We start from the raw sequence: 135,721 nt of genomic DNA, 5'->3' as shown, positions 1-135,721 counted from the left end.
CACAAGGAGGCAGAGAGGCAGGCAGAGAGAGAGAGAGAGGGAAGCAGGCTCCCTGCTGAGCAGAGCCTGACGCAGGACTCATCCAGGACCCTGGGATCATGACCTGAGCCAAAGGCAAAGGCTTAACCCACTGAGACACCCAGGCGCCCCAGATGCCGCCTCTTGATGGGAGCAGCTGCAAAGTCACACTTCAAAGGAGGAGGCTACAGGAGGGGTAAACGATTGTGGCCCCTTTTTGTAATTGACTTTCCACAATAAACTACATGACTCAAGGTAGGTTTCTTAACTTCTATTTTTACTCATCTTCAAAATGGAGATAACATTACAATTGTTACCTTAATTTTTCATAAAATATTGGCCAAGATAATGCTGACACTACCCTCTAGGGTCTTCCTAGCCTGAAAGTCTTATGAATCTGCATGGCAGAGAGAGAGAGAGTAGGCGGATTTTTTTTGTGACCTCTTAGGGCAAGACCTTGGCCCTGATTTTCTCTGTTGATTTCATGCTGTTCCGCTTAGTACTCGTCAGGCTGTGGTACAGAAACCCATTCAAAACAGTTCAATAAAAGAAGCCAAAGCTACTGTTTGTTCCTCCATGTTCACGCCATCGTCTCCTCCCTTAACTCTCCTTTTAAGACTCCTCTAGAACATGACCCAGCCAAGTGGCCTGAGCCCTGGAGTCTAATGTGACTGTTCAGCTTTGTTCATTAGAGCTAAATGGCCTGGTTCTCAGTGTCCCAATTCCAAAATCTACAGAGAGAATCTGCTTGGTCCAGCACATCTCTTCTTAAAAGGTCAGTTCAGTCTAATCCGCCATGGCGGGAGAGTTGGGCAGTCTTAGGGGGAAGGGGCAGCTTTATGTGGGCAACAGAGACTGTGAGCAAAAGCAGTTCCTTCAGGAGATGGCTCTGGACCAGCAGACACAATGATTCACATTTCCTGGACCCAGGCGGCCTTCTCTAATATTTTAAATTACCTTCCCATCAAACAGTCGAAGTACACAAGTTCAAGGACTCTGTAAAAATCCATCTCCTTTCTGAACATTTCTAAATGAAGTGGACGTGGGTGGCTGTTTCTCCCACCCACTCACCAAAACCCCATCACACGCTTTCGCTGTAAGCCTATGTGTATTCGTTTGCTAGGGCTGCCATCACGAGTACCACAGACCACAAGGACACAGTTGTACTTACACAACAGAAATATATTTTTCTCACAGTTGTGGAGGCCACAGATCCGGAGGTCAAGGCAGGATTACTTCCTTCTGAGGGTTGCGAGAGAGATCTCTTCCAGGTTTCTCTCTTTGACTTGCAGATGGCTGTCCTCTCCCCGGGGTCTTCACATCATCTTCCCTCTGTACTTTCTGTGTTCACATTTCTCTCTTATAAGGACAACAATCATATAGGACGAGGGGTCCACCCTAATGTCCCTATTTTACTTAATTCCCTCTGCACGGACCCTATCTCCAAATACAGTCACATTCTGACTAGGTTAGAACTTCCAACACGTGAGTTCTGAGGAAGACGCAGTAATTCAGCCCATTTCAGCCTGTTCTTTCCATTGCAACATCACTGTGCTTATCTACAGTTCTGCTTATCGGAATGCCCTTCAGTCCCTGAGAGCATCCAGTAACGACTGACGGACTCTTTTCATCTGTCCTTTATAAATAAGTCTTCTTTAAAACTCCAACTCTGTGGAAAAGCAGCCATACAATGTACTTTTTGAAGGTACTTTTGAAAAAATTCTGTTAATCAAACAGCACTTTGCTTATACGTTGCCTAAGAAAATGGTTCTCAACCCAGGGTAGACAGTAGAATCATCTGTAGCTTTTAAAAAACAGCCCTCTTCAACCATTCCTACCTCTAAAGATTCTGGTTATTTGGTTTAGGTTGGGATATAAGCACTGGTTTTTTTTTGAAGCTTACCAAATGATTCTAAAGTAAAGTGAGTGTTGAGAACCAGTGGCTTCAGATAAAACATAGGGGAGGAAAACAACTCTTATAAAAGCACCTCAACCTGCCAGGCCCTGAGCTAAGGTGCTTTGCTATGTAGTTTAATTTTCAAAACAATCCTATAAATATTAGCACTATGTCCTCCATTTCCCCACACTAGAAAACTGAGGTTCGAGAAGGTTGCCTTACTCAAGTCCCATGAGCTGTAGAAGCAGAGGGTTTAAATGCTGGGTTGCAGAAGCCTGGCTAGAGCAGGAGGTTGGTCAGGCCTTTTCCTTTGCAGAGACCATCAGCACAAAAAAACACAATTTTTGGCCATTTAAAAAAACACACACACAGATCTGGGGGTGCCTGGATGGCTCAGTCAGCATCTGCCTTCAGCCCAGGTCATGATCTCAGGGTCCTGGAATCAAGCCCCACATGGTGGGGAGGGATCCCTGCTCAGAGGGGAGTCTGCTTCTCCCTCTCCCTCTGCCCCTCCCCCCACTTGTGCACTCTCTCTCTCTCTCTCTAATAAATAAAAAATTAAAAAAAAAACAGATCTGTCTTACTTTCACACTGATTTTTCCATGGCAAGACTCAACCACCATCAAAGGATTATATTCTATTTGTCAGAACAGACGAGGCTATGCTGCTATAACAGATGCATGCAAATCTTGGTTTAAAGATTTTTTTTTTTTAATTTATTTGACAGAGAGAAATCACAAGTAGATGGAGAGGCAGGCAGAGAGAGAGGGGGAAGCAGGCTCCCTGCTGAGCAGAGAGCCCGATGCGGAACTCGATCCCAGGACCCTGAGATCATGACCTGAGCCGAAGGCAGTGGCTTAACCCACTGAACCACCCAGGCGCCCCGCAAATCTTGGTTTAACATATCGTGATTTATTTCTCATTCATCAAGTTTCCTTATAGCTCTCAGTACCTCTTTGGATCAGTTCTTGCCAAATGGTTACTCGGGGTTCTAGGCTGCTCCCTCTTTCTGGCTATACCTTTAAGAATACTTGTCTTCTAGGTTGCTCAGGTGGGAGGTGGGAGAGGGTGGGTACAGATTTTTTCTTTTTTTTTTTTTTTAAGATTTTATTTATTTATTTGACAGAGAGAGATCACAGTAGACAGAGAGGCAGGCAGAGAGAGAGAGAGAGGGAAGCAGGCTCCCTGCTGAGCAGAGAGCCCAATGTGGGACTCGATCCCAGCACCCTGAGATCATGACCTGAGCTGAAGGCAGCGGCTTAACCCACTGAGCCACCCAGGTGCCCATTTTTCTTTTCTTTTTTAAAAGATTTTATTTATGTATTTGACAGAGATCACAAGTAGGCAGAGAGGTAGGCAGAGAGAGAGAGAGAGGAGGAAGCAGGCTCCCTGCTGAGCAGAGATCCCAAAGTGGGGCTCGATCCCAGGACCCTGGGATCATGACCTGAGCCGAAGGCAGAGGCTTTAACCCACTGAGCCACCCAGGTGCCCCGGGTAGGAGATTTCTATGAGCTATCAAATATTTCGGTTTACAAGTGACACATGGCCCTTCTGCGTAGAGCTCTTTGATTAGCCCTGATCACAGGAAATGTGGGGGAGCATGAGGACATTTTGTGAGCAGCAAATGTCTCTGTGATGTTACCTTAACAAAAGGCATCTTTTTTTTGGAGATCATGCTCAAGAAGACTGAAACCCATGTCTGACCCTACAGGCCTTCCTTCTCCATTCCACAGCACAACCTACAAACCATTCTTCTGTAAAGGCAAGCCTAAATTCTTAACTGAGGTCTGAGGCACTTTAGGAGTTTTAACATGTAATTTTACCTTATTATACATTTCTTAGGGGGCAGAGATCATATCTCATTTTTCTCTCTGTTCTAATGCACACAGTAGGTCCTCAATAATAGTATGTATGTACACATATACATAAATTCAGCAAATGTTAATTGGGCAAGACAGACATAGTATCTGCCTTCATGACTACAATTAAAATATCCTAATAACACCGTACTGGTTTTGTGTCTTGTCATTAGTAATGTGCTTTATATCATTATCTCACTTTAATTATTAATGTCATAAATTAAAAATATAGACCAATTAGCTTGGGCTTCTCATTAATTTCTCAGCTGTTTTGTCATATATTTTATTACCTACCTCCTTACACATTTCTTTCCTTCCTGTTTCATAGCTGGATGAGAGGTTATGTCGTTTATAGCCGACAAGGTGACAAAATGCTATGCTTATGTTATGCATGTTACACACCTCTTTTCTGATCATGCAGAGATATGTAGGCTCTTAATAACTTGTTTGAGATATACTTGCCCAAAGACAGTTGAGGGACAATATAAACATATAAGAAATACATAATTTTTCAGTTTAGATACACAAGGGTTTTTTATTTTTGCCTGCTTTTTAGATAGCTCACATTTCATAATTAAGAATTACAGCTTAAAAGCAACTTTAAAATTTTTATATTTTCATTACCAAAGGAATATAATCACTTTCAGAAACTTAAAAAACAAAAACAGAGGTAAGAACCCATCTACAGTTCCCCCAACCACTATTAGCCTTTTGGTGTATTTCCAGATTAGTTATTTTTAGATAAAAGAAAATACGTTATCTTTGTTTTTTCTCCTGCAAGATTATTTCATGTAAGAAATTAGAAAACTGTCATTTTGGATAGACATTTTCATTTAGCTTGTATTTTAGTGATTATTATTTCATGCAACAGCTGTGAGGTGAAGGTTCAGAAGAAACCAGGCAATTCATTTGAGTGATGATGGTAAATTACATTTTCTCCCTAGTGGGGTGCGGAAGGAGACTTAGGAAAAATTTGCGGAAGACACAGAAGAGAGACATATGCTGTGGTCCTAAATATAAAACATGTAAATTGAATGAAAAAAATAATTACAGAACATAAGATTGGGGTAACTTATTTTTCTTCCTAAATAATTAAGGCAAAAGCTTGTGTCTTTTTTTAAGACCTTGATTTTCCTCAATGTTCACCACGGTAAATAGCTGCAATTAAGATTCATCACACGTAATCAGTTTCCAAATTATTTCATGCATACATTATCTACAGCAACAGGCCCCTCCTTTTCTCCCCCAAGTCAATCTTTAAGCAAGTTGAAGTTTCACAATGGTCTTTTAAACCAGTATTTGTAGCTCACAATGTCTGCATGTCCAGGGTGCCCATGTTTGGCACTCTTTGATCCAGTAACTGTTTTAGTCCCATATATTTTGGATGTTTAAATCACTTTGATTTGGCATGCGGTCTGAAGGTAGTGGTATTCCAAGAGCCCTCTCACTGCATGTTAAGTGCTGTTCTCTGACTCTCAGCCAGAGCTCGGATGTTGGCAGGGTTGACTGCTCAAATGTAGTGATTTCATTTCCAACCTTTGCATACTAAAATTACATAGCCCAAACATGAAGCTTCCAGATTTTTCCTCTTGAAAACAGAATAGAGACATAATTTAACATTGCTACAAAATAATTAAGACAATCTGTGAAATGGGAATGCATTTGAAAATTGTTAAGCTGTCACAATACTGAGGAAATTAATGCTGCTTTGTGAGGTTCAATACTAGCTGAGAAACAAAAAAAAAAAAATGTGTAGTTGTTTAGGGAATTTCATATTTTTCTACTTTTACTTTATAAAGGGAGTGTCATAGATTTAGTTCTCCCTAAGGTAGACCCTGAATAAAGGATGCAAGAGCAAGTGGTTATTTGGGATGTGGTGCCAAGAAGTACAGACGGGGGAAAGAAGCAAGACAGGGAAGGAAGCCACTAATAGAGACTGCGGTTACAAGATCTAGGGCCCAAGCCCAGCGGAGACTAGCGACAAAGTGTAGGGGCAAGGGAGCTAGGGTGTTATTATTCATCAGCCTCTCTGGTAGCTATTCCCAGGGATGTTGTACTTTCTGTCACCCCCAGCCCACATGCAGCACGGCCTGTGAAGTCATCTTCAGGTGGGGTCAAGGTGTTGGCAGGAGGTTACCAATGGCACACATCAGAATGTTGAGTGCCAAGACTGCACGAATAGGGCACCACAGCGTCTGGTTAGGGGAGGTGTGTAAGTAGGTTTCAATCACACACACCTAGTAGGGTCCTGCTTTTGCCACGTGTGTGTGAAATTGAGATGACCTCATCTATCCATTTCATTTGTAAAATAAAAATAATACAGATTTTTACCTCCTAGGGTCTTTGTAAGGATTAAGTCAGATACTGGGTATATACTGCATACAACATGAAAGTTCACCGTATGTATCAAAGGATGGACCCAAACACAGATTAGAAATTATGTCAGTAGGGGTGCCTGGATGGCTCCATGGGTTAAAGCCTCTGCCTTCAGCTCAGGTCATGATCCCAGGGTCCTGAGATCGAGCCCCACATGGGGCTCTCTGCTCAGCGGGGAGCCTGCTTCCTCCTCTCTGCCTACTTGTGATCTCTGTCTGTCAAATAAATAAATAAAATCTTAAAAAAAAAAAAGAAATTATGTCAGTAAATTGTGACTTTGTTAACCTGTATGACAGACAACTCTTGGGGTGCCTTCTGGTTTTGCCCTTCCTTGTAATGGTGATTTTACTTTATTTTTTTAAGATTTTATTTATTTATTTGACAGAGACAGAGATCACAAGTAGGCAGAGAGGCAGGCAGAGAGAAAGGGGGAAGCAGGCTCCCCGCTGAGCAGAGGGAGCCTGATGTGGGGCTCAATCCCAGGACCCTGGGACCATGACCCAAGCCGAAGGCAGAGGCTTTAACCCAGAGCCACCCAGGTGCCCCGAAATGGTGATTTTAACAATGTCGGAATCATGTGGCCCTGGCCTCTGGCCATAGCTAGGGTGAATATCAAAACCAATTCAATTCTTTGATGGGGGGCACTTTGAAATCTGAAATGGAATTGGGGTGCCTGGGTGGCTCAGTCAGTGGAGCTTCAGACTCCTGATTTCGGCTCAGGTCAGGATCTCGGGGTTATGGGATTGAGCCCCTCCCCCCTTTTCCTGGCTCTGCACTCAGCGGGGAGTCTGCTTCTCCCTCTGCTTCCACCCCTCCCCCTGCTCGTGTTCTCTCCCTTTCTAAAAAATAAGTCAGTCCTTAAAAAAATCAAATGGAATCAGTAAGCATGGTGTCTTTGTTGTGCTACATTAATTAATAACGACTATTTTAAGAACTCCTGCAAAAGCTTGGAGCAGCCATGATTCTCTCCACTGACTTTTGATTGTTCTGAGGTAACTTAAAACATTTTAAAAATATGCCTTTTTGCTAAAGTTAGACAGAGAGAATTTCTGTTGCTTGCAACCAAAACAATCTCAGCCAGTAAAATCCATCTGTTCTTAATTCAAAACTTTGATCCTGCTCTCTCATCAACATTTATATATAAACATAATTTTAACATATACATGAAACAATTTAATTACATATCAGTGATATATTTTTATGCATGAATATAATTTTTATTAAATATGTAAATATTATTTTATATATGTAAATACTCCAGAGCTAGTGAAAAACAAAAAATGAAAAACCCCACAGTCCTCCAGTCACTCCCCAGTCAGTGAGCTGGTGACCTGGACACCGGCTGCAAAGCTGAGATACAGTCCTCAGATGGGTTTCAGTTTCATGAGAATGCCCGCTCTGTGGACAATTAACTGTTAGCACATTGAAGTGAAAATCTCTTTTCACTTTTTAAGATTTATTTATCCATTTAAGAGAGAGAGAGGGAGAGAACATGTGCAAGCGACTGGGGTGGGGGTTGCAGAGAATGAGAGAGAATCCTCAAGCACACTCCTCACCCAGAGCCCAATGCGGGCTTGATCCCATGACCTTGAGATCATGACCTGAGACAAAACCAAGAGTTGGGATGCTCAACCAACTAAGCCACCTAGGTGCCCCCAAAATCTGTTCTTTTACAGTCCTGGAGCTGTAGAAATCTAAGAGAAGCAGCTTCTAAAAAAATAATCAAGAAGATTTTATATCTTTTTAAAACTTAGATGCTGTTAGCTAGACCCTACATTTTCTGAGGTATAGGGTTCCCTTCACTGTAACCCCCACGGGCCTCCATTTTCTGTCAACTTCAGATCTTCCTATTCTGCTCCTTATGTCCAGATTTCCTTTTCTATCACCCAGGCATTTGGTCAACTCAACTGATATTTATTTAGTGTTAGCTGTGCACATTATGTAAGTGCTGGATCTATGATCATAAAACAAAATAGGGGTGCCTGGTGGCTCAGTCAGTTAAGTGTCTGCCTTTGACTTGGGTCATGATCACAGGATCCTGGGATGGAGTCCTGCATCGGGTTCCATGCTCAGTAGGGGGTCTCCTTCTCCCTTTCCCTCTGTTGCTGCTGCTCTCTCTGTTAAATAAATAAATACTATCTTAAAAAAAAATATATATATATATCATATATAAATCAATTTATATATATATATAAATCATAAAACAAAATAAATAGTTCTTGACTTAAAAAGCCTATAATCTCACCGTGAGACAAATGTTACGAAAACACTATAAAATATATAGTTACAAATTGTGAAAAATGTCATGTACGAATATTGGGGATTAAAAATGGAAGATTAGGGGCACCTGAGCGGCTCAGTGTGTTAATGCCTCTGCCTTCAGCTCAGGTCATGGTCCCAGGGTCCTGGGATCAAGTCTCGCATCGGGCTCTCTGCTCAGCCAGGAGCCTGCTTCCTCCTCTCTCTCTGCCTGCTTGTGATCTCTGTCAAGTAAATAAATTTAAAAAAAAAATCTAAAAAAAGAAATAGAAGATTAAAATAGGAAATCTCATTTATATTGAAGGGGCATCAGGAAAACTTCTCTAAGATGATGACTTTTATGCTGAGAAACGGAGGATGGGAGTAGGAGAGGGAAGGACATTCTAGACAAACCGAGTAGCATATGAAAAAGCCCAGAGGTGGGAAAAAATAACTGAAAAATGGCTAAGAGTGGCTGGAGTGTTGTAGACCAAAAGAGTGGGGAGCTGACGCTGAGAGGTAGGCAGGAGCCATAAGGAATTGCAAGGGGAAGCCCTGATGATATCCCAGATCTAAGATCCTTAAAAGAATATCTGGACAACTGAATGGAGAATGGCTGGTAGGGGCAAGAAGAGAAGCAGGGCCAACCAAGAAGCTCTTGCAGGAGCATCATCACGTGATTATGAGTTGAGAGAGCTAGTGGAAGAAACAGAACGGAGAGGTATGTGGGAGGCAGAAAATCAGGACTTGGCGATGGACTGGAAGCTGAAGGAGGAAGCTTTAGGTTTCTGGCTTTAGCATTTGATGGATGGTAGTGGCATTTTATTGATAATAGGAATTCGGAAGGAACAGCGGATTTCCGGGAAAGATCAAGGTATGCTGTTAGTCTGTAGTTCAGGAAAGGGATTATGGACTGGAGATACACACTTGGGAGTTGTTGAAACACAGGTAGTATTTAAAGCCTTAAGAGCTGGGAAGGAGTGAAGAGAGAGGAGAACTGAGGACCAAGCTCTGGAGAACAATATGAAGGTCAAGGATAGAGAAGGGCCATCAAAAAGGCAAAAGGCAAAATAAATAAAAAAGCAGTCCTGGAATCTGGAGGGAAAACCGTAGGAGTGTAGTGTTACAGCAGGCGGGAAAAACAAAAACAAAAACTGTTTCAGGAAAGATGTGCTCTGTGGCATGGGATGGTGCGGAGGTGACAAAGAAATCCATATGTGATTCAGGGAAATGGCCATCACTGGTCCCCTCGGTTAAGAGTAAAGTATTTTTGCAACCTGCTATGTATGCCCTGTTCCAAACGTGCCCTAACTTCTGACCAAAGCCCAAAAGAAAGCAGAAACTATTCCTTTTGCTTTGAAACTTAAAGCACTCCTCCAAGGCGAGAAATTCCTCCCCCTATAAAATTGATTCAGAACCCCTTTTCTTTCCTTCCCCATCCTACCCTCATATGACAAACTTATTTCCTGAGGAAAACTCATCTCAAGGAAATAGGTTCTTCTCACCATCATTCCTTATAGACAATTACATCACCCCTCCAATTCTGAAGGCCAGAAGTCCAAAATCAGGGTCACCAGGCTCAAATCAAAGTGTTGGCAGGGCTGCATTCCTCTGAAGGAACGAGTGGAGAATCTGCTCCTTGCTTCTTCCAGCTCCTGGTGGTGGGCTGTCAGCATTTTCTTGGCTTGTGGCCGCATGATGCCCATCTCTGACTTGATGGTCACATCCTCTAAGATCTTCTAAATTCTCCCTCTGTTCTCCCTTCCATAAAGATACATGATTGCATTTAAGGTTCAACACAAATAATCCAGGACAATCTCCATATCTCAAGGTCCTTAATTATATCTAAAGACCCCCTCTTTTTTGTTTCAGAGGAGATAACTTACAGATTCCAGGGATTAGGATGAAGATATCTTTTGGATGGCTGCTTTTCACAAAAGTTATGTGACAAGCAGGGACTACAAAGGCTGTATTCCTTTCTGCTTCCTGGCATCCCTATATTACCTGAAAACCAAGTTATTTCCAACTATATTCATCTCATCCCTAAAACTGACAACTCTTATTATTGTCAATATCCTCAAAAAAATCCCCTAGGAGTTCATCTTTACAACTATGGAATTATCTTTAACGTGTGCCGTCTTACCAAATAAGGCCTAAGCCTTCTTTTGCCTCTGAGAGCTTCTTTTGGACTCTCTTGACTCTAGCCTGTCACTTTTCTAGACCATCTAAGAAAATCTTTCCAGTTCATTTGATCATGCCACCTGTGTACTCAAGGACTCACTGGCTCTATATTTTAGCTTTCACTTCCTATGAGCATCAAGTCCTGAATAAGACCTTTCAAGACCTTAAGTACTGATTCTTTATGTATCCTCTATGCCTTTGCTGGCTAAGAATTGCATTCCGTTATCAATAATAGAGACCCACCTAACAGCAGTTTAAACAAGAAAATGTCTTTCAATTAAGAAGTCCAGATATAGTTAAGCACTTGAATCACAATCCCCTGAAGTTATTATAAGCCAGGTTCTTTCTTCATATACTTTTGTGAAGTAGGGCATGGGTTCCATCTTTAAGGTCACCTCACAGTCCAAGACAGCTTCTGGAGTTCCAGTCATTATATATATATATGTATATATATATATATACACACACACATATACACACACACACACACACACACACATACATGAAACACACACACACACACACACACACTAGGCAGCAGGTAAAAGAAAGCACATAAAGATGGAAAGTGTTCTCACCCCCTTCCTTCTCAGCAGGTTTCCTAGAAATTGTGCACACTTCCCTTTGTATCTCCTGTGGTCTCATAGCCACATTTTGCCGCAATGGAAGAAAATATAATTTTCCAGCAGGACAGGTTGCTGAGGGTGTTGCTCTAAGGAATGAGAGAATGGATATTAGGAAGCCAACTGACTATCTTTGCCTCCATGTCCTAATACGGAGTGAGTTTTTAGCCCCACAATAATCCTTTGGCAAGAAGTGGGACTCAATTGCAAAAAACTACTGTGTATGTGTGGTTGAGAGGGTAGTGGGGAGAAGACAAGTAAATCTGATATACCCTCAATTAATCCCACAGTGTATACCTATCAGGATCCCTCATAAAATCAGATTTTAAAAAAGGCAGAAGAGGGAACAGAAGAGCTTCCTCATGCTTATGAGTAGGCTGTGCACAGTGATCTTCCGGAGTACAGTACTGAGAGGGAAGGAAAAGCGATTTTGCAGGGGCGACTGGAGAAACACTAGTTCTGCCAGGTGATCAAGGTCCGTCACAGCCATAAATCACATTGGCAGCATGCGACCTGATAGAACCACTTCAGTTCTGTTGTCTTCCTCCCCAAAACCCATAATCCCACTCGAATCAGGAGAAAAACAGACTACTTTCAACAGAGAGGTGTCTTCCAAATACCTCAAAATTGTTAAGTCATCAAAAACAACCCTATTACTGAGTTACCTTTTGGTTGTTGAGCTTTAATAGTCCTTTGACAGTATTTATAAAAGAGAAAAGTGGGCTTTTCATTTTGATGAAGTCTTATTTATCTACTTTTCCTTTTGTTGCTAGTGGGGGTTTTTTGCCACATTTAAGAAATCATTGCCAAATTCAAAGGCAAAGATTTGTCCTTGTTTTCTTCCAAAGATTTTATAGTTTTAGCTCTTAAATTTAGGTCTTTGATCCGTTTGTGTTTTTGTATATGGTGTGAGGCAGAGGTCCAACCGCATTCTTTTGTGTGTGGCTAGCCAGCTTTCCCAGCACACCGTTTGTTGAAGACACTATTCTTCTCCCATTGAATGGTCTTGGACATTATTTTAAAAAATCAATTGACAATAGATTAACGGATTTATTTCTGGACTCTCAATTCTCTTGATCTTGTATCTATCCTCTATGCCAATACAACACTGTTTTATTGATGTAACTTTTAGAATTGGGAAGTATGAGTCTACTAACTTTCTCTTCTTTTTCACGATTGTTTTGGCTATTCAGGGTCCCTTGCAATTCCTTTATGCTACTGACTTTTCCAAATTTGCAAAAAAAAAAAAAAAAAAAAAAAAGCCACTGCGATTTTGATAGGTATTACATTGAATCTGCAGATTGCTTTGGTGGATATTACCATTGGGACAACATTAAGTCTTCTAATACATGAATACAGGATGTCTTTTCATTTCTTGAGGTCTTAATTTCATTCAGCAACACTTGGTACCATTAGTGTACCATTAGTCTTAGACGTACTTGGTTAAATTTATTCTAAGATGTTTTATCATCTTAGATGCTATTGTAAAAGGAATTATTCTCTTAATTTTCTTTTTGGATTGTTCATTGCTATTGTACAGAAATACAATGGATTTTTATGCTGATCTTATATCCTGCCACGTTATTGAATTTATTAGTTCTAACAGATATTTTGTGAATTCTTTAGGATTTTGTACACATAAAATCATGCCATTCATGAATAGCTTTATTTCATTCTTTCCAATTTGGATGCCTTTTATTTCTTTTTCTTGCCTTAAGTACTATAGACTGATTGCACTTTTAAGCAAAAAAATGTTAAACATTCTTGGCCTACAATTTCAGCATGATTTTTTTGAAAGTCTACATACGAAATGTATACATACTACTTCCATGTCTGTAGACAGTACATCATGAAAAGTACAGGAAGCACACTCGTCTTTGTAGCTAATGAACATATAAACATTCCAGTGTCAACAGTATTTTAAACTATGCGCAGTAACAAAACAGATTTTGTATTTGTTTTGCACTGGGTTATCTTTGGGATATTTTAAAATAATGAAGAAATAGAAACAAGTTTGAGGGCACCTGGGTGGCTCAGTGGGTTAAGCCACTGCCTTCGGCTCAGGTCGTGATCTCAGGGTCCTGGGATCGAGGCCTGAATCGGGCTCTCTGCTTGGTGGGGAGCCAGCTTCCCCTCTTCTCTATCTGCCTGCCTCTCTGCCTACTTGTGATCTCTCTGTCAAATAAATTTAAAAATCTTAAAAAAAAAAACCACAAAAAAAACAAGTTTGAGAAACAATTCTCACCTTTATAACATATAAAATTTATAACAGAAGCTGTACATACAAAATAAAATCCTAGTTACAAAAGATGTATCTGGAGTTATAATCTTCAATAAAAATGAGTATGTGTGTATACATAAGTACAGAAATACACACTTTAAGGTTTTACAGTACCCCATTGCTTTATGCATTATGTAAGAGGATATCTATTAATTAAGGTATCTAAATTACTAACTTCTATAAGGCTTTAAATACAATATCCAGATAAACAACAAAAGGCAACTCAACTCTGAAACAGTGTTAGAATCCAAAATCTCTCATATGAGATCATTATCTCCTATTCCCTTTGAAGGAAGTTTCCAACTATTTTACAAACTAATATTAGAATATCTCTGTGAAAAAACAAAACAACAGAATATGCATGGCAGTGAATGACTTTATTGCTTTAAGAAAGAAATGTATTTTTGGTATCATTAATACAAAATTTATAATATTTATATTTATATAATTATATATAAAAGCTATCTATAGAATATAACCTAAACACAAATTTAGAAAGATATAATTTTCAAATATAAAACCTTTGTGCTATTAAAAAGATATTTAACAAAATAGTTATTAATACATTTGCTGCATGTATAATCACAAAAATAAACCAAAAAATATTTAAAATCTTTATTAACCCAAATTAGAATCATAAAAATTTTTATCTAAATTTTGACATTCAAGTACACAAGTTGTTCAGGGGCCTTCCCACAGATGACTTGAACCCTGGCCTTTAAGTAAATGGGGAGAGAAAGCTAAAAGCAAATGGGAGATGGACACTGGAAAAAAAGGACAAAAGGATGGCAAAGACACAAAGACACGATACTTAAGTCAGTTTTTTAGTCTGATACAAGACAATATTTTTAGGAAAGAAAAACCTTAAAAGTGCTTAAAACAAAAAAATGTCAATGTCACTAATTACTCTTAAGTGCCATAAAACATCAGTTAGCAAAATAACTTTTATTAAGAGCTGGCCATACATTTCAACTACCAATACGCTACAGAATTACTATTACTACAATGCCTTGTTTAATCAAACTTCCAATATTTAACAGCTATAGCTGTAATATATCTTACACATGTACATAAATACCAGGAAAGTTTAAATATTTTTATTTACTATTTTAATCTTTTCTTTAAAGATGCAGGATTTCATCTTCCATCAGTTACACGGACATGGCAACGGTGACTTAAATAGCAACTGAATATAAAGAATATTCAATACCAGGTCATCATGATCTGGAACAACTGAAGTTTTCTACCTCTTGCTCCATTTTCTGGATAAAGGGTAAAAAAGGAAAAACAGTAACTTTCAGTATGAAAAAAGTTAAAGAAACATTACTCTATTGCTTTTTTTTTTTTTTACATCAACAACCTCAAGAATATTAACCCATGTATATATCTGAGAGTTAAAATAGAAATTTAGGTCAGTATTTATGACTATCACATAAACTGATATCACCAATGGGACTTCATAATTTAAATTTAAATCCCTTTGAAATACGTCTGAGATGCATTCATCTTAAGTTCAAATAGTTATAGTTAAGGCACTAGTGTAGTTCCAGATACTAATATTTTGTATTTATAGGTGTTAATATTACATACCTATCGTACTATGTAGGTTCCACAGTATACTTAATAGGAATAATAATTATTATGTATATACTAGTAGGTACATTAGTAGGTACCTACTAATACATCATACTATAGACACATAGTAAACATATTATAGATATGTAATACTACATTGTTACAGATATATTATACTATACTATTATTATCCAATATCTATTTTTAAAAATTAGTATTAATGCCTACTACAAAGCAAGATTAAGTAAAGAGACATAGGTCTGTCTTAAGTCTATCCTGAAAAAGAGGTGTGTATCTTCATTAACATACACACAAAACAGATTTTTTCATAGTCTACTGATACGATAGTTCCAATGTTTATTGAAGAAACATAACAGTGAAGTGCTAGATTTTAAAAAGTACAGAACTTGGTTGTATCTAGAAATAATCCATAGTCCAAATATTAAAAATGGTCTTTAAAACATCTAATAATTTTGTAATTTCTTATATAGTTTACTTTACCTGGATAAGTGTTGTTTTGTCATAGTCCATGCGATGCTGATAAATACACTGGCTGATAACTGCATATAAATTTTCCAACTGAAAAATATTGTATTCTTGACTTTTTTTAACAACAGTCTTCAAAAGATTCTAAAAGAAAACATGAATGTTTACAAATGTGAGAGATAAATTCCAGGAGATATTTTAATTTTGAAGATTTGGGCAATTTTTAGCATATAAACCGGAGAGAGGGCAGACCAATTATTTGATGAGACATGGTGACCTCTGATACTTAGCAGTAGCTAACATAACCATCATCCTGTGGTCCTGATCTCTGCCCTAGGTAACTCCCAACCTAAAAAGACTATAGCTGAGGAGGTAGCCAATCGCAATTTTAGCCATAAATCTCTGGAGACAAATTAAAATATAAGCTCAAACTAGATTAATAAGAAAAAAAGCAACATTTTTGCAGGGTATTTTAAGGCAATGCAATTACATTATAATGTGAAACAAAGGAGATAGTACATAAAGGATGAGCCACCTTATTACTCCTTTTTTTTTTTAAAGGACTTATTTATCTATTTTAGAGAAAGAGAAAGCGAGAGAGAGTGAATGCGTGAGTGAGGGGCACAAGGGGAGGGAGAGAGACTTAAGTAGACTTGCTGCTGAATGCGGAGCCCAAGGTGGGGCTTGACGTGAGGCTCTATCTCAAGACCCGAAGATCATGTCCTAAGCCAAAACTCAGAGTGGGACACTTAGCAGACTGTGCCACACAGGCATCCTGGTTCTTTTTCTTATAAAGAGCCATCTTTTATAAGACCTTTATAAAACTCCATCTGCTCAGTGTTTAAGGACTGAAATGGACTCACTAGATTCCTGTGATTCCTTAAGTCTGGGCCTACAAGGATATGCCATTACCTCTCAGTTAACAAAAACAAAACAAAACAACAACAACAACAACAAAACAAAACAAAACAAAAAAGCCATTATGATTGAGTAAAAACCAGCTAAATGTTCACTGGTGATGGTCAAAAAACAATGCATATGGGCACTTGGGTGGCTCAGTTGGTTGGGCATCTGACTCCTGGTTTTGGCTCAGGTCAGGATCTCACAGACTGTGAGACTGAGCCCTGCGACGGGCTCCAGGCTCAGTGGGGAGTCTGTCTGAGATTCTCTCCCTCTCCCCACCCACCATGCTCACCCTCTGTCTCTAAAGAAATTAATTTTAAAAAATGTACAGGATCAGTAATGCAGATAAGTATGTTAAAAACCAGAATATCAACAGACTAGACATCTCCAAATACTGCTTTTATGAAAATTATTCTATACCAAGTTCATCCTTTTACTAAAGATCATTATTTACTGCATGTCAGATTGATAAAACATTCTATCCCAAATTCATTTTTGGTGGGCTCTGTTATTAATCTGCACAATGAAAGCATTACAATTTCAATTTACATACTTTTAGTCGTTCATGGTCCACAACAAGTGAGGGTGTAGGCTGGGAAAGAATTGCCAAAGCCTTTTCAACACTGATGAGCTGCTGCTGTTCTACTTGGGAACGTCTGGCTCGAGTCATTCGCAGAACACACATTTCTAGAATGAAAAGTTTAGTAATTATTACATGGTTCACAGACATTATGTTTAAAGTACACATTAGGCAGGACATACTTACTAAAACATAATCACCAACTCTGGTTTATTGGCTCTGCTGTAAGATTAAGATGCTACCACTTCTACTCTCAAAAAAAAAAAAATTACTTTTCAAACGGAGTATTTCAAAGGATCCTCAGCACTAAATTAGTTTGGCACAACAGTCCTAGAATGTAAAAGCTGGAAGGGACCTCAGTAACCTGGGAGGTGCAAACTGCCATCGATAGGCCCAATATGCCCTATGGGTAAAAAGTCTAATTAGAACACAACCATGCCCATTTTACATGTGTGTCAATGTGGCTTTTCTAACAGGGTTGAGTAGCTGGGACAGAGACTGTTATCACTAAATATTTACCATCTGTCCCTTTACAGAAAAAGTTTGCCTATCTCTGAGCTAGAATAATTTACTCACTGATAAGGAAAATGAAGCCAAGAGAGGTGAAAGAATTTTTTAAAAGATCAACGTACCTAATTATTATAAGAGCCAGAACAAGAACCCAAATCTGCTGATATGTAAACAAGTACCTGTCCCCCTTTAGTGTCCTTTAAAAAAAATAATGATAGAAGAAAAATAAAACAATTCTGAATCCAAACAAAACATACTATATTATACAGCCACAGGATTAAGATTTAAAATATCCACATTGAGGGGCGACTGGGTGGCTCAGTGGGTTAAAGCCTCTGCCTTCAGCTCAGGTCATGATCCCAGAGTCCTGGGATGGAGCCTCTCATCGGGCTCTTTGCTCAGCAGGGAGCCTGCTTCCTCCTTTCTCTCTGCCTACTTGTGATCTCTGTCAAATAAATAAAATCTTAAAAAAAAAAATAAAAAAGTAAAATAAAACAAAATATCCACATTGAAAAGGCTATACTCTATGTCTACTCTGCTATGATTTTTCAAACACACTAGAACTCATTTCAAGAAGTCCTAGAAAAAGAATTGCTCATAATTATTAAGCCACTGAAAAAACACCAGTCTCATCATCAATACTTGTTTCTGCACAGCAAAGAAAACAGTCAAGAAAACAAAGAGGCAACCCACGGAATGGGAGAAGATATTTGCAAATGATAGTACAGACAAAAGGTTGATATCCAGGATCTATAAAGAACTTCTCAAACTCAACACACACAAAACAGACAATCATATCAAAAAATGGGCAGAAGTTATGAAAAGACATTTCTCCAATGAAGACATACAAATGGCTATCAGACACATGAAAAAATGTTCATCATCACTAGCCCTCAGGGAGATTCAAATTAAAACCACATTGAGATATCACCTTACAGCAGTTAGAATGGCCAAAATTAGCAAGACAGGAAACAACATGTCTTGGAGGCGATGTGGAGAAAGGGGGACCCTCTTCGACTGTTGGTGGGAATGCAAGTTGGTGCAGCCTCTTTGGAGAACAGTGTGGAGATTCGTCAAGAAATTAAAAATAGAACTTCCCTATGACCCTGCAATTGCACTACTGGGTATTTACCCCAAAGATACAGATGTAGTGAAAAGAAGGGACATCTGTACCCCAATGTTTATAGCAGCAATGGCCATGGTCGCCAAACTGTGGAAAGAACCAAGATGCCCTTCAACGGACGAATGGATAAGGAACATGTGGTCCATATACACTATGGAGTATTATGCCTCCATGGGGAAGGATGAATACCCAACTTTTGTAGCAACATGGATGGGACTGGAATAGATTATGCTGAGTGAAATAAGTCAAGCAGAGAGAGTCAATTCTCATATGGTTTCACTTATTTGCGGAGAATAACAAATAGCATGGAGGACATGGGGAGATACAGAGGAGAAGGAAGTTGGGGGAAATTGGAAGGGGAGGTGAACCATGAGAGACTATGGACTCTGAAAAACAATCTGAGGGTTTTGAAGGGGCAGGGGTGAGAGGTCGGGGCACCAGGTGGTGGGTATTATAGAGGGCACGGATTGCATGGAGCACTGGGTGTGGTGCAAAAATAACGAATACTGTTATGCTGAAAATAAATAAAAAATAAATTAAAACAAAACAAAACAAAACAAAAAAACCAGTCTCATCATCAATACTTGTTTCTGACCAAAATAAATTTTTAAACTGTTACTCTTCTTTTTGCTTTTTACTTGTTTGACTTTTCCAAAATCCAAACAAATCTACTGCTAAGGATCCAAGAAGATCCAGACAGAAGACAATTCTAAATGAAAACCTTTGGTGGAAAGATCATTAGAATAAATATAAATAATCTTGGACTTAACCTACAATAGAAACAGAGCAATGATGGGGGTGAGTAACATTTGTTCTATATCACTCAGCCAGAACTACAGAAAACTGCTGAGTTTGCTTAAAAAGAAGAGGCTATCCTGCCAGTTTTTGAAAACTGTATAGCCAAGCACTTTGCTACATGCTTTAGATGGATTAGTTTATTCAAGTTTCAAAATATTTCATTACCTGACCACTATCTACCCCAATTTTACAGAAGAGAAAACCGATAGTGACTGGTCAAAACCTTGTCCAAGGTCACAAGTTACTAAGTAGAGACTAGGACTCAAATCCAGGTCTATTTGATGCCACCTTGTGCTTTTAACGACAGTGATTTACAAGTTCTATAGTTATCAAGTAAGGAAACTGCTATTTTTCCTAATTAACACCTGCATTCTGAAAGACAAGGAAAAATAATAAACTGAGATGGTAATTTGTCATTTAAAAACTTTGAGTGAGCTTTTTTTTTTTTCAAGATTTATGTATTTATTTGAGAGAGAGGGGTAGAATATGAGCGGGAGGGGCAGAGGCAGAGAGAATCCCAAGCGGACTGAGCTGAAAAACAATCTGAAACCAAGAGTTTCAGGCTGAAACCAAGAGTCAGACAGACACTCAGCAGACTGTGCCCCCAGGTGCCCTAAAACATCTTTTAAAATTAAAATTAGTAAGTTGCTTGAGTAAGACTTACCTTTTGCCTCATTTTCATCAGAAATATCTATTATCTGAGAACCAGAAGCCTCTCCATTGCAAACAATTTGATCTTTCCTCACTTCTGTGCACGCTGTGGTCTTCCCAGATTCTTCAAGTTCGTTCTCAATACCACAGGCACTTGAATTGTTATTCCCCAATTCTATTTTGCTTTCAGAGGCATTTTGGTGTTTCTCATTTTCTTCTACTGAGGACTCTCCTGTGTTTCCAGTCTCATTGTGGTCTACACTTGTATCTTGATTTTCCTCTGTATCACTCTCAATTTTCTCATCTGTGACATTCTGGCTCTCATCTTTCACCTGTGAAATCCTCCTTCGTTTTGTTATGGTGCCCAAGTACCACTTTGACTTTTTGCGGATTTTTCTCTTCAGCTGAGCTTCAAAGAATTTGAAGAAAAAGGATAAAAGAACATTGGACAATTGGAAAATTTCCTAAGGTCTAAGCAAGTTGGGGGGGGCGGTCTAAGAAGGTAGAGAATTTGAGACACTGCTGTAATTTTTTTTACGATTGGAACACAACAATAAGGGTAGCAAGTACTGTGAGAAGGCAGGAGATAACACGTGGCAATACCGTGTCATTCCAAGGAGTGTGGATTTTATCCAGAATAACTTTAAGGAGGGCGATGACACGAACTGTCTGATGACTCTATTACAACAATCGCTGTGGCGGGAGTATGAGGAAGGAACTGGAGGCACGGCAAGACTAAAACTGGCCTACACTTGTGTAGGACCACGTAGTGGGCACTCTTCTCTTTATGGTGTACCAACCCCCTGAAATTTCACTTTCACCTGGTCGGGTTTGCTACCATTATCAACATTGTTTCACATATGGAGAAAACAAAGTTGAAACATTCCGCCTGGACCAGGTACAGAGTAACTACACTGTAATATTCTGTTTGGGAAAATCACCCACACTGTTGCATGTGCTCGCATTTGAGTCATTCTCACCGTTGTATAATAAATCCATATTTCCCCATTCTATTGTTGATGAACATTTGGGTTGGTCCCAGTTTGGAGCTATTATAAATACTGGTTCTAAGTACATGTCTTTCAGCAAACATAATATATGCAGTCCTGCTGGGTATACAGCTAGGGATGGACTGTTTTAAAGGAGACAATTTGTATGTGCTCAATTTCCATATATGTATCTACTTGCTCAAGGCTGGTTTGACCAAGAGTATCTGGTAGTACAGGTCTCTTGCTCCTATGCCCTTCTCATTCTCCCTTTCTCAGCTGCCAACTCCCATTTTATAAAAGAAGGCTTACTCCACCAATCTCAAACCACTTATCCCAGGATGGACAAGCATGCAATACGTAATGTTCCAACCCCAGCAACACACACACACACACACACACACACACACACACACAGAATTTTAAAAATTCTATTTAAAAGCATCTGAGATCTAACAAGGCACTGAGGAATTATGATACAGAATCTGGAAAAACAAATGAATAACTGAGAGTCTAAGTTGCTGAAGAGAGTTGGGGCATTCACAGGGCTTAAAGAACCGAAACTGGAATTAAGAGCCTGCCAAGGAAGGCAGGCCTTGGGAAAAACCATGGGCTCTGGGTTAGTACCCTCTGGAGTTATACCCTAAGAATAAGGAGGAAGAGGAAATAGACTAGAATTTATAGAAATGAAAATCAATTTCAAATCAGTCAATCCGCATTAAGTGATGGTGACTGGGACCGCAAGTGGTGTATCATATAAACCTGGATTTATTTCAAGACTGCAAAGTTGCCTTAACATTAACAAAATCAAACTAATTTATTGCATCGATATAAATAGAGGAGACTAAGGAGAAAGTAAATGGCATCAGCAGAAAATAAAGGCTAGTTTCATTAAGGAAAAGCTACCCGAGGGCACTTACCAGGAGTACTGCAAGCCACAGGAGTACTGGTTGTCTTGAGTTTTTCATTCTGCTCTGGATCTGATCTTTTATCACCGGCAGAGGTGGAATTTTGCTTTGGCATCACATGATAGTAAGATGGGGCATACTTGGAGGAGCTACAACCTTATAAATAGACATGGGATATCAAGTCAAATGTCCAGATTTCAAAATTATCTGAAGGGTTAATGTAAAGGACTCAATACACTACATCGGAAGCATCTTTTTTCTGATGCCACATCATTTTCCTACCTCTCTTCTTCCTAGACTCCTGAATTTCTTCACAAAGCTGCTCAAAGTCTTCATCAAGTTCTTCTTTAATTATGGCATAGGCAGTGTCTCTTAAAGCACAGGCTCTATGCCTAATAAGACGATCTGAGAAATGAATCAAGAATTCAACTTTAAAATCGCTTTTAATAATTTACCAAAAATAAACTCAACATGTTAAGATCATAGTCACTAAAATTCCTTTTTTACTTTTACCATGTATTGTGTTACTGCAATTGTATCATTCTGTTTTTACTGTTACTCTAATGTTCTGGACATCCGATTCAATATAGCAGACTAAACTTGAACGATTTTATTGCTCTGTCCTATCTAGCTCCCCTTGAAATATCATAAAAACAACAACAATCAACAGTGAGACTATACAACAACATGATGACAACAAAAACAGCAAGGAAGGCTACTGATGTCATTACTGAGCTAGAGACGTAAAGGAATTTTAACTTTTTTTTTTTTTTTAAAGATTTTATTATTTATTTGACAGAGAGAGATCACAAATAGGCAGAGAGGCAGGCAGAGAGAGGGAGAGAGAGGAGGAAGCAGGCTCCCTGCTGAGCAGAGAGCCCGATGCGGGACTCGATCCCAGGACCCTGAGATCATGACCTGAGCCGAAGGCAGCGGCTTAACCCACTGAGCCACCCAGGCGCCCCAAGACGTAAGGGAATTTTAGAAGATAGGATGCTATTGCACTGACAGAGAAACTAAACAGACAACGGAACAGCAACCTGACACAGGAAACACTGGACATGCCCCTCTACTCAAGAGCCCAAGCACTGTGAACCAGAACATGCTTTGAGGCTGAGGGCAGGTAATGGGTGAATGTAAAATTGCTTCAACAACTGGATCGGCTCCCTCCCAGGGCAGCAGGCTGCACTGTTCACACCCAGCTTAGTGCTGGCAGCCACAGCCGTCACATCAGAAGGATTCTTCAGGGGATTTCAAACGTGGCATTTGGGCCTGAAGAAAGGCACAGGCAAAAGTAAAAGCCCTGGTTCCCCAGGTGTGGCAGCATCAGCGTCGTGTGGAAACTTGTCAGAAATGTAAATTCTCACGTTCTACCCTGCATCTACAGAATCAGACACAATGAGGATGGGGCCTTGCAAGCTGCATCCTAACAGGCCTGTAAGGAGATGCTGACTGCGGCTACAGGCACACCACTGGTCTCAAGTCATTTTAGGTTGTCACATGGACGGGAGACGTGGCAGCAGCGTGACTGCCATGATACAGTCTCCAGCATAAATGCTTCCTTCTTTCTACAGTTAAGGGGTTCTCAGGTTGGGAGCATGCTCCCCAGCATGAACCTACAGAACTCTGAACTGTAGGGAAAAGCCTGGGGTAGCTGAGGGCAGAGGCCCGGGAGCAGAACAGTGAGCTTTTCAATTGTCAAAGAAACTTTCAGTAGGTCCCTATGCTAATCGGCCTAATTTATAAACACTACGAACTAGAAAAACAGAAAGCCAACGTACTCGGGGAGGGAGTTAACATAGCAAACAGGACTATTAAAAGTATTATCCACTGAGAGTGTTAAGGACACTACCCATAAAACAAAAATAGTAAGCTAGGAAAAAAATATTCTAGGAAATATTTTGGGGTGTCTGGGTGGCTCAGTGGGATAAAGCCTCTGCCTTCGTCTCAGGTCATGATCCCAGAGTCCTGGGTTCGAGCCCTGCATTGGGCTCTCTGCTCAGCAGGGAGCCTGCTTCCCCCCACCCCGCACCCGCCTGCCTCTCTGCCTACTAGTGATCTGTCAAATAAATAAACAAAATCTTAAAAAAAAAAGAAATATTCTAGAAAAATTTAAAATTTTGTTTATATTATTATATATTAATATAGTTATAAGTGTAAATACATTCAATATTTACTTGTCAATATTTAATATTTTAAGAAAAATATTTTTGGGTATGAGTAAGTGTATATCAAATATATAGTTGACTATATCATTATATATATGAACAAATAAATCATTAAAAATCCCTTACTCTGTAAATTTTATTTTTTTAATAGATTGCATAGGGGAGGACAGACTAGGTAGAGGTATAGGTATAGAAAAGGTCTAAAAAGATATCCCCAAACTTAACAGTGTCCACCTCTGGAGAGAGGAAATGAGGGACTTATGAAGTATAGATGACTTACAATATTATATGAGTTTCAAGTGTACAACACAGTGATTCGACATTTATATACATTATGAAGTAATCACCATAATAAATCTAGAGGGTTTAGTTTTTAAAATATTAGCAAGTTGGGGTATTGGGGTGGCTCAGTGAAGTGTCCAACTTGGTTCTGGCTCAGGTCATGATCTCACGGTCCCGAGATGGAGCCCCGCATCAGGCTCCACGCAGCGTCTACTTGAGACTCTGCCCTTCTCACTGCTCTCTCTCTCTAAAATAAATCTTAAAAAAATTAGCAAGTATCCTATATTACTTCTGTAATAAAAATCACAGTGGTCTTAACTAAGAAAATTCTTTTAAACCTTTTTTAATGCAGAGTGTTTATTTTCCACTTAGAGAAAGAGTGCTGATAAACAAAGGAAAGAAGTGAAGTAGTTGTACAATTTTGTGTCATTAGAAGGTAGGCCACGGAATTGTAAATACGGGTATTCTGTAGTCAAAGAAACCTGCATTCAAATTCTGCCTCTGCCACTTCCTGGCAGTATGACCCTAAGTTTTGTTTTTTTTTTTTCCTTAAAGATTTCATTTACTTAATTGACAGAAATCACAAGTAGGCAGAGAGGCGGGCAGAGAGAGAGGAGGAAGCAGGCTCCCTGCTAAGCAGAGAGCCCAATGCGGGGCTCAATCCCAGGACCCTGGGATCATGAACTGAGCCGAAGGCAGAGGCTTTAATCCACTGAGCCACCCAGGCGTCCCCTAAGTTTTTAAAATTCATTTTCATCAACTGTAAAATGAGAATAATCTTGTATTGAATGGCACTGTGAATGTAAAATGTTTATAATATGTCACCTCACTACATGTTAGCGGTCCCTGTTCCACCCCCCCAGGGGGAAAAAACCCACTAATGCTCACCTCCAGGATCTCTATCTGGATTGTATTCTAAAGCATTACTACAGATTAGATCAATATCACTCAAATAGTCTTTCACAGTCAGATACTTGTGGAGATCAATTTTACTGATTACAGATGAAAGGTCCATTGGTTGCTTTATCACAGTGACATAATCAGGAACCTAAAATTCAAGCAAATGACCAAATCACTAAGTTAACTCTGAACATAAAAAAACATCTGAGTCCAGTTGCTCTGCCAGGCAATATAGGGGAGAGAGAACAAATACATAAGAATAACAATAATGTATTAATATGAAACCTTTGACTCTATTTAAAGCTGATTTTGTTTTGTATTTACTTCTGTTCTTGGGCACTTATATCTCCAGTAATATCTTATTCCTCTTTCCTTATCCAAATGTCACCCATCCTTCAATGTCAACTTAAGACTTCAGCTTCACTCTCTAGCTCACTCCAAACCATGTAAGTCACAATAATATTATGTAGCATTAAGTCAATCTTAAATCACATCTAGAATGTTTGGGTTGGCAGACAAAGTTAACTGACTACTCTTTAGAGGAAAGAAAAATGCATTACCCATAGCTTTGAAGACTCTACATGGTTAGGACACTACTCAGTATATTCTACATAAAATAAGCTCAGAGAGTAGATAGGGAACCACATAAACAACTCAAATATTCTCTAGTTCATTATAGTTTAGAACACATTCGAGCCAAAGATTAAATCAGTACCTCATCAGGGTCAACAGGTTTAGTAAATACTCGGAATCGCTTGTCAATAGCAAGCCTATGTGTAACATTCCTCAAGAAAATCCTCAGTTCTCTAAAGGTATCTTCCTCTTGTTCTTCTAGTCGTTTCACTTCTTCTACTGTCAGCGGTCTTGGCTCAGGTGGTGGTGCTACAGGGAGTACCTCCAAGGCCTGCAAAACTTCACGTGAATGCAAGATTTTAGTTACTACTCTCCCATCACAAAAAGAGTGACACATGATTCAGTGGTCAAGCTTCAGGGACTATCCTCCTCACATCTGCTGGGATTTAGAGGATTTGAAATACTCAAGTGCTACCATAATCTCTATCTCTAGCTCCCCTCCAGCAACAACTATAATTTTTATTTTTTTGTAATTTGTAATTTTTAATGTTAATTCCTAGGTCATTACCTCTTTTTCATTTTAAAATCATTTAAGAGGCTATTAAAACTTTGAAAATGCATTATTTCCAGCATAAGAAAATTCTATTAAAAAAGCTTTTTACTAGTTAATTTCTGAACTAATAAAAAATTGTGGTATGTTTCCAATATAATAAGCTTAATTTTGTTTAAACAGACATGCACTGAATACTCAGGATAAAAGAAGACATATGAGAGTGCTACCCCAACAAATTGACAATCTATAAGGGGTTAAGACAATTATCACATCACTAATGTCTATCAGTAGGATGAAAAAAAGTACAATGGGTCATAATGGTAGAAAATTAATTTTGCCTAGCTCTGTGAAGGAGGAAAAAATGAGTTATAGTAGAAGGATAAGTGGTTCCTTAGGCAGAAATAGGCAAAAAGGGTAGAAGCATTGATGACAGAGAGCAAGCATAAATGAAATTACGAAAAGACAACAATATGTTGCATGTAGTGTAAAGACAGAGTGTTTTGCGAAGAAAGAGAAGGGGGAAGGTGGAGAGAATAAATGTGCCAAAAATGGGCTTGGGCAGACAGGCTGGAGCTTTACTATGAATTCCAGCTCAAATTCTCCATGGACTAGGACCACACTAGGAAAGGCCTTGTACACTTTAATGGGAAGCTTAGAGACATGTTAGCAAACCTAACGACTGAAGTTTTGAGTTTGTGTTATTAGAAGATGATGATGCCATTAATATTTTATTCCCACTTTCTCAAAATTATTATATGTCAAATTTTGATAAACTAACCTGCTTTCTTCTTTGATAAAGGAGGCTTAGCAGCTTGCTTTAGAATTAGATCTTCAAAAAATTTTGTTCTTTCTTCTTTACCAGGTAACTGGACATTGAAAATTTCTCCATAATCACGGATAAACAATTCTTGCACCTTAAAGGAGAAAATATATGCAGTACATATGTGTATACACAATACTATGTAAATACCATTCAATGCAACAGTAGGTTATTACACGCAGTTTTTTTTTTTTTAGAGATTTTATTTATTTATTTGACAGACAGAGATCACAAGTAGGCAGAGAGGCAGGGAGAAGCAGGCTCTCTGCTGAGCAGGGAGACCGATGTGGGGCGACCCCAGGACCCTGAGATCAAGACCAGAGCTGAAAGCAGACACTTAACTGACTGAACAACCCAGGTGCCCCCCATTTTATTCATTATTATTATTAGAGGAAAATAATGTTTATTTCTTGTGTGATGCTTATGTACTTTGTTTTGGGTATGTCTGACATACAGAAGTTTACATTCATAGCTTTTGCATCACCTCATTTACAGGGTCTTCCATGCTCCCGTATAAGAAGATGTTCCTCGTATGTTACATGAAGCTTTTTGTCCTATTATCTCCACATCATTTATGAAATGGCTCTATCTTTGCTAATTCATTTACTCAACTTTTTTGTAAACAAGAGTCTCATGGATTTTATTGTTAATTTCTCTAAGCCAGCCCAAATTCCACAATTTTAATTTCTAATTTTGAGGTACGCTTTAGTATTTGGCGGGCCAAGAACCTCATTGCTTTTTCAATATTTTCTTGGAAATTCAAGCATTTTTTTCCCTTCATCACTGAATTTTAGGATCCTAGCTATTTTGCTGGGATTTTTATTGGAATATGTGTCTCTTCCCCCTTTCTGGTGGCCTAGATGTTATATGCTCTATTTCTACTCTTTTATTTTAACAGATAAAGTTAAGTTTTAACTCTAAGTTTTAACAGATAAAGTTAAACTTTTTCTAGCAAACTGTAAGGTTAATCAACATCTACATATCACACAAAAATCTGAATGTGCTTTTACTTCCTTATTCTCCTCCGCTATGCTCTTCCTGGCATTATCAAATTCAGACTAAGACCATCTGAGTTTCATATTTCTTAAACATTTTTTTCTATCACAATTTCCTGACAGTAAGTTTTACTGTTTTCTTTGTTCACTTCTTCTTATTTCTACAAAATAAAGATCTAAGAGAAATTTCTAATCCTTTAATAATTAATTCTTTCAGTTTATAAGTAATAGATTCCTAGGCATTACATATTCGAAAATGTCTTTTGGGGCATCTGAGTGGCTCAGGTGGTTAGGCATTTGACTCCTGATTTTAGCTCATCATCTCAGGGTTGTGAGTTTGAGTCCTGCATCAGACTCTGCGCTGGGCACGGAGCCTACTTAGGATTCCCTCTTTCCCTCTCCCCCTGCCTCTCTCTCTAAAAATCTTAGGGACGCCTTGGTGGCTCAGTTGGTTGGACGACTGCCTTCAGCTCAGGTCATGATCCCGGAGTCCGGGGATCGAGTCCCGCATCCGGCTCCCAGCTCCACAGGGAGTCTGCTTCTCTCTCTGACCTTCTCCTCGCTCATGTTCTCTCTCACTGTCTCTCTCAAATAAATAAATAAAATCTTTAAAAAAAAAAAAAGAACTTAAAAATTTACCTTTGTCCTCTCTCTCAAATGCTAACTTTGTTGTAAAGAAAACTATTTTCCTTCAAAACTCTGGAAATAAATATTGCTCACTTGCGTCCTTAGTAGCTAGTGTTACCAATGAGAAGGTAGAAGCAATTTGATTTTCAGTCCTTCCTAGTAATATTTTCTCTCTTGGTAGATTTTTAAATTTTCCTCTGTATTTCTGAAATCCTGAAAGTTTATCTAGATGTGGGCCTTTTAATATCCACCAGTTAGAACACAGAAACTCTTACATCTGAATTTAAGGTATTCCTTAACTCTATAAAATGTTCTAGTTTGTGAATATTTTCTCTTCTACATTTATTTTCTCTTCTCATATGGCCCAATAACTGCATGCTAGATGCAAACTGATTGCCTTTATTTTAGCTTTTTTCCTCCCTTTTCAAATCCCTGCCCTTTTGTATCATACACCATAAGAATTCCTGATCCCGTGATGTTCCATTTCAATAATTCATTCTTCATCTGTGTTTGCTCCTTTTCAAAAGCTTCATGGAATTTTTTTTATGGGGGGGAGTTATTTCATGCATAATTATCTCCAATTGGTTCTTTTCTACAACAGTCTGTTGGTGATGCATGGATATGATTATTCATTGAACTTTCTTAAATACTTATTTATAGCTCATCTTTTGCCTTTGAATTCTTAACTACCCATAGATGATGCTTCTGTTTATTCTAGCTTCTACTTCCAGTGATTATGAAGAAGCCTGTCTATACTGGAAATAGAATGTACCTGTAATTTGCTATCTGGGCAACAGGGTCTCCCCATTCTTTCTGATACTGGCAGCCACAGATAGTCCCTGCTCTACCATGGTGGTCTTTGGGCCCACCCTCACCACTCTAGCTAAGGACGAACGACTCTGGTGACTGCTGCTTGGCATGGCAGAAGTGAGGTGGAAAGAAAGCAAGTTGGAAAGCCACGTGATGAGAAGGGGAAAGCTCTCTCAGCCCGTGTGTGTGTGGAACGACCACATGGGGGAGGACAGATGTGAATGCAGTCATCTGCGTAGTATAGTTAAGTGAACGAGAAATAAATTTCTGTTGTATTAATAACACTAAGGAATATACCCTATCACAGAAGAAATGTTTAGTGTGAAGAAGCCTAGGCCAGATTGGGGAGATACAAATAAACAGAGTAATCATATATACAGAGTTTTCATGATGAAAAGAGATTTAACAGGTTCTATATAGTATCCGGAAAATAGAGATTAAGATAAGAAAATCTTTCAAAATAAGCTGATTTCTTTAGAAGTCCGCACTAACAAACTGAACGGTGAGGAAAGTGTCTCAACAAAACTGAAATATCCATATGAAGAAGCCAATATAAAGGAAGTGTCCAGAATCAGATTAACTAAACTAGAAGCCTTTGAGTCTGTAACATACACATGTTTATTCCCTGGATTATTCCATTTTCAGTTGAATAACTCACAATCAACTATTAGAACAGAGGCAACAGGGACATCATCTTGTCCTCCGATAACTTGAGTCCTTCATTCTGCTCTTCACTCACTGCTCTGGCCACCCTGGTCTTGCTGTTTCTTCCAACACACCAAACATGCTATTGCTTCAGGGCCTTTGCACTTCCTTTTCTTCTGCCAGAAACCCTTGTCCCTCAGATGCCCAATGGGGTTACTCACTGCCTTACTTTTTTCAGGTCTTTCCTCAAAAGTCATCTTCTTAGTGAGGTCTTACTTAAGACTGTTTAACATTGTGACCCATCACACTCTTTTGGTACAATTAAAATGTAAGTCCTAGGAAGATAGAAATTTTTGTCTCTATTTTTCAATGCTATATTCCCAGTATCTAGAACTATGCCTAACAAAGAAGTACTCAATAAATATTTCTTTAATAAAATACCTGAATTTATCTTCCACCCACAGTCTTAAAAAAATGCAAACCAATTTTGCCAAAGGTATTCACACATACGAAAGGTATTCACAAACTTATTCACACATAGAAGCCTACATATGTCTATTATGTACTCTGATAATAGAAAGGTGGGGGGGGTCTTACTTCATGTATTTTACATTCTGCTAGGAGACAGAAAGGCAAACAAATATTTAATGGCAGGCAGTGATAAAAACAAAATAGAGTAAGGGAAAAGAGAGTGATGGGCAAAGGAGCTGACCACTATAACTGAGAAACTGATCAGAGAAGGCCTTTTTAAGGTGATATCTGGCAGAGACCTGAGAAAAATAAAGGGTCATGCCAGGCAAATATCTAGAAGAGTATTCCAGGCAGAAAAAGCATGAACTTCTGGTAGTTGTCTAGATGGGCATAAACTCAAAAGACAGTAATTTAGTGCCATCACAAATTTTAAATGAGCATACTCTTTACTAAGCTATAATTATTACACTTTTAGGAATGGATGCTAGAAATATACATACAGTAATGTTCATATAAACTAAAACCCAGTAGCCCAGTTGGGCAGTTCAACAGAAAAAACCTAAAAAACAACAAAACCATCTACGAACAGGAATCTGGATAACTTTTGGTACATCAAGATAACGGAAAAAGCTATGCAGCTTATCAAGATAATGGAAAAAGCCATGTTGCTTTTAAAAGAAATGAGACTGTGTCCTGAAAAATACACTACATATAGATACACATATAAAGCAAATTGCAAAATAGTATACAACATTAACTCCTATTTTTGTTAGAGAAAAAATTTATAATGGGGCGCCTGGGTGGCTCAGTGGGTTAGGCTGCTGCCTTCGGCTCAGGTCATGATCTCGGGGTCCTGGGATCGAGTCCCGCATCGGGCTCTCTGCTCGGAAGGGAGCCTGCTTCCTCCTCTCTCTCTGTCTGCCTCTCTGCCTACTTGTGATCTCTGTCAAATAAATAAATAAAATCTTTAAAAAAAAAAAAAATTTATAATGTAGCCCTACTATACACATATACACACATACCATCCTGCCCAACAAGTCTATATACCAGATAGTTAACGTGACATTTCCGATAAGAAAAACTTTTCCATACCCTATTATTCACCTCTGTAAACTTGAAATTTTTACAATAAAATTTTAATAAGTCTCTTTTTAAAGTACAGTGATTCTCCCCCCTCAGATTACCTCTTCCGGCAGAGCAGAATGGGGTTTGTCCGAAGTTGCCAGTAGTAGAACTGGAGCGAAGGAAGGAATGTTCTGTAACAATGTAGTGAATGTGGCTTTGAGTGTTGGTCCAACTATTTCCCACCACAAGTGGATATGAGGAACATATACTATACTTGGTGCTGTTCTCTTAGCTTCACGAATCATCTAGTAGAGGGAAAAAAATTATATTTAGTTAAAGTCAGTATATTAGTAATGCTTGCTTTCTTAATCTGGAGCAATGTTTAACTTCCTAGAATTATAATATAAAACGCTCAAGTTTTTAAAATGCTTCCCTAGTCTCATAATCTTATGTTTAAATGTTTTGTAAAAGTCTCATTTTTAGGAAAACATGGTTGCTTCAAGCAATTAGAAAGAAAACATCTCAATCAGTCTAGAAGACTTGTGTTCAATATAAAAATATAAAACTATGTTTAAAAAATTTTAAAAGGAAAATAGCAAAAACAGAAGCAGTGGAAAATCTGAGTATACACCACATAGCAGTTACTGTTTTATTAAATACTTTATTCACGAATTCTCACATCAGCCACACAAGGGTACTATTATTACCTCCAATTTGTACAAGGGGAAAACAAGGAAGAGATCTAACAGCTTCCCTAAGGTTACACAGACATTAATTGGTGGAAATGTGATTTAAATCTATACTCTTTGATGAGTAGGCCATTACCTACAGTTCTTTTTTTCTTTTTTAAAAGATTTTATTTATTTGACAGATCACAAGTAAGTAGAGAGGCAGGCAGAGAGAGAGAGAGAGAGAATCAGGCTCCCCACTGAGCAGAGTCCCTGATGCAGGGCTCGATCTTAGGACATTAAGACAACGAACCAAGCCGAAGGCAGAGGTTTAACCCACTGAGCCACCCAGGTGCCCCTATAGTTCTAATTCATAAACCTGGAGGCAGAAATCAGAACGACAAGAAAACCCAGTTCAAAAAGGGTAAAGCAACTCTAGATTGTGTCTCTGGAAGATTGTTCTTTCAGCTTATTTGTTGGGCAACGATGAATTTACCTGAGCACACGTTTCTTCAGGAGATGTAGCACTGACTCCAAAAAGAACAGGGATGTCTAACATATATACTGCAAATTTTTCCAAAGCATGGATGACAGCTGGTGCCAAATGAGAACCTTGCCCAAAGCCTGGTTCTCCCACTATCAATATTCTTGGTCGAAAAGACATAGGTTGATAACATGCATTTCTGAAAGAAAGTAGCTGTATTTTAGAAAAAGCAAAAATTTAAAATTTTCCTCCCAAATTATGCATTTTTAACTCTTTTTTTTTTTTTAAAGATTTTTATTTATTTATTTGACAGAGAAATCACAAGTAGATGGAGAGGCAGGCAGAGAGAGAGAGAGAGAGGGAAGCAGGCTCCCCGCTGAGCAGAGAGCCCGACACGGGACTCGATCCCAGGACCCTGAGATCATGACCTGAGCTGAAGGCAGCGGCTCAACCCACTGAGCCACCCAGGTGCCCCTTTAACTCTCTTAAAGTAAAAATTTTTTGACTATGCAGCTTGTTAATCCATAATAACATGGTTCACATGGTTTCTGGAAAATATTAACCTTCACAGATTTTAGGATTATTTTATTCAGTGAAATTTCTACTACAGTGCAACTGTAATGATAAAAATGCTTGATATTTTAACCTAAAAAAAAAATCATCCAGTATCTTTTATTCAATCAACATCTTTTAGTTTTAGGGAATTTATACACCAAAAAAAGCTATAAACATTCATTTGCAGGGGAAATATACCTATTCAAATGAAGAAAATTAAAATTTTCTTTTGTCTTATTTAAGGATTTTTGAGAAAGGCCATTCTCATAAACAGATGGAACTTCATCATCACTGTATGCCAAGTCACTTTCTAGCAGAGGACATGAAATATCTATAAAACAAAAGAATATGCATTAGTAACTTTCTGGATTGCAAAGCAAATGTTTATGTAATGCTTTAGTTATTAACAAATCAATATACAAGAAATGTATAATAAAATTTTTTAAGAATATAAAATATCTGTATAGATATGAGTAAGAAATAAATATAAAAATGCCATTTCAAACTTAAAACAGATTTAATTGAGGGCAATCTATGAAGTAAATTTCCTTCAACTACCCAGGCAAAACATGACTAAATTCCTTTCAAGAGGCTCTTTTTATTATTATTTTTAAAATATTTATTTACTTATTTTGAGAGGGAGGAAAAAACGAGAGCATGCGTGTGAGCAGGGGGTAGGCGCAGAGGGAGAAACTCAAGTTGACTCCGTGCTGAGTGCGCAGAGCCCGACACAGGCCTTGATCCCAAGACCCACAGCCAGATTGGACCTCAGCTGCAGCCAAGAGTCAGACGCTCAACTGATCGCGTCACTCGGGTGCCCTGAGGAGGCTCTTTTGTGAAGAAACACTTCGGGTGTGTAAAACATTTAGCTTTACTGATTATGAAAAGCTAACTTTAAACGGTCAATCAAGTTGCATACCTGAGTCCAGTGCTTTATTTGTTTTGATTTCTGCATGTGGAAATACTCTGTACAGAGCTTCTAAGATCTTGTGAACGGTGCTTTGCAGGAGTGGTTTCACAACAGTGGACAGTGCCTGCCCAGGTGACGTCACAGCTCTCTGGGCAGCTGGTATCATCTTCAGCATGGCTACCTCAAAGTCCTTAGCGGAGATGTTGATTGATGAGAGATCCAACTGTAGTTTCTCACTAGTAGTATAGATCTGCGGGTAGCGTCGACGCAGAGCACATAAAGCAGCCTCGGAGCATATTGACTTAATATCTGCACCGCAGTATCCTATCCAAGGCAACCAAAAAAATTTTTAAATGTAAATCATCACCCTATTAGCATGACCATGGTTAAAAGAAAATTAAAACACCACCTAGCAATATACTAGAAAAATACTTAGAATAAGGCTAACATTTCTCTTTTACCCAGTGAACTTACAATGGTAGTAATAACCATCAACAAATCTAGCATCTTTTGCAAGTGTAATGTACAAACACTAAATACACAAAGCATTCAAGAACAAGAGTTTTAAAATCAGACAGACTAGGGTGAAATTCCAGTTTATCACTTACTACACATATGATCGTTGGAGGAACATTTACGCTCTCTCAGCCATTTCTACATCTACATAGGGATAATGCTACCTACTTCACTGGACTGATGTGAGAATTTCTTGAAATAATATATGTAGAATGCTGAACAGAATGACTAGAAAAATGTGAAGAGCAAAAGATGGCTGTTATTATTATTATTATTGTCTAACTTGGCTTTCAAATTCTACAACAGCCAATTCATCAAATATCTCTATTTAATATCCAGGATTTTTTAAGAAGAAAACATGCCACAAATAAGAGATTAGAAACAAACATAACCTGTATTTCTTTAAACATAACTATGCAAGGCTACAACTTGTTTCAGCTCTGAAACACATGCATTTTATCTTTTAATGCGTAAAGCAATGTTTACCAACACAGTTTTCTGCTAGTTCTTCTAGAAATATGTCCAGTGGTTTAGGATTCCAATCCCTTGTGTGAATCTTAAGAATTTCTTTTCGAGCCTACGAAGAAGAACAATTTAACTTTTTAAATAATAAGGTGCTATTCAGATTTTATCTAAAATCATAAAGAAATCAATACCTATTATAATAAAAAATATGAAACATTAAAAATGATAAGATGATGTTATTTGTAAGCATTTAAGGAGTTTATGTTAAAGAATATCTGCATTTATAGTGCTCAAGTTCTAGTCACCATAAATGTGTATGAGACAAATTAAATAATGATAGGATTAGTCTTCATTCTGGTATGCATTAAACATTGTATTTTTTTTAAAGATTTACTTATTTATTCCAGAGAGAGAGACAGCACCCACCTGTGGGGAGAGGGGCACAGGGAGAGCAGCAGACTCCCCGTTGAGGGCAGAGCCTGATCTCATGACCTGAGCTGACGTTGAGTTGGATGCTTAACCAGCCAAGCTACCCAGGTGCTCTACTCATATTTTCCTGCTTGGTTCTCAAAAGATTAAGCAGCTTTTTTTTTTTTTTTTTTTAAAGATTTTATTTATTTATTTATTTGAGAGAGAGAGAGAGAGAGAGAGAATGAGAGAGAGAGAGCATGAGAAGAGAGAGGTCAGCGGGAGGAGCAGAGTCCCTGTCAAGCAGGGAGCCTGATGTGGGACTCGATCCTGGGACTCCAGGATCATGACCCGAGCCAAAGGCAGTCGCTTAACCAACTGAGCCACCCAGGCACCCAAAATATTAAGCAGTTTTAAAATAACTGCGTAGGATCATATGGTAGTACCCATGAAAAAGCCAATGCTAATAAACTGGCTGAGGATTGACTGTTCATTAAGCCACGTGTTCTAAAGCAAAATAAAGTTGTACTGTTAACAACCAAAGGCAATGCTCAAATTGAGAAACTTTTTTTTTAAAAGACTGATTGATTGATTTGAAAAAGAGTGAGAGCCCATGAGTAGGGGAAGGGGCGGGAGGAAAGGGGACAGGAGAATCTCAACGGACTCTGCCCTGAGCATGAAATGCGCTGCAGGGCTCCATCTCCCAACCCTGAGATCATGACCTGAGCCGAAATCAAGAGTTAGATGCTTCGCTGACTGAGCCACCCAGGTGCCCCTCAAATTGAGAAAATTTTAAGAGTATTTTTTGGGAAGGCATTATTTAAAAAAAATAAAAAATAAAAAAATAAGCAAAAAATCCAAGTTATTTTCTTTAAATAAAATAATGCCTTCCTAAAAACATACACATATATATTTGGATGTTAATCACATATGACTTTTGCTTCAGAACATACAAAACTCAATTTTCAAATTTTTACTGTGCCAAGATTTGTCCATGATATGGACAACACATTCTGTCAAAATGTGAAACATGTTAAATTCCTACATCTTTGTCAGGCAGGCTGAAAAGGAATTCTCTGTCAAAGCGACCAGGCCTTCGCAAAGCAGGATCGATAGAATCCAGTCTGTTGGTTGCACCAATGACCACAATTTCTCCTCTGCTGTCCAATCCATCCATAAGTGCTAGCAGGGTGGAAACAATGGAACTAAATGTAAAAATAAGAGAGAAGAGATTAAACATATGATGCTGAGTATGTCTTCTTTTGCTAAGATTTAATAGATTAAGCATGTGAACAAATTTTCTCAGAGCATGCCATTATTTCCAATAGATTAAAAACTGTAAAATAACACACTAAATGGCATACAGAGATTACAATCAATGAAAAACATAAATGGCCTTTAAAATGCCACAAATGGGTTCTGGAAGACATTTTGTGAAGCATAACTTCGCATAGGAACATGAAAGTCGCCCAAAAAGGATACAATTAAAAAAAAAAAAAGACAAACTTTATGTAAAAAATGCTCCATTGTGTATACATTATCTAAGAACGCCCAAATAAAATGATATATACATAAATCATAAAAATAAAACTTCAATTACATTTTAATTATGGATAGAGAATTAAAAAACCTCCACATCTTCATCACCCACTATCTCCCCCTCCCTTTTTTAAGATTTTACTTATTTATTTGACAGATAGAGATCACAAGTAGGCAGAGAGGCAGACAGAGAGAGAGGGGGAAGCAGACTCCTCGCTGAACAGAGAGCATGATGCGGGGCTCAATCCCAAGACCCTGGGACCATGACCTGAGCCAAAGGCAGAGGTTTTAACCCACTGAGTCACCCAGGCGCCCCCCCCCTTTTTTAAAAGTTTATTTAAATCTCTACACCCAACATGGGGCTCGAACTTAAGACCCCGAAATCAAGAGTCATGTACTCTTCCAACTCAGCCAGCCAGGCACCCCTTCATCACCCACTTTCAACAATTATCAGTGTCCTTTTTTCTGATGTAATCCAATAGTTCTTTGACGAAGAAAACCCAAAAACTTCACACACATCATTTAATCCGTACACATTTCATATTAAATAATGCATTTCTGAGATAAGGACTGCAGAACTCCACAGTACTAGGATACCAATGGAAATGACAATAATCCCTTAACATCACCTAATATTGAATTTTCCTGATCGTTTCAGAGTATCTTTTCACATTCGATTTTTTAAAGCCAAGACCCATATACTACACTTGGTCAAATGTCCCTCAAATCAAGAGTTTCTGTTGGATCTTCCTTTTTATTCCTTTATGCCATGTATTTGTTGAAGAAACTGGGTCATTTGCCTTTTAAAATCTCCTTCCCATATTCTGGATTGGTCTGCTTGCCTCCTAATAGGGTCATTTAACCTGTCCTCTATCTTTCATATTTTCTATGAACTGGCAATTAGCTTTAGAAGCTTAACAGATGCAGGTTGAACTACTTGGGATAGCATGTATCATAGGAACATACCGTGTACTTGCTATTGTATATGCAGGAGGCACATAATGCGAGTTTTCCCTTTAAGATCAGCGAACTGGGTTTAAGTGACGTGTTACCAGTTTACTACATTTATCATAAACTTCACTATCAACCTTATTATCTGTTTTTATAGCCGCTGATTGCTTAGATCAGGGTTTCTTAATCTTGGCACATATTAACATTTGGGTTAGGTAACTTTGTTGTACAGAGCTGTCCTCTGCACTGTAGGATGTTTCACAGCGCCTGTGGTCCTTACCTACCTCCTCTAATTTGTGACAATTAAAAATGTCTCCAGACATTTGACCCATGTAGGGGGAAGAGGAGAAATCCACTACCAGCTGAAAACCACAGGCCTTGATCCACTATTTGCGAAATGGCAATTTTCTATTTCAATAATTTTCCTTGTATTTATAAACTATGATTTTCCTATAAAGAATAATGTTACTCCATTAATTATTAAATTACTCTGAATCATGGTCTGAATCATAGCTACAGGATAGGAAAAAGAAATGCTTGATTCATTTTCTTTATCAATTTTCAGAGTAGTGAGTCACTATTTTAAGCATCCTCTGGAGTGACCAATTCGGTTTTTATTTTTAAAAAATCATTAAAAACTGACAGTTTTTATGTATTTGATGCTATTCACTCTGTTTTAGTCCTTCTTTTTGATGCTCAAATTATCCCATCTTGGTTCATGGAAACTCCTTCAAAATTTTTTGACTATGTCACTCTGATGTGACCCCGGTAGTTTTTTTTTTTTTCCCAAGCCAAACTGTATCCAGCTTTATTAAAGATACTTTTCATAAACAATCATGGTATTTCAGGCAGGACATGGGCAGACAATCATTAACAGTATACAACAACTTTCAAACTCCTTTTTTCAATGGACTACTAAAATCAGAAAGCCACTATAAAACCCAATGCAGTCTTCATGTGATGCTCGGAGCAGGGACGTATACAGTGAGGGCGAACAGTTCACATTTTAGCATGTTGTTTTAACAACTTTTCACAAGCCGACCCTGACTTTCAGGAAATGAAATGAAAATGGCAGCATTATCCATCTGAAGATCCACGAGCTAAAAAGGAACTCTTTTGAGGGACACCATCTCAGTGATGACACTTTGTCAAGTCCAGATTGCCTGACATACTGGAAACCATGTCCAGACCTTCCAACAGGTCTCTGGGTTTAAGGGAGTCAAGTCTATGTTGAAGGCAGAGAGGGAGAAGAGGACATAAAAACTGAATTTTAGTTTTTTCCATGCCACCAAGGGATTTGTACCCAGGCGGCTCATGTGTGTCAATGTCAAGGAACCCCTCCTCCTGGGAGCCAAGAGGAAGTTTCTCAAAACTAGGAGGGAAAGGTGTTTTTTCCCCCTGTGTCAATCTAGCTTCAGAGATATTCTATTAGTGACATATGCCCTTCCCCCAAAACAACAATGAAGTGTTCTGTGTGCTAGCAACATAGTTTAAAAAAAAAAAAAAAAAAGTAAAACAAAATTCTGCACTTTTATAAAACTTGATAAAAAATAGTACTTCAAACTGTACAGTCACCAGAAGTACACAGTTATCAAAAATGCACACCCGTCACTTGGCATCTCCAGCACCTTCAGCTTTCTGTGCCTGGTCTGTTTGGGCGTCTCCGTTCTCTGAGGGTTATTTCCATACTTGCTGGCGTCAGCTTTCCCCCTTTTCCCTTTGGGTACCTTCTCTCCCTTCTTTGCTGGGGCCTTTTTAGGCTTGGGCTCTGACTTTGGAAAGGCAGGTTAAGCAGATAACCTTGCAGATCTTCTCCGTGGCTCGTCCTTCACCTTGGCTTTATCTCCTGTAGCATCCCCCTCAGCCTTTCTCTTGGGCATGGTGGCGACAGTGGCGGGACATAAGCGCTGGACACCGGGATGCAGCAGCGCGCCGGCTTTGGCCGGTCCGGGGGTCGTTCTCGCCTCTTCTTCTTCACACTGCTCCGACCCCGGTAGTTTCTGATTGCCTCCTTGCTTCCAGGCATGACATGGTATTCCAGACTTGTCTTATTTCCAGACTTATTTCCATTATTTACCATCCCTCCTAAGAGCTGTAGTATTTAGAAACCACATTTTGGGTACTAGGGGTACGAATTGTTACTGGATTGTAAAAGCTTCTAGGCCTTTTAAAGTGTCCAGAGCTAGAAACCATTTTTTCTTCAAAAAAATCATTGTGAGTTCATTCTGATACTCCCAATTCAAAGTAAAGATTTTACGTTTTTTTTTTTTTTTTAAAGATTTTATTTATTTGTCAGAGAGAGAGAGGGAGCGAGAGCGAGCACAGGCAGACAGAATGGCAGGCAGAGACAGAGGGAGAAGCAGGCTCCCTGCCGAGCAAGGAGCCCGATGTGGGACTCGATCCCAGGACACTGGGCTCATGACCCGAGCCGAAGGCAGCTGCTTAACCAACTGAGCCACCCAGGCATCCCAAGATTTTACGGTTTTAATTTAACTTATTTTATATTTAATCCTCTTTTTCTTAGGCTAAAAATCATATATTCTAAGGCATTCACAAGCTCGCTTATTTGCATTATCTGACTGGTATTATTACTAATAAAAAATACAGTTTAATCATGTAACATTTATTTACTTATTTATTTATTGTAAAGATTTTATTTATTTGACACAGAGAGAGAGAGATCACAAGTAGGCAGAGAGGCAGACAGAGAGAGAGGGGGAAGCAGGTTCCCCTCCGAGCAGAGAGCCCGATGAGGCTTGATCCCTGGACTGAGAACATGACCTGAGCCGAAGGCAGAGGCCCAACCCGCCGAGCCACCCAGGCGCCCCTAATCATGTAACTTTTAAAAATGCTTATTTAACGGGACGCCTGGGTGGCTCAGTTGGTTAAGCAGCTGCCTTCGGCTCAGGTCATGATCCCAGCGTCCTGGGATCGAGTCCCACATCGGGCTCCTTGCTCAGCGGGGAGCCTGCTTCTCCCTCTGCCTCTGCCTGCCATTCTGTCTGCCTGTGCTCGCTCTCTCCCCCTCTCTCTCTCTGATAAATAAATAAAATCTTTAAAAAAAAAATGCTTATTTAACAAAAATGTTTATGCTCAGATTGTTTAAGTCTTCGGTTAAAAAAAAAACAAAACCAGAGTGCCTGGGTAGTTCAGTTGGTTATGTGACTGCTTTTGGCTCAGGTCATGATCCTGGAGTCCTGGGATCATGTCCCACATTGGGCTCCCTGCTCAGCGGTGAGTCTGCTTCTCTGACTCTCCCCTCTCTCATCCTCTTTCTCAAATAAATAAATAAAATCTTAAAAAACCAAACACCCCCCCAAACTTGCACACTAAGTTTCCCATATATATATTTTCCCATAAATAAATATATATATATATATATATAATGTAGCAACCAGGTGCCTCATTAGTGCAGTAGGTAGCGCTCAGCCTCATAAAACATAGCCACCTGGTTTTCCCAATACCATTTACGGAAGAGACTGTCTATCCTATAGTCTTACACACAATGTCCCCATTGCATATTCCTGCCTCATTTGTCACAGATTAATTGACCCTATAGCGCGGATTTACTTCTGGGGTCTCTATCTTGTCCCTTTCATCTATTTTTGTTCCAGTGTCATACTGTTCTGATTACCATAGCTTTGTAGCATATTTTGAAATCTGGGACTGTGCTCTATACAAGAGCAAAATCTTTGCTCTTTCTCAGGACTGCTTTGGCAATCTTTGAAATCAGACCACTTTCTTACACCATTCACAAAAATAAACTCAAAATGGAATAAAGACCTAAATATGAGACCAGAAACCATAAAACTCCCTAAAGAAAACATAGGAAGTAATATCTTGGATGTCAGCCTTTGCAACATTTTTCTAGATGTGTCTTCTTAGGCAAAAGAAACCAAAGCAAAGTTAAACTTCTGGGAATACACCAAAATAAAATGCTTTTGCAAAGCAAAGGAAGCTATCAACAAAACAAAAAGGCAACCTACTGAATAGAAGATATTTCCAAATGATATATCCGAAAAGTTGTTAATATCAAAAATATATAAAGAACTTCTACAACACAACACAAAAAAAACCCAAATAATCTGATTTTAAAAATGGGAAGAGCACATTCTTTGAAAGGGCATTTTCCCAAAGAAGACATACAGATAGCCACACAGGAAAAGATAGTCAACATCACTAATCATCAGGGAAATGCAAATCAAACCACAATGAGATATCATTTTATACCTGTCAGAATGGCTAATAAGACAAGAAATATTAAGTGGGGGCGCCTGGGTGGCTCAGTGGGTTAAGCCGCTGCCTTCGGCTCAGGTCATGATCTCAGGGTCCTGGGATCGAGTCCCGCATCGGGCTCTCTGCTCAGCAGGGAGCCTGCTTCCTCCTCTCTCTCTCTCTCTGCCTGCCTCTCTGCCTACTTGTGATCTCTCTCTGTCAAATAAATAAATAAATAAAATCTTTAAAAAAAAAAAAAAAAGAAATATTAAGTGTTGGCAATGATGTGGAGAAAAGAAAACCCTTTGGGACTGTAAGTTGGTACAGCCACTATGGAAAATAGTACAGAGGTTCCTGAAAAAGTTAAAAAATAAAAATACCAATCCCCCCATTTAATCCAATAATTCCACTATTGGTTATTTACTGCCCCCCCAAAAAAGCCCCACTAGTTCAAAAATGTATATGTACCTCTGTTTAATAAAGCATTGTTTACAATAGCCGAAATATGGAAGCAACCTAGCTGTCCATCAATAGATGACGGATAGGTAAAGATGTGCTATATATGTATACAAGGGAATGTTACTCGGCCACAAAAAATAATGGGATCTTGCCATTTGCAACAACATAGATTGACCAAGGGGATGTTATACTAAGAGAAAATGTTAGGTAAAGACAAATACCGTATGATTTCAGTTATATGTAGAATCTAAAAACAAAACAAAAACCACACAAACGAAACCATAAACACAGAAAAAAAAAATGGTAATTGCCAGAGGGAAGGGAGCTGGATGACGAGCAAAATGGGTGAAGATCAAATGGCACAAACTTACAGTTATAAAATACGTGATGAAGATGAAAAGTACAGCATGGGGAATATAGTCAATACTGTAATAGTGTTGAGTGGTGACAGATGGTAACTACACTTATCCTGGTATGGGCATAGCTTAATGTATAGAATTGCGGAATCACTATGTTTTACACCTTAAACTAACAACATTGTATGTCAACTATCCTTCAATTAAAAAAACCTATGTATGAACTTAAGATACATGTGATGTATCTCACATCACATGTGCTGTGAGATGGCATGTGATGAGATGGCATGTGCTTCCCAAACTGCGCTACAATTTTTGTTGCTAAAATTTCTCCAATTCCTTATAGAACGTTTGCAGAACATGGTAAGCACTCAGTTAGTTCAATACAATGAATACAGTATGGTTTATGATGACGACATGTGCCATGTATAAAAAGTTTGTATGATTACTGGTAGGGTATTACAGACACAACAATTTTTATCATAGCATTTAACATTTTAATTTACTGATAGCAACAAATGAAACCGTGTAGCGTCAAGTCAAAGAAGGCTATCAGGCTACAGTAAATACTGTTAGGTATTAGAAAAATAAAAGCCTATCTATCACTCACATCACTATGTCTTGCTCCTCTTTATATTATTTACAATAAAAAGACAATGCAATACTAGCATATATGCAAATGCAAACATTTGCTTTAGGGCATCCCAAATTAACTAAGCAATTACAGATAATACATGAGACCAGCTAAAAAGAAGTTCTGACAAACTGAAGATGAACTAGGATTAGAAGTAGTTTCGATTCAAGTTGAGGCGGGGGCAGTAAGGACAAGGGCCCCACCTGGGCAGCCAGCTTATCACAGGGGGGGTGCAATTTTCCCATCCTAAAAATGAAAAAGTTGACCCAATCTTTGAATCTCCAACTAGTAGTCATGCGCAAAGACATATTTTGTTTGGCTAAGACAGTGTCTTAAAAAACCTTAATGAGCTGGCAACATTTAGAAGATACTTAACACAAAAATTTGAACTAACATTTAAGAAAGAGAACAAATTCATTTTTCAAGTCTGAGTCAGCTTCTGCACTTCAGTTAACAGGTTGGAGCTAAAAATGACTTATAATGAGATGGTCGGCTACATTCTCAGCCGTGGCCCAACTCTCACTATTGGTCTGTCTCACTTATTTCATTTGCTTTACACCTCACTGTCCCAGGGGCTTTTAAGTTTGTATCATGAATTAAACCTGCATCATGAACTAAATGAGTATTTTTATACTGTGCTTGTGAAAACTTTGCCATGCACAAATGGTCTATTTTATCTTTTTGTACTATATATTAGGGTTCTACCAAAATAAGGAAACTATTGCTTTGTAAAGTATCTTTCACTGTTTAACATTCTATTCCTCATGCAACATCAGTATAGCTCAGAAAACAGGAAGAAAGGCAGAGGTGCCATCAAGCAAAGTTTACCTGTGAATTTGATCTTGCCTGCTTGATCGTACTGGAGCCAGACCATCGATTTCATCAAAAAAAATAATGGATGGGCGCATCTGATAAGCCTAGAAAACAGGTCCAGTGGTTGCATGTTATCATCAGTAACTTCAAATATACAGATGTATTATGAGCCATTTTAATACACTTTCATTCCAACTTGCTTATAGAATTTATTTATAATTCATAAATCTAAATGTAAATCCCAGAACCATATTTTAAGGATCCAAATTAAAATATAATATATATAATTTAATTTTACTTGTATTCTCAATTGGAGATATTCAAAATACATACTCCCCTGACCACATACCTCAGGTTTCATATAGCTATAGTTATTGGAAGACATAAAATTATCTATTCAAGACCAAGTGTTAAAACAAGACAAAGACCAGAAGACAATGACATAGCCTTCTTCCAGGTTAGGATGGTAAAACATTAAGCAAGATGCCATTGTTTTTTTTTTTTTTTTTAAGTCTGCTTCAATAAAGTCGAAGAAACTCAGTGAGCTATATAAAGAGATTTAAGAGCATCTGCAGCAATATGCCTCAATAGATCAGAATGTATTATCTCACAATGTGCTATCGATACAATCTGGGATATGAAATTGAAAGTCTCTAGGGCAGAACTAATCTTCAGCTCACATACTGAGACATCTCACTATGCTAAGTATGAGAGTTTCGGTCTCTCTCTAGATATGAGCCTTAAGACTCCAAAGAACTTAAGATTCAATCATTTCTTTGTCTTTTTCCTATAGAACTGTTCATCATAGGTCAGTATTATCTTGACATACAAAAGAAAATAATCCATAGATTATATATTTGGTCTAATTCTTCTGAGTTTATTTCTATGAAATATGATGAAATATAAGACTTATCTAATTCTCACATACTTACATTTACATTGATTATAGGTCTACATAGGTAAATAAATTTTAATATCATACCTGATCAAATAATAATCGTAGTTGTCTTTCAGACTCTCCTACCCATTTACTCAGACAATCAGCACCTTTCCTCATGAAGAATGCTACTCTCTTATCCCCTTGACTGCATTCATTGGCAAGTGCTCTAGCAACCAGAGTTTTTCCAGTTCCAGGTGGACCATAAAACAAACAACCTCTATAACAGAATAAGCATTATTTTAGTATTACATTAGAAAGTAGACTATTTAAACAAAATTAGAAATCAATTTCACAAATGCAGTTAGTGAATAAAAAATAAGACAAATGAAATATTGTTTCAATCCATAGAGCACAGTTTAAAACCTGAAAATATCAATACTACAAAACTGAAATTGATAACACCCTTTATTTGAAACATATTTTCTTTTATTCACTCATCATGCTCATCATATTATTTACCTTGCACAGAAGTCAGGCTTAAACAGGCTTGATAGTTTACTTTTATAACATTATCAGGGGAAAGAATAGCAGATTTCACCTACAACCCTTGGTTTCAGTGCCAGTAACATAGTACCAAAAGTTTTGTATGAAAACATGATGGGAATGAATAGAAAAGAAAGATAAAAGAAGAGAGCTTAAAGAAATAATACATGGGGACACCTGAGTGGCTCAGTGGGTTAAGCCTCTGCCTTTGGCTCAGGTCATGATCTCAGGGTCCTGGGATCCAGTCCCACACTGGGTTCCCTGCTGAGCAGGAAGCCTGCTTGCCCCCTCCCTCTGCTGCTCCCCCTGCTTGTGCTCTCTCTCCTTCTCTCACTGTCAAATAAATAAATTCTTAAAAAAAAAAAAAAATAGGTGTTTCAGTGCCAGGGACTAGGACAATGTAAATAATTTGAAATCATTCTTGGTGATATCACTGTAATGGGGTAATCTATAGTTTTTCACATATTTCCAAAGTTATTCATTGCTCTTTGGATAGAATTCCCCCCAAAATGGATTGTACTCATAATTCTAATTAGAAATGTAAAAAGGATATAGAAATAGAACATGTCAGGGATTAAGTGCTACTAAAGTAACATGAAATAATTTCAGATCATCATATAACTGCTCTTGAAAATTAACATTAAGGAAGATTCCAGAAAAGCAAAAATGACAAAATAAGAGTTGTGGGGGAAAATTCACACATAATAGATGAAATCTATTAAAAGAGTAATATATATATATATAAACGAAATGGAGATGATCAAATGCAGATAGAAAAAAATAAAACTGTTAAAAAACACACCATATGGGGGCACCTGGGTGGCTCAGTGGGTTAAAGCCTCTGCCTTGGGCTTAGGTCATGATCCCAGGGTCCTGGGATCAAGTACAGCATTGGGCTCTAGACAAGGGGAACCTGCTTCCCCTTATCTCTGCCTGCCTCTCTGCCTACTTGTGATCTCTGTCAAATAAATAAATAAAATCTTAAAAAAAAAAAAGTTGAACTTCTCTTAAAGTTCCATTAATATTATAAATGTTCTCAAATTTTAGCTATTAATGGACAGAATAAAATATTGCAATACTATAAAAAATTAGCAAATTTAAAAAGAAACATCTCTTCTAATTTTTTCTCATTTCCCTGTCCTTTTAACATATATTTCCCCTTATAATATCAAATATATAATCATGTTAACCTACTGTTTTCACATGGTGTGTTTTTTTTTTTAAAGATTTTATTTATTTATTTGACAGACAGAGCTCACAAGTAGGCAGAGAGGCAGGCAGAGAGAGAGGGGGAAGCAGGTTCCCTGCCGAGCAGAGAGCCCAGCTCAGGGCTTGATCCCAGGACCCTGAGACCATGACCTGAGCTGAAGGCAGAGGCCTAACCCACTGAGCCACCCAAGCACCCCAGTTCAACTTTTTTTTTACACTTCAATAATGGGTATTATAAATGAGTCAAAATACAGGGCTGTCATGTTGGCGCAGTTGGTTGAGTGTTTTGACTCATGTTTTAGTCTCAGGGTTGTAAGACTGAGCCCTGTGTCAGGCTCCATGCTCAGGGTAGAGTCTGCTTAAGACTCTCCCTCCTTTTGCCCCTCCCTCCCGCGCTCTCTCTCTCTCTCCCTCAAATAAATAAATTTCTAAAAAACAAAAACAAAGGGTGCCTGGGTGGCTCAGTCAGTTGGGCATCTGCCTTTGGCTCAGGTCATGATCCCAGCATCCTGGGACTGAGACCCACATCAGACTCTGCTCCCAGGAAGCCTGCTTCTCCCTCCACCTGCTTATGTTCTCTCTCTCCAATGACTAAACAGAATCTTTAAAACAAACATACAAACAAAAACAAAATATGGCCAAATTACATCAAAAACTTAAAACAAATGCTTGGTATTAGTCTACATACTATTCAGTTTTTGGCATAAAGTTCTTCGGCTGCAAGGAACAACATCTGGTTTACTTCACTAATTGGAATAGCTCTGTTTAATGCTGGAATGGCCTCTTCTTGGTATCTCTTCTGCTTTTGTTTTTAGCATAATTACCTGTGATCGTATGAATGGACTAGAGTGGATAGAGGTACTCATTACATTTATTCCAAATAAAGGTAAATAACCAGTCACTACAGTAGGAAGAAAGAAAGGAGAAAGAAAGGCAATGCAACTGCCCTATATTTTTAAGGCCAATAGGGTTAGCCTAAGGAGGTTAGCCAAGATTCAGGAATAAAAGCCCACAAAAAATGTAGTATGAAGCCAGACTGGGAGCTTAAGAAAAGAACAAAGCCATAAATTGCTCTTTGTGGCAATGGGGACAGTAAATTTTCCACCATTTTCCTTTGGCTTTAGACAGTCTTGGGTCCTTGAAATGCCCACTCGTGCTCCTCCCGACAGCTCTGCCACCTCAGCGGCAAAACACAGTAGGGGCAGAAATGGAAAATTGAGGGAAAGGCTGGGTCATAATGGGTCTCCCCTCTTAAGACCCAATTTACTAAATTAACTAGGTACTTCCAATACTTCTTATAAGCAGCAAGTGTTGTTATTTAATACTAATATCTTTCTAATTAAAAACAGGTTTAATTCACCAATGTTTAACTGTGTATGGTACATAACTTTTATAATGGGAAAGGGGAAAAAAGCTTACTAATTAAAAAAAAAGTTTCCTTAAATCAATGTTTCCATACAGGATGATTCAGGAAGAAAAAAGTTTCATGAGGAAAAAAGAATCAGGAGCTAGTGTTTAAAAATGGGTTAATAATGTATAAAAACTAGAAGAAAAAGGAAAAAGACTAAGTGTGGTGATATGAAAACTAAAATAAAGTAGCTCCCAATAAGAAAGCTAATTTGTGGGCTGCCTGGGTGTCTCAGTCAGTTAAGCATCTATCTGACTTCTTGATCTTGGCTCAGGTCATGATCTCAGGGTTGTGAGAATGATGGTGTCGGACTCCATGCTAGGCAAGGAGACTGCTTAACATTCTCTTCCTCTCCCTCTGCACTGCAACCCCAGAGCCCTCCCTCTCTCTTAAAAAAACAAACAGGGCGCCTGAGTGGCTCAGTGGGTTAAAGCCTCTACCTTTGACTCAGTTCATGATCCCAGGGTCCTGGGATTGAGCCCTGCATCAGGCTCTTTGCTCAGCAGGGAGCCTGCTTCCTCCTCTCTCTCTGCCTGCCTCTCTGCCTACTTGTGATCTTTGTCTGTCAAATAAATAAATAAAAATCTAAAAGAAAACAAACAAACAAATAAGAAAAAAATTAATTTGCAAAACACCTCTTGAAATTTAGAGGTAATATTATCTCCATGCAGGAGAGAAGGGTTGGGTTGAAGTTTGAGGATGGAATAAGACATTATTATTAAAAAACGGTGAGACCACCCCTTTCTTTTACTACTCTGTGCAGGCAAATTGCTTGGCTAATTTACTTGCCCCTATGAGAAAAGATGAGATCCTGCAGAAAGTAAGTTAAGAACTCCATGTTGAACAGTGTAGACTACTAACCCTTTCTCAGGCCTACTGCTAAAATGCTGGCAGCCAGATTCATAAGCTTCAAACAGAAAACTGGAAAATTTGTCTCTGGTGGGGAAAAACATGCCTAGATACTGACTTTGAGGACTTCTGGTAAAAGAATCACCACCCAACCATCATCCTAAGGTGAGGCCTAGAAATTAACAAGCTCTACAAGTGGCTTTTAAAAACATGCTCCATTCTGAGGGTGCCTGAGTAGCTCAGTCAGTTGAGAGACAGACTCTTTATTTTGGCTCAGGTCATCATCTCAGGATTGTAAGATTAAGCTCCATGGGAATGCTCAGCAGTCTGCTGGAGATCCTCTCCCTCCGTCCCTATACATGCCTGCATACGTACTTTTGGTCTCAAATAAATAAATCTTAAAAAAAAAAAAAAAGCTTCACCCTTAAATATTAACAAAGAGCCAAGGATCACTAGACACTTACAAGGAAATCCCCACTAGACACTTAAGGAAAAAAGATCAAAAGAGATGGGAACAAGAAAAAAAGTAGATTAATCTACAAAATCCAACATTCAATTGACATGAATTGAGGAAAAAGAAAAAATGGAGTGGAAAAATTACTGAAGAAGTCATACAAAAAAACTTGCCTAGAAATCAAAGGATACTTTTCCGTACTGGAGAGGCACAGCACAATGAAAGCAGGAGGGGAAAAAAACACATCAACAGATTGTGGTTCCAAGACCATGCTCAAACAAAACAAAACAAACAAACAAACAAAAAACTCTCTCTTCCATTCTTTTTTTCAGGATATTGCTGGAATGTAACCCATCAAAACACAGCTGTAAAAAACGGTCTTAGGGGCACCCAGCTGGCTCAGTCAGTGGAGGCTGAGACTCTTTATCTTGGGGCTGTGAGTTCAAGTCCCATGTTAGGGGTGAAGATTACTTAAAAATTAAGAAAAAAAAAAAATCTTAAAAAAAAAGGAAGCAGGGAATCCTGAAAGATAAAGGAAATCCCACTGATTGTGACGAGAAGTCCCAAAGCTTAGCTGTGCTTCAAGACTAAGAATAACTAGTCTGGATAAAAGCAAGAGAACAAAGCTCCAAGATGTGTCTAGAAAAATGAGGAGTCAATAAATTATTTGTTATGTTTAACTGTACTGAAGAGTTTTATCACTAGCATGAACTGAAAGTACATATAAAACTAATTACAAAAACCCTAACGAACAACAACAACAAAAAAAACCCCACCCACAGGCAAACAATATTAAAGCTGATGGGAAAGAGCAGAGTTGGAAAAGAGAGAAAATGTAGTCATAATATACTATATATGGCTCAGCTGTAAGAAATATTTACATAATCATAAAGAACACACTTAAAATTGACTCAACAATTTTACATGTGCATAAAGAAGCTACCAGGAGCATATGAGGACGGGAAAAAATGTGTATGTACGGAGTTAAGGGAAACCAGAAAAAAAAGAGCCTATTCATGTTACAAGTCAATAGATTCTAAAACAGACCAAAAATTACAGTATAAGCATATTATTTAAATATGTATTTAAACAGATAAACAGGAATGAAAATAGTTGGCTCTGGAAAGTGGGAGGTGACTTTTTTTTTTTTTTTTTTAAGATTTTATTTATTTGTCAGAGAGAGAGCACAAGCGAAAGTGAGCACAGGCAGACAGAGTGGAAGGCAGAGTCAGAGGGAGAAGCAGGCTCCCTGCGGAGCAAGGAGCCCGATGTGGGACTCGATCCCAGGACGCTGGGATCATGACCTGAGCTGAAGGCAGCTGCTCAACCAACTGAGCCACCCAGGCGTCCCTGCAATGTGACTTTTAAAATTATGTACATGTATTACTTTGGTATAAATCTAAAACTAAAGTATAAAAGTGAAAGAAAAAAGTAAATAATACATATGGGAAGAATTTCACTAAATGTATGGAAAGCCTTGAAAACTATTTTTCTTTTAATAGAGAATCAATTTTGAAACCATTTTTCAAGTTAAAGTTTAAGAAAGTAAAAATATTCAAAGTACCCAGGAAAGCGTAATAGATTACTGTAGACCTAAAAAAATTCAACAGACAAGTGTTATCTTTCTGGACAATAGTAGCTTAGCCCAGAGTTTGGCTAAAATAAAAATGTACAATTAAAATTACCTTGGAGGTTGAATTTTGAATTTTTCAAAGACTTCTGGATAAAGTAATGGAAACACCACCATCTCTTTCAGAGCTGCAATATGATTCGACAGGCCCCCGATGCTATCAAATCGTACCTGACAATGGAAGGGAAACAGGGACATTCTCAGATTTGGAGTTACAGTTAAAATGCCATTCCATCCCTAAACTGTACTCAACCCATACACAGTCAAATGAGTAACAGCATTTTAGTAGCCCGAAGATTTGAAAAAAAGGAAAAAAAAGTCTGTAAAGTTTCTGATTTATACAAAATTGGTTTATTTAACTTTAAAACTAAACTGAAGCAAACAGTATGTGTGTTCAAGCATACAATTCAAGGTAGTATAACTCACTGAAGAATCCAGTTGCATTGGATCAACATCTGCAAGACTTGCTCCAATCTTCATTCTATCTTTATAAATTCCTTTTAATTCATCTTTCCGAAAATTCAGCGGGAGGCACCTATTTAGAAAAGATGAAAAAAAAAAAAAACCCCACCCCATTAGTTCACTTTTCTCCCCCAAATTCCATGTTAAAATATGGATGTTTTTCCTCAAATTCTTTTAAAAAAGGCAAATTTCAATCACAGCCATTGTGAAACTATGTATTTCAACTTCCTCATTTTCTTTATATAGGATGAGAACTTCAATGTTAGTAATATTTGTCCCTGAAGTTTTATCATTAAAGATAGACAGTCAAATGAAATACCAGTGTTCAAGACACCACAGCAGCATAAAGTAATTTGTGTTTGTATCAATATACTTCATATTGACTGTGCTTAACATATACAAAGTATTTACTATTTTCCAGGCTGTTTTAGGCGGCTTTACATGTAATAATTCATTAAGTCCTCACAACGGTTTTACGGAATATTATTATTTCCCCTATTTTAAAAGAAAACTGAGACATAGAAAGGTTAACTAAAATGCTCAAAGTCACACAAAGTGGCAGACCCAGACTCAAACCAAAGCAGTGGGCCTCTAGTCCTGCAACAATTCTGCTACAATACCTCTCAGCAAAACAGTCTCACGGTCCACCAAGCATTTGGGTCCACATCAATCCTCTCAAGCAAGAATGAATCACTGCTTTCCTAACTACTTTCAAAAACAGTTATGGTAGATTACGCAGAGCACACCTAGAAAAACCTGCTTGTTTTACAGATGGAGAATGCAAACTGCTCTTGCTAGAGGCTGAGACACTTAGGTCAGAGCACCTAAGCAAGGAAAGATGCTGTGGCTGAATATGCGTGAAAGCACTCCAGCCCCACCTCGAGTGCCAGCTCCTGCTAGCCTCAGACTCCAAAAGGAATTCACACTGTGAAATCTGAGATGGAGACATTTTCAACCGTGGCTTCATAAAAGGTGTTTTTTTTTTTTTTTTTAAAGATTTTATTTATTTGACAGAGAGCACAAATAGGCAGAACAGCATGCAGAGGGAGAGGGAGAAGCAGGCTCTCTGCTTAGCAGAGAGCCTGATGTGGGGCTCAATCCCAGGACCCTGAGATCATGATCTGAGCCAAAGGCAGCTGCTTAACACACTGAGCCTCCCAGGCACCCCTTAAAAGGTATTTCTTAAAACAATCCTTAACAGAAGTGTAACTGCATGCTATAAAATCCACAGGATTCAATGCACGTTTCTAGGAATGAAGCCAAAGAAAAATTCAAGTAATCTAAATAATACAGGTTGTGGATGATTTAGTTCACTGCTGCCAACGGAAGTGAAAAACAAGTCAAAATGTAATTTAAAATTTTGTTTTACACACACTAAACAAAAAAGTAAAACTAATTTTAACAATCTATTTTATTTATCTAAAACATACCATTTCAATATGCAAAATAAGTATTTACAAAATTGGGATATTTTACATTCTTTCTTGTACTAAGTCTTTGAAATCCAAGAGTATATATATATATATATATATATATTTTTTTTTTTTTAATTTTATTTATTTATTTGACAGAGAGAGATCACAAGTAGGCAGAGGGGCAGGCAGAGAGAGAGAGAGGAGGAAGCAGGCTCCCTGCTGAGCAGAGAGCCCGATGCGGGACTCGATCCTAGGACCCTGAGATCATGACCTGAGCCGAAGGCAGCGGCTTAACCCACTGAGCCACCCAGGTGCCCCAAGAGTATATTTTTTGCAAAAATGTATAGTATTTCTCAATTCAGATCAGCTACATTTCAAGTGCTGAAATAGCCACATATAACCAGTGACTACCACATTAGGGCAGATCTAATGTTACAAAAGAACAGAGCTTATGATACAAAAAATGGTTGGTCTGCATATCCCTTCAATTATTATGCTCTAATTGTTTCATCAAACACTGTTTTCTACTCTATAAAAATATTATTTTATTAAGATACAAGCATTGAATTTTTCACTCACCCAGCCACATCTGTAAAATGGGAATAATCCTTGCTATGTGAACTTACAAATGCACTTACACTATAAAGAGTTACGAATAAAATAAAATAAAATAAAATAAAATAAAAAGTTTATTTCCTCAAATCAGTGCATACCAAGCACCATTTTGAGTTATACCCTGGTTGTATAAGAAAACATATGTTCTAATCTATTACTAGTTTCAAATACAGATATTTCAAAAAAAGATGGCATTTTGGTTTATACATTTACCTCTTACGTAATTCTTAAATTTGGTCAAGCTGTATGCATTCCCAAATTATTCAGCCTTTTCACCACTTAAGAAAAAATAGCTTGTAGCTTTAAAAGGCATCAGTATGACACTTACCTGTTGATAGCTCTATTACGGCTCCTTTTTCTTCGCCTCTCGAAGTGCTGTTCATCTTCAGAGGAGGAAGATGAAGTAGAGTCACTACTGTGGATTGCATGCCTTCGCCTAAAGTAAAGAGGAAAACTGAAATCATGACGAAGGGGAGCAGGAAAAACAGAGGAGTAAGATGCAAACATCAGAAATACCTAATGATCCAAAAACGTTTATCCTAAAACTAATACATTTGCTGAACCAATTAAGTAGGCTTTGTTGATTGAATCTTTTGAGAAGAATACAAGTCCTGGATACTGAGAGGAAGGGAAAAAAAAGAAAGGCAGGAGCATGCGGTGGAGCTGATAATCAAATGTTCCTTATGATAGGAATGGTTCAGGCAGAATGACTTCTTTTTTTTTTTTTTAAGATTTTATTTATTTATTTGACAGACAGAGATCACCAGTACACAGAGAGGCAGGCAGAGAGAGAGGGGGAAGCAGGCTTCCCACTGAGCAGAGAGCCTGATGCGGGGCTCAATCCCAGGACCCTGAGATCATGACCTGTGCTGAAGGCAGAGGCTTTAACCCACTGAGCCACCCAAGCGCCCCCAGAATGACTTCTTAAGTCTTGATATAAATCAGTTATCCTCAAAGAGAAAGGTGGGGAAAAGAGGGTATTAGACTCTTTGGGACTAATTTCAGAAAGTATTTTCAATATTATACTATATATAATTTCGCATTTGGAAGGGAATTTTGAAATGTCAACCTCAAAAGGAGAACACAAGAGTTTTCATGTAAACCAGAAAGGATCAAGTTAAAAATACTAGGAAACAGTGAGAAATACAATGTCTTTTATCTACAGCATATCACCAACTGTAAATTCACAATAGCCACTTAATAGCTGTGTACAATGTGGATGAGCTACCTAACCCATATAAGCCTTAATTTTCTCACTTTCAAATAAGGGATAAGAATATAATCAATGGATTATATTCAAATTCTTAGGCTAGTTGGTAGGATTAAATAAGATGCCAAGCACTACAAATATTGAAAAAAATTTTAAATCACTTCTACCTTTGCATTGTTGCAAAGGACCCATAGGAAAGACAAAGAATCTAGCTGGGAAAACCTTTAATAATCATTCTATTGGTCAGAGTCTAGCACTTTTCCTGAGTTAGAGTACCATCACAGTAAGTAGGTATTTCCAAAAATATAAAACGTTCACAATCTATTATCTGCATAATGGAGGGTCCAGAATCTTGTTCTCAGAAAACAAGTTTTTCCACTATTCACGTACCAGAATCTGACATGTCATAAAGGCAATTCACAGTCACTATTTGTCCCACTTACTATGATTATTCATATGTTCTGCTACAGAACACATGATCCTCCACTCACCTCCCAAACATGCCCAAGAATATTTTTGTGATGAGCCTGAAACTAAAACTATCAAGCACAAGTCTGCAATTTTATATGAAAGACAAACTTGTTTAATATTCCCATTAATATTATGAAAAGATTAACTTATAAACATATAATTCACATAACTGTGTGTGAATTCAGTATGTATTCACATAATTAAGACCAACTTCACAATTAATGAAAGGACTAACAATTATTAAGTGCTCCTTGTACCAGACCAGATAGTAGACATATTATCTCATTTAATCTTAAACTTAAACTTTGGACAAGTACATATGGCATGCTCATTTACAGTTGGGGCCAATGTGGCTGGCTCACAGCATAAACAATTTGCTCAAAATGTAAGAATAAGATAATGAGGCATCAGAATTCAAACCACTGTCTTTCTATTCCAAAAATCCACATTATATATACACTGGTGATTCCCAGTTGTTGACTTCACGAGCCAAAAGAGTTATAAGCAAACAATAAAACCTGTGGACTGACATAAATTTTCCATTTGAGTTGCAAAGTAGGATTTTTAAGCATTAAAATACAGCCAAGATAACAAAAGCATACAGCACTCAACATAAGCCTGATAGTATCTTAAATGCTTTACATCCATTAACTCATCTAATTTTCATAATACTGTGAGATAGATAATACTGTCCTCTTCATTCTATGGGTCAGAAAACTGACACAAGAGAGGGGAAATAAGTTGTTGGGTCACTAATAAATGGAAAAGCTGGGCTTGCAACCTGGGCAGTCCTAGTCATGGGCCCAGATTCTTTGTAATTATACTGTAGAAAGGCCATTATTTCACTTTTTAAAGGATTCTAAGCACACATGGCCACATTCCCTTATTTTTTTCCCAATTTGCTTTTTAAAAACATCTGAACTGTTGGCACCCGTAAGCACTGGATCAGCACTGTGAATCTAACCAGTGTCTAGAGCTGTCAGTTTTAGCACCTTGACAACAGGTACGGAATACTCTGGAATACTGGTGAAGCAACTGTACTCTTATTTTACCTTTGTGTTCAAAGGACTAGGCTTGTTCCAGAAACTCCAGATTGAAGCTAAAGAATAAAGCTTAAGTGAGTAGAGGTTTGTAATCATAAGAAAGAAAATCCTGCTTAAAGGCAGCAGTCCTGAAGCTCGGCTGTAAGCATGCTAAAGACCCCTGCAAGATCTGTCCTGTGGGTGCAAGGTTTCTGGATCATTTGCCATACTAAGAGCAACGTTCAGACAATTCTCTGAATGGGTGCTTTGTTTCCATGCCTAGGTAGGTGAAGTAGGACATGAACTACAAACAGAAGCTGGTCTCTTCAAGAAAAAGTAAAAAGGCTGAGCAAAATCACCATTAAGGTTGTTAAAAGGGAAGAGATGTTTACACAGCCTTGGCTAGAGTGTTATCAAAAAAAAAAAAAAAAGAAAAAAAAAAAGGCTTAAAGGGCTATATTCAAAAGGTCAGATAATAGTAAGGGTTAGTTAAGATGTCAAAAAATACTCTCATACATTATTGGTGGGAATGTAAAATAAAGCAGCCATTCTGGAAAATCATCTGACAACTCCTTTAAACAGTAAATAGAGTTAGCATTTGATTTAGCAATTCCACTTCTAGGTACATACTTAAGAGAAGTGAAAACACAAGTTCACACAAAAAGTTGTTACAAATGTTCATGGTCGTATTCACAGTAGCCAAAAAAGTAGAAACAACCCAAATGTCCATCATCTGATAAATGGATAAACAAAACGTGGTATATTTATACAATGGAATCTTACTTGATAATAAAAAGAATGAAGTACTGGTACATGCTAAACGTGGATGAACCTTGAAAATGTTGTACCAAGTGAAAGAAGCCACTCACAGAAGAGTGCACATAAACGAAATACCCAGAATAGGCAAATCTAGAGAGACAGAAAATAGATTACTGGTTGCTTAGGGCTGAGGGGGTGGGGGATGCAGGAATTGGAGAGAACTAAAGAGGACAAGGTTTCTTTCTGAGACAAGAAAAATGTTCTAAAATTGTGGTGATAGCTGCACAACTATGAAAATACTGAAAGTCCTGTACACTTTAAATAGGTGAACTATATGGTATGTAAATTATATTTCGATAAAACTTATCAAAAAGTAAAAATCTTTAAAAGGCTATCAGAACCAAAATCAAAATCATTAAGTCAAATAATGTGACTTGAGTACAATTTAAATTTCTTAGTTCATACTTTAATTTAAATGGGTCAGAATATATAAACAAACATAAAGCAAATCAGACCTATACAGAGAACTGATGGTTGCCAGACAAGGGGTTGTGAGGGGGGATGGGCAAAACAGGTGACCAGGAGTGGGAGATACAGGTTTCCAATGATGGAAATGATTAAATTACAGGAATTAAAGGTACAGCATAGGGAATATTGTCAATAGTATTTCAATAGCATTGTTATAGTGACAGATGATAGCTATACTTGTGACTATTGCATAACATACAGCTGCTGAATCACTATGCTGCATAATTGAAACTCATGTAACATCATGTGTCAACTACACTCAAATAATAAATGAAATATATAAATAAAAAAGAAATGTCAGAATCTTCTACTAGTCAATGTGACCCAAGGGCCGGAACCCTGACTTAGCCATTTTTATATCCATAGTGCTTAGCACATAGTAGAACTCAAATAAAATCCTCTACCCAAAGAGCTATGAGACACTTTCCATAAAGGTAGATTCTGCAAACCAGATATGAGAACTTGAGCACCGAACAGGCAAAAAAAAAAAAAATTCCCACCTGCTCTAGAGTAACATTGTAGGTGGCGACTAATAAGGCAGTCAATAATTAAGTGGGTTACTTCCAGAAACATAAATCTGTTAAGAGTGAGAAAAGAAACTAAATCTCAAAGTAAGTGCCAGCCTTTCACTTCTGTTGGATCTAATAGAGGCTTGTCCTTTGAGTCACACAACCAAGACAGCTGCCCTGGGCCTTATGACTGGTGGGGATTCCAGGAAACACCACACCTTATGCTGCTTTTCTGTAGATCATTAGATTTCACCACCAAAATACAGGTCTTTAACAATATTCTGTTGTGTGGCCTCCTTTCAAGTGCAATTGATCATGGGCAACCCTGACAGTTTACCCTCCATCCTTCTGGGCTCTGGTTTTATGTAAAGGGATGACGAAACAGGAAATCTAGATATATACTTGTGATTTTTGACACTCAGAAAAAGAAATTAAAAGACCCAGGGACATTAAGGGCATTCATATTTTTCCTAGAAGAGAAGAATTTGTCAACAAAATTTGTCAACAAAAGTGTTGCTTTCCATAATCAGATAGACTATTTCAGCGAGCAGGCTTCCAGGAACTGTTTGAATAGTTAAGTCTTGTAGGATTTCAGTCTTACCTCTGAGCAAATTTATATTAGGAAAAAGAAGTACCATTTCCACATCAATGTCCTTTTTTGTGGAGGGGAGCTTCTTTAATCTTCACTAACTAACTCTTTCATTCATGAACTACTATAATGTTACTATTACCCCCCAAATTCTAATGAATCAGAAAACCTTTTATTGGGACACCTGGGTGGCTCAGTTGGTTAAGCGGCTGCCTTCGGCTCAGGTCATGATCCCAGCGTCCTGGGATCGAGTCCCACATCGGGCTCCTTGCTCCGCAGGGAGCCTGCTTCTCCCTCTGACTCTTCCTTCCACTCTGTCTGCCTGTGCTCGCTCTCACTCACTCTCTCTCTGACAAATAAATAAATAAAATCTTAAAAAAAAAAAAAAAAAAAAAAAAAGAAAACCTTTTATTACTTGGGAGAATGAGGAAATAAAAAAAGAATTACCCTTTTGGACTTAAAAATGACATTCAACAAATGTTAGGATGTAGAAGGGGAAAAAAACCTACAAATAATTTGAATGGTCAAAGAAAATCAATGCTTCCTACTATATGAGAGAAACGAATTTTTAAGAAGTGCAAGTAAAACTTGGAAAAAAACCCAGATCTATAAAAGGATAGTATCATGAAGTCTAGAAAGTTATGTAATATAGAATGTCATAGTGAGAAAATAGGTCTGTGATACCATGTGAAAACAAGAGTACACCTACACTTGAACAATGTGAGGATTAAGTGAAACAGTCTATGTAAGATGCTTAACACAAGCCAGGAATACAGTAAACACTGAAGCAAAGGTAGCCTCTATTATTAAAGTGTGGAACAGGGTGCCTGGGTGGCTCAGTGGGTTAAGCCGCTGCCTTCGGCTCAGGTCATGATCTCAGGGTCCTAGGATCGAGTCCCGCATCGGGCTCTCTGCTCAGCAGGGAGCATGCTTCCTCCTCTCTCTCTCTCTGCCTGCCTCTCTGCCTACTTGTGATTTCTCTCTGTCAAATAAATAAAATCTTATAAATAAATAAATAAAGTGTGGAACAATGGAGTAAACTACCTTACCATGGTAGTTATTAAGAATTCCTATTAATGCAAGCAAAAGCAAAAACCAGTCAGTGGTAGTAAGGGTAAGAGCACTATAGGCATAGAGCCAACTCTCCCAAATATGTATGATTCTAGAATTCTATTTGGATACAACCAATCCTAAGACTCTAGAATCCTACCCTAACACAGCCATAATTATATTGTCATAAATCAATCACTACTTCAGAACCAAACCTGTTCATTCGTTTACAATAAGGACTTCTTGGTCCAGCAGAAGATAGTCTATATCTTGGTCTTGCAGGAGAAGCTGGGCCACTATAAAATATGTTGGGCTTTCTCTGGTGCCGAGGTTCTAAAAAGAAGAATTATAGGTATGTGATATAGAAATATGTATGAAGATAATTTTTCTCTTCATCTAAATACTCACAAAAGTGCTGCTTTCCGTGAAAATACTAGTACATATCTACTATAGACTGCTTTACTGTTCACGTTTTAAACCATTTACATCTGCAACATTGCTGCTGAAATATGTACAGCACAAGACACCAACCAACCAAAACATACACTGGCCATAAACAACCATTATGATTATACTGATGCATAACAGCTGGTGATCAGCCCTGCATATATACGCTCACAAGTCATGAGGCAGAACTTTAACGTAAATGAAGAACAGTCCTATTTACACAAAGTGGCAAAATAAACTAAGAAAGCTGTGAAATCCAAATAAATAAATAACTCTAAAATAATTCCAGATAGTCACGAAATTTCAAAATAGCCCAATTATTTGCTTTGGTCAAGGCTAACATCTAACTTTCTTCAAGAAATGACTTCTTGTGCATTTAACATCGTTTATCAAAGACAACAGCCATGAGTATTCGTACAATGAAAACATGAAAAATAAGAATGATAGAGAAAAGGCAGTAAAGATAAGTGTAATCTAATTACGCTTCTCCTGGAAATATATACGTAAGCACTTACTTTCCAGTGGAGCCTGGTAGTACACAGTAGCTTTCCTCTGTCGAAGATAATATCGTTTTTGATTATCTTCTTCCCCATCCTCTTCATCTTCATCCTCATCCTCATCATCTTCATCATCATCTTCATCTTCATCTTCACCATCATCTTCATCTTCTTGGTCTTCTCCCTCTTCGGATGATTCTACAGTTAAGAAACATTTACTTTCAAGACAGTCACCAAAATGTTAGCGATTTTTAACACAGTGGAATTGAAATTTTTAGACAAGGGTCTAAAAATTTAGACCTAAATTTTTTTTTTACTTCTAGATTATTTATAAAAATGATCTAAAATTCTTTTGCAGCATTAAATGAAGATTTAAAAAAATGAAGTAAAATGCAGAATTAAAAATATCCAGAGGAAGGAAAAAAGGAAGTAGGAAAAGAAGTTTAAAGGCTACTAAGTTCTAAGCTAAACTTTATGGTATTGCTGCTAATTTCATTAATATAAGTGACTCTACTTAGGTTTCCAAGTTAATTTAGCATGTTGACAAATTAGAGAATCCCCTTATCTAGCTTTTGCCTTTCATACTTAAGTTTTAAATTCCATCCAGCCCTTCTGGCTGTCACTGAGTTACATCAAGCGTAACTCAAATAATCTACTTATGAAAATGTGAAATACCCTCACCAAATATTTAAAATGCATTTGAGAAAACCGGTTTTCACTCAAGAGAAGTTCTAATAAATTACAGTAGCAACTTTTTTTTTTCTTTTTTTAAAGATTTTATTTATTTATCAGAGAGAGAGAGGGAGAGAGCAAGCACAGGCAGACAGAACGGCAGGCAGAAGCAGAGGGAGAAGCAGGCTCCCCGCTGAGCAAGGAGCCCGATGTGGGACTCAATCCCAGGATGCTGGGATCATGACCCGAGCCGAAGGCAGCTGCTTAACCAACTGAGCCACCCAGGCGTCCCTACAGTAGCAACTTTTAAACAGAAGAGCGAAACTTAATTTTAATCACCTTTTAACAGGTAGAGATGTATTGTCTGCAGATGTATTATATATGCAAACCAGGTTTGTTTGCTTTAGATTTGTTGATTTCAAGTACTTTCCCAAATAGGACCTATTATCTTTTACAACACTTCCCTGCCCTCACTTTTCAATTATGACCAACCCTTCGATCTCTCACAAACTACCAGAAATGTCACAACTTCTGAATAAAAAAGCTATCTCTTACTAAATAAAAAGTGCTGAAATGCAAACCCAGAAGCAGAACAAAAGACTAACCCACACTGCCTTCTTGATTGTCAGTCGTTTCCTCATCAGTTCTTTGAATACCTTTTTGTTTTCCTCTTGTGTACATATTAAGATTCCCCTAAAAATGTTTAAACAAAAGTTATTAACATTCAGTATATTAAAAAAATTCAGTAGGATCTTCCTATCCTGCTTAAAATGAAGGTATTTATAGCTACAAACTCTTACAACTACAGCAATTAACTAGTGACTGATCAAACAAATGCTGTACAGTTTAAAAATGTTGAAAATGATGAATAATTTAAACAAAAAATGGACAGGTACCATAAGAAAAAGGTTAAACTGGAGGTCATTAAATCATCCCCTAAATGGAAGGAGATATATATACATATTTTTTATTGCAGTATAGTTGACACACAATGTTACACTAGTTTCAGGGCTGAGGAAGGATAGATTTACTTCTTCTGTTTCATTAAATACTCCCAAGTCTTCAAGTTCCCTCATTCGCTGTCTACGCATCTTCTTCATGTCATCCATTTTCTGAAGTACAGCTTCGGCAGTGCTTTAAGAAAATTGACATAATATAAGCTAAAACTGTTAAAAGAGTAGTACATTTTAAAAAACTTTATTTGTCTTCCATTGTATTTTTTGAGTGCTGGGATTTTAAATATCTCTATCCGAGGCACTGATTTACCTGCGTAAAAATATTCTAAAATTTCCTTCCAAGAATTTAAATACATATATAGAACTATTACAAAGCCCTCTACTAATCAGTCTCCTTTATGCTTTACACAGATGAATATGCAAGCTAGTTTAAATTTAAATTTATAACCCCTCCTCAACAAAAAGTTTTTCCAGCTAAGTCATCTTGATCTAAATAATTTTTACTTACTTCGTTATAAGTTTGTCAAACAGCACAGACTGGTTCACACTACTATAGCGACTCCTAATCCTGCAACTGCGGCGAACTTCAACGTCACCATTCTCTTCGTGCAAGTGTTCTTTATTTTGAACAATGTTTCTAGTCCTCAGTGACCGAGTAACTGGAATCACTTTGTCTTTAAGATGTGTACATAAAATGGAAAGATTTTAAGTAATGGCATTTATAAAACGATTCTAAAATCAACAACTGAATAGCTACACTTTCATATAACAAATCACAAGATTTTGAACTTACCTTTCTTAAAAATAATAGAAAGCAAAAATAAAGTCACAATATACACCTACCATATGATCTAGCATTCTGCTTTCCAGAGGAAAGGAAAGATACGTAATACAAAAATTTGTACACAACTGTTCAAATGTGATAGCCCTGAACTGGAAATAACTCAATGTCTACTAAAAGAGGAATAAACTAATTATGGAAAAAACCTAAGTGTTCCTCAAAGGATGAATGGATAAAGAAGACGTAAAATATACACATTATACAACAGACTACCATTCAGCCACGAGAAAGAAGAATATCCCGCCATTTACAATAACATGGATGGACCCTGAGGGCAGGACGCTAAATTAAAGAAATCAGAGAAAGACAAATACTGTGTAACATCATTTAAGTGTGGAATCTAAAAAAAGCCAAACTCATAGAAACAGAGACTAAATCTTAGTTACCAGGGACTGGCAAGTGAGGGAGAAGGAGAGATGTTGGTCAGAATAGAAATTTCCACCTATAAGACAAGTATCAAAGTTGCTTTTTTGTCACCACAAAAAAGAAATGGTAATTATGCAACATGATGCTGGTGTTAGTTAAAGCTATGATAGTAATCATTTCACAAGATATAAATGTACCAAAAATCAACATTTACTGTATACCTTAAACATGCACAATGTTATGTGTCAATGTATCACAATAAAACAGGTGGGGGGGGGGACCAAACTGTGGTATATCCATATAATGGAATACTTGGCAAGAAAATGCTACAATGTGGATGATACTCAAAGCAATTATGCTAAGAGAAAGAAAGCCAGACAAAAAGAATGCAACTGCATAATTTCATTTAAATGAAAATGAAATGAAAATGAAAACTAAATTACAGTGATAGAGAGCAGACTGGAGATTGCTCAGGAATCTTGGTGTTTGGAAGGCCTGGACAGGAGGTGGGGGAATAATTATAAAGAGGCCTGAGGAAGTTTTTGGCAGTGACCATTCACTCCACTATCTTATTGTGGTGGTGGTTCACGGCGTACACTTACAACAAACCAACAAACTACACACTTTAAATATGTACAGTTTCTTTTATGTACCTCAATACATCTGTAAACAAAATATGACTTACAGGTTTTCAATCTGAAATGCCTTTCACATTACTTACCTTCTTTGCACTCTTCTTTTTTCTTATCAGCCTGCTGTCTGGCCAACTGCCTATGTGAAAAAATATATTAAATAATTTAAAATAATTGACATAATTTTAAATCTTAGATTTCATAATACTACAAAGTAGGGTAAAAAGGTCTATCAGCTTAGAGAGTAAATAATCCTAGATTCCTAAAAGCCTAAAAAACACCGAAAATTGAAAAGCTTTAGAGTATCTATGCTTATGCCAGTTAGGGGTAAACAAAATCTGAGAACCATGTTGTGAAATGCAATGACATATATATTAATTCTTAAACAGAATTAATCAAATCAAAGTATCTGACTTAAAAAAAGAAATTATATCCTTAGCCTAAATAGGTTTAATTGAACTGTAAGTATTGAGCAAAAACAAGACAATGTATTTTATACCACAGGGATATAGTGATCCCACATCCTTGAGATATTTATAACTATAAACAGAACTAATATCCCTTAAAAATATGTTAATTTTCTTCTAAAAACATTTGCTGGCTACAATCTCTATATGACATGCATTATCTTTCATACGCAGAAACAATCCCATTTGTGAATCAGATATCTCACTTACAAACTGGCAGACAGTATCTACTGAAATAGGAAAGAATACTTTCCAAGGTTTAAAAAAAACAATTATCTTCTCCTCATCTTTTTTCTAAAACCCATTGAGCAAACAAAACCGTTTATCTCATTAATTTATTTTTAGAGATTCAATTATCCATATTTGGATAGCTACATCTATTAAACAACCCATGTGTCAAGCTATTTCGAAGTGGGCTGGTTATACACATGTGATTTCAAATGTGACACTTTAAAATAAAATGGAACCATCTTACCCAGAAGAGTTAAATCATATATTCTTACAGCAAGGTAAGTCATCACTAATTCTCTCTTTTGGTAAGAACCAAGAACAAAATAAAAACATGTGAGCAATCCATCCACAGGTCACGACCTAGTCTGTTCACGGGCTCCTAGACATTTCTCATGAAGGAGCCCCCTCCCTCCATACCATGTAGTCCCACATTCTATAAACAAGGCCCCTATTAAATGCTAGGAACACAGTGATTAAAGCCATGTTTGTTCTTTCTCTCTCGCTCCCTCTCGGCCCTTCTTTACTTCCTTCCCTTCCTCTCTTTCTTTCCTTCTTGCCTTTAGGGGAATGGGAGCACCCTTCCCCTTAAACAGCTGGATAGTAAATATTTGGGTTTGTGAGTCATACAGTCTCTTGTCATACAACTTTGACACTGAAGCAGTAAAACAGCCTTAGAACGAAGGGGTAGGGCTGTGTCCCAGTGAAACTGTTTATAGAAACAGGTGCCTGGACTTTTGTTAACCTCTGTAAATCTGATAAAAGCTACAGATCTTTTCTACCTAGAAAACTATATACACACATACAAATTTATACATTATTTCAGAGGTTTCATCATGTGCCCCATGAAAACTGCAATTACTGGACCCTAGTTAGGAACTCCAGAACCAAAGAAATATAGATCCTGCCCTCAGGTACAGTTACTCAAATCTTTCTATATTATTCTAACAGTTTTGGTCTCCTGGTCTTTGAGCTTCAGACAGAAAACAAAACGGATGGAGGGACACAGAAAGGAAGCAAGTAGAGAGATTACTAGTCAGGCAAACTAGCAACAGCAAAAAGGGTCACCCTAATAAGAAGCAGAAAACTACATAAACCAAAACTCAACACTGAGGGCCAGTTTATCTAAGTCTTATACAAACAGATCCTAATGTTATCACTCTGTAAAATAGCAGTCTTTGTAATAAAGATCTGAATACACAGATTATTTTTTAAGCTAGAAGTTCTTCTCCACAGAAGACATATAAATAGCCAATAAGCACATGAAAAGACATCCAATGCTATTAACCATCAAGGAAATGTAAATCAGAACCACAAAGATACTTTTACACTCATTTTTAAAAATGGCTAGAGCCAAAGACTACGACAAGTGTTGATGAGGACTGGAGAAATTGGAACCCTCATTTGCTGCTAATGAGGATGGAAAATGGTAAAGCTGCTTTAGCCAACTACTCAGCAGTTCCTCAATGTTCAAACAGTTGCCATTTGACCCAGCAATTCACTTCCAGATATATACCTCCAATCAATCAAAACCCTATGTCCACACAAAATTTGAACACCAATGTTCACAGTATCATTCAAAACAGCCACAAAGTAGAAACAATCCAAATGTTCATCAACTAATGAGTGGATGAACAAAACATGATATATTTATGCAATGGAATCTTATTCAGCAAAAAAAGAATGAAATGCTGACAGGTACTACAGTAAAATAAACCTTCAAAACATCATACTGAGGGAAAGAAGCCAGACACAAAAGGCCATGAATATGATTCCATTTACATAAAATGTCCAGAATAGGCAAATTCATAAAGACAGAAAGTAGATTAGTGGTTTCCAAGGGGCCAGTGGGAAGGAGGGAGAAGGGGGTGGGAGATACAGGGTTTCTTTCTGGGGTGATGAAAATGTTGCAAAATTGGACAGCAGTGATGACAGCACAATACTGTGAATCCTATGGTATGTCAATTACATCTCCATTAAGTTGTTATTCAAAAATAATTTTAGAGGTGCCTGGTTGGATTAGTTGGTTAAGCATCCAACTACTGATTTCAGCTCAGGTCATGATCTCAGGGGTTATGAGACAGAGCCCCGGGTCAGGCTCCTCACTGGATGTGAGACATCCAGGATCTCTGCTTAAGATCCTCTTTCTCCCCCTCCCTCTTCTCTTCCCTTTCTAATAAAAATAAAAAAAACTTTTAAAGACAGCAATTCAATATATTTTAAAAGGAATCAAATTCCAAAATACCAAGTCACTCATCTTTAAATCTAGATTGAAAAAGCACTTATTTTTTTTTTTTAATAAAAGATTTTATTTATTTACTTGACAGACAGAGATCACAAGTAGGCAGAGAGGCAGAGAGAGAGAGAGGAGGAAGCAGGCTCCCTGCGGAGCAGAGAGCCCAACGCGGGGCTCAATCCCAGGACCCTGAGATCATGACCTGAGCTGAAGGCAGAGGCTTAACCAACTGAGCCACCCAGGCGCTCCAGCACTTATTTTAATACTGCTCTAATAGCTTTTGAGCATAAAGGCCAGGACAATGTTTCATAAACTTGAGTAAGGTACATAAACTTAAAAAAATTTTTTTTTTAAGATTTTATTTATTTGAGAGAGAGATAGTGAGAGAGAACATGAGTGAGGAGAAGGTCAGAGAGAGAAGCAGACTCCCCGTGGAGCTGGGAGCCCGAAGCTGGACTCGATCCCGGCACTCCGGGACCATGACCTGAGCCGAAGGCAGTCGTCCAACCAACTGAGCCACCCAGGCGTCCCAAGGTACATAAACTTTTAAAAGTAAAAACTTTTAAGAACTTCCAACATTAAATTTTTAACATTCTTTTTTTTTTAAAGATTGATTTATTAAAAAAAAATTTGATTTATTTATTTGAGAGAGACAGTGCATGTGAGAGTGAGCAAGGGGAAGGGCAGAGGGAGAGAATCCGTAAGGAGACTCCCTGCTGAGTGCAGAGCCTGATACTGTGCTTAGATGCCAGAACCCCAGATCCTGACCTGAGCTGAAATCAAGAGTCTGATGCTTAACTGAATGAGCCACCAGGCGCCCCCCCACATTAAATTTTTTATGACTATATACAAGTCAAACTAAAGAGAAATTCATTTATATCTTATACAAATAAAACCAATAAAACCACTAACAAAAATATTAACATATGAGGTTTTGCTGAAATAAAATAGCCCTTTGTTGTGTGAATGTGGTAAAGACACACTGTAACTGTGGTACAGTTTCTCTTGAGTTTGGTATGTTGTACATCATGTTTGTTGTATATCATGACTCAATTCATCCACTTCTCTTTATTTCAAGTGCTCCAAAATCTCATCTGAACAGCATGTCATGACATCAAATCCATGGCTTCCTCTTCAAAGTATCACTTATATATCAAGGTCAAACTCAATTTTTACCTCATGAACTTGAGCTAACTCAAGCAGTACTAGGTGGTGCCTACTTAGTTGTAAACACCAATGTAGGGCATGAAATTTTGACTATTCTCTAGAAGGCAGCAATTTAGATGACCCAGAATGTTTATTTTTTCTTCAGATCATGAAATAAAGTTTAAAATTCTCACAGAGAATCCATGGTCCACTTTCCTGACCCCCAAGAGACTTCAAGTTTCAGAAATACGGGGTAACTTAAATGATATTTCACCAATTCTGTAAATCGTACATTTCCCTCCATTTTTAACATCTCTGAAATTAGGATGTGTCTTAAAATTGATGGAATAGGGGCGCCTGGGTGGCTCAGTGGGTTAAAGCCTCTGCCTTCGGCTCAGGTCATGATCCCAGAGTCCTGGGATCCAGCCCCGCATCCGCCTCTCTGCTCAGCGGGGAGCCTGCTTCCCTTCCTCTCTCTGTCTGCCTCTCTGCCTACTTGTGATCTATCTTCAGATAAATAAATAAAATCTTTAAAAAAAAATTGATGGAGTATCTTATTTTAACTTTCAGTTTTCTTCTTTTTTACTGTCTCATAAAACAATGAGTGTTTCAATTCTGCTATCTTGGATCCTGTGAAATACAGTAGTAAACACACCATAAATAATGGATGAAATGGGGGCGCCTGGGTGGCTCAGTGGGTTAAGCCTCTGCCTTTGGCTCAGGTCATGATCTCAGGGTCCTGGAATCAAGCCCCACATCGGGCTCTCTGCTCAGCGGGGAGCCTGCTTTCCCCTCTCTCTCTGCCTGCCTCTCTGCCTACTTGTGATCTCTCTCTGTGTCAAATAAAAAAATTTTTTTTTAAATCTTAAAAAAAAAATGGATGAAATGATGCAAATTTATATAATGAGAGACTATTCAAATAATACTAACAAAAAGCAAAAGGCACGATGTCACTTATCTGAAAAATGTTACACAAAATAATCAAGGTTTTAATTAAGAATAGGAGCACCCTAGGGGTGCTTGGCTGGCTTGGACAGTGGAGCATGTGACTCGATCTCAGAGTCATAAGCTTGAGCCCCACATTGGGTGTAGAAGATTATTTAATAAGTCTTTAAAAAAAAAAAAAAAAAAGTAGGAGGGCTCCTGTCTTGTAAGTTACTATGAAAAATTTCTTTATGAGAAGAATTAATGTATAAAGCAATTATTTCATCAAAGAAATTTTATTCTAATTGGCACCCCTTCCATTTATGTCAGGCCCACCAAAGTGGGAGGAAAAGTGAAGGTTTTTAGCTAATTAGATTTAAATCTGTCCCAAACCAAACAAATCCAAGTTCCCTGGATTACCTAACTACCTAATTCACTGAAAATAATTTCTTGAATATTAAAGTGGAATTCAGGCCATCTAGCTCAGGGTTCTTGAGAAATGAAATTTACATATGTATAAATCATCTAGTCCCCTTAGACAAGTTAAAAAAAAAATGTTCCACTTCCTACGTGAAGACTGCTTTTAGATGTGCACCAACACACAAATTCATAAATGACTCAGAACGGATGAAATACTTGATAGCAAATGATGAGAAAAATAACTACTATTTTAAATAAAGACTTTGTATTAAGTATAAAGTAGAACCACATATCATAAGCAAGTTGAAATCACAAAGTCACACACTCAAGTAATTATCAAGCAACTTTGTCAGCTGTGCTCACACATATCGCAAATATCGTCTTTGAACAAGAATATAAAAACAAACAGTACATATTAAAATTTTAACTCAGTAATATTCATCTGTGGCAATTTCATTTCAAATTACATTTTACAACCCTGGAATCTTGATGATGGGGCAAGAATACACTTAAAAGTTAATGCAAATCCTAAATTATTTTAAAACTATTTTAAATCAGCATTCAACCATCTTGTTTTACCTTGTAAAATGTCTTCCATTAGCATGTTTCTCTGTTATTTCCAAATTCTTATCAAAACTAGAATCTGAAGAATTCTGGGCATTTTTTCTCAAAGATCTCAAAGCACGTGTCCGGTGATAGGTCTCAACTTCTTTAACTGAAGATGCATCCTTTAAGAAAAATTGAGAAAGGGATCTAAGTTTTTCTTCAGTCAAAATCCCCAAGTTAAACTCCTTCTGAGAGTTTTCTTTGAATACAAGTTTGCAACAACTGCTTCTGGGGCAGCATCATTCGGCATCTCCCCAAGAAACTACAAGAGTATTTAAGCTAAATAATCATTTTTATGATAAACACGTATCAGCAACGTCTAAGAAATGGCTAACAGGATTTATTGATGGCTTATAGCTCTGTTTCATAGCAAGCACTCTAAAAGTTTTCCCCAACTGACAAAAAGTTGTAACGGCTCATAACACTAAATACGCCTTTATTTTAAGGCTACAGAAATTAGAAAGATACCCAAACCATTGCCTGCCAGGCAACCCACTGGCAGCAACCTTCAACTGGACCAGAGGAATTGTTAATTCGGCCTTGGATGATAAAAAGGAGTTACGACTATCTATTTCAGTTTCATCCAGATGATGCAAGATCTGAATTCAAAGACTGTTTATGTATGGTTCATCTGCTGTAAAAACCACAGTGCTCTACGTGACTTTACTATTGTTCAATAGACTAGAGTTTCTCTTAGTGGCTACTTTATGAGCTACAGAGGTTCTGTCAGAAAAGTATCCAAAAGTTCACACACATCTCTCTGAAGGCTACTTTCTTTCTTTTTCTAAAGATTTATTTATTTATTTGTCAGAGACAGAGCACAAAAAGGGGGAGCATCAGGCAGAAGAAGAAGCAGGTTCCCTGCTGTGCAAGGAGCCCAATGTGGGACTTGATTCCAGGACCCAGGGATCATGACCTGAGCCAAAGGCTGAATCAACCAACAGAGGCACCCAAGCAAGTGTCCCCATATAAATGTGACTTTCACATAAGAAGAGAAGGTAAAAATACCTAACAACACTGATTATATGCTGTACTACTCAGAAAATTGATAATTTTTAAAAAAACAGTATTTTAAAAAACCTGCAATATTAGTATTACCCCCCCCCCCCTTTAGGCTGGCTTTACAGTCATTTCATTTTGTTTTATCAGGACATTTTGTCATTTAATTTTGCTTTGAGCAGAATATCTCATTGGTTCACAAGTAAAATAAGGATATTTAATCCACAAGGATTTGTGTTGATTAGACAGGTATCGGGGCGCCTGGGTGGCTCAGTGGGTTAAGCCTCTGCCTTCAGCTCAGGTCATGATCTCAGGATCCTGGGATCGAGCCCCCCATATCTGGCTCTGCTCAGTAGGGAGCCTACTTCCCCCTCTCTCTCTGCCTACTTGTTTATCTCTCTCTCTCTGTCAAATAAATAAAATCTTAAAAAAAAAAAAGAATTAAACAGGTATTTCATAAAATATTAGTGATATGTATGGGTTTGTTACTTTTATCACTGTACCTATATATAAAGATGTTTGAGGGGCGCCTGGGTGGCTCAGTGGTTGGGCTGCTGCCTTCGGCTCAGGTCATGATCTCAGGGACCTGGGATCGAGCCCCACATCAGGCTCTCTGCTCAGCAGGGAGCCTGCTTCCTCCTCTCTCTCTGCCTGCCTCTCTGCCTGCTTGTGATCTCTCTCTGTCAAATAAATAAATAAAATCTTAAAACAAAAAAATTTAAAAAAAAAGATGTTTGAAAAAATACGTAAGGATGTTTTAAGTAGGTGTATTATTTTTAAAATGTATTATTTTTAAAATGAACACCTACATCTTAGATGTAATATAACAAGACTTTCTAAGAAAATTTTTATTTATACTTCCAGATTCTTAACTTCCCTATGTACTTTTTCTGTACATAGAAGATGCCTGAGAAGGCACCTTCTTTCATTTACCTTTCTCTCACTTTACAAAAGAAAGTCACCTCACTCACTCATTCTGAATCTCACTATCATGGACTGCCTCAAGGCCCTAAAAATCTTCCTAAAGCCAAACAATGAAAAACACTAGTGTTAGGTGTTAAGAAATTGAATGACAGAGATCGGCAACAAATCCTTTCCTTTGTGAGGCAGTTTCTCATTCTCTGCTTTCAACAAAATTGAAAGGAGACCTAATCAAGCTAAAAGACCATAAAAAATAATTTTGGCAAGTGTTTTTGGTATATAAGCCAGAAAAACTGAGTGGCACTGCTCAACTTCTTTTATTACTGCCTACTTATTTATATGAACAATGTTTCCCGGTGCTTACATTTATAAGAACAATGGAACTGATGCCAAACATTGTCTTCAGCAGTAAGATTCCTCCACAGACATATGAACTAATTGCTGGGACTTCAATCACATGAAATCTAACTTTCTGTTTCATCATTTTTAATCAAAGTAAGTATCCTTTTGTTGTTTGCATTAACTGAATATTATAAGCTGTATTTTCTTAGAGACTTGTGATCACAAATATTAAAAAGTTTAAATTTTGTTTTGCAAGTATGAAAGGATACTTAATAAATTAGTTTTAAGTATAAAAATATATCAAGATAAAATGCTGTGGCTTCCATGAATTAGAAATACAAATTAAAGGAGGGAAAAAAAAAGAATCAAGATAACATTTCTGATTGCTGAAGAAGCATGCTTATATATTATGTTTTTAATGTTCCAAGACAGGTATCACATAACTATGGTTTTCAAATTTCAGTAGATAAAAAGACTGGTATAATAATTTCATTTTTTAATGTCAACACTAAACAATGACTGAAATGATCTCCTTTTTAACTATTTAAACTAATGGGAATGAGGAACACCTTAGATAGCAAAAGCATTTTAAAGGAATCCTTAAAAATGTACAAGAGAGGAGTAGCTGGGTGGCTCCAGTGCGTTAAAGCCTCTGCCTTTGGCTCAGGTCATGATCTCAGGGTCCTGGGATCGAGCCCCATGTCGGGCTCTCCACTCAGCAGGGAACCTGCTTCCCTTCCTCTCTCTGCCTGCCTCTCTGCCTACTTGTGATCTCTGTCAAATAAATAAATACAAGGACGCCTGGGTGGCTCAGTTGGTTGGACGACTGCCTTCGGCTCAGGTCATGATCCTGGAGTCCCAGGATCGAGTCCTGCATCGGACTCCCAGCTCCATGGGGAGTCTGCTTCTCTCTCTGACCTTCTCCTCGTTCATGCTCTCTCTCACTGTCTCTCTCTCAAGTAAATAAAGAAAATCTTTAAAAAATAAATAAATAAATAAATAAAAATCTTAAAAAAAAATGTACAAGAGGATATGGAGCTAAAAATTTAGACATTCTTAGAAGAAAAATCGGGGGAAACTTTCATTACATTTGTTTTACATAAGATTTCTTAGATGTGATACTGAAAGCATCATTTGACTTCATCAAAATTACAAACTTTTGTGCCAAGGACACAATCCACAGAATGAAACGGAAACCCATGGAATAGAACATACTTACAAATCATGTATCTGACAAAGGATTGATATCCATAATATATAAAAACTCCTATATTTAAACAACAACAACAAAAAAAAAAACAAAAACAAAAACAAAAAATAGGCAGAAGACTTGAATTTCCCCAGGAAATTCATTTCCCCAAGAATATACACAATGGCCAGTAAACACATGAAAAGATGCCCAACATAACCAGTTATAGACAAATACAAACTCAAACCCACAAATGAGATGTCACTTCTCATTTGTTAGGACAGCTATTATAAAAAAAAGAAAATAAGTGTTGGCAAGGATGTGGAGAAACCGGAACCCTTGTACATTGCTGGTGGGAATGCAAAATAGTGCAGCCACTATGGAAAATGATATGGCAATTCCTCAAAAAATTAAACACACAATTACCATGTGATCCAGGAATCCTACTTCTAGGTATACTAAAAACAAATGAAAGCAGACATTTGTGTACTCCTATTCATAGCTGCATTATTTGCAATGGCCAAAGGTAGATGCAATCTAAATGTTCACCGACAGATGAATGGATTAAAAAATTGTGGTATTTACAGTAAAATATTATTCAGCCTTAAAAAGGAAGTAAATTTTAACAATAAGTATGAACCTGAAGACATTATGCTAAGTGAAATAAGTTAGTTACAAAAGGACAAATACTCTATGTTTCCTCTAGGGTCCAGGGTAGTCAAATTCATAAAGACAGAAGGAAAGGTAGTTGTTAGGTGGTAGGAGGAAGGAAGAATGGGAGTTATTTAACGGGTACAGAGTTTTAGTTTGGAACGTGACAATTCTGGAGGTGGACAGCGGTGATGGTTGCAGAATGAATGAGTGTACTTAATGCTACCAAACTGGACACAAAAACGGTTGAAATGGCACATTTCATATTATCTACAATTAATTATTACAATAAAAAAAGAAAGTAAATGTCACTCTATTCCTGGGAATAATAAAAACGGTTTGTTTCCATAGGCAAAAGGGGGGTGCTAACTACTGGGAAAAAGATTCCCTGAAAAACTTGGAAGATTTAATTTTATAAGTGGTATAAGAGAATCTTTGACTTGCATAGTGAGTGGCTTCATTCATACTCTCCAAACAAGTACTAGGCATCAAGAAAGGCTTTCCTTAACACTCTCTAAACAAGTACTAGGCATCAAGAAAAGCTTTCCTTAACAAACAAACAAACAAAACAGGCTCCTGGGAAATCACCTATATAGATGTACACACTGGGAAATTTTAAAATAATAACTTTCAAAAACATTTCTTAAAAAAGCAGTATAAAAATAAAAGCAAAACTTGCCCATTATAATTGGGAAAAAAAAAGAAATGCACAAAGATGAAAATGTCACTCTTTTTTTTTTTTAAAGATTTTATTTATTTATTTGACAGACAGAGATCACAAGTAGGCAGAGAGGCAGGCAGAGAGAGAGGAGGAAGCAGGCTCCCTGCTGAGCAGAGAGCCCGATGTGGGACTTGATCCCAGGACCCTGAGATCATGACCTGAGCCGAAGGCAGTAGCTTAACCCACTGAACCACCCAGGTGCCCTGAAAATGTCACTCTTAACTCTAGCTACCCATGATAATCACTGTTAATCTTCTGATACAGAAGAACTATTCTTTTCCTACGCAATCAAATACACATGACTTTTAAACTACGATATTATTTATGTTTTGTAACTTTTTTCTAGTAATACAAAACATTTCCTCATGCCATCAAATATTATTCTAAAAATCTTTTTAAATGAATGACTAGGAGTGTCTGGGTGACTCCGTTTTAGGCTTGTTTTAGGCTGACTCTTGTTTTAGGCTTGGGTCATGATCTCAGGGTTGTGGGATCAAACCCCACTCCCAATGCTGCACTCAGCAGGGACTCTACTGGGGACTCTCTCTCTCCCCCACTTTGCCCCTCACCCTGCTCACTCTCTCTCAAAATAAGAAAATAAATCTTAAAAAATAAAATAAAATGAATGACTAGTATTCCAGCAATTACATGAATCAATTTAACAAACTGCTTAATGTATATCTAAACTATCTGCAATTTTTTTGTGTTATAAATACCTCTAGATGAGCTACCCTGTACACATCCGAGTTCCTTAGGAAAGTAGCACAGTTGTTAAACCAAAGTCACATTCTATTATGGCTTTTCAAAATAATTCTCAAGAGGTTAAGTTAAATATCAACCGGTGACAGTAATTAACACTGGATAATAGAAATGAGGACTTTCACTTTCTATTTTTAACATTTTTACAACTTGCATTACTAGAAAGGATTATCCTATGAAGTAAAAAACAAAAACAAAACATACTTAATCTGAAAACTAAACCTGCAGATGTAGTCCTCATTGTTTTGCTAAAATCTACTTAAATACTGAGAGCACTGATAGCTCTTCCAAAGTGAAGTTTTACAGGGGAAAAAATATATTTTGTTAGCCTTTTAAGTATCTTATAATCTTGCAGAATCAGTAAGTTAGTAGACAAGAAGCAACTACAGTAACAAAATCTCTTCCCCAAAGTAGATACAATTGTATAATAGAAATATACTAAGTAATATGTTGTTTTCCCAAACAAGACCACGCTTACCCAAGCTTTAATTCATAACAAAAAAATATATGGCTGAATCAATTCAAATATCAACCAAACAAATGAAGTATAAACATGATGTTTTAAATCACAGTTAAATAAGCATGCAGACATAGGGCTCCTTGAAAACTTCATCAGAATATTCTAACCCAGTATAGCTGCAATATCCCTCCTTAGCTTCACCTTTAAACATAGACATGGTCAAATCTTCACCACGGATCCATTCCAAAAGCTCCTGCAATTTGATTTCTACCTCTCCAGCTCTTACAATAGCCCCAAAACGATCACCTGAAAGTTAATCCAATGGCCTCTGCTCCACCTCACTGATTTCTATGCTGCTGATCACTCCCTTCTTTACATGCTTTGACCCTTTGGTTCACATCATGCTCTCTTAAAAACATAATTCATCCTTTTCTCATCTTTAAAATCGAGCCATTACTTCAGATCTTCTTAAATATATTTGTGTTTTCTATTCACCTTTAAGAACTCAACTACCAGGGGCGCCAGGGTGGCTCAGTGGGATAAGCTGCTGCATTCGGCTCAGGTCCTGCTTCCTCCTCTCTCTGCCTGCCTCTCTGCCTACTTGTGTTCTCTCTCTGTCAAATAAATAAAATCTTAAAAAAAAAAAAAAAAACTCAACTACCAGTTTTATGTAGGTGACTCCCAAAGATATATAGTCTTAACCTTTTTTAAATTTTTTTTAAAAAGATTTTATTTATTTACTTGACAGACAGAGATCACAAGTAGGCAGAGAAGCAGGTGGGGAGGGGGGCAACAGGCTCCCCGATGAGCAGAGAGCCGGATGCGGGGCTCGATCCCAGAACCCTGAGATCATGACCTGAGCTGAAGGCAGGGGCTTTAACCCACTGAGCCACCTGAGCCACCCAGGGATCCCTATTGCTCACCTCTTTAGAAACAACACTGCCTTCCCTGTTTGTATCTGAACAACTCTCTGACCCCTTGCAGTATTATTTAGCATTTTTTTCTGTTCCTTCTAGTATCACCTTAATTTAGCTTCTAGTTTTCTATTCTTTGGGCTATTGTGACAATAATGTATCAATTAAGAGCCCAAACTCTTAATGACAGACTGCCTTGGATTGATTCTTGGGATGTCACTTAGAATTGTACAATCTTGTCCAAGTTACATAAGGTCTCTGTGTCTTGACTTCCATATCTGCAATGGAGATAATAATAATAGTGACTTAATAAGGCAAATGTATGTGTGTATCTTAGGTACCATGCCTGGTACACAGCGGCTACTATGTAACGGATAGCTATTAATATTATAATCTTTTAACTGGTCTTCCAAACTCCATATTTGTTCACTATAATCCATCTTTTTTTTTTTTTTTTAAGATTTTATTTATTTGACAGAGAGACAGAGCACAAGTAGGTAGAGGGCAGGCAGAGGGAGAGGTGGAAGCAGGCTCTACACTTAGCAGGGAGCCCAATGCGGGGCTCGATTCCAGGACCCTAGGAACACGACCTGACCCAAAGGCAGCCACTTAACTGACAGCCACCCAGGCACCCCTCAGTATAATCCATCCTGAACAGTATTTCATCAGATCCCTGTTCTAAAAGTTGTAATTTTTTTTAAAAGATTATTTATTTGCAGAGAGAAAGAGAGGGCGCGAGCACGCGAGAGTGAGCATACTCACAAGCAGGGGGAGTAGGAGAGGGAGACAAAGGCTCCCCACCAAGCAGGGAGCTTGATGCAGGGCTTGATCCCAGGACTCCGGGATCATGACCTGAGCCGAAGGCAGATGCCCAACCGACTGAGCCACCCAGGTGCCCCTAAAAATTGCAACTTCTAAGCATAAAATCAAATGGCCAGTCTTTAATACAAACTGACAAAAATGGACTGCCTATCACTACATCAAACAAGTACACACTCTTGAATTCAGAGAGCCATGTCACTCAACTTCAGGATGCAACAGTCATAGCAACATGTCAAAATATTCCTATTTATGCTTTGTGATAATTCACTAAACTGTACACTTTTCATTTTTCTGTGTTGTGTTATATACCAAGTTTTTTTTTTACTTTTTAAAAAGATTTTATTTATTTATTTGACAGAGAGAGAGATCACAAGTAGGCAGAGAGGCAGACAGAGAGAGGTGGGAAGCAGGCTCCCCGCTAAGCAGAGAGCCCGCGCGGGGCCCAATCCCACGTCCCTGAGATCACGACCCTAGCCAAAGGCAGAGACCCAACCCACTGAGCCACCCAGGCGCCCCTATATACCACGTTTTAAAGAATCTTCCATATGTTGTATATATCAGCGTCATTCATAGTACTTTTCAAACTTTTAAAATAGACAACTTAAAAACTTCTACATACCACAGCATATTTTATTTTACCTAACATATAGAATAAAAAATGTACGTAAATACAACCTAAAAGCAATGCACTACTATCCCTTATGTGTCCCCTACTACTACATGAGAACCCTAAATTTAATATGAATCAAAGAACCTCAGACCCATGAAAGCACAGATATAGGCAATGCCTAGTCTGACTCTGGTAGAAAAAGAAACCACAGAAGGGGCATCTGAGTGGATGAAAATGCTAGATCTCATGATCCAATTGGGATGAAAATAAAAGTTTAAGAAAGAAAAAAGTTTAAAACAAAACTTCAGGGAAACCATACAAGGACGAAAAAAAACCCCAAAACAAACAAATCCCTACGCCCACCTGATTAAGATCATATTCAAACTATAAAGGTAGAAAGAGGTTAATAAACAGGTGATTATAAGTACCTTCAGAAATTGAATATAAGGTCACCTTCTGAGCTGAGATAAAGGAAAATCCAAGTTAACAAACACGAATAAATTTAATCATCTTTAAAAGTAACTTGACCTAATAAATGATCTGTCAATAGATATGTAGCTCCTCAGATAAGAATACCTGAAAACAAACAGGGTGATCAGGAGTTAAGTTTCTGAAATGCATGACTGATGTAAAAAGCAAACTGTAATTAAGTCAAATGAATTGAATGTAAGACCCCAAATTAGAAAACATTCCAATCACAAAGGTATGTTTCATTTTTGGTACTGGTAGGCTTTGACAGCATGAATAGATTATCGATCAGGGCTAACCATTTTTTTTTGATCCAATCCCATGCTAAATAACCCTTTAATTATAATTTGGTCTATGGAGAATTTATAGAAGATAGAAGTACTATGTCTCAAAAAGGTATAATCCCTAATGGAAATTCTAGCCTGGGGGTAAAAAAATCCCTTTCACCCTACACAATCCATCTGAGTGCTAACTGCTCAGCCACCACATACCATTGATATGGCAAGAACGGCAAACAGTCTCTATATATTGATGTGTTCTACTCTGCTAGACCAGTTCCTTTAGACCAAGGATAGTTAACAACGAATATTTATTATGCCTCTACTACATTCTAGGTTCTGTCCTAGGTCCTAGAAATATAATACTGAACAAAAGGTAAAAGTCCAGAACTGTACAGTTACATTCTGACTTAGGGAGAGAGAAAATATTTTAAAAAGTAGAAAGTTGGGACGCCTGGGTGGCTCAGTTGGTTAAGCAGCTGCCTTCAGCTCAGGTCATAATTCCAGCGTTCTGGGATCGAGTCCCACATCGGGCTCCTTGCTCCGCAGGGAGCCTGCTTCTCCCTCTGACTCTGCCTGCCATTCTGTCTGCCTGTGCTCACTCTCGCTCGCTCTCTCTCTGACAAATAAATAAACAAAATCTTAAAAAAAAAAAAGTAGAAAGTTAATAGAACATGTAAGAAGATGATAAATAATAAGAAAACATAAAGCAGAGTAAAGAGGCATGTCAATGAGAGTGATCTGTAATTTTAAATAAGATGGTTAGGGTAAACATCACTGAAAAAGTGAGTAGCAAAGACTTGAGAGAAACAGATTCCTAGGTTCTCCTAGGTAGAACCTGGAGCTCTATCACTTACTGTAAAAGTAAATTCGCGCATGTTATTTAGGTCTCTGTGTCTTGGTTCTCTCACCTGCAAAACAAAGATGATCGTATCTATCTCACAAGGGTAGGAGGACTGAGTTCTTGGAAAATGTTAAGTACTATTGGACTTATGAGACTTTTTTTTAAATTAAAAATAAAAGGAGAGCCTGGGTGGCTTAGTTCTTAAGCGTCGGCCTTTGGCTCAAATTATAATCCCAGGGTCCTGGGATCCAGTCCCACATCGGGCTCCCTATTCGGCAGGAAGCCTGTTTCTCCCTCTCCCGCTCCCCTTGCTTGTGGTTCCCTCTCTTGCTGTCTCTCTCTCTCTGTCAAATAAATAAATAAAATCTTAAAAAAAAGTAAAAATGTAGAGGGTAAATTAGGAACGAATCGTGCAGATATTCAGGGGAAGAGATTCTCAACACAGGGGAGAACCAGTACAAAGGCCCTGGTATTCAAGAAGCAGCTCGACCAATACAACAGGAATAGACAAGGTTTTGAAAAAGGCAAAAATGGAAGAGGATGTCATCATGAAGAGAAAGGGGTGTAGGGCTACTCCCAAACTTTTCAACTTTCACTCTTCGAGGTTTTTTGAGCAGAGGAATGATCAACTTTCTAACTTTTATAAAGATCACTCTGGGGGCGCCTGGGTGGCTCAGTGGGTTAAAGCCTCTGCCTTCGGCTTAGGTCACGGTCTCAGGGTCCTGGGATCGAGCCCCACATTGGTCTGTCCTGCTTGGCTGGGAGCCAGCTCCCCCCACACCTGCCCCACGTCTCTACCTACGAGTGAACTCTGTCAGTCAAATAAATAAATAATTTTTTAAAATCTGAAAAAAAAAATCACTCTGTAAGCTATACTGAGAACTGACAGTTATGGAAGGCGGATCATTATATACAAGGGAGGAAAACCAGGAGGCCAGTCAAAAATCCCTTTTAACAACCTAGGGAAGAGATAATGGCTTGGACCAACATGGCAACAACAGAGGATATGAGAAGTGGTCAGATTCCATATCTACTTTGAAAGTAGAACCAAAAGAATTTCTCTCTCTTTTTTTTTTTTTAATAAACCTATATTTTTATCCCCAGGGGTACAGGTCTGTAAATCGCCAGGTTTACACACTTCACAGCACTCACCAAAGCACATACCTTCCCCAATGTCCATAGAACCAAAAGAATTTCTTAATATGAAATGAGAGCTGGGTCAGGACAACTCTCAGGTTTTTGGCCGGAAGAACTGGAAAGTCCTTCTTTCTTTCTTTTCTTTTCTTTCTTTCTTCCAGAAAACTGGGCATTCAAATTAACAGTGGTCTTAGTTGCTGACAATGACTGAGTCCTAACTTTATGCCAAGTGTTCAGGTAATCTCCTTAAATGCATGATCACATTTAATCCTCACTATAAATGTGGTATCACCTTTTTTAACAAGTGGAGATTATTGGTAAGCTGAGATTCAAAACAGTTGTTTTAAGCGCCTATATTACTTACTGCTCAATACATCATTACAGTCATAGGATCTAGCACTGTACAGAAGATAATATTCAATAAATATTTATTGAAATAATCAGATTTTCTGAACATACGTTAGTAAGTCAAGGGACCCCAGTACACTGCAGAAGTGTCTGGCCTCCTCAGATCTCAATCTCAACATGTGATCCAGAAATGACCCTGAAAGTCAGGAAATTTTCTTTTTTCAATTCAGCATCACAACTGCAGAGATGAAACATACTTTTTCACTCCCTTCAGGAGAGGAGCAACCAGTACAGCTGGTCTTCAGAGGATACTGACAACTAATTTCATATACTAATCACTCTCTTAACTATGCTTTGTAGCGCTCTTTCTCCCTTGGCCTCTCATTCTGACTTGCCACTTCCTAACCCTCTCTCCGGTCCTGTTTTTCTCAGCCCTTTGCCTACCCTCCCTCAAAGAGAACTAGACTACTTCCTGCTGCCTTGACTTTTCTAGTGCTGCTTCCTCAACTTCTCCAGCCTTTTGTTAACGGGGTCTCCTCCACCTGCGCCTCTTTCAGCAGCTGCCACAGAGAGGTGGAGGGAGGGACTCTCCCTCCAGGCCTTACCTCTGTAATCAAAGATCCAATCTGTACTGCAGACCTAGAAAGAGAAGCAACTCTTTCAAGACTTCACTGCTCCACCCCCTTGGAAACATCCCCTATAGACATTGTTTATAACTGCAGCATGATATAATAGAGAAAGGTTTTGGAGGCAGAGGATCCAAGTTCCAATTTTAGATCTACCCGTCACTGGTTACTTTGAGTCCATTTTTTCGCCTGTAACATAGATATGATAACTATCCATTCTTATGGAGCTGTTTAACGAGGCTTAAGCAGCTGTACGCGAAATGTTGGTCTCCATCGTTCCACATTATGCAACCTGGTACTATTCACGGCTATCTTATATCCGAACCTCTCTGGATCACAAATGAAGGTCAGGAGACCTCAATTACAATCTTTCCATTCCCGTGGCCCCTAAAACATCTATCCTGCATCCGGCAGGGAGTCAGGAAACGTGTGCTGCGCTCAACAGATGCGAACCTAGGGCAGGGGCCCGGGCGCTAGGTTAGGGAGGTGTGTGAGATGGGGGTGGGGCAGCCCCACAAACCAAGATTCCGGAGGGCTTCGGTTTCCTCTTGCGTGAAATGGGGTAGTAACGAACTGCCTGGCCCTCTTCCAGACTGCCCGATCTCTTGCCCTGACCCACACCCCTTGGGGCTCCGATGTTCGGAAGCCTTCCATTTTACTTGTCCTCGACAACACTCCTCCCAGCCCCCTCCCCCCACCAACTGCCACCCGGACCGCGCCGCCCACCCCCGGGCCCCACCCGGCCAACCGGCCGCGGGCAGTCCTACAGGCCCTGCCCGAGGGGCCCGCCCCAGGCCGGTACTCACGCCCGAGGCGGCCGAGGTGACCGCGGACTGTTCAGCAACTCGGGCCGAACGGAGCCGCCTCCGGCCGATCTGCTCCAGGCTGAGGAACTCGTTGGACAGGTCCAGAGGGTCCGTGGCCGAGGAGGCGGAGTGGCTGTGCAGCTCCAGGCTGCTGCGGAGGACCACCATCTTCCCTGTCTCTTCGCCCGGCGTCCGCGGCGGGAGATGGGTCCCAGTCTGACCGGCAGCCGCTCGGGCTCTTCCGCGCTCCGAATTCTGGCGCCACTAGCTCCGCGCCAGCGGCCGCAGCGCGCGCACCCGGAATCCCTCCGCCGCCTGTCCCGCCCACGCCGCGTCCCTGCAACTGCCGCCTTGAAACTTTTCGCCCTTCTGCCGGGCGAAGGACTTCGGGTTGAAGTTGAGGAGGGCCTGCGCCGACAGTGACCAGGACCTGAGCGGACCGTGGCGGGAGAACGCTGACTTCTTTTTCTTATATAGTTCCGGCTCGCAGAACTCGGCGGAGGGAGATGACGGGTAGCGGAGAGAGGTCCCGTTTGGAATTTTGGCGCGTGGCTGTCGGGGTGGGGGGTGGGGAGCAGGGAGGCTCCTGCCTGCTCTGATTGGCTAGCGAGGGCCTGCCGGCTCCGCCCAGCCCCGCCCCCCACCTGCCGTCAGCTTCCCGCCACGCAGGTTTCAAAAGCAAAATGCTGAGTCTTTGACTCAAACAACTTACCTATCAAAAGAAAACAGAAAGAGATCTGAAAATGACCCTGCAGAGTACTGTAGTTAAGGGCGCAGGTTCTGTACCCATCACTGCCCTATCCGTGTGTATGATCTTGAGCAAATTACTCACCTTTCCCCGTCTTAATTTCCTCAACTGTAAATTAACTGTAATAATAGTAATAATAATCCGAATACCAAGACTCTAAGACATAATACCTTAGAACCATGTCTGCACCTAGTAAGAGCTCAATAAATGTTTGCTACAGTTAAAGAATTACAGAAAACAGCTTCTCTAAGATACAGCAATTACTCAACTACTTTGAAATAGACAGCATGCTGAATGATCAGAATGTGAGAAGAGTTCTCCTGAAGCCGAAATAAGTTTTATTGATTTGGATAAATACGTTTCCTTAATTTGACATTTATCAAATATTTATTGAGCATCTATTATGTGCCAGGTAGTATTCTCAACACTGGGGATACAGCAGTGAATAAGTACGAAAGTGCCCTTATGGACTTCAATTCTTGCCAAAGGCAAGAGAAAATAAATGAAATAAATGTTTATTATCATAAATGCTGAAGAGAAATATAAAGCAGGGAGGGGGAGAAGGAAGCCTTCAGTTTTAGAGGATGACTAGGGAAGGTTTCTCAAGTATAAGCAAAGACCTAAAGAAGTTAGGTTATTTTGGGTAAGAAAGATGCAAGCAGAGGAAAAGGGAGGACAGGGAGGCTAATGAAACTAAAGAGAAAGAGCCTCCAGGAGTAGATCTTGCAGGGCTGTGGGCCTCAGCTTTAAGGTTTTCTGTTTAAATTTTTTTTTTTAATTCACTTAATTAACATATAATGTACTATTAGTTTCAGAGGTAGTTTATTGAGTCATTAGTTACAAGTCATGCCCAGTGCTCATTAATTGCCTTCCTGAATGCCCATTATCCAGTTACCCCATCCCCCCATTCGCCTCCCCTCCAGCCACCCTGTTTCCTATAGTTAAGTCTCTGATGGTTTGTCTCCCTCTCTGACTTCATCCCTTCCCTTATGATCCTCTGTTTTGTTTCTTAAATTCCACATGTGAGTGAAATTATATGATAACTGTCTTTCTCTGATTTATTTATTTCACTTAGCATAATCCCCTCTAGTTCCATCCAGGCTATTGCAAATGGTTAAGATTTCCTTCTTTTTGATGGCTGAATAATATTCCGTTATTCATTTATGTGTATTTACATATATATGGACATCTGGGCTCATGACATATTTTGGCTATTGGATGGTCCTGCTATAATATAAACATTGGGGTGCAGGTGCCACTTCAAATTACTGTTTGTATCCTTTGGGTAAATACCTAGTAGAGCAATTGTTGGGTCATAGGGTAGCTCTATTTTTAACTTTTTGAGGAACCACCGTACTGTTTTTCGGAGGGGATGTACCAGCTTACATTCTCACCAGCAGTGTAATAGGGTTCCCCTTTGTCTTCATCCACATCTGTTGTTTCCAGACTTGTTAATTTCAGCCATTCTACTTTTTATTACAACTGAGGTGAAAAGACATTACAGCGTTTTGAATACAGGATTGATTTTTTTCTGACTTCTTCAAAGAATCCCTCTGGCTGCTGCATGGAGAACACAATATTTGGGTTTATATATACACTAAAAAAACCTTTTTATCTGAACTTCAATTTTACTGGGTATCTTGCAGTTTTATTTGCTAAATTTGGCAACCCTAGTTAGAAAGCCACTGCAGTTGTTCAGGCAAGAGACGATGGTGACATGGGCCAGTGTTAGATCAGTGGAGGAAATAAATGGGTTAAATTCTGGATGTGTTTGGAAGAAAGAGCCAAGTGAATTTGCTGATTAATTGGATTTAGGTGTGAGAGAAAGCGAGCATCAAGGATGACTCTAATTTATTTTATTTTTTGGCTTAAGCAAATGGAAATGGACACTACATTAACTGGGATGGAAAAAGTTATGGCTACAGCAAATTTGGAGAGAATGTCAGGAATTCTCCTGATGCACATTTAAGACACACAATTTTTGTATATATGTTCTGTACTTGAAATTTGGCCTTTTAAAAAGTTTTCAAACATGTTATGCAGCATAATACTTACCACAGTGTTATTTATAATATCAAAAAAACTGAAAACAGGGGAGCCTGGGTGGCTCAGCGGGTTAAGCCTCTGCCTTCAACTTGGGTCATGATCTCAGGGTCCTGGAATCGAGCCCTGCATCAGGCTCTCTGCTCAACGGGGAACCTACTTTCCCCCTCTCTCTGCCTGCCTCTCTGCCTACTTGTGATTTCTCTGTCAAATAAATAAATAAAACCTTAAAAAAAACCCTGCAAACAACTTGAATGTCCCTGAGTGATACTTCACTTAAGAAGGATACTATAAAAAAAAAAAAAAAAAAGAAGGATACTATATAGGGGTGCCTGGCTGGCTCATCGACCGAGCATGCAACTCTTGATCTCACTTTGAGTCCCATGTTGGGTGTAGAGATTACTTAAAAAAAATAAACTCTTGGGACACCTGGTGGCTCAGTTGGTTAAGCAGCTGCCTTCGGCTCAGGTCATGATCCCAGCGTCCTGGGGTCAAGTCCCACATCGGGCTCCTTGCTCCGCAGGGAGCCTGCTTCTCCCTCTGACTCTGCCTGCCACTCTGTCTGCCTGTGCTCGCTCTCTCTCCCTCTCTCTCTGTGATAAATAAAATTTAAAAAAAAATAAATAAATAAACTCTTAAAAGAAGGATGCTATACAGTCATTAAAAATTACAATGTAGGGGCGCCTGGGTGGCTCAGTGGGTTAAGCCGCTGCCTTAGGCTCAGGTCATGATCTCAGGGTCCTGGGATCGAGTCCCACATCGGGCTCTCTGCTCAGCAGGGAGCCTGCTTCCCTCTCTCTCTCTCTCTCTCTGCCAGCCTCTCTACCTACCTGTGATCTCTCTCTGTCAAATAAATAAATAAAATCTTAAAAAAAAATTACAATGTAACTCTGTGTTAAGTGTATTAAGAAATGGGCACAATGCATGGTAACTTGTTAAACTACAAAGAAGTAAGTATCATACTGTTCCATCTTTGTTTTGAAAAAGTACATGTGTATACTTGCATTGTAAGAAAAACCAGAATAAACTATAACAAAATATTAATGGTTAATTTCGGGGTTGTAATACTATAGTTGTGTTGTTTCTTTGTACTTCTCTCAATTTTTCTAATTTTTTTTGCATTAAATATGTGTCATGTTTACAATAGGAAAAAAAAAGCTTTAAGGTGATTGTTTACCTAATATAAGTGGAAGAGGAAAGAACAATATGTAGGGTAGCATAGTCTACCCTTATGATATGTGCACTTTTCTTTTGCATGTTATACTTCAAAAAAGTTATAAAAAGAACTTCTACGCAGAAAATGCATATGCATTTGAGATTTTGTTAGATATTACCAGATTGACCTCCACAGAAGTTGTAGTAGTCGTTTTAGTTCTTTTAAAATAAGACATAGAAATTTTAGAACACCAAGAGACAAAGTCAGCCAAAGGGTTTTCTTTGTCCCTTTATTTTCTCTCCAACAATATTAAGAATAACCACACTGACTTCAGCCTTTGGTTGGTATAATGGGTTGAACTGTGTACCCCGAAGGGATATGTTCAAGTCCCAAACTCTGACACCTGAAATAACCTTATTTGGAAACAGGATCTTTGCAGGTATAATTAAGGACTTTGAAATCATCCTGGATTTATGGTAGTTCCTAAATGCAATGACTGGCGTCCATATAAGAAAAGGGAGAGGGGTGTTTGATGCACAAGGAGATACAGAGAAGGGAATGTGAAGATGAAGGCAGAAATTGGAATGATGCATCTCTAAGCCAATGAATGTCAAGGACTGCTGGCAACTTCTAGAAGCTAGGAGAGAGATCCAGAACAGACTCACTCAGAACCTCTAGGAGGAATCAACCCTGCTGACACCTTGATTTCAGACTTCTGAATTTATTCTGACAGTAAATTCCTGGGTTTTCTTTCTCTCTTTTTTATTTTTAAAGTCACTTAGTTTGCAATAATTTTTACAGCAGCCTTAGGAAACTTACGAGTTGGTGTGGAATTGATCTTTAGCAGGTATTTCTTTCCTTTTAGTTTTAGCCATCGTAGATACGAATTACTTGATTTAGGATAAAAGGGGTAGTGGAAACTGAGGTTCTTTCCCATTGCCCCAGACTGCTTACAGAGAGGATCAAGTGCTTTTACCTCACATGTGACAGAAAAGAGGGCTGAGGTTAAGAGCTAAGCATAATTCCATTACCTCATTTGAAATGAGGTTATAGGTGGGTCCCCGTCTGTTCTTTGGTAACAAGGTTAGAAAGTAAACATCAACTTGGACAGGGATTTCTTTCAGGAATGTTGTAAATGTAACCTTAAATACAATAGCTAATCTCATTGATTTCTGTCCAAAGGAAAAAACCATTTGTCACATGGAAGTTGGAGAGGTCATAGTTGCCACTTGTCATTTTTTAATTACTCTGAATTTAAACAGACATGTCTCCTCTTTGAGAGATTTTCTTTTCCACTGGGTTTGGTTTAGGCAGGGTCCTACCTCCTTTGATGGAAATCCTGTAGGGACAGACTTCATTTCCCTGTTAACCTGGTAACCAGGGCTCAGGCACATGATCTCAGCTTCGTCAGTGGACTAAGTCATTGCCCCTGAAGGAGTGACCCAAAGACACAGGTGCAGATTATTCGTGGAGGCAGCAGCAGATGGTATACAGAGTTGGTGACATTAATGGTGGCATTCTAGCCAGCTGATTCTTGGAAACTGGAGAATTAGATCAGTGGGACTAGGTTGTGCTTCCTTCCTCTCCTCCAAGCCCTGTCCAAACTTCCTATCCTTCAGTAAATTTGATTTCCTGGTTAAGTTAGCCAGAGATGGTTTCAGTTGTTTGCAACCAGACAGAATTCTGCCCGGTATAGAGGCCTTCAGGTCAGAGGGTAAGTTTTACCGGCGGTTTCCTAGAATGGACATTGACAAAAAGAACATCAGGAGGCCATGTGAGACAGATACCCCTTTCAGATCAGGACGGAGGGCTGGGAGAGAGGGCATGTGGGCACAGGAAGTGAGTGAGAAGAGCCATCATTTTGTGATGTGGTTTTCAGACTTTCCCTCTTTATCAGCCTCTCCTGAATTTACTTCAATTCCTCAGTTTTCCCATGTAAGGTATGGTACACAGCCCCCAGTCTAACATCACAGATAAGGGCTGGCCCACACAGAGGGCCCTGGGACTACTGCCTCCCTCCCACCCCATTCAATGTAAGATGAGTGATAACATTATTATATTCCAACCCAGCCCAGCTCCTCACCTCTAATGGCAAGATGCTCCCTCACTTCCCCACCCCTGCCAGCTCCCATTGTATATTGCTATCTTAGCACTTTATATAGAAATTATCCCTTTAGGTGTGCCTGGGTGGCTCATTTGAGTGTCTTGACTCTTGATTTCAACTCGGGTCATAACCTTAGGGTCCTGGCATCGAGTCCCACATTGGCCTCCAGGCTCCCTCTGCCCTTCCCCCACACTCATATGCTCGCTCTTTCTCTCTTTCAAATAAATAAATAAATCTTTTAAAAAAAAAGTTATCCCCTTAACACAGGGAAGTAAATGCAACTCAAAATAATAATGGGAATGCTAGGGTTTTTGTTTTTTGGTTTTTTTGGCCTGTTTTTTTTTTTTTAAAGGTTTGTCCTCAGTATTTTTTTTTTTAAGATTTTATTTATTTATTTGACAGAGAGATCACAAGTAGGCAGAGAGGCAGGCAGAGAGAGAGGAGGAAGCAGGCTCCCCGCCGAGCAGAGAGCCCGATGTGGGGCTCGATCCCAGGACCCTGAGATCACCTGAGCCGAAGGCAGCAGCCTAACCCACTGGGCCACCCAGGCGCCCCTGGCCTGTTTGTTTTTTAATAAGAATACTCAATGTGATATTGAGATATAGTTCCATTTCTTTTTTTTTAAAATATTTTATTTATTTATTGACAGAGATCACAAGTTGGCAGAGAGGCAGGTAGAGAGAGGAGAAAGCAGGCTCCCCACAGAGCAGAGAGCCCAATGTGGGGCTCGATCCCAGGATCCTGGGACCATGACCTGAGCCGAAGGCAGAAGCTTTAACCCACTGAGCCACCCAGGCGCCCCGGTATAGTCCCATTTCTTAAAAGCAATATAGCAATATGTATCGAGAGACCTGGAAAATACTTAAAACCATTGGTCCAGGAATTCTACTTCTAGGACTCCACCCTAACATAATAATCAGTGGCATGGGCCAAGATTTACATACAGAAATGTTAATCGCAGCTTTATTTATAATAGTAGGATCTGAAAACCAAATCTACAAAAGTAGGGGAAAAGTTAAGGGAACGATAGTCTGGCCATGCAGTTCTTTATAGTAATGTTGATAAATTTTATTTTTAAGAATTTTTTTATTTAAGGGGCGCCTGGGTGGCTCAGTGGGTTAAGCCGCTGCCTTCTGCTCAGGTCATGATCTCAGGGTCCTGGGATCGAGCCCCGCATCAGGCTCTCTGCTCAGCAGGGAGCCTGCTTCCCCCCTTCTCTCTCTGCCTGCTTCTCTATCTACTTGTGATTTCTCTCTGTCAAATAAATAAATAAAATCTTTAAAAAAAAAAGAATTTTTTTATTTAAAAAAATTTATTAGAAAGTAATACAGTTAACCCTTGAATAACATGGAGCTTAGGGGCACTAAGATCCATGCTGTGAAAAACCTGCATATAACTTTTGGCTCCCCCAAAATATAACTATTATAGGTTTTTTTTTAAGATTTTTATTTATTTGTTTGACAGAGAGAGACACAGTGAGAGAGGGAACACAAGCAGGGGGAGGGGGAGAGTGAGAGGGGGAAGCAGACTTCCCACTGTGCAGGGGGCTCGATCTCAGGACCTTGGGAACACGACCTGAGCCGAAGGCAGACACTTAATGACTGAGCCCCCCAAGTGCCCCTCGAAAAACATAACTATTAATAGCCTAGTATAAGACCGGACGCTTTAATGATAACATAAACAATCAATTAACACTTATTTTGTATGTTATATGTATTATATACCATATTCTTACAATAAAATAAAATAGAGAAAAGAAAATGTTAAGAAAATCATAAGAGAAAATAGATTTACAGAACTAAACTGTAAAGACTGCATATAAGTGGACCCGTGCAGTTCAAACCTATGCTGTTCAAGGGTCCACTGTACATGTAAAAAAGGCAGTACAGAAACGTTAAAAGTAAAGGTACAAGTTGCTCTGTGAGATTGCTAGGAGGAAAAAAGGAGTTTTCTCTTTCCACTGGGGTTGCCAAGCCTGGAAAATATGAATATGGGGCTGCCGGCGGCCCTCCTCCCCACAGCAGGAAGTGAAGTCACCTGGGGATGAAGCCAAGCCCTGAGAAGCAGTCTGAGAGCTGGGGAGAAAGGTGGCGAAGAGGGCTCTGCTTCTGGTCCCTTGAGACCGCGGTATCTGCAGCTTGTCTTTTGACTCTGAGAGCCACTTCAGCGTCCTTCCCATTAAAGGAGCTAATAAACAGCCTTTCTGCCTTGACTTCTAACTGAATGAGTCATGACTAATACTGGGCCAGCTGCTTTGTTGGAATCAAATTATAGTGCTTGTGCTATAATTCTATTCTAATGATCAATTAATTCTTCCAACAACATGAAATGAGGTCCATGCAGCATGAAATGGGTTTGGTAAACCACTAAAGGCCCCTAAATAATCCCCTTTCTTCACGGTCACAAATCATCCTGGGAATAGGCATCTGGTTCACAGAATACAGTGTCTGGAACACTTATGTTTTCTTTTTATGAAACTTAGGACAGCAAGTATTCGTATTTAGTCTTATGTCATCTCCTCCATCAGTCTTTCTCCAAGACCCAGTGTTAAAGGCTTTGGGGGTCATAATCTACAGCATTTTCAATATGCTGGTATAGAACTCATCTGGGTCTAAAGATTTTTAACCCGTTTAAGGCAAATTGGTGCTTTCTTCTGCTGCACCTATCTTGGCTTTAATTTGCTCTCACTGCTGTTTCCTTTATTCTTCACAGCCTGAGGATCATTTTCTTTGATAGAGAAAAGAGAAAACACCATCAAAATAGACATTGGGCATTTGTTTCTTTCAGTTATACAGTCCCTTACTACATATCAGCTGGTCCCAAGCGACAGGATTATCTCTTTCTTTTTCCTTCTAGCTTTTAATATTGAGTGTTAAAAATACCTCTTCCCCCATTAAAAAAAAAACCCTTTTGTGGTTAAACCTCAGTGTATTATGTGCTGCCTACTTCTTGATCTCCCCTTTCACATCTGTGGTCCTCTTTTATACTTTCCTTTGTTCTGTGACCTTTCTATAAACCCCAACCCTTTAACATCCTGATTTCACTGGGTTTGGGGTTCTTTGAGTGTACTCTTATTTCTTCTTCAACCAGCTCTTTGGAGTTTATAGGTCAGAATCTGTTTCTAAGCATTAGAACTTTATTCCTCTGAAACCATATACCTTTTTATAGTCTCTACTATGAAATCACATGCATATAAAAACACAATATTTTTTTTTTTTGTTAAAAAATTCCTACTTATGAGAAAGTTTGAAGCATAAAGAAAGTATGTTATGGCAGAGATTGCTGGCTCTTCTCCACCCCCATCTCTGTTGTTTGCCCAGCAACTTCAGACCACCTCCAGACTGGGTAAACCAGTGAACTCTGAAATCGGGTAGGCAACCCATGCCTACTGCAAGTGGGTGCAAACTTTCAAATTTGTCCTTGAGTACTTGTCCTTAGCCCTAGGTACCATATAGAGTTTCCTTATTTCTTTGGTTATACTTTTATCGGAGTTAATTTTTTTTTTTTTAAGATTTTATTTGAGAGAGAGAATGAGATAAGGGAGCATGAGCGGGGCACCTGGTTGTTTCAGTGGGTTAAGCCTCTGCCTTCGGCTCAGGTCATGATCTCAGGGTCCTGGGATTGAGCCCCGCATCGGGCTCTGCTCAGCAGGGAGCCTGCTTCCCCCACACCCCTGCCTGCCTCTCTGCCTATTTGTGCTCTCTGTCAAATAAATAAATAAAATCTTTAAAAAAAAAGAGAGAGCATGAGAAGGGAGAGGTCAGAGGGAGAAGCAAACTCTCCACAAAGCGGGGAGCCTGATGCGGGACTCGATCCTGGCATTCCAAGATCATGACCTGAGTGGAAGGCAGTTGCCCAACCAAGTGGGCCACACAGCCACCCCTACTGGAGTCAATTCTTGGCATTCTACTTCCCTTTAGCAAGGTAGAGAAGGGGGCAAAGGAGAGCAATCACCAACAGTGGCATGGGGATGCCTTAGGAGCCTGGGAGCCAGTTGGAGTAGAAGGCTCTCAGAATGCCTAGACGGGAATGGTTGGGGTTGAGAGAGGAAGGGGAGGCTTGGTGAGGGAATGACTGCTCAGTGTAGGACTCTGGGGGCCACAGATAACTGTGCGCAGGCCATTGAAGGGCCTGTCAAAGAAGTGTGGGCAGGTGGCTGCCTGCCGGCCTCACAGGACTCTGGCTTCTGGGTTACGAGGGCTGCAGGAAGCTTATTGCCAAACCCAAACTGTACAGTCACAGAGGAATCGGATTTGAGCCTGTGACTGGGGCAGACCCCACTAGCTGTTCTCAGGACCACCCTCTCAACTTTTGCACTGCCCCAGAAACTGCAGGAAGCTTCTTCTTCCAGCACACTTTACTGAGAAGGCTTAACTCGGTGCCCACTTTGAAAAGGAGAAATGCATAAAGGAACTCCGTTATTTATCACAGAGCCTATATTGAAGTGTGTGTCAGAGCTGAGAGGCAATAATTGATAATACATTGACGACACAAGGACTGATGCTTGAAGTCTTTAGGATTTGAGGAGGTGCTTTCAAACCCCCGACTGCAGATGGCCTATACACCAACTAAGAATTTCAGTTTTTATAATGGGAAGTACCCTGATCAGTTATGTAGGTTCATTACAAATATAAAGCAGTTCGGAAGGCTAATAAGTATGAAGTGAGGGATAAACAGTTTTAATGATTTGGTTCCCTCCTCCCAGACTGCTGGCAAATAAATACATGACTAACACAAAATGGATGCCGTGCGGATTCTTCTTGAACTTTGAAAAACTTACTCTACCAAGGGATCACTCTATCTTTCTGAGTCGATACACACAAATCTATAAAGACACGTTACAACACGGTGAGATTTGGGGTTGCTATCCCTCTCTAAAACCGCCCCATGCCCCCTTTCCCCCCCCCGGGTCCCCGCGGGCTCGAGGATAAAACTGCTAAAGCTTCGTTTTTCACATACAAGATTCTCTCATTTCACTTGCACAAGTCGAGTCTTCCGCGTCGCGTCTGGGTCCTCCACAGCCATCAACCCCTAGCCCGGCTTTGAAGAGGGTCTCAGGCGCCTCCAGGAGACTACCGAAGCGCCGTTCAGGGTCGGGCGGTTTACCAACTCCAAGCGCTCCCTAGCCTCCTTCAAGCCACCTGCGGACGACCTCTGACCTCCGCACTCTGACCCCATCCACGCTGTCACGGTCGCCCAGAGCGTGCCCGGGCCCCGCCCCAGCAGACCCGAGCTCCGCCGGCACCGCTCCGTACTGGCTCCACCCACCTGTCCGGGCCCCGCCTACCCGGAATCGTTCAAGCCCCCCTGTCCCAAGCTCCGCCCACTGGGAGCCCTCACGGCTCACCGCTACCTCACCCCCAAACCCCCGGGATCCGCCCACTTCGCCCTGGCTCCGCCCTCCCGGAACCTGCTCCGCTCTTCCCGCCCGGGCTCCGCCCACCGGAATCTGCGAAACCCGCGCAGTCTTTGGTTCTATCCACCCGGAACTTGCGCCTCCCCCCCGGGCTCCGCGCGCCCGGAACCTGCGTCGCTCGCTCCTCCCAGACTCCGCCTACCCCGTCCCTGGCTCCACCACCCGGGAACTGCACCCTCTGCCCCGGGCTCCGCCCCGAGGACCTGTGCGGCCCGCCGAACGCCGGCTCCTCCCCCGAAGCCTGCCCGCGGGACTCGTCCAGTCGCTTCGCCTCAGGCTCCTGCCCTGGCCCAAGCCAGCCCGCCATGGAGGGGGATGTGCCCGCCGCTGCAGCCGCCCGCTACCAGCCGGCCAGCCCCCCGCGGGACGCCTGTGTCTACAACAGCTGCTACTGGTGAGGGGGCGCGGGTGCAGCCCCCCGCATCTCCCTGGCGCACTAGGTCTCGGCGTCGCCGCCGGGCCCCGCCTCCTCTCGGCCCCTCCCTGGGGGCGCTTTGGGCTTCGACTGGCGGGTTTTCCCGCTTGGGGGATGAGGGAGCGGGAATGGCAGCCCTGGTCTCTGGAGTGGAGCGTAGGCATTTGGAGAAGGGGGAGGTGCGGAATTCCCACGAATGGTAGGGTCGGTGCTGCATTACTGATGCCCGGCGCTTTTCGCTTGGACATTTCTCAGCAGATCTCAGTGCTTGGGGGCCAGGAGGGGGAGGCAGAGGGGGAACGCGGTGAAGCTTTGCAGATTACTTTGCTGAAGCCTTTGTGGTTTCACACTGGTAGGAAGGTCGTTTTAATTTTGGAAGAGAATGGAGGAACGGAGATTTTGCAGTAACTTTCCCAAGGTCATCAGCTAACAGCGACCAGGAATCCAGTTCAGGCCTTCTGGTGCCAGAAACCATGATCTGAACCACCGTGTTGTTATTGTCATACCCATTACATTTACGTAGAACTTGCTGTTTGCCAAACATTGTTCTGATTCGCTCGTGTAAGCTAATTCATTTGAGCCCCACAATTACCCTACCAGGTAGGTACTTTTGTTATCCCCGTTTTTAAAGATGAGAATGCTGAAGCACAGAGGGGTGCAACTAACTTGCCTAAGGCCACATATCTGTGAATGAAGAAATGGGGATTTACCTGTAGAGTTGGCTCTGGAGTCCACACACATTACCCCTGTAGCAGGCCACCTGTGTGGCTGAATCACCCCTCCTACCTTAGTCTCTTTTACTCCCACACCTGAGTAATGACTTCTTCCCCAGCCTCCAGTTGCAAAAGAAACATCAGGCCCATCTAAAACTACCTTTTCCTCCTTTAGCTGGTCATCAAACCAGTGTCACCAAGAAGTTAACATTTGTTCAGCTCTGACTATATGTCAAGGCCAGTGTCAAGTGTTTTCATCCATGACTGGGAGATAGGTTCTATCATTAACCTAGTTTTACTAATGAAAAGAGGGAAGCAGGGAGAGGCTGTGTCCCAAGATCAAACATCTAGCAAGAGATGATGCAGAAATTGGAACTTCCATAGCGCAGGAGTCTATGTTCTTAATGACTACACTTTATTTCTGCCTTACCTCTCACCTAAATTTCTTTAGTTCTTGTTTATAGTGGCCACTCATTGTTTTATTTATTCATTAGATAAATGTTTATGAGGCACTTGGACTGTAATGCACAGCTGTAGGGATTTTGGGATATAGTGCAGGGTCGACACATTTCCTAGTAAGATCTCATGGTTCCTTGTTTTGGTTCAGGGAAAGCAGGCAAAACCAAGTAAACCATGTTTGGTGTTAAATACTATGAGAAAATAAAGCAAGGTAAAGGATGGTGACTCACTATTTCATCATGGATATTTAAGGAATTGAGGCATTGTTGATAAAGTGGTATTTATGCAGAGATCTGAAGAAAAAAAGGGTGGGAGCTTTGTGGATATTGGAGGAACATCATTCTGGATAGGGGAGCACTGGTGCAAAGACTCAGAAGGAAGCGTGCGGGAGTTCCAGGAACAAGGGTGCTGGCACATTTAGAGTGCAGTCATCTGGTGGAAGAATGGTAGGGAATGGACGTCTCTTCAATAGATGGTCTCCTTTAAGTTCCTTCAGCCATAGGCCAGGCCCTCCTTGGCTGGCAGGGGCCTGTTCTAGTCCTTTCTTAGAGGCCTCTGCCCCAGTCTCTCCTATCCCCTCAGGTCCTGAACCTTAGCTGGCTTCACACTGCTGAAAGCTGTTCTAAATTCTGATGAGCCCTAGAATCACCTGGGAGCTTTATAAAGCCAGCAGATCTTAGGGTCTCACTCCAAAGAGTCTGGAGGTGTGGACGGTACCGTGGAGGAGTCTTAGGCTCTTCCAGTGATCACACTTTAAGGAATACAGTCGAGGAGTCTTAGGCTTGTCCATTGGTCACACTTTCAGGAATACAGTCAATGAGCATAGCGAGTCATTTCAGATCTGGTCACCATGTGTTTTTCCAGTCTCATTTCGAACCTGCCTTCTACGCTGTAACCCAGGGTTTCTCAGCTATAGATCTTTATTGACATTTTGAGCATGCTAATGTGGTGGGGGGCTCTCCGGGTATTGTAGGGCATGTAGCCGCATCCCTGCCCCCTACTCACTAGATGCCTGTAGCATCCTCACCCAATATGTGACAACCAAAAATGTCACCATATAGCGCCAAATGTTCCCTGGGGACAAAGTCGCCTTTAGTTGAGAACCAGTATTCTACCCTGTCCTAACCTATCAGGTAGGCACACCTTACTACGCTTGCCCTCACAGCTTCATATGATGTGAAATAAATGCCTCCTGTCTGCTGCTTTCAGCTTCTGTCAGTTGTTACCTGTTCAGAACCAGCTGAATGATAATAGCAGTAACCAGTATTTCTGTGTGGCATAGGTGGTTTGCAGGGCACATCTGATTCTATTGTAATTGTTTTGTACTCCTCTGATGTTGGTTGAGCACCTGCTGTGTGTCAGGGATCCTTCCCTTCTGCATGCTTCTCTGACCTCAGCCCATCAGCAGGAACCCTTGCGGAATCTTGACCTGAATGCTGCTTTGTTAGTCTTTCTGCTACAAAATAATCAACCAGTAGGTTGGAACATAATTATTATAATCTCTCCCCACCCTCATTTTAAAGAGGTTCTAGAACACACACCAATCTGGATCCTTTTTATTCCCAGCAGTAACTCCCTGCATTTCTAAGAATAAACCCCCCATCTCCTTTTTAGGCATGGAGTCCAGCATAGGGCTTGAATTCTGGATCCTGAGATCAAGACCTATGCTGGGATCAAGAGTTGGATGCTTAACTGAGTCACCCTGGTGCCCCAAGGCCCCCTTTTTTAAACATCAAATGTTTCTTGAGATCCTTCTAATGATATTAATTGTACTCTTGAAAAAAAATTGTTTAAAATTTTTTTTCTCTTTGTAACATTCATACACACTTGAAAAATAATAGACTAACTTTATCCATTCACTTATGTATTCAGCTATGCTGCAGTACTTGTGGTACACACGGATTCTCAGACTGTTCTTGGTGACTCTTTGCTCATCCTTGGGACTGGGGGAGGGGGAACAAACCAGGAGAAACCACTGACCTCTACCTCCTCTATCTTCCCGTGTCCCTCAAAATTAATGACTCTCTCTTCTATGCATCTTTTATGACCTTCCATGATGCTGGCTCATTTATGGATCTGTGTGTCTCCTCTCATTGTCTGTGAGCTCTCATTCATCATTACATCCTTCAAGCACTTAGCATAGTGCTTTTCTATCACAGGCTCTTTAAGAGGTCTGTGATCAACTCCAGAATGTCTACAGGCTGGACAGACAAGTGTCTTCTGATAACTTCGTCTTAGAACATCCAGATTTTGGGGCGCCTGGGTGACTCAGTTAAGTGTCTGCCTTCGGCTCAGGTCATGATCTCCAGGTCCTGGAATCCAGCCCTGCATCCAGCCTGCTTCTCCCTCTCTCTTTGCCTGAAGCTTTCCCTGCTTGTGCTCTCTCTCAAATAAATAAATCTTTTTTAAAAAAAAGAACATCCAGGTTCAAAAAAAAATTTAGCTAACACATATTTTGTATCATAATGAAACAGTTCCTTTTTGTTACTCCCTACTGCATATCCAATGGAAGTCGTCAGTCACAGTCTTCTGTTACTACCTCTACTGCTACTTTTTCTATACGATTTCTTAGATATTTTAGAGATCACAGGAAAAAAATACACTTTGCTTCAATACTTTAAGTGTACTCGTATGGGACATTTAGGCAGGTAGACAAGGTCAAAACTGTGCATTGAAAGTGTGTCTCCATAAACTGGTGGTAGTTCTTAGTGCCAGGCGCACCTTACTTCATTTTCAGATAACGTGGTTTAGATGTTTGGAAATTAGGCTTTGGCAGATTGAGTCCAGTATGAGTAGTGTTGCTATGGCTCATTTTGAATGAAGGTTCAGTGGTGGCTCATCAGAAAAAGATAAGAACCCCAAGGCTGAGCAATGACTGTGCCTGTGTGGGAGTGTGCCTCTGGCCTCCAGGGTAGCTGGGTTTGATGCACTGGGCATTGCTTTACTTAGCCCAGTTCTGACTACTGCTTTACATATCTAAAGGCCTGTCATAGAGAAAAGGAGATTGATCTGGGGCAGAAGTATAGGAAGATGGATTTCAGTTCAGCCTGAGAAAGGACTTCCTAAAAATCAGGACCTCTTGTATCAGAGCGATGCAGGGAATCCTACTCACAGAGTCTCCCTCCGAAAGGATTCCTTGGCATATCATGTAACTGTCCCCTGGTCCTTTCCAGCCAGAAGCCCTCCTCCCCAACACAGTCATCTTGCCCCTTTGCTAAGGGGAGCAGTGAACCGATATTAACTAAGATTTATCAAGCTTTTATAATACGGTATGATTATATCCATTTTACACATGAGAAAAGCAGATACGCACTTCAAGATGTTCAGAGCTTCTTACCTCGTAAGTGGCTGAGTTGGAATTCCAGCTGTATCTCAAGTCCCTGGATCCAAAGCTTGTGGAGTATTAATGTAGCATATTATCAGCTATAAAATGCCTCTCTGTGCGAGCACTGCTGGGGAAGGTAGCAAGCACTCTGGAGAAAGGTCGGCACATGGTATGAATTGGGTCACACCTTGTTGGGGGATGTTTTAGAGGAGGGTCATGCATCCATCAGTTATTGGATGAGGTGGTGTTTAAAGTCTCTTCCAACATTTTTATGTCTTCATCAGTCTTCTGTTCAAGTTTGAAAGACCCATTGCTTAATTGTATTGATTAAACTGTTATTTTATTTTAGTGAAGAAAATATTTGGAAGCTCTGTGAATACATCAAAAACCATGACCAGTATCCTTTAGAAGAGTGTTATGCTGTCTTCATATCTAATGAGAGGAAGATGGTAAGTGGTGAGTGATTGTAGAAAGAGAACAAGAGATTTAGGGTGACAATAGGAACTAAATATAGTATTGGTCACACTGCCCCAAATTGTGCTTTATAAAATACAGGAACATTTTAAAGTTTATTTATGAATGAGATTATGAGCCTCCCCCCCGCCCCCGCTTTCAGGACATGATTGAGTTAGAAAAGTTTAGTCCCTTATTTGTAGGTCAAGAAATAGATGATGGTATGCACAAATTAAGTTCCTTCTCTTTAGGTATGAAGTTAGAGCTTTTTAAATTGCTTAGGCTAGAGCCACATTCTTTCAGGTTTGCAGTAAAGATGTTTTTGTCCTGAAGTTTAAATAGAATTATGGTAAACTGATATGAAGTATTAAAAAAGCAAGCAAGCCCTAAAAAAAAAAAAAAAAAAAAAAAGCAAGCAAGCCCTTAAAAAAAAGTAACTATTAAGAAAGCAAGCCCTTAGAAAAAGTAAGCCATTAATATTTTATAAAGCACTTAAAAATATTTGAAGATTTATATATGTATATATATATATATATTTTTTTTAAGGCTTTATTTATTTATTTGACAGTCAGAAATCACAAGTAGGCAGAGAGGCAGGCAGAGAAAGAGAGAGAGGAGGAAGCAGGCTCCCTGCTGAGCAAAGAGCCTGATGCGGGACTCGATCCCAGGACCCTAAGATCATGACCTGAGCTGAAGGCAGAGGCTTTAACCCACTGAGCCACCCAGGCGCCCCTAAAGATTTATATTTTTAAGTAATCCATACACTTATTGCGGAGCTTGAACTCACAACCCTAAGATCAAGAATCACACACGCCTACCAAAGGAACCATCCTGGCACCCACCCCGGGAAGCACTTTGGTAAACATCATCTCATTTGATGCTAATGGAAACACAGTACAGTAGGCAGGGTTTAGACAACTATCTCCATTTTATAGATGAGGAAATAGAGGCTCAGGGAGGTCCCACAAATAATGTGGGAAAGCAAGACTTGAACCAGCCAGGCCTTCTGATTCCTTTTTAGGTCTCTTTCTACTCTCCAAAGAACATCAGATCATTAATTTTTGCATTTTCATTATTAAGAACACTTGGAAGGATTTAGATTTCTTCATTCACCTCGATAGTTGATTGCTTAGAAATATTTTATATTTTATTTACCTGTTACTTTAAAGAATTTAGTAGTGGTGTAACTGAAGTCGTGGCTTACAAAATTGATTATATTTTGTAGATACCTATCTGGAAACAACAGGCAAGACCTGGAGATGGACCCGTGATCTGGGTAAGATGGTCAATACAGAGAACTTCTGGTGCGTTAGTTCTTGTAATTCCCAAGCGGTCTCTGTGTTTTGGTAAAGCAGAAATGATGGCGCAGTAGAGAAAGGCTGTGATAATTATTGATAATTGACCTCTTGGGAATAGGTTTTATTTTGTCTAAGGTAGTACTTACAGATATGTTTTTATTTAATTTTATTATTCTAGGAAAGACTTTATTTCTTTAATTATTATTTTTTTCTTTTAGTGAGCTCTACACCCAATGTGGGTCTTGAACTCACGACCCAGAATCAAGAGTTACATGCTCTACAGACTGATCCAGCCAGGTGCCCCATATAGGAAAGATTTTATTTTATTTATTTTTTTTTTAAAAAAGATTTTATTTATTTATTTGACAGAGAGAAATCACAAGTAGATGAAGAGGCAGGCAGAGAGAGAGGAAGGGAAGCAGGCTCCCTGCTGAGCAGAGAGCCCGATGCGGGACTCGATCCCAGGACCCTGAGATCATGACCTGAGCCGAAGGCAGCGGCTTAACCCACTGAGCCACCCAGGCGCCCCAGGAAAGATTTTAAATAGCTGATGTGGCAGATGTGTTTGTGATCTAAGCTGTTACCCATTTAACCTACTGGAAGGAACTTTGGCCATATCTGGTCCAGCTGCACATTCGATTATTTGGATATCATGTTAAAAGTATAGGTTTCTGGGATGCCGGGGTGGCTCAGTTGGTTAAGCAGCTGCCTTCGGCTCAGGTCATGATCCCATCGTCCTGGGATCGAGTCCCACATCGGGCTCCTTGCTCTGCAGGGAGCCTGCTTCTCCCTCTGACTCTGCCTGCCACTCTGTCTGCCTGCGCTCACTCTCTCAAAAAAAACAAAAAGTATAGGTTTCTGACTTAGTTGGTATAGAGAAGGGTTTAGGAGGTAGTGTTCTTTGTAGACTCCTGAGTCACCATGACTAACATTTGAAAAACCCGGATCTACTCCAGCTCTTCTGTTTTTCAGGTGAAGAAACAAGCCTATGGGGGCCTGGGTGGCTCAGTGGGTTAAGTCTCTGCCTTTGGCTCAGGTCATAATCTTAGGTTCCTGGGATTGAGCCCCTCTGCTACCCCTACCTGTGATCTCTGTCAAATAAATAAATAAATAAATAAAATCTTTCAAAACAAAACAAAACAAAACAACAAGCCCAGAAGATAGAGTGAGAAGCTCAAAGTTATCTAGCTGATCCTTTCCAGTACACATCTATGTGTCGCCTTAACCTTTACCTCTGAAGAATTGTTTATGCTAATAACATGAAGATAAAGTAAAAGAAAAACTCCATTTGTGATAATGTAGCAAGCATCTTATTTCTGATACTTATTTAAAATAAGTTATCATTTGAATTGGTTTCATTCGTTTATTTAACCTATATTTAAATAGACTAAAATCCCTGGTCTCACAGAGCACACGTTCTTGCTTCCTTTACCAGCAGGTGTTTTGCTATGCTAATATATATATATATATATATATATATATTTTTTTTTTTTTTTTAGATTTTATTTATTTATTTGTCAGAGAGAGAGAGAGAGAGCGCGCGAACGAGCACAGGCAGACAGAGTGGCAGAGGGAGAAGCAGGCTCCCTACAGAACAAGAAGCCTGATGTGAGACTCAATCCCAGGACGCTGGGATCATGACCTGAGCCAAAGGCAGCCGCTTAACGAACTGAGCCACCCAGGCGTCCCTTGCTATGCTAATATTAAAGCCCAAATACAGTTTTGGGGTTAAGTCCCAGTCCTCCCAGTGGTGGCCCTATGAACTGGACATGTTATTTACCTTCTTTCTTCAGTGTCTTCCTCTGGCCAGTAGTGTTGCGAGTCTTTTTTTTTTTTTAATTTTTTATTTTTTAAGATTTTATTTATTTATTTGATGGACAGAGATCACAAGTAGGCAGAGGCAGGCAGAGAGAGAGGGGGAAGCAGGTTCCCTGCTGAGTAGAGACCCTGATTTGGGGCTCGATCCCAGGGACCCTGGGATCATGACCTGAGCCAAAGGCATTAACCCACTGAGCCACTCAGGTGTACCTCGTGTTTTGAGTCTTAAGTGAGATAACGTGTGAGAGACATTGTCCTGGTACCTGGTACCGTGTCTGGTTCTGATGCTTAAGCCTTTCTTCATAGCAACAATAGCTACGTAACCCTTGTTGCAGACTGTTCACATGCCCTAGAAGTCATCCTGTGGCCGAGCCACTCAGCTGACTTTGAGTCATGGTCTGTCTTCTTGGTTGAGAGAAACTTGCAGGGAAAGGACCTGTGGTTATGTCCCTCTTACACAGCGTCTCATGGCAGCCCAGAATAACTCCTGTTATGGTAAGGCCTCCCACACCCGCCGGCAAATGTATCTTTGCCTCACTGCTGTCCTGTTGTAGGAAATGGCTCCACCCTGAGTGGAGAGAGACACCCAGTCCCAAGAAGCTGATCGCCTTCTAGGTGGGTTTCCCTCCCCCTAGCCCAGCTTGGTTTTGTCCTGGCATCTGGGTAGGCGCTGAACCCCACTTCGAGAGTGAGGCTGCCGCTGGGTCCGTATTCCTTGACTCCCCATCTGTGCTATAAAGGCCACTTGGAGTTGAGGCCTACCTTCTCTTCCCTTAATTGCCCCAGCAACAGTCTGGTAAACACTACGCTTATCTCCAGTTTATAAAAGAGGAAGCTCAGGCTGGAAGGGGCGGGCCGGAGGTTTGGCCTGAGGGCCCTCACCGGGAGCCCCTTGCTCTTTGCCGCCGCCCCACTGCCCGCAGCGCTTGCCAGATTCCCCCTTTCTGCTCCTGGAGCTCCTGGAGGGTCAGGACTTTCCTTTCTCATCTTTGCATCTTTATTTCAGTTACCCAGTTTCTCACAAACAATAGAGAGGTGTATTTCAAAGCCACTGGAATAGGAGTAGAGGATGTCCAGCGGAAACAGATTTTGGATAAGGCAGGGACTGGCTGTGGTAGGAAGTGGGAGACTCCTGCAGAGAGAGCCAGCCCGCGGGGGATGGCAGTGGGGAGACAGGAGGAAAGCTTGCTGCGGAAGGACAGGACTAGTACGGACACAGCCAGTGGAAGGGGGCCGCTCTTCCATTATTTATCTGGAGGGTAGCGTGCATTAAGGGGAGTGCAGGGCGTAAGCATCCATTTCTGTGGCTGTTGCTGCCTTATGAAGATAGCATCGGAGCCAGCGCCGGCTCTTTCGGCTTTGATGGCAGAGCATTTCCAGTCTTAATTAATCACCTTCCCCCATCATAGGGTCGATGAACAATGTCCGAGAAAGTGCTCTGTAAGCCCTGAAGTCCTGGAAATAGAAGGTGGTGGTACTAATGCCACACTCATGTGACTGAGCCTTTCACCTCCCAGTCCTGTTCTCTGGGAGGCACCTTCAGAACTACCTCCCACTCCCACCCCCAATGGCCCTTCCAGCCGGTAGCTGGTGCTGGGCAGTGCCCAGCGTCGGGGACTCAGTGATGCCTCACAGCTGAGTCGCACAGGAGAAGTTGTCTTCATCTTTCCTCCTTAATGGCTACAGATGGGGGTTGGTGGATTTAACAACAACATTTTAAAGTTCTTTCACATTCCAAGCAATCCCCTTGGTTAATACTTTGGAGGATATCCTTGCACAGCTTTTCAAATTCTGTATTCGTATGCATGCCTGTGTACTTTGGAATGCACGTGTGTCTTTATACACACATAGCTTTTATTTATTTTTATTTTTTTAAACAATTTATTTCTGTTTTTTTTTTTTTTTTTTAAAGATTTTATTCATTTATTTGACAGAGATCACAAATAGGCAGAGAGGCAGGCAGAGAGAGGGGGAACCAGTCTCCTCGCTGAGCAGAGAGCCTGAGTCGGGGCTCGATCCCAGGACGCTGAGATCATGACCAGAGCTGAAGGCAGAGGATTAACCCACTGAACCACCCAGGTGCCCCCACACATAGCTTTTAAAAAAATAATATGTAGTACACACTTTGCAATTTTTTGCATTTTGTAACATACCCATTTTTCCATTTTCTACATAAATTTGCCAAATTTTTTTTTTTTTTATGCACCTGCATTGGGGTTTATTTCTCTCGTGTTGGGCTTTTGGTTGTTTCTGAATTTTCACTATTGTAAACAGTGCTACAGAGATTTTCTTTGTATATATAGACCTTTACATGCATATGGCCATTTTTTTTCTATAGGATGGGTTCCTAGAGATAAAATTGTTAGGCCAAAGAGTATATAGTTAATGTATATGAACAGTTCCTCTACTTATTTAAGTGTTCCCTGTCACTGGACATTTAGTCCTTTTTTAGGGCTTTGTGTTTGCTTTGTTTTGTTTTGCTGTTTTAGAAAGGGTTGTACTGGTCTTGTATTCATTTTTTTTTTTCTTTTTAAAGATTTTATTTATTTATTTGACAGAGAGAGACCACAAGTAGGCAGAGAGGCAGGCAGAGAGAGAGGAAGCAGGCTCCCCGCTGAGCAGAGAGCCGGATGTGGGGCTTGATCCCAGGACCCTGAGACCATGACCTGAGCCGAAGGCAGAGGCTTTAACCCACTGAGCCGCCCAGGCATCCCTCTTGTATTCATTGTTAATGATTATATATGCATTATTACTGTGACGTTGGAATTCACCATCACGAAGTACCTTGGTTAACTTCAGCAACTTTTACTTCTAGGATTACCATGTTGTCCTGCTTCATGTTTCAAGTGGAGGACAGAGCTTCATTTATGATCTTGACACTGTGCTGCCATTTCCCTGTCCTTTTGACACTTACGTGGAAGATGCCTTTAAGTCTGATGAGGACATTCATCCACAGTTCAGAAGGTGAGGAGATTCAGGATGGATTTACCTTCTTTCTGAAGTTAGACCTTGACAGTCGTACGGAAAGTTTGTGTGAGGATATGTGTATGTGATTTTCTGGGTTTTTTTTTTTTGGCATTTGTTTTGCAAAGATCACTTGACTTGGCATCACCATTGAGTTGATATTTGAAAATGATGTGTGCTATACAGAAGATTCAAAGTGTTTTGAAGTTTTAGAAGTTGTCCAGCATAGGGGGGGTGCCTGGGTGGCTCAGTGGGTTTAAGCTTCTGCCTTTGGCTCAGGTCATGATCCCAGGGTCCTGGGATCGAGCCGCGCATTGGGCTCTTTGCTCAGCAGGGAGCCTGCTTCTTCCCCCGCTGCTGCCCCCCGCCCAACTCTCTGCCTACTTGTGATCTCCGTCAAATAAATAAATAAAATCTTTTTTTTTTTTTTATTTTTAAAGATTTTTATTTATTTATTTGACAGAGAGAAATCACAAGTAGATGGAGAGGCAGGCAGACAGAGAGAGAGGGAAGCAGGCTCGCCGCTGAGCAGAGAGCCCGATGCGGGACTCGATCCCAGGACCCTGAGATCATGACCTGAGCCGAAGGCAGCGGCTTAACCCACTGAGCCACCCAGGCGCCCTAAATAAATAAAATCTTAAAAAAAAAAAAAGAAACAAATATAGATTTAAAAGTTGTCCAACATATAAAAGGTTGACATTCTTTAAAAAAATGGGTGTGATGAGATCCCAAACATTTTCTGAAAGCCATTTTGGGGATTTCTCTCATCCACATTGGGTGGATGGGTGGCTGTATGGGGTGTGGCCTTAATGACGAGAAAATTGAGAGGTCTGTGACAGCAGCACCTGAACTAATGTTGCCCTTTATTCCTAATACACAATCGAGTAAATAAAGGCCCCCAGACATATTTTTGTGCCTGTGTAGTTTTGGATTTCAATTAATCCTTTCTCATGGTTTCTTTAACACGTGATAAAACTACATAGATATTCGTGTATTACTGATCATACAAAAATGCCTGGGTACTTCTGTGTGTGTCATAGATAATGAGTCTGTATAAAAATCGACTAGGAATTTCGCCGTGAAACCTTCCTAATGTATACGAACGTTGCTTTATCTGCAGGAAATTTAGAGTGATCCGTGCAGATTCGTATTTGAAGAACTTTGCTTCTGACCGATCTCACATGAAAGATTCCAGTGGGAACTGGAGGGAACCTCCTCCTTCGTACCCCTGCATTGAAACTGGAGGTGAGCCAGAGGTGCCTTCTCCTGGAGGTTTCTGACCACCGTGCAGATCAGCATTGCCCCTTAACCAGGGACAAAAATTGTGTGTTATTCTTTGTACGACACTCCCTGAGTTGTAAGAAGGTCAGAGGGGGCACAGATGTGTGTGTTTTTTAGGTTCAGGAGTTGAGGCCCAGAGAGCAGGACTGGAAAGTGTATGAGCTCGTGCAAAGGGGAGGTGCTCAGAAGCAGAACCACGAGACTTGCACACCGCCTTGCACACCGCTAGCGTGTTGGGTGTGCCTACTGCCGGGACACTGGGCTTCAGGAGGTCTGCGTGCTTGGGTCCTTTAACAGTGGGACAAGTAGCATCTTGCTGTGGTGGGGTTTCACGTTAAGGCCAAAGTCCCTAGGCATCCTTGCGTTATGTGAAATGTCATTTTCCTGGCTCTGTGATAAAATCTGCATTAGAAGAAAGTGAGCTGGCAGGTTTTATTGTACCACTCATCACATTTATGTGCTTTTAGGCAGCAGTCCAATTAATAATTTTCTGAGAGTTAAGTAGATAAAGAGTTCTTCGCCCTATTACTATTGTTTGCCATTCACAGGAGCTTGAAACGTTATTGATGTTTGTACGTGATTTGCAACATTTGCCATTTCTGGGTGAGGTCACCCAGTCCCAGGGATGAGACCTTCTGTGTGTAGGTTGCTCTCTAAGCTATACAACACGCCAGAAAAATAGGACAGTGGTGTCCGGAGTTGAGCAAGGGAGAAAGTAAATCTGTTTGGTGTACTTGAACACTAAAAGAGGATTCAAATGGATTTTTGAGGCTCTCTGTGAAAAGCTCTCTCTCATGATTTTAAACATTTATACTGGAATTGCTTTTGGGTCTGCCAACCTGCTTACTAGTCTCAGCGTTAGACTGGGACAGCTCCTAGGTTAGGAGGGGGGTGTCATAGATCGTCCTTTTAGTCTCAGGCAAGCTGCTGTATATGGTGTGGCCTGGGACAGCGTGCCTTCTGCCACTGCAACACCCCCCCCCCCCCCGCTTTTCTCGTCAGACTTGAGCCCCCAAGGCAGAGCCTAGCACGTAGCAAGCATTCAGTAAACACCAGCCTGTCAGCTCAGATCCTCTCTGAGTCACTCCTTTCAGTTTTGATGACTACTGCCCAGTAGATGCTATTTTGTGTCGTGCTTTGGTGCCGGTCGCTTTACATAGTAGTTTAATAGAATTTTCCCCACAGCTCAGGCAGGCTTTATTTTCCACGTTTGGTGGATGCACAGAGTGAGGGCCATGGAGATTACAGCCTTTGCCTCCGGTGCACAGCCAGGCAGGATGAGCGGGCGGCCTGGTGCAGGCGGTTTCTGCCTTGCGTGTGCTTAGTTCATCAGGGACCTCCTGAACTTGAGATTGAAACTGAAAGGAGTCTGCTCTGAAGTGTGGGGCGAACATACGGGTTTCCCACATCCGAATGTGACCACACTGTAACGTCCTCTCATGTGGTGAACTCAGTACTTCAAATCCAGTGTTTTTCAAAGGATTATATTTGAGGTTAGGATAAGGGAGAATTGCTTTTAGCTAATTAGTAGTGTTTTATTAAAAAATGAAGGTTAAAAAAGAAAAAAATGGTTCAAGGAAAATATTGAACCTTAATGCCTGTTTCAGGTACTTGAATAGCACTTCCCTGCGTCCCCTGCACTCTGTGGTGGGATTGACTCTTAGGGCTTGAATTGAGTGTATTTGGTATGTTGACTGTTAGGATTATATGATTAATAATTTTGGTGGCCATATGTCTGCAAGACCACTCTTCGGTTCAGCATTTAGTGTCCCTCCCCCCCACCTCGGGGCCATGGGAAGGAAACTGAAATTTATAATCGTATCACCTTGTCCTGAAGAGTCAGTTCCAGCACGGGTCACTGACGGCTCAGTTTTCAAAGACATTTCCTAAGTCTTGGGCTGAGCTGTAGAGCACACCAAATTTCCCCCTCTCCTTTTTGAGTCCTTTCCTGCCTTTTGTCTGCATATACCTCCCATCCTCTTGCTTCCTAATGTATAGCAGCGGTGGTTTATTTAAACCAAGCTGGAGGACCATAGTGTTAGGTGAACAGAAATGTTACAGTCCCCTGTGGGCGAGGTTAGAGGAGACAGATACTTATTTGTTATACCTTGATCTCTCTAAAATAATTTTTATTTATATTTTGTTTTTAATACATTGATCTTTTTACATGATGAATGACTGCAGATAGTAATCATTTTTTATTTAGTTATGTTAAGTCTTAGAAAAGAAAAAGAGAAAAGGGGGGATGCCTTAGAAAACAAATGCTGTATTTCAAAAGTTGAGATTTCTTTTTAAAGGCCTTTGTTAAAAATTTTCACAAACCTGCTGGCCTCTATGGAGTCTGGCACCTAGCCAGGTCAGCAGGAACTCCCACCCCATCTTTCCTGGTAGGTGCCTGTCTTCCCTTTGTTTCTAGTTAGGTGGGGATCTGGCATTCCCAGCTCTCTGATGACTTCAATAAAAGTTCTGTGTCTGCTGAGTATCTAGCTTTTGTGTTAGAAGGGTGTTCGCAACTCTGTTTCTAGTTTTCTGCATCCTTTGTGCTTTGTGCTTTGAGCCACCCAGGCGCCCCTTGCCCAGCTCTTCTTTTCTTAAAATTTATTTGTTGAAGAAATTGGGTCCCAGAGAAGCAGTCTAGATTTTGCTGATTTTATCTCTTTTGTAGCCTCTGAATTTCCTATAATTTGGCAGTTGAATCCAATAAACTGGCAGTTTGATTATTCGTGCATTTTGCAGAGGGTTAACTCACTGAACCACCCAGGCACCCCTTCATTTAAATTTTTGTTTTGAAATAATTTTAGACTTTTGGGGCACCTGGATGGCTCAGTTGGTTAAGTGTCTGCCTTTGACTCAGGTCATGATCTCAGGGTCCTGGGATTGAGCCCCAAGTTGGGCCCCCTGCTCAGCGGAGAGCCTGCTTCTCCATCTCTCTCTGACCTCCTCCCTCCTTATTCATTTTCTCTCTCTCTCTCAAAATAAAATAAAATAAAATAAAAATAATTTTAGACTTATGAAAAATTTGCTTAAACACTTTAGAGCATTCCCATAACCCTTTTACTCTGATTTCACAAATGTTGAATTTTATATAACCATAATGTAATAACTGAAACTAAGAAAATGATGTACTTGACATAGAAGTATTGGTCTAGTACTGTTGACTTACAGACCTTACCTAAGTTTTGCAAGTTTTCCCACTAATTTCTTTTCTCTGGTTCAGAATCTGCCCCGTGATACTACATTTAGTTGTCCTGTCTTCTTAGTCCCCTGCAGTCTCTGATAGTTTTTTTTTTTTCCTTTCTTTTTATAACTTTTTTACAGTTTTGAAGAGTACCGGTCAGTTATTTTGTAGCATGCCCCTCAATTTGGGTTTGTGTGATGTTTCTTCATGATTAGATTGAGTTAAGTGTTCAAGAACCCTTCTCCATTTGAATACTTTCCCCTACCTTTGATCTTCTAGGTTGTTTTATTGTGTTTTCAATGGACATTTCTTTCATGAATTTTTTAGATTCCAAAATGAACCTGAATGATTTTATCAGTATGGATCCCGAGGTAGGATGGGGAGCTGTCTACTCCCTGTCTGAATTCGTACATCGATTTGGCAGTCAGAACTACTGAACTTGACATCTGGATGTAGAACCATGGAGAAATTCTAGGACATGATCAGTCCATCCCTTCACTGGGGACAGCAAACACTATGGTACCTTTGGCTTGGAATTATATTTTCCTCTTTTAATTCAGTTGAGTTGAAACATGGGTGAACCAAAAAAAAAAAATTAAAAAAAATTTTTTTTGGATATGTTAGATTGAAACTTGATGTAGTGTATATTTGCTAAGATATTCCAACTCTCATTTGTTAAAACATGTGATAACTTATGCCAGTAATTGCTTTTGTTATGATAGATGTGTGGACTTTGTGTCTGTTCTGGATGTTTCATTTCTCCAGCTACACTGTACGCTCCTTGAGGGCAAGGCTGTGGCTCATTGCTCTGTGACTCCCTCCAGTCCCTCCAAGGTGCCCATAAAATGTTTGCTGGTGATTGTGCTGCTGCTTGAAGAGGGCTGGTACTGTGAGCTGAATCAGCAATAAGTAGTAGTCTTTTTGGACTATTATGTTCTTAAGAAAAGACTGAAGCTCTCTCAGGCTTGAGTGTTATTTGGTCTATTTATATATGTTTTTAAATAAAATTGATTTAAAAGTAATTTTGTTTTGAAGATTTTGTGTCACCCTTGATGATCTGAGATAACCAAGAATATCTTACTTGTAGATGGGAACCATTGCTTTAAAATACGTGTATCAATCTTCCTTCTTGAAGATGTTTTAGAAATTGGCTTTCATCATATAATTCCAAATAAAAGATATTTGGCATTAAGCCGGCATATACAGCATTAACTCTCACACATATCTTGACATGATTCTCCTGTAATAATGATCAGTTTCTGAAAGCAAGGATGCCCAGGCTTTTGATCTTAGATGAGTTTTCCGCTTATTGAGAAACTTTCATTTAATGTAGATCCTCTGCCTTGTGTTATGGTGGGATCCCTGCAGTCGTTACTCAAGAATCAGTCAAAGGAAATGTCATGTATCCGTTTGGGTCAGCTGACCAGGAGGATTCTGGGAAAAAGTGAGTGAACCTTTGGTAAGAGGAACACAAACACAACCTCTTAAGTTATTTTATAATTTAGAACTAATTATAGATCTCATACTTGCATATCTTTGTTGGCTTTTAGATGGTCATTTAAAAAGCATGCGGCTAAAATGAGGAAGATAAATTTTGGCAGGCTGTACTACGGAAATGCTTTGTCTTGAGCAGAAAGTTTCAGAGGGACCAAAGGATTGTAATCTGATTTACAAACTGGATTTTTGGAGGGTCTTTTTTTTTTTTTTTTTTTCTTTTGCCAATTTATGAGCAGGTTTCTAGTCTGGTATTCATAATTGTGTCTAGTACAGATGAATCAGACAGTGCGTGTGTGTGTAAGTTTGAACTTGGCAGCCAACTTGTCTTGAGATTGAAAACCCCTTATATCTTGCCAGTGTAGGGAGTGAGTTTATAGTTTTAAGCCTGTTAAAGTGTCCAGTGGTCACAATCTGGAATTAGAAGCAAAAGAGGATATTTGTTGTTTCTTTTCTACCTACTACTCCCCTTCTACAGCTCCTTTGCATATGTAAAGGCATTTGGCCTAAGCTGGCAGGGGCCTGGAGCCCACCCCTGGACAAGTCTAAGAAAGACCTGTCACAGAGTCCTCTGGATTTGCTCTATTGACATTCAAGGATTAAAAAAAAATCTCTCCATGAGGAATGCTAAACTAGGGGCCTGGGAGTTTGGGGCTCGTGGTGGACAACCTGACTGTCGTATAAGGGCCTGTGGCAGAATGCAGCCTGGCAGATCTGAGAGCAGAGCAAAAACCCTGAAGGCATTTGTGAGTTCTGAGATCTTTCTGTCGCTTCAAGCCAGGGGCCACTTTGGAACTTCCCAGTTACATACACCAGTGGATTCCATTTTCTCTTCAGCTTATGTGACATGGATTGCTGTCAGTTTTAACTGAAAGGTAGGTTCCCTTGTGAGATTTTTCTTTGAAAGTTGTTTATCAGAAACTGTACTTTTGTCTTTCGATGCTTAATTTTTCCCTGAGGTCAGAGTTGCTTCTCTTTACACTCATCATGTGTGAGTGAACTGAATAAATACTGATAAACGCTGTCTGGAAAGAGGAACTTTCAAGAAAAGCAGGGGACTAAAATAGAATTTGTGAGTTGACTAGGAAAATAAGAAGAATGAGGTATTTCTGAGAATCTGACATATGACGGAGCAGGGAAGCAGATTCCACAAGGTAAACCGGCTCCTAGGTCCATGGACTCTGATGGGTTTATAAGACTACTAGGGTTTATAAGAAAGATTATGTATTTCATAAGCAGGGTTGGTTAGCAGTGGAAGTCAAGGCGAACTGTTTTGTGTATGTGGTTTTCTGAGCTTTATTTTTAATTAATTATTTTAAAAATAGGTGGTGCCTACACATGATACAAATTCAAAATATATAAAAGTATATGGTAAAAAGTCGTCCGTCCTTCCACTTTTTGATTTCTCTGTCCAGAAACAACCTGTCTTCAGTTTCTTTTATGTTCTTCCAGGAATTTTTTTTTAAACATTTAATTTATTTATTTGACAGACAGAGATCACAAGTAGGCAGAGAGGCAGGCAGAGAGAGAGGGGAAGAGAAGCAAGCCTGTTGCTGAGCAGAGAGCCCCGATGGGGGGCTCCATCCCAGGACTCTGGGATCATGACCCGAAAGCAGAGGCTTTTAACCCACTGAGCCACCCAGTCGCCCCTCTTCCAGGAATGTTTGTGCCCATATTAGCATATAGGTATTATAGATTAAGTTCGTTTCCCCCTCCCCGTACAAGCGGTAACATTCTAAACATTGTTCTGCATTTTACTTTTCAAAGTTAAAATACTTGGATATTTTCTAATCAGTACATGTTGAACTTCCTCATTCTTTTTAAAGGTTACATTGTATTTTGTGGTGTGCATGGTCCATAACTTCACAGTCCTTTTTAAGTTGTTTTTAGTTTTTTGGTATGACAGAACTGCTTGAAGGAATATTTTTGTCTATGTGTCTTTCTGACAGTTTCCGAGATAAATTTTGAGAGTGTCGACTGCTAGTTGTCCCACCGAGTGCGTGCTTTTTTCTTTCCCTAAAGAAGGAAATAGCAAATGTTTTCTGTAAGGGGCTAGTTAGTAAATACTTTGGGCTTTGCATGCCATAAGGTCTTTGCTATAACTGCTCAACTCTGCATGAATGTATGGCTGTGCTCCAGTAAACTTGGCTTATCAAATCCGGGGACTTGAGGATTTGACTTTGGGCTACAATTTGCTGTCCCTTGTTCTAGAGTAAGAGCTGTAGCTGGCATGTGGCTGTTGGGCCAGGGACTACAGTTCCCAGCCTCCTTTGCAGTGAGGTGTGGCCATGTGACAGGTTCTCCCCATTGGAGTATAAGGGGCTGATGGTGAAACTGCCTACCCTGTCCTTTACACCTTTTCCCCCTTGCCTACTGATGAACGGCTGGGGACTAGAATGACCTCGGAATCTGCCGGTTGAAGATAGCAGAGCCACCACCAGCCTGGACCCCCGAATGACCCTAAGGAGCCGTCTTACACCTACTTAAAAAGTATGATGTGGCACTGATCCTCAAAGACAAAACCTGTATATTTCTTTGGAAGTCACAGAATTATTGGGTGAGTCCTGATCTAGCAGTTTAGCCCTCCCTAAAGAATACCGTGGCCATTCAGGCCCTTGTGACAGGTTTTTTTTTTTTTTTTTTTTTTTTTAAGATTGTATTTGTTTATTTTACAGAGAGAGAGAGAGAGATCATAAGTAGGCAGAGAGGCAGGCAGAGAGAGGCGAAAGCAGGCTCCCTGCTGAGCAGAGAGCCCCATGCGGGGCTTGATCCCAGGACCTTGAGATCATGACCTGAGCTGAAGGCAGACTTAACCCACTGAGCCACCCAGGTGCCATGACAGGGTATGTTTTTGACTGGGTCACAAATTGTGATGTTCCTTGTGGAGTCGGTGCCTCTTCGTGCTTGTGCAAGCCAGCCCCTTGGTCTCCTGCAGTGTTGGTAGAATTACTGCCCTTCGCAGAATATTTAGGAATACTGAAAAACAGATGCCCATTAATACCTCTTGCTTTGCGTGAGGTTAGGAGCCTGTGGGAAAGATGCCAAATGAGCCCTGTTTCCATTTACGGTTCAGACATGCTCACGCCTGTCAGGTGGCCTAGAAGTCCTGAAAGCAGTCCTCACTAGAGCAGAGGAAAACAGGTTCCTGAAAGAAGAATGACATCTGAGCTGGGGAGACATGTGGCCAAGTGGCTCAGACTGAACGATGACCGGAGGTTAGAGGGACCATGGGTGGCAGTTACAGTGTGAGGTGTGCCTCCTTGTTGCTCCCCCTTCACGGTCACTCTGACCCTAACTCCTCCACCTTCAAGAAAGCCCTGTCTTCTGGGAACGAAAGGAGGGGACTGTCAGTTGGCCCACACCGTGGGTCTGTGGGAACCTTGGAAGGAGCTGGTCTTGGGCAGGAGGAGGAGATCAGCATTCCAACAAAGGTTGGCGTTTCGGTGGTTGAGTGGTCGGCTCGGAGCCAAGGAGCAGGAACATGACAAAGCCTGAAGGCTGTGGCTCTGATTCTGGACCCGTTTCATCACGACCTTGAAGTAGAAAATCACCTTATGTGGGACTCGCAAGCTGGTGGGAGCTTGTGTACACTCAGCTTGTAATAGTGAGCGATGCTGATGCTTCACAGAAACTTTAGGTGGAGAATGCTTTCCTAAAAAGTTGGGCTTGGGGAAGATGTGCTTAATCAAGAATTGGGGTTACTATAAATGTGATAGGTTTGTACTTACTAGTGGTTAGAAGCCTGGGACATTCCAGAAACATACCATTAAGGGAAGAGGAAGTCATATTCATGTGCCTTGAATCAATTTTGGAGAACAGAGGTAGAAGTTACAAGGAGATAATTTTCCTACGTCTGCCTCTCCCTCCTTTTCTCCATCTTCCCTTCCTCCATCCGCCCATCCCTCCATCAACCCCATGTCTGTTGCATGCCTACCACTTGCAAACTTAGGTCACAGTGAGCAAGGCGGAACTGTCCAAAAGAAGATAGATGCAGAGTGCTCAGGGTCAAGGGACAGTGGGCTGCCACAGCACTCTCAGTAGCAAGTAAGCAGAAAGCTAGCCTTTGCAGAGTCTGTGCTACAGAAATCTTTTTTTTTTTTCTTAAAGATTTTATTTATTTATATGACAGACAGAGATCACAAGTAGGCAGAGAGGCAGGCAGAGAGAGAGAGAGGAGGAAGCAGGCTCCCCGCTGAGCAGAGAGCCTGATGCGGGGCTCCATGCAGGGCTCGATGCGGGGCTCAGTCCCAGGACCCTGGGATCATGACCTGAGCTGAAGGCAGAGGCTTTAACCCACTGAGCCACGCAGGTGCCCCTACAGAAATCTTTTAATAAAAACTTGGTCCCTAAAAGATTACACTTTGTTTTTATAAATTTTTTATTTTTTATTTACATATAATGTATTATTAACCCAAGGGTACAGGTCTGTGTATCACCAGGGTTACAGACTTCATAGCATATACCGGCCCCAATGTCCATAACCCTACCTCCCTCTCCCTACCCGCCTCCCCCCAGCAACCCTCAGTTTGTTTTGTGAGATTAAGAGTCTTTTATGGTTTGTCTTCCTCCCAATCCCATCTTGTTTCATTAATTCCTTTCCTACTTCCCAAACCCCTCATGTTGCCTTTTAACTTCCTCATCTCAGGGAAATCATATGATAATTGTCTTTCTCTGATTGACTTATTTTGCTAAGCATAATACCCTCTAGTTCCATCCATGTCATTGCAAATGGCAAGATTTCATTCCTTCTGGTGGCTGCATAGTATTCCATTGTGCATATATACCACATCTTCTTTATCCATTGACCTGTTGATGGACATCTAGGTTCTTTCCATAGTTTGGCTATTGTGAACATTGCTGCTATAAACATTCGGGTGCATGTGCCCCTTCAGATCACTATGTTTGTATCTTTAGAGTAAATACCCAGTAGTGCAGTTGCTGGGTCCTAGGGTAGCTCTATTTTCAACTTTTTGAGGACCCTCCATGCTGTTTTCCAGAGTGGCTACACCAGCTTGCATTCCCACCAGCAGTGTAGGAGGGTTCCCCTTTCTCCGCATCCTCGCCAGCTAAAAGATTACACTTTGAACAAACAAGTGAGCCCAACTGAAGAACTGTCCTGTCATTACTTAAAAGGGCCTTGGAGGAAGGAAGTGACTGTTGTAGCACAGAAGGTGTAGAACCAGAAAATGTGGAAATATGTGAAGATCCCTAGGACCAGGAAGGAAAGTCCAGCCTGAGCCAGAATTACTCACTTAGCTCTCCTGTTGAGGGCTGACCAGCAGCTTTCGGGTGAGAGAGACTCGTTGGAGACGTGCTGGAGAGAGACTTGCTGGAGACTTGCTCTGGGACCTGCTGCTTCTGTGTGTTGGGTGCACGTGTACCTGCTGAGTAGAGAGAACACATTCTGGAGATTAGTGACAGTCTCTGCAAGCAAGTCCTTCTGGCACCTTCCCAGAACACTGAGGTAATGAGGCTGTCCAGTTATAACGCAGTGAGTATCTGGGCTGAGTGCTGGAGCAAGTACAGTCCAGCATCTGACACTCAACGGGGACAAGGGGCTAAGTCGCCCCCCGTAAGACAGTCTCTTACAGTGTGAGGCGCACGGTGGCTGCTTAGTAAACATTTGCCGAGGGAACGAATGTATGTTTATGAGGATCTTTCCATGCATTTCTGTTAGCGGTGTTGTTATAAAACCAATGACATAGTATGTGGTTGTACCCCTAAGGCAGCTGTAGCCAGCTGATGAGATTGAATTTGGTTGTGGGACCCAACCAACACGACCAGAGTCCTTTTGCTCTGGGAGGGCTTCTCTCCGGGTCTCCTTTTGCCCTTTGTCTCCCTGGGCTCCCTCCCAGTCTTGCTGACACATTGTCTGTGTCAGTTCCGAGAGCGTTCACAAGTATCTCCAGCTAGTTAGAACATTCTTTCAGATCTACTCTGTGTGTGCCATGGCCGAAGATCCCGGAGGGAGGGGACAATATCCCTGTATTTCCACAGGGTAAGTTTGGGGTGCTGTGGTCTGAAGGCTTGTGTCCCTCTCTCTGGCCCAAATTCAGATGTTGAAATCCTACCCCACGGGGTGATGGTATTAGGCGGTGGGGCCTTTGGCAGGGGATTAGTTCTTGAGGGCGGAGCCCTTGTGACTGGGGTTAGCACTGTCAGGAAAGAGACCCTGTCCCCCCAACCCCTTCCCATGTGAGGACGCAACGGTAGGTGTGCAGCCCACAACCTCACTGCCCTGTGGGCGCCCAGACTGGACTTCCAGCATCGAGAACTGTGAGCAGTAACTTCCTGTTGTTTGGAAGCCACTCAGTCTGTGGTGTTTTGTTAGGGCGTCCTAAAAGGATCGAGACCAGAATTCCTAACCTGCAGTGCCAGCACATACTGTGTGTGGTGATAGGAGCACATGTTTCTGGAGGAGGACCCGTAGCTTGTATTATCTGTTTATTCATTTAAAAATATTTTTACTTATGTAGGGGCTACTCTGTGCCAGCTCCAGGTTAGATGCTGGTAACTGAAACCAGAGTAGCATGTGTCCTCCTGTTGGTTACGGGCTGACAGTAGGGACCGCTGTCCATCAAAGAATCATCCAAATGACCACACAATGGCAGCTGTGCCCCGTGCTATTAAGGAGAGGTAATAGCTACATGAGGTGGGAGAAGTAATCTGGTTTAAGGGGTGGGGAGGCTTCCTGGAGGAGGTGTCGCATCCATCCAAAAGATAGCTCCTATTCAGTGCCAAGCAGTGTTCCTGCCCTGGTGACTGAGCAGCGGAGAAAAAGCCCATGTGCTCATAGAGCCTACGTTCTGGTGGAGAGGACAGACCGTGAACATGTATGGTGTGTGAAAAGATGGTGGCCATTTATTGAGTTGGGGAAAGATTGTGGGGGGAGCCTTTTGGGAGAGGAAGATCGGGAGTTTCATTTTGGACGTTAAACCTGAGATGCCAGTTGGATGTCTTTGAGGAGATGTCAGGTAGGAGTTGGGTAAAGGCGTCTGGGATTCAGGGATGAGGTTCAGGGTGTGAATGTACAATTGGGACGCTTGGATAATATTTGAAGGCACAGGACTCAAGGAGATCGTGGAGATGCTGGGTGTAGATGGGGAAGATGTCTGGGGACCTAGTCTTGGGGACTTTTACATTTAGGGGTCTGGAGAGGAGAAGGTGCCAGAAAGGGACAGAGAGGATGAGCTGGGGCGGGAGTGGAAGTTAGAGGATAAGGAGAAAACCAAGGAAGCCCAGGGGAGAAGTGATTTCAGAGAGAAAGGGATCGGATCAGATGTCACTGGTCAGTGGAGTCAGCTGAGGACCGAGGTGACTGTTGGCTTTGGCAGCATGGAGCTTCTTCAGAGCAATTTCAGTGGAGTGATGGGGATGGCAGTGGTTGGGCGGCTTCAGGAGGGAATGGGAGGAAGGAGGCAGAGTGCTTGGTAAATGGAGCAGAGAAATGGGCCAGTGCGGAGGGGGAAGGGGTCAGGGAGAGACTGCTGTGTCTCTAGCCCTCATGCAGTTTTTCCTTTATGAACAGATTAACCATTTCTGCCCCTCCAGAGAGAGCTCTGATGATACCAGAGACCTGTCCTCCGGGCCTGCTGTTGTCGCACACGGGGCTGACACCACTCAGCTCTTGCTCTGGCGGTGACTAGATGACTAGATGAGTCCCACGGTTCCCTTCTCTTTTCTTCTTTTCTTCTTTCCTTTCAAGATTTTATTTGAGAGACATAGAGAGCAAGAGCAGCGGTGAGGGACAGAGGGAGAAGCAGACACCCTGCAGAGCAGGGAGCCTGATGCGGGACTCGATCCCAGGACTCTGAGATCATGACCTGAGCTGAAGGCAGCCGCTTAACCCACTGAGCCACCCAGGCGCCCCAACAACGTCTTTCTTGAGCATCGACGCGGAGGAAAGAATGCTGGATGGCCTGCCGGGATATTTCGTCCTTGGGCCTGTAGGTCGCCCTGCTTTTTTTCTGTCTCCTCCCCACCTTGCAGTCTGTATCTCCTTGAAGCAGCCAGAGCGGTCTTTAAAAATACAGACCAGAGCACCTCACTCCCCTGTTTTAAAAACAACCACAAACCACCACCACTCCTACTCTATGGTGGCTTCAAAATGAACTTAAGACAAAACCCACTGTCTTTTCGGAGACCCTTGAGGCCCCGTGTGGTCTGGACTGTGGCCGCACCTGAGGCTCCAGCTCCACGAGTCCCCGTGTGCTCCCTGTCCTGGCACCGCCACGAAGATTCTGTTGTGAACCAGGCCAAGTGCATTCCTTGCTACCTGCTCTGATTTGCCCCTTCTTTTCTACATCTTCTCTGGGCCCGGCACTCCCTGACATTTAGGTCGTAGCTCCAAGTCCACAAATCCAAGCTGCCAGACTAGGCAAGGGCACGTCACTTCATCACTTCTTTCCTTCATAGCAGTTGTCACTAATGGAAACGAGCTTGTGTTTATGTTTATTTACGAGCCTGTTTGCTGTGTCCCTCCACCAGGCGGCGGTGGCTGGCTCCGCCTTACTCAGGCCAGCGGCATCCGTCCGGCCCTGTAGGTGCTCTGCAAGCATTCCTCGACTGTTTCACCAAGGATCGAGCCTCCCAGCCACTGGATCCCTGGCTAATGCCAGGGAAATGCTGTTCGGTTCTTGCCTGTTGGATTCCTCCCTCCAACTAGGTTCTGTTCCTTTCTGGTTCGTACTGTCCTTGTCCACGCAGCTTCCTCTGACAGACCCTCTGGCCTCCATTCTTTTACTTCTCCGTCTGGAGGACACCACAGATGGCTTCTGCAGGTGGCCAAGATCTCACAATGTGGTTTATTAGTGTCCCCCACACTCTGACTGGGTTCCTCACCCCCCAAACGTACCCGATAACACCTTGTCCCGTGTCTGACTGACGGTGGGGCTCACGGGATGTCCCCCTTTCCTCTGAGCTGACCGCACAGCCTGGCACCGGAACAGACCATCTCTTTTACCCTCCAGACACGGAGAGTGCGGCTTTGGCCGTGAGCTACAGCAGGCATCTGCTGGGCCCAGGCTTTTAATAACATCCATTTGTTATCAAGTGAGCAGTCAGAGCTGAATTTCGCTTCGTGTCAACAGGCTGGCTTTCCTGAGGTTTCCATGGGGACCCGGAGTTTGAGAGCAATTTCTGGGAAGAACGTTGGAAAGAAATTGAGAGGCAAAATTGAGTGCCAGTCACAATGTTCTGGCACACACCGTTTCTAGAATCATGGGTGATGGATGCGTCACTTCCCACTCAAGGCCCGAAGGGTTTAGCGCTGTTGTGATCTCCAAGTCCAGTGTAGAGGAGGCCTAATTCCTGCACTCCGAATACCAGAAAAATCAGGTTGCAGTCCGCAGTCCCCATTACACGTGGGCTTTTTGCTCACCACATGCTGTGTTATCTTGGGAGAAATTCCTTAACCTCTCTGGGCCTTGGTTGCTTCACTTAAGGTTATTTTGAGATTGTGTGTGTGTGTGTGTGTGTGTGTGTGTGTTTAAGAGAGAAGCTTTCATACTCTGAAAGGTAAAGTGTTTTAAATTGCTAACACTCATTTCTTGCGTACTTTATTTATTTAAAGATTTTGTTTATTTATTTGACAGAGATCACAAGTAGGCAGAGAAGCAGACAGAGAGAGAGAGGAGGAAGCAGGCTCCTGCTGAGCAGAGAGCCCGATGCGGGGCTCGATCCCAGGACCCTGAGATCATCACCTGAGCCAAAGGCAGAGGCTTTAACCCACTGAGCCACCCAGGCACCCCTGTATCTTTCTTTAAATGTCATTTTAAAGTGATCCCTTTGCTTTCCCATCCTTTTAGTTCTGTCCCTCAGATGACTTTGTCCCCCATTGGACTTGGACTTCTAGGCATCTTGGGAACTTAAAAGCAAATCAGTTTGGACCCACCTCTATGGAAGGTAACCCGGATATTTATCTTTAAAAATGACTTATAAAAATACTCTTTGATGTAGTAGTTATTCCCCACATAGGAATTTGTCTTCTGGATTTACTGCTCATAAGTAAGAAACGGATGAACAAGTTATTCACTGTAGCATGGGGATAACCACACGAGATTGGAAACCACCTATGAGCCTGTTCCCTGGGGCCCCAGGGGATGAACTGTAACCCACCAGGAGAGGAAATAGTATGAAGCTGTGAAAAGAAATGAGCAAGGTTGCTCCTTAAGCTGAGTGGTGACGTTTTTATTCTTTTGTGTTAACTTACATTATATTCTTATGTATCAGTTAGAGATTTTAGTAAAGTTTCAGAGTATGAAAGCAAGGGAAACTGGGTGTATTAAAAGAGAAAAATACGTATGTGTTTGCTCGTATTTGGACAGAACATCTAAAAGAACATCAAGTATCCAACAGAAACTGGTAATTTTGGTGGCCTCTGGAGATGAGAACCAGGTGGCTGGGGTCGGGAAAGGAGGGAAACCCTTCACTGTGTACCTTTTCTGTTTTTTAAGAGTTGTGATCTCTGTGAATATATTACTTGTTAGAAATAGATTTAAGGGACACCTGGGTGGCTCAGTTGGTTAAGCGGCTGCCTTTGGCTCAGGTCGTGATCCCAGCGTCCTGGGATCGAGTCCCACGTCAGGCTCCTTGCTCAGCAGGGAGTTTGCGTCTCCCTCTGCCTCTGCCTGCCACTCTGTCTGCCTGTGCTCACTCTCTCTGACAAATACATAAATAAAATCTTAAAAAAAAAATTATAAAAAAATAGATTTAAAATTATAAAAACAAATAAACCACACTTTCATCACTTACACATTTACCCACATGACTTTCTTTTTTAAAACACACACACAACTTTCAACAGGTCAGCTTCAGTCAAGGTGTATGAGGCCCACTTCACAGGACTTGGAGGTGATGTTTTCATGATGAGAGCCTGAGGACTAAGGAAACACTCCCCACCTATTTTTCCACTGTATGCTCTTGGCCTCGTGTTCAGTAGCTCTAAAGGGTGGTTTTGCTGTGGGGAGTGAAGGAGCAGCAGGGGAGCCATTTGCATGCTGGTGAAGGACCGGTTTCAGGCGCATAGGGTCTGGAGCTGCGCTTTGTGTGCAGAAAGGCTCAGGAGGCCCATGAGCTTGTGTAAAGAAACTAACCCTTCTCAGTAGATACCTCTTGTAAGAATCTTAACACCTCGAAGGAACCCATAACGAACCCATAACGATAGCTCACATTCACTGGCTACTCATTTTGTACCCGGCGTTGCTTCAAGCGACTTTCTGTATATAAAATTACTATCCTTGCAACGCCCAGTTTTCAGATGAGGAAACAAGCATGGGCACCTTAGCCAAAGGAGCACAGTTAATACATAGAGGAGCATGATTCGAACCTGGGTCTGGCTCCAGAATTACTACTACCTCACAAAATGAAGGTGCAGGCACGTTGGAATAAACCCAAAGGCAACATTAGGGCATGGTTCTCCGAGAAGCAGGGTGGATTCTAGAAGTGAAGACCTGCGGAAGGAATGGGGTAGCCTGTCTCAAACCACAGGATGAGACTTAGGGCTTCATCTTGGAGAAAAGGGGCCGTGGTGGCAAGCTCTTGAACAGCGGAGGGCTGTGGGGAGACTAGCACTTCGCAGAGTGTTCTTTGACTGGGGTCGTTGGCAGGATGGCGTTGGCAGAGGTGGGAGGGGGAGACCCGTTGGGGGAAGGGCCTCCACATGCAAACTGATGGGGTCAGGACTGGGGAGGGTGCCGTGAACCTGGAAAGATGGATCTGGGCGATTTCTCCCCAAGGATTTGGTAGGGTTTGTACTAGTTGAAGGCTGAAAAGGAAGCAAGTAGAGGATAACAGGGTCAGTGTACTCTGTCATGTAGGGATGGGTCCTTTTTTATTTTTCTTAAAGATTTTATTTATTTATTTGACAGAGATTACAAGTAGGCAGAGAAGCAGGCTTGGGGGGGGGGTGGGAAGCAGGCTCCCTGCTGAGCAGAGAGCCTGATGTGGGGCTCGATCCCAGGACTCTGAGATCATGACCTGAGCTGAAGGCAGAGGCTTAACCCACCGAGCCACCCAAGCGCCCAGGGACGGGTCCTTGAGGCAGTATTTCATCCTGCTGTACATTCTGGTGCGTTTCCTGCTTCTGCCGGCTACTCTGCTCCGGGCCTTCGTGCTCTATCACTTCAGTTCTCCCAGAGGACACAGCAGATGCTGTCAATCCCCACCTCCCCTATAGTTCCCACCTCCCCTTCCTCTTCCTTACCTAAGTGAAGCACCTGTGTGTCCATGGGAGGCTTTCCCTTGTTCTAACGTGCTTGGCTGGACATGTGGCAGAGTGAATCCGCCCCAGAGCTGCCTTCAGCAGCTGACGCTCAGGAACTGGAGGGGGAATGCTTCAGCTTTCCTGTTCCTCAGAGGGTACAACCCTTGAGGGAGGAGCTTCAGGTTTCCTGGGGTCCCAAGCAGGGTTGGTCCCCAGCTGCCCATGGGGCGCACCTGCTTTGCACCTGCTGTAACTCACTTTCTTGCCTCTCCTAACTCACCCCCTTACTCCTTGCTGCTGCTTCCCAGGACCCCCTCTCAGGTAAACTACCTGTACGTACCCCAGTCCCTGTCTCAAGGTCGACTTTGGGAGAACCCAACCTAAGGCAGTTTACAGATGATACTATCTAGGCCCGGAGAGGTGATTTCACTTGTTCAAGCTTACAAATCCAGTCTATAGCAAATCTAGGATTTTAATCCAGGTCTCCTGAGTCCACTGGGTTCCTGATGTTCTCTGCTAGACCATAGTATCTGTTATGATGCCTGCCCGGGCCTTTTTACATGTATGGTTTTCCTGCAAGAGTCTAACTCTAATATAAACTCATAAAAGGCAGGAACAATGGTCTTAATAATTTTGTACCCAAGACCAATAAGAACTGTGTCTTTCAGAGAATAGATGCTCCATGAGGATTTGTTGAAAGAAGACATAGAGTGAGAGGAAGAGGGCAGAAGGAGGAAGAGTGGGCAGTTGGGTGCATGACCTTGGGGAGCAAGAAAGTTCTTCAGGCATCTTGACATTGGACATGAGAGTCACTTGCCTTGGAGGAAGCCATGATGAAAGCGTCAAAGACAGAAGACCCAGAGGAGGCATAATGGTGAGCAGAAAAATCGGCGGAGAACTTAAAATGTCCATTTTCTTGGAAATCACTTATGAGGAAAGATCACTAGCAAAATCGTCTTTTTGAGTGCATGTATCCCTGAAAGGGAGTTTAAAAAAAATTATGTCTTGTTTTTAGTATAATATTAGTAAGCATAGATTTATAGGCAAAAAAATTGGATGGATTCTCACTGAAGATTAAAGTCTACAAATCAAATTTTCTTCAAACTATGCCCTACAAGACAGGACTTCCAAGGAAGTCTCTTGGAAGCCTCCTCAAGAAGAGGTTAATAGATCATAACAATGATTAGTAAATACTGGATCTAACTCTGAACTGGTGGGCCACGCCCTAGACTATGTCTTGGTCTGCATTATCTCACTTAGTCCTGCCAGTTACCCTTTGGTAGTAAGTGCTCTTCTCATCCCTTCTTCACAGACCGGGAAGCTGATGCTCACAGAGGTCACTCAGCGAGCAAGTGGACAAAGTAGGATTCATTCTCAGGACTATTGGAGTCTAGAGCCAGTGCCCTTCACAGACAAGACTATAGGTACCCTCCTACCCACCCCTTTGCTGGCTATGCCTTCCCTCCACCAGGACTGAAACTCCAATTTTGACACCCTGGAGAGCAAACCGGGGCCCAGGCACTACACTGTTGGTTGCAGCTTGGGAGAGAGGAGACTAAAATGTGCCATCTTTTGACTTCCTTCTCTAAGTCTTAGGGTCTTGCTTCCCCCGGCACAGAGGAGGCTTAAAGTGCATTTTAATGAATGCATTCTGCTCTCTTGGTACACAAGGGGGAGCATTTAGCACAGGAATGGGAATAAGATCGATGCAGAAAGTATCCTTGCTCTTCGTAGGAAAAGAGTTCTCTCTCTCTCTCTCTCTCACAATTGTTTTCTGAACCCTTTGAAAGCAAGTTGCAGATATCAGGAGACTGCCTATAAATACTACGGCAGGATTTCCTAAGAACAAAGTCATTTTTCTGTATAGTCACAATGTTATTTGCATGTCTAGGAGATTTAATATTGAGGCAATGATATTCTATAATACCCATTCTATATTCAAATTTTTCTAAATATTCCCAAGATGGCCTTTGGTGCTTCCCCCACCTCCCAATATCGAATTAACATTGTATTCTCTCAATATTAGAACATGGTCATTTTTTCAAAATATTTTGTTGCAACATGTTCACAATTTTTACTGGCTATTTAATATTCCATGCAGCTGATTTGCCATGATTTATTAATAAATATCTCTTTGGTTATTCCTGTGATGTTAACGGGGGCTTTTCCTTTTTCACTTTGACTTAGGCACCTATTCGCTAGTTATCAGATCCCACAGTAAGAGTGAGGCTGACCATCATACACGGAGTTCACCAAGTGTTGAAGGTCAGGTTCCCCAGGAAAGACTCTGTGATGGAGATTCGCGCATAGGAGGTTCACAGGGCAGTGCTTGGGGATCAACACCTGTGGGGGAATAGAAGAAGCAGGACTGGGCAGAGTCAGGGCAAAGGCCTCAGCTGCCCTTCCCCTAGCTCCGAAGCTGAGATGGTCTTACAGAGGTGTTCCCTGCTGAAGCAAGGAGGCCAGGTCTTTAAGCCTCTATGTGGACCCGTCATTGAGTACAGATCACTCCTGTGAAGGGGACATGACCTTGGGTGAGATAGCTGTCTTCAACTTAGGGCTGTTTTCAGAGAGACTTGGGGTGGGAATAAGGGCCTCACTCCTGAGAGGAGGTCTGGGCAGAGATGAGAGCATCCAGTCTAGGGGAATTCTCACGAAGCTGTGGGCCAAGTCCTTGACCGCTGCAGCCAGACTGAATATGCAAGCAGTCAGCTTAGTGAGGGGGCATGTGTGCTGGGACTCTTTCCTAACTCCCCAGGGGAAAGGCCTTCTTCGAAAGTCTATGCTGGGGGCTTCCTTAGAACCATGTAGAGCTTGAAATGTATTTTCTACAGTTGAGGACAAGGAGAACCCAGAGGGTAGGGTTTGGTCCTGCCCTCCCGGGCTCTGTTGGGGCAAAGCATGAGAGAGTATTTCCTGGGGCTCAAAGATGGGCCCCCTGGGAAGAGAAAACTGGGCCAGAGCCATTTAAAAGAAATTATTTAAGATTCATAAGTTGCAAAAATAGAGTTCCCATGTGCCCTTCACACTGCTTTCCCCAGTGATACCATCTTACGTAACCATAGTACATTTTCAAAACTAGGGAACTGACGTTGACATTGGTATGATACTGGGAACTAAGTTACAGACTTTATTTGGGTTTCATTAATGTTTACATGCGCTTGTGTGTGGGTTATATGTAATTTTATCACATGTATAGATTTGTGGATTTGTGAACTCATCATTGCAATCCAGGTGCATAATGGCTCCATTACTATGAAGAAACTCCCTAATGCTATAGCCACTCAACCCCCCGACCCCCGGCCTGCAACTCCTGATCTATTACTCACCATCGCTGTAATCTTACCATTTCAAGGGTGTTATATGATGCCATCGGGCACTATGTAGCTTTTTGAGATTGGCTTTTTCCACTGGGCATAACATCCTTGAGTTCCATCCTCATTGTGGCATGAATCAGTAGTTCATTCTCTTTTGTGTCTTGGAAGTATGCCCTTGAATACCCGCACACAGTTTCTTTATCCATCATTTAATGGAGTCTCTAAGTCCCGGCTGGGAGGACCCCGTGGGAGGGTAAGGACGTCCCAATGATGAAGTCCAAGTGGAGAGGAGTGCCAGGGACCAGGGCAGAGGAGGCAGTGGCCGCTGGGATGGACTGCTTCTCCCTTGTTTTGAGAACTCAAATTAGAGGGGTCCCTAGGGATGGGGCTCTCCACAGATCCCATGAGCAGTGCCACAAGTGTGAGAGCTGCAAAGCCCACAGAGCACAAAGTCTGCTCACAACACCCCCATCACAAACCAGCTGGGGATTTTGCAGACATAACCACTTTGCCTTCCACCCATTTCGAAGAGGCATTCAAAACAGCAGCAGCCAGTGAGTGGGGGAGGGGATGCGAAGGGGATGGGAGAGAGAAGCTGACTGCATACGAGCCCCTGCTTTCCCGCGCTGCTCTCACTGAACCGGATGGCTCTCGCCAAAAAGTGGGAGAATCTTTGGAATGAAACTGGAATTGTTGCTTAATACAATGCACGTCATGACACATCGAATTACTCTATGAAGACCACGCCTGTGACTTGATGTGACCATTAGAGTGTCATTACAGGAACGTGATCAGAGCAGGCAGGATCCTGCGATAATTCTCTGGAATCAAAGACAACCTCCTTTCTTCTTCCTGCTACTCCCCTGCCTCCCACACTGAATACATTTTAAAGGGATGGTGGGAGAAAAATGACAGTGTGTTTTGATAATGTCCGCGCAGTGGTACAGAAATAACTTGGAAATAAACATCTATACATAAGCCTTTTTTTTTTCTCTTTTATACTGTAATTTCTTTAGAGCAAATTCCTGGCAATGGGGTTAATAGGTTGAAGGCAAGGATATTTTTACAGTTTTCAAAACATATTGCCAAATTGCTTTTCTTTTCTTTTTTTAAGATTTTATTTATTTATCTGAGAGAGGGAGGGAGATGTGAGCACAAGCAGGGACAAGGGACAGAGGGAGAGGGAGAAGCAGGCTCCCAGATGATCAGAGGGCCAGAAGTGGGGCTCAATCCCAGGACCCTGAGATCATGACCTGAGCTGAAGGCAGACAGTTAACCGACTGAGCCACCCAGGGACCCGGCCAACTTGCTTTTCTCAAGGTTCATACCAATTTATATTCCCACCAGATACTGTATGAAACTTTTATCATATATTCAGTGGTACAGGATAGTATCATAAGATTCTTTGCTCATGTAATGAGGTTTATTTATTTATTTTTAAAAAGATTTTATTTATTTATTTGACAGACAGAGAGCACAAGTAGGCAGAGAGGCAGGCAGAGAGAGAGGAGGAAGCAGGCTCCCTGTGGAGCAGAGAGCCCGATGCAGGGCTCGATCCCAGGACCCTAGGATCATGACCTGAGCTGAAGGCAGAGGCTTTAATCCACTGAGCCACCCAGGCGCCCCTGAAATAATTTTTAAAGTGCTTTTATAATATGAAAATTTTTACATTAGATGTTTTATCAATCTCTTTGAACTTGGCATTAATACCTTGAGTATAGAAATTTGCTAAGGGTCCGTCTTTATAAATTAATCACTGGCTATTCATATGGAGCTTCTAAGGGCTTTCTCAGACCACTTAGAAAAAGAACAGATTCTGTAGGATTTGCAGGCAAGGAAGAAAGGGAGAGAGGTTGGTGAAAGCCAGAGGAACAGTGAGTACAAGGGACAGGTTCAGGGCTGTGAGAGGTGACATATGAAGCAAGGGACCAGGAACAAGGAGGTGGCCATGAGGTCAGGAGATGAAGTGAGAAAAGACCTTAGGAGAGACAAAGATTCTGGAATGGCGTCCAAACAAAGCAATGGGGTAGGAAATATGCCTCTTCCCCTGCCAGGTATCAATGAATTAAAAAATTAATTGAAAAATTATGTATGCATGTGTTTTATGTAACACAAAATTTATTATCTTAACCAGTTTTAAGTGTATAATTCCATTGTGTGAAGTATATTCACATTGATTGAAACAGATCTGCAGACCTTTTTTATCCTGCAAAACAGAAATGCTTTACCCATTGAAGAACAATACTTCCCTCCCACTCCTGGCCTTTGGTGACCATCATTTTACTAATTGTTCCTGAGTTTGATTACTCTAGATACCTCATATAAAGACAAGTGTGTAGTATTTGTGTTTTTTGTGATTGACCTATTTCACGTAACCTGGTGTCTTTGACGTTCATCCGTACCGTGTAGCACTTGACAGGAGTTCTTTCCTTTTTCAAGGCCAAGTAATATTCCATTGTATGTACTAGCACACTTTGATTACCCGTTCATCTGTTGGTGTGTATTTGGGTTGCTTTGATCTCTTGGCTCTTGTGAACAGTGCTACTATGAGTGTTGGTGTGCAGATAACTCTTTGAGACCCTGATTTCAATTCTTCTGCATATATATCCAGAAGTAGGATTTCTGGGTTGTGTGATATTTCTATTTTTCACTTTTCAGGAACCTCCATACCATTTTCCGTAGTGGTTATGCCATTTTACAATCCCACCAGCACCATACTAGAGTTCCAGGTTTTCCACATTCTTACCAACACTTGTATTTTTATGTTTTATTTTTTGTTTGTTTGTTTAAATAGTTTTTTTAGTTGGCCATCCTAATGGATGTGAGGTGATATCTCATTGTGGTTTTGTCTTATGTTTCCTGGATTATTAGTGATTTGAATATCTTTTCATATGTTTGTTGCCATTGGTGTATCATCTTTGGAGATAAGTCTATTCAAGTCCTTTGTCCATTTTATTTATTTGTATATTTATTTATATTTCATTTATTTTTCTTTTTTCTTTCTTTCTTTTTTTTCTCTTTGCTCTCTGAAGACTTTCAGCACGGACTTTTGTCCATTTTAAAATCAGGTATTTGAGGGGGCGCCTGGGTGACTCATTGTGTTAAGCCTCTGCCTTTGGCTCGGGTCATGGTCTCAGGATCCTGGGATTGAGCCCCTCATTGGGTTCTCTGCTCAGCAGGGAAACTGCTTACCCCTCCCCACTCTGCCTGCCTCTCTGCCTACTTGTGATCTCTCTCTCTCTGTCAAATAATAAATAAAAATCTTAAAAAAAAATAAAATCAGGTTATTTGATTTTTCTCATTGTTGAATTGTTAGAGTTCTTTATATATTCTGGATATTAACTCCTTAAAGGATCACATAAATGTTTTGCAGATATTTTCTCCTGTTCCATGGATTGCATTTCACTCTGTTGATTGTGTCTTTGATGCACAAACATTTTTAAGCTTGATGTAGTCCCATTTGTCTATTTTTGCTTTTTGTGGCCTGTGTTTTTAGTGTTGTGTCCAAAAAGTCATTGCTAAGTCTAATGCCATAAAGTTTTTCCCTGTGTTTTCTTCTAGGAGTTATGGAGTTTTAGGTCTTATATTTAAGTCTTTATTCCTTTTTGAGTTATTTTTTTATATTGTATAAGATAAGGGTCCAACTTCATTCTTATGCTTATAGATATCCAGGACCAACTCTAACACCATTTGTGAAGAGACTGTTCCTTTCCCCTTAAGTAGTATTGGCAACCTTGTCAAAGATCATAAAATATTATTATTTTTTATAGATAGAAAAATGGTAAAGTTATAGACATTCTTTGTAAGGTAGACTTGGGGGCATAGCATGAGTTTTTGAATGAGATAGAGAGACCAAAGTAAAAATACAAAAATGTGAATAAAATCTTGAGACTCTTGGATGGGGACCTAGTAACATCTTTTCTTAAGATGTCATCAGTGCCTAGGGGTAGCTGTTGATGACAAGCTCCTTCACCTTGTGAGGGGTTACTGAGGGCCTATGGTGGCTGCACTAACCAGGCCCTGGGAATCCAGGTGTGTGCTTGAGACAAGTCCCTGCTGTGTGTATTTCTTCGAGGGATCTCATTACCTTTTAGCAGCATCAACAAAAAGATGTATGCCTGCCCTCGCTCTGCTAGGAGTTTGGAGAGGCATAAGTGACTGTGAGATGTTTTCTGTGCCCTCCCTCAAGGGCCCATGTGAACTTTACTCTTACCAGGACCCCCAGGGACCCTCTGTGTCCACTGCTTTTTGCTGTGGGCTCATACCTGTTGTGATGGACACGTCATCTCATGAAAGGAAGGAGAACTTAAAGACTGGGGGTTATGTCCAGGTGTCTGCAGGAGTCCATGGTCCATCTGGAGTTGCTCTGTGGAGGGCTGTTTCTTAGCACCTACCCAGGGGCATTCCACTTTGGTGGAAACCAAAGGTTTTGTCATTTCAGTAACCTAAGTGCTCCACTCCAGAAATACAGAAAATAGTCTCAAAAGAGATACTGCTTTTGCAAGCCACTGAGACATTCAATAGCACCTTCTTTCGGGTGGAACAATGGCAGTTGTGTAGGAGTTAAGGTAATGCTTTGTTCTGCAGTTTCTTGGTTGGGTGTTTTATTTCTTCCCAATGGAGTGGGTATGCACGTGTGACCTGAGTATCTTTTGCATCGACTCCTCTCAGCAAAACCTCTCCCAGCTCTGTTTGAAGGGTTTTTAATATCTTTGGAGAGGCATATCAAATTTATATAAGGAACCCGGTTTGTAATATTCCTTGTAAACAAATTATGTATGCTTAAATGAATTGTCCCTTGACCTGCATATAGTTCTCACTCCATAATGTGGGGCTAACCACTTTTTGGAATAACGTTTCATTACATTATTTATTTATTACTTTTGTAATATTTTGGATTTACAGAAAAGTTGTAGGGTTCCTAGATAACCCTTACCCACGTTTAATTTCCCTTGATGTTAACATCTTATATTATCATGGTACTTTTGTCAGAACTAAGAAACCAAAGCAAAACAAACAAAAACAAAACAAAAAAACCAAAACCCAAACTCAGGAAACCAACATTGATTGGTACATTACCATTACCTAAGCTCTAGACTTTATTTGAATTTCACCAGTTTTTCTTCACCAATGTCCTTTGTCTTTTCTACAGTTCAATTTAGGATACCACTGTGCATTCAGTTGTCATGTCTCTAGTCTCCTCTGGTTGGTGACAATTTCTCAGTCTGTCTTTGTTTTTCATGACCTTGACAATTTTGAGGAGAATTGGGCATGTATTTTGTAGAATGTTGGGTTCAGTAATTTTTAGTGCATTATTTTGTGGTCTTCCTAGATCTTAGAGTTAAGACACTTCTTCAGTTGTTGTCAAAGGTAGTTTTCTGGGTTGGATGGACTTGAACGAACCCTTGCAGTTCATAAACTAATTAATTATTGTAGTTAAGAATCCAGTGTCCAGGAGGGGACAGCTCCAATTTTGAATTGCCCTTCGAGTTTAGCCTTGGTCAGGTTTATATGCCTTTGGTTTTGTAACATGGTCACTGTGTTAGTCAGGGTCTTGGAAGGAAATCTAAGGCATATTTACCTGGGGTTTTGAGGAGGACTTAATGAAGGGATCATATACCCAGGTGGGACAGTATTTTAGCTTGAGGGGCTAGAAAAAGAATACTATAGTGTGGTGGCTTAAACAACAGACATTTATTTCTCACTGTTCTGGGGGCTGGAAAGTTCAAGATCAAGGTGTCAGCCAACTGGTTTCTTGATGAGTTGATGAACTGCCTTCTTTCTTTGTCCCCATCTGGAGAGCGATAACTCTAGCCTCTCTTCTTCAACGGGCACTCATCCTACCAAGGGGACCCCTTCTTGTGACCTCATCTACACCTATAATCCTCTCAAGTGTCCACCTCTGAACTCCATCACATGGTAGATTAGAATTTCACCATAGGAATTATCGGGGGATACAAGCATGCATGCCATCGTCGGCAGGGATAGAGAGAACCAAGAGGGATGTTGAGGCTCTAGGGACCGGCAGCAGAGGGAAGCTCTTTCACCAGAAGGAGAAAAAGGAGGAAAACAGGAGAAAAAAATGGAGCTCAGGGAGAGCTGAAGATGTCTGGGGAGAGTGGGTAGCGGTGCCCAACGGGAACTGTAGTGGTAGAGCGATGAAGACCTTGCCAGAACACTGAGACAGGGAGAGAGCAAAAATCTCTAACCTTTTGTCTTCTATCCTCAAATTCCTAGTTGTTGTCTCTCATTGGCCAAACCCAACCAGAAACTAAGGACAAGGGACCCTGGATACCGCAGTCCTTGGGAGTCAGCCCTGCAGACCGCAGAGAAGGGTAGAAGATGGAGAAGGGTATGTGTAAATAGAGAATAACCACCACAGACACTTGCAAGGGTACCTACGCTGATGGTATCCGCATATATCATAAGGTAAACTTTTGGAGAGCAGGGACACCACCTGTCAAAACTTATCTTCGTTAAAGCAATTATCTATGTTTCCCGGGCCTGCAAAACAAAGCCCCACATACTGCCTCAAAATGACAGAGGTGCCTCCATGGCTCAGTCAGTTAAATGACTGTCACTCGATTTCAGTTCAAGTCATGATCTCAGGGTCCTGGGTTCAAGTGCTGTGTCAAGCCGTGCATCATGCTCTGTGCCCAGTGGAGAGTCTGCTTAAGATTCTCTCTCCCTCTCCCTCTAACTCAGCAACCCCTCACCCCCTGGCTTGTGCACATTCTCTCTCTTTTCTTTTTCTAAATTTAATTTTATTTTTTTTAGATTTATTTATTTATTTATTTGACAGACAGAGATCACAAGTAGGCAGTGAGGCGGGGGGCGGGAGGCGCAGGGAAGCAGGCTCCCTGCTGAGCAGAGAGCCCGATGTGGGGCTCAATCCCAGGACCCTGGGATCATAACCTGAGCCAAAAGCAGAGGCTTTAACCCACTGAGCCACCCAGGCGCCCCGTCTCTTTCTAAAATAAACAAATACATCTTAAAGATAAAAATGTATTCTCGCAGTTCTGGAAGCGAGAATTCTGAAATCAGCATATCATTGGGCCATGCTCTCTGAAACTGGTGGGAAGGAATTCTTTCTTGCCTTTTCTGGGTTCTGGTGTTTACATTCCTTGGCTTGTAGATGTATCAGTCCAGTCTCTGTCTCCACAGTCACATCATTTTCCTCTCCCTGTGTGTTTCTGCCTCTTCCTTGTATAAGGACACTGTTCATCAGGTTAAGGGCCCACCATACTCTGGTGTGATCCCATTGTAAATTAGTTAATCATATCTGCAATGACCCTAATTCCAGATAAGGTCACCTTCTGAGGTACTGGAGAGATTAGGGCTTCAACCCATCTTTTTGGGGAGCACAGTTCCATAATAAGGACTTCATATCCAGAGACCGTTTTTTTAGCTGATGAGATGGAAGGAGGAGTTAGAATCTGAACGCACTGCTCTGTAGTGTTATTGTTCGATCAGGGTCTTACCCCACTCCCACGCCTGGAATGGATAGCGGCGGAGGCTGTTTTCCA

General features: G+C 40.6%; 2 protein-coding genes and 2 pseudogenes across 8 annotated transcripts; 1 reads left to right on the top strand and 3 right to left on the bottom strand.

The window, feature by feature from the left end:
- Positions 1-14,074: 14,074 nt before the first annotated feature.
- ATAD2 (ATPase family AAA domain containing 2) lies at positions 14,075-84,407 on the bottom strand. Of its 3 annotated transcripts, XM_082721745.1 has the most exons (29): positions 83,812-84,357; positions 80,908-80,961; positions 70,890-71,038; positions 64,979-65,028; positions 63,559-63,724; positions 63,126-63,228; positions 62,700-62,787; positions 61,441-61,620; positions 60,694-60,811; positions 54,669-54,776; positions 52,275-52,383; positions 51,904-52,019; positions 45,858-46,032; positions 44,891-44,979; positions 36,954-37,113; positions 35,522-35,612; positions 34,529-34,843; positions 33,808-33,940; positions 33,067-33,253; positions 32,022-32,207; positions 27,248-27,383; positions 26,059-26,255; positions 25,332-25,491; positions 22,276-22,398; positions 22,006-22,149; positions 20,113-20,508; positions 16,991-17,124; positions 15,550-15,678; positions 14,075-14,735 (listed from the first exon to the last, which is right to left on the bottom strand). In XM_082721745.1, the coding sequence occupies exons 1-29, from the start codon at positions 83,977-83,979 to the stop codon at positions 14,691-14,693; spliced, it is 4,209 nt and encodes a 1,402-aa protein (XP_082577871.1). In that variant the 5' UTR covers positions 83,980-84,357; the 3' UTR covers positions 14,075-14,690. The 3 variants fall into 3 exon arrangements, with proteins under 3 accessions (XP_082577871.1, XP_082577872.1, XP_082577873.1); XM_082721746.1 differs by lacking the exon at positions 80,908-80,961 and having other exon boundaries at positions 83,812-84,407; XM_082721747.1 differs by lacking the exons at positions 80,908-80,961; positions 83,812-84,357 and adding an exon at positions 73,791-73,947 and having other exon boundaries at positions 70,890-71,104.
- Positions 39,191-40,621, bottom strand: LOC309860157 (non-histone chromosomal protein HMG-17 pseudogene; annotated as a pseudogene). Its single transcript has one exon. The product of its transcript is annotated as a non-histone chromosomal protein HMG-17 pseudogene (transcript).
- Positions 47,929-49,958, bottom strand: LOC309858922 (phosphatidylinositol N-acetylglucosaminyltransferase subunit P pseudogene; annotated as a pseudogene). Its single transcript has one exon. The product of its transcript is annotated as a phosphatidylinositol N-acetylglucosaminyltransferase subunit P pseudogene (transcript).
- A 10,934-nt stretch (positions 84,408-95,341) lies between the features above and the next one.
- NTAQ1 (N-terminal glutamine amidase 1) lies at positions 95,342-127,031 on the top strand. 3 transcript variants are annotated; one of them, XR_014309192.1, is made up of 9 exons: positions 95,342-95,672; positions 100,540-100,639; positions 101,869-101,919; positions 106,575-106,723; positions 107,844-107,968; positions 117,674-118,140; positions 122,483-122,579; positions 125,547-125,752; positions 126,191-127,031. XR_014309192.1 is itself a non-coding variant. In XM_082721770.1 (6 exons), exons 1-6 carry the CDS (start codon positions 95,584-95,586, stop codon positions 111,617-111,619), a joined length of 624 nt encoding a protein of 207 aa, XP_082577896.1. In that variant the 5' UTR covers positions 95,345-95,583; the 3' UTR covers positions 111,620-112,204. The 3 variants fall into 3 exon arrangements, 1 of the variants encoding a protein (XP_082577896.1); XR_014309193.1 differs by having other exon boundaries at positions 117,674-118,167; XM_082721770.1 differs by lacking the exons at positions 117,674-118,140; positions 122,483-122,579; positions 125,547-125,752; positions 126,191-127,031 and adding an exon at positions 111,510-112,204 and having other exon boundaries at positions 95,345-95,672.
- The last annotated feature ends 8,690 nt before the right edge of the window (positions 127,032-135,721 follow it).

This window comes from Mustela nivalis (genome assembly GCF_964662115.1).
Source record: "Mustela nivalis genome assembly, chromosome: 2".
Classification (NCBI taxonomy): domain Eukaryota; kingdom Metazoa; phylum Chordata; class Mammalia; order Carnivora; family Mustelidae; genus Mustela; species Mustela nivalis.
The sequence above is the reverse complement of the archived record's forward strand: the minus strand, read 5'-3'. Positions and strand labels throughout refer to the sequence as shown.

Excerpts from the sequence above, each read along its gene's own strand:
- ATAD2 (XM_082721745.1), bottom strand. The coding sequence starts at position 83,979 with ATGGTGGTCCTCCGCAGCAGCCTGGAGCTGCACAGCCACTCCGCCTCC. Across the intron at positions 60,812-61,440 it reads CTACCAGGCTCCACTGGAAA|AACCTCGGCACCAGAGAAAG; the intron begins GTAAGTGCTTAC and ends TCTTCTTTTTAG. Across the intron at positions 54,777-60,693 it reads TATTGTAAACGAATGAACAG|GCGAAGGCATGCAATCCACA; the intron begins GTTTGGTTCTGA and ends TCTTTACTTTAG.
- NTAQ1 (XM_082721770.1), top strand. The coding sequence starts at position 95,584 with ATGGAGGGGGATGTGCCCGCCGCTGCAGCCGCCCGCTACCAGCCGGCC. Across the intron at positions 101,920-106,574 it reads GAGATGGACCCGTGATCTGG|GATTACCATGTTGTCCTGCT; the intron begins GTAAGATGGTCA and ends TTTTACTTCTAG. Across the intron at positions 106,724-107,843 it reads ATTCATCCACAGTTCAGAAG|GAAATTTAGAGTGATCCGTG; the intron begins GTGAGGAGATTC and ends CTTTATCTGCAG.